The 125,380-nt window shown below is 48.9% G+C and overlaps 3 protein-coding genes and 3 long non-coding RNA genes across 9 annotated transcripts; 3 read left to right on the forward strand and 3 right to left on the reverse strand.

Moving 5' to 3' along the window:
* Positions 1-9,369: 9,369 nt before the first annotated feature.
* On the reverse strand, positions 9,370-11,954 carry LOC135977437 (SRRM2 protein homolog rsr-2-like). Its single transcript, XM_065578430.1, has 2 exons — positions 11,047-11,954; positions 9,370-10,000 (listed from the first exon to the last, which is right to left on the reverse strand). The coding sequence occupies exons 1-2, from the start codon at positions 11,591-11,593 to the stop codon at positions 9,441-9,443; spliced, it is 1,107 nt and encodes a 368-aa protein (XP_065434502.1). The 5' UTR covers positions 11,594-11,954; the 3' UTR covers positions 9,370-9,440.
* Positions 11,955-44,819: 32,865 nt separating this feature from the next.
* Positions 44,820-48,130, reverse strand: LOC135977412 (uncharacterized). Its single transcript, XR_010594895.1, has 2 exons — positions 47,872-48,130; positions 44,820-47,245 (listed from the first exon to the last, which is right to left on the reverse strand). It is a non-coding gene; the product is annotated as an uncharacterized LOC135977412 (long non-coding RNA).
* A 10,025-nt stretch (positions 48,131-58,155) lies between these two features.
* RPL36 (ribosomal protein L36) lies at positions 58,156-64,883 on the forward strand. Of its 3 annotated transcripts, none has more exons than XM_005312926.4 (4): positions 58,156-58,296; positions 58,581-58,675; positions 63,381-63,515; positions 64,752-64,883. In XM_005312926.4, the coding sequence occupies exons 2-4, from the start codon at positions 58,583-58,585 to the stop codon at positions 64,839-64,841; spliced, it is 318 nt and encodes a 105-aa protein (XP_005312983.1). In that variant the 5' UTR covers positions 58,156-58,296; positions 58,581-58,582; the 3' UTR covers positions 64,842-64,883. The 3 variants fall into 3 exon arrangements, with proteins under 3 accessions (XP_005312983.1, XP_005312985.1, XP_005312984.1); XM_005312928.4 differs by having other exon boundaries at positions 58,166-58,277; XM_005312927.5 differs by having other exon boundaries at positions 58,179-58,320.
* A 1,152-nt stretch (positions 64,884-66,035) lies between these two features.
* Positions 66,036-111,400, reverse strand: LONP1 (lon peptidase 1, mitochondrial). 2 transcript variants are annotated; one of them, XM_065578262.1, is made up of 19 exons: positions 110,914-111,060; positions 103,629-103,717; positions 102,185-102,656; positions 95,512-95,631; positions 94,195-94,429; positions 93,307-93,368; positions 92,342-92,471; positions 91,150-91,233; positions 88,216-88,436; positions 82,179-82,317; positions 79,653-79,831; positions 75,619-75,706; positions 74,500-74,622; positions 73,690-73,806; positions 73,221-73,361; positions 72,969-73,134; positions 72,011-72,219; positions 67,904-68,068; positions 66,036-66,430 (listed from the first exon to the last, which is right to left on the reverse strand). In XM_065578262.1, exons 4-19 carry the CDS (start codon positions 95,559-95,561, stop codon positions 66,266-66,268), a joined length of 2,274 nt encoding a protein of 757 aa, XP_065434334.1. In that variant the 5' UTR covers positions 95,562-95,631; positions 102,185-102,656; positions 103,629-103,717; positions 110,914-111,060; the 3' UTR covers positions 66,036-66,265. The 2 variants fall into 2 exon arrangements, with proteins under 2 accessions (XP_065434334.1, XP_023968982.3); XM_024113214.3 differs by lacking the exon at positions 102,185-102,656 and having other exon boundaries at positions 110,914-111,400.
* LOC122173344 (uncharacterized) lies at positions 83,287-85,447 on the forward strand. The gene is made up of 3 exons (XR_006173825.2): positions 83,287-83,354; positions 83,457-83,538; positions 85,313-85,447. It is a non-coding gene; the product is annotated as an uncharacterized LOC122173344 (long non-coding RNA).
* Positions 97,487-99,886, forward strand: LOC135977413 (uncharacterized). Its single transcript, XR_010594896.1, has 2 exons — positions 97,487-97,608; positions 98,090-99,886. It is a non-coding gene; the product is annotated as an uncharacterized LOC135977413 (long non-coding RNA).
* Positions 111,401-125,380: the final 13,980 nt, after the last annotated feature.

Below are 125,380 nucleotides of genomic sequence, written 5' to 3' on the forward strand. Positions count from 1 at the left end.
TAACTTGCTGACAAGAATACTGTGGGAGACCGTATCAAAAGCTTTGCTAAGGTCAAGGAATAACACATCCACTGCTTCCCCTCATCCACAGAGCCAGTTATCTCCTCATAGAAGGCAATTAGGTTAGTCAGGCACGACTCAGCAGCACAACACGTCCAGCGCTTTCCCCATACCCACAGAGTTATTTCATCATAGAAGGCAATCACGTTGGTCAGGCATGACTTGCCTGCCCAACCTGGCTATCGCTGCCCATCCTGGCTAATAGCCATTGATGAACCTATTCTCCATTAACTTATCTAGTTCTTTTTTGAACCCTGTTATAGTCTTGGCCTTCACAACATCCTCTGGCAAGGAGTTCCACAGGTTGAGTGTGTGTTGTGTGAATACTTCCTTTTGTTTGTTTGTTTGCTGTCTATTAATTTCATTTGATGACCCCTGGTTCTTGTGTTACGAGAAGGAGTAAATCACACTTCCTTATTTACTTTCTCCACAGCCATCATGATTTTATAGACCTCAATCATATCCCCCTTTAGTAGTCTATTTTCCAAGCTGAAAAGTCCCAGTCTTATTAATCTCTCCTCATATGGCAGCCGTCCATACCCCTCATCATTTTGTTGTCATTTACTGAACCTTTTCCAATTCTAATTTATCTTTTTTGAGATGGGGCGATCACATCTGCACACAGTAGTCAAGATGTGGGTGTACCATGGATTTATCTAGAGGCAATATGATATTTTCTGTCTTATTATTTATCCCTTTCTTAATGATTCCCAACATTCTGTTCACTTTTTTGACTGCCGCTGCACATTGAGTGGATATTTTCAGAGAGGCGGGTGCAACAGGGGAGGCCTCCTGATTCATAGTGAGAAAGTAGGGCAATCGGCTAGTTATATTAGGTGCCTGTACACAAACGCAAGAAGCCTGGGAAACAAGCAAGAAGAATTGGAAGTCCTGGCACAGTCAAGGAACGATGATGTGATTGGAATAACAGAGACTTGCTGGGGTAACTCACATGACTGGAGCACTGTCATGGATGGGTATAAACTGGTCAGGAAGGACAGGTACAGGAGGAAAGGTGGAGGAGTTGCACTGTATGTAAGAGAACGGTATGATTGCTCTGTGCATATCACTCTATCAGTGTTATAGAGGGCGAACAATTTATGAGTTTACCCTGTATAAGCGTTATACAGGGTAAAACAGATTTATTTGGGTTTAGACCCCATTGGGAGTTGGGCATCTGAGAGTTAAAGATAAGAACACTTCTGTAAGCTGCTTTCAGTCAAGGCTACAGCTGTTGGGAGACGTGGTTCAGACCTGGGTCTGGGTTTGCAACAGGCTAGCAAGTCTGGCTCAAACCGGGCAGGGCACCGAAGTCCTAAGCTGACAGGGCAGGAAAGCAGGGGCAGAAGTAGTCTTGGCACATCAGTTGGCAGCTCCCAAGGGGGTTTCTGTGATCCAACCCGTCACAGCTACTTTTCTATAATTATGCACACATTGGTGGATCACAGGTGGGGAGAAGTTTTACCAATATCAACATGGGCTGGTCACACAAGGTGCATGATGCTTGCATCACTAAGAACACAGGACTGCTCAGAAAGCTGCAAGCAGGAACATTCTTTCCTAAGCAGCGGATTATCGGGGGAGCAGCCCTCAGTGGTGAAAGAACAAGTTATGGACTATTTAGAAAAGCTGGACACGCACAAGTCCATGGGGCCGGATGCAATGCATGCGAGGGTGCTGAGGGAGTTGGCTGATGTGATCACAGAGCCATCGGCCACTATCTTTGAAAACTCGTGGTGATCGGGGTAGGTCCCAGACAATTGGAAAAAGGTAAATATAGTGCCCATCTTTAAAAAAGAGAAGAAGGAGAATCCGGGGAACTGCCTTACCTCTGTCCCCGGAAAAATCATGGAGCAGGTCCTCAACATCTTCATTAATGAATCCCATGCACTGCTACAGCTGGGGACCGACTGGCTAAGCAGCAGTTCGGCAGAAAAAGACCCGGGGATTACAGTGGACGAGAAGCAGGATATGAGTCAACAGTATACCCTTGTTGTCAAGAAGGCTAACGGCATAGTGGGCTGCATTAGTAGGAGCATTGCCGGCAGATCGAGGGAAGTGATTATTCCCCTCTATTCGGCACTGGTGAGGCCACATCTGGAGTACTGAGTCCAGTTTTGGTCCCCCCACTACAGAAGGGATGTGGACAAATTGGAGAGAGTCCAGCGGAGGGCAATGAAAATGATTAGGGGGCTGGGGCACATGACTTACGAGGAAAGGCCGAGGGAACTGGCGTTATTTAGTCTGGAGAAGAGAAGAGTGAGGGGGGATTTGAGAGCAGCCTTCAACTACCTGAAGGGGGGTTCCAAAGAGGTTGGAGCTCAGCTGTTCTCAGTGGTGGCAGATGACAGAACAAGGAGCAATGGTCTCAAGTTGGTGTTGGTCCTGCTTTGAGCAGGGGATTGGACTAGATGACCTCCTGAAGTCTCTTTCTAATCTTCTATGATTCTCTGATTGGGATAGGCTGACGAGAGCCCAAAAGGCTAATTCGCCCATTACTCAAGAAGTAGGAAAGGCAGAGGAAGGAAGTGCTCAGGGGGAAAATGAGAGACTGGTAAGCTTCTCAGAGTCAGAAGAGATCTTTCAGGGGCAAAGTACTGTCCGTCTCCCTCTTCTTGGCTGAGAGAGCTCAGGAATGCATGATATTGTAAATACAGAGCTGCACAGATTTGTATGAGGGCTGGGAGAAAACGGTGAATAAATCATGAGGTATTTGACCAGAAGAAGGTCTCCGAGAGATTTGTTGCTTGAGAAGAGACAGAAGTGTGACCCTGCCCTGTCACAGGGCTGTGTAAGATAATGTAGACAATATCAGATCTTAAGAGTCTAAATTAAGACCATAAGAATCTATACAATTATCACGGAATGCTTTAAATGGATTAAAAACTGGCTAACAGATGGGTCTCAAAATGTAATTGTAAATGGGGAATCATCATGGAGCTGAGTTTCCAGTGGGGTCTTGCAGAGATCATTCCTTGGCCCTTTGCTAGTTAACATTCTTATCAATGACCTGAAAGAAACCATAAAATCATCATTGATAAAGATGACACAACAATTGGGAGGTGGTAAATAATGAAGAGGACAGGTCACTGATACAGAGCGATCTTGATCACTTGGGAAACTGGACACAAGCAAACAACATATGTTTTAATACAGCTACATGTAAATGTATCCATCTAGGAACAAAGAACGTTGGCCATACTTACAGGGTGGGGGACTATCCTGGGAAGCAGTGACTTTGAAAAAGCTTTGGGGGTCATGTGTGGGCGGCAGGTGAAGCTTCCCCCGGGGGAGGCTAGCTCCCCATCCCACCTCTTCTGCCCCTGGCCACGCCCACACTTCACGCCCACTCCGCCCAAGGCCCCGCCCCTCCCTGCTCTGCCCCAGGCCCCACCTCCTCCCTCGCTCGGCCCCCCTTGCCGCCTCTCACCACCTGCATCCCTCCTCTCCTTCCCCCTTCTCCGCTCAGTCCCCCCACTGTCTCTTGACGCATGCGGTCTCTCCTCTCCTTCCCCCGTCCTCACTTGGCCCCCCTCACCAGCGGGAGGGGAGGGAGGAGGGACCAGCGAGTGGTGGCGGGGGGGGCCGAGCGGGGAGGAGAGGAGGAACCGGCGAGCAGCAGCGGGGACCTCCAAAGAGGGGAGTGGAGAGTGCTGGAAAGGAGCAGCCAGGTGAAGCACGCTGAGCTTTTATATGCGCCATGCAGGTTCCCGGGCGGCTGAGGAGGTGGTATCTGCGACTCAGCTTCCTGGGTTCATCAGTAATCTCCCTGGGGAGTCCAAGGGACCTAGGAAGCTGAGTAGCAGATAGCCCCTCTTCAGCCGCCCGGGAACCTGCATGGCACATAATACATAAGCAAAAACTTCCCGCGGAAGCCTGTTGCCAGCAGGGAGGGGAAGAGGCGGGACCACCACGGCCCACGTGTCTGGCAGCAGAGTCGGCGGCAGCTCCGCCGGGGAGGCTCAGCCTCTCCTGGCCTATTATACCTGCCGCCCATGGTGTGTGAAGGGGCACACCCACATTCTGGTGGAGAAGAGACTAATGAGCTCTTCTGGGCTCGTTCAGCACGAACGAGGTGCATCTGTAAGGCCTATGCTGCCTGGAAGAGGGGAGCGGAGCTCAAAAGGGAAAAACCTGCCACAGGAAGGGGCGGTGAACCAGGAAGAAGACAGTGACCGATACACCTCAGAGGTTACTGACTACAGAAACTGATCAGCCAAGAGGGAGACACTGGCAAACCTCATGATCCTGAAACTGCATGGACCAGCTGTAAAGAGGAGGGTAGATCCTTATTAAAGACAACAAACCAGCTGATAAGCCAAGCCCCAAAGGTCTGAATCCCAAAAGACTGCCTAAGAGACAGGCCACCTTTGCCTTTCTTTTCTTTCACTCTGATTCCCCTCTCTCATAAGGGAAAGTGAGAGAAAAGGACCTTTCTTTTGTTTGCTTGGTGAACCCCTCAGATGCTACAAACTGGCGGAGGACATTATAAACAGCCGGAAGTGGGTCTAGGAGGAACTCAGGGAAGCCCCAACCTCCAACATGGCGCCTGAGCTTCCACTGCAACGCTATGGCCACAAGAGCTAATGCAATCCTGGGATGCATAAAGGGGAGGATCTCGATTAGGAGTAGAAATGTTATGTTGGGCACTGGTGTGACCGCTGGTGGAATAACGTGTCCAGTTCTCGCGTCCACAGTTCAAGAAGGATGGTGATAAACTGGAGAGGGTTCAGAGAAGAGCCATGAGAAGGATTAAAAGATTAGAAAACGTGCCTTATAGTTAAGAATATGATTTGGTCACGGGAGTCAAAGATTCTGTGACTTTAACAGATCTCAGTGACTTCTTCAGCTTCGCCCCCCCCCCCATGGCTGGGCTTGGGCCCCGCTGTGACCATACCCCGATTTTGTATATTTTTAACATGACTGCTCCTTGAATTTTGCCTAATTGTACTATGCCAAAACCATATCTGTACGTACAGTGATAGCTTCAAAGAGTTCAATGTAATTAATAAAGAGAGGTTAAGGAGTTACTTGGTTGCCGTCTATATACTTATCTGTGGGGGAATAAATATTTGATAATGGGCTCTTCACTCTAGCAGAGAAAGGTCTAACACGATCCAAGGGCTGGAAGTTGAAGCTAGACAAATTAAGACTGGAAATAAGGTGTAAACTTTTAATGGTGAGAGAGAGAGTAATTAACCACTGGAACAATTTACCAAGCGTCGTAGTGGATTCTCCATCCCTGACAATTTTAAAATCAAGATTGGATTTTTTTTTCTAAAAGCTCTGCTCTAGGAATTATTTTGGGTCGGGTCTCTGGCCTGTGTCATACAGGAGGTCAGACTAGATGATCACCATGGTCTCTATGAATCTATACGTTGTGAGGAAGGTTGAAGGAAGCTGATGTGGGACAAGGGGAGGTTTTGTGGCGATATAGTAGAAGTTTTCTGTATTTTGAAGGGGATTGATAAAACTGTCAAGGAAAAATCTTCCATAACTCTGACAGCGTCAAACACATCATCTAAAATTGAGATGAGTCAGAGTAGGGGAGCTGGGGCTGAACTGCTTCAAGCAAAGGGGGATGAACATTAGGATTAAGTTACCAGTAAAAATGACGGAGGGAAGGGTTTAAATGAGTTCACAAGACACCATGCGTGAGGGGTTTAATGGCAGAGCAGGAAGGAGGAAATAAGCTAAACAAAACAAAAAGTGTTAGATGGGGGCTTTTCTGCATTCCTAAAAATCATATGGTAGTTGATTCTAAAACTCTCTTGGTACTGATCTTCCAACTATTTGCTGGTGTTGGGAACCACGAATGCTGGCAGAGACAAGAAGTACATCATAAGTGCACAGCTTGGTGCTGACAAGAGCTCACTGCTTTAACTGGTGACGGTGAAGGCAGATTTGAAACAATACATGCACACAGACACTGACTCACCCCAGCGAGAGGGGTGTGGCTGGGCTCTGGAGCTGGGCCAGCAGCTGTTAGTTTGCAGATTCAGACAGGCGCCAACATTCAAAAACTGCACTGTGCTTCAAATCCAAAGGATCAGCTGAAAACAATGTGGAAGGAAGTGGCTTCCAGCAGCCAATGGGCCGTCCTTGGTGTGGCTCTCTGCCCTGGGCTGACAGATGGTGTATGGCCAAGCCTCCACTTGAGTGAAGAGCCCAAAGCACTGTGGGATTTGTAGTCTGCCTTTTGCTCCACCTCTTTCCAACAAATCCAAGCCCAACCGAGCTGCTTATGATTTCATCCTGGGACAAGAGTCACAGCAGGGCCATATCATTTGAACTGACTTGGTTAGAATATTAATAGTCAGCACCGAACTGAAAAGAGTGCTTGTGGTCATATAGCAACATGCAAAAGGAATGTCACCATTACAGAAGGGTTCTGAGTTCAAAGGCAATTTTAACCCTTCTGCCAGGTGGTGTTGGCAGCAACAAGTGCCAGGTTCAACAACTAGGGGTTCTTCTTAACATTACAAAACAGCTCCCACCAATAAGTCTCGGAAAACTAACCACCACCCCTAGCTGCCTCTAAGAGGCAATGCTTCCTATTTGCAAGTGCTGAGTCTGTGTATAACAAAGGAAAACTTTTATTAAAAGGGAAAGGGAACCCAGCATTAATTTGGGAAAATACCACCACAACAATTCAAAAGTATGCATGTGAGAAGTAATCACCTGCCCCACAGTATCTTGGGCAGCGTCCCTTGTCTTAGTTTCCCACGTTACGGTGTGAAAGTCCGATGGACACATGTCCCTTTAATACGCCACTCTCCTTTCACTCTGCTCCACCGCACCCACAGCTGGTTGTCTGAAGTCAGCAAAGTACCAGAGGTGTATTTCTGTGGGTTCAACACCCACCCCTTTAGGGGGGGGGTCAAGCAATGACTCTGCTGCTGCTTGCCACCATCACTGCCTCCTTTGCTGCTGCTCTCTGCTGTCTCTGCCACCGCTTGCCGCTGCTCATCACTACCACTGTTATCTCTGGCAATGCTTGCCACTTGCTGCTGCCTCTGCCTCTAGCTGTACCTGTTGTGGTTGCTGGGAGACAGCGGGCCTAAGCCAGTCCAAAGCTAAAGGCCCTCTCCATCAACCAAGCGGGAGGGGCCATTAAACCCAGGCCACAAGTAAATTCTGAGGACATCAGCTGCCATCTAACCCTGGAGATGCCTAAGCTTCAGCCAGCTGACATGCAGAAAACTGCCTCAGTCCTGGCCCCGCCAAGCTGCTCCGCCCCAAGCTGTCACCTAAACTCTGGCAGGATTCGCAAACTAGCCGTCTCTCCGTCTCGCCTGTGAGCCCGGTCTGGTAGGTGTGCTCGGAGCACAAAAGCTGGCCAAGAGGGTGATCAGAACGGGAATTCTGGGAGCTGGCTAGGTCTGTCCATCTCAGGGCACCGAATAGCCCAGCCATTCAGGCACTCACCCGTGACGTGAGAGACTTGGGGTATGTCTACACTACGGGATTAATCCGAATTTATATAATTCGGATTTGAAAAACAGGTTGTATAAAGTCGAAATGAATGCGGCCACACTAAGCACATTAATTCGGTGGTGTGCGTCCAAGTACCGGGGCTAGCGTCGATTTCTGCACCGTTGCACTGTGGGTAGCTATCCCATAGCTATCCCATAGTTCCCGCAGTCTCCCGCGCCCATTGGGATTGTGGGTTAAGATCCCAGTGCCTGATGGGACAAAAAACATCGTCGCAGGTGGTTCTGGGTACAGCCTCACCTCCTCCCTCCCTCCCTCCCTGCATGAAAGCAACGGACGGCAGACAACCATTTTCGCGCCTTTTTTCCTGGGTGGGTGAACACACTGCAGACTCCATACCACGGCAAGCATGGAGCCCGCTGAGCTCAAGACAGCAGTCATGAATATTGTAAACACCTCGCGCGTTCTCGTGGAGTTTATGCTCAGCCAGGACCAGAAAAACGAGGCGAAGAGGCAGCGGCGGCGGCAGCGCAGCGACAAGCATGATGAGGACATTGACATGGACATGGACACGGACACGGATACAGAATTCTGTGAAACCACGGGCCCCGGTGCTTTGGAGATCATGTTGTTAATGGGGCAGATTCTAAACATGGAACGCTGATTCTGGGCAAGGGAAACAAGCACAGACTGGTGGGACCGCATAGTGTTGCAGGTCTGGGACGATTCCCAGTGGCTGCGGAACTTTCGCATGCGTAAGGGCACTTTCATGGAACTTTGTGACTTGCTGTCCCCTGCCCTGAAACGCCAGAATACCAAGATAAGAGCAGCCCTCACAGTTGAGAAGCGCGTGGCGATAGCCCTGTGGAAGCTTGCAATGCCAGACAGCTACCGGTCAGTCGGGAATCAATTTGGAGTGGGCAAATCTACTGTGGGGGCTGCTGTGATGCAAGTAGCCAAAGCAATCACTCAGGTGCTGCTACGAAAGTTAGTGACTCTGGGAAATGTGCAGGCTATAGTGGATGGTTTTGCTGCAATGGGATTCCCTAACTGTGGTGGGGCGATAGACGGAACCCATATCCCTATCTTGGCACCAGAGCACCAAGCCACCGAGTACATAAACCGCAAGGGGTACTTTTCAATGGTGCTGCAAGCACTTGTGGATCACAAGGGACGTTTCACCAACATCAACGCTGGCTGGGCGGGAAGGGTTCATGACGCTCGCGTCTTCAGGAACACTACTCTGTTTAAAGGGCTGCAGCAAGGGACTTACTTTCCGGACCAGAAAATAACTGTTGGGGATGTTGAAATGCCAATAGTTATTCTTGGGGACCCAGCCTACCCCTTAATGCCATGGCTCATGAAGCCGTACACAGGCAGCCTGGACAGGAGTCAGGAGCTGTTTAACTACAGGCTAAGCAAGTGCAGAATGGTGGTAGAATGTGCATTTGGCCGTTTAAAAGGTCGCTGGCGATCATTATTGACTCGCTCTGACCTCAGCCAAAGAAATCTCCCCATTGTTATTTCTGCTTGCTGTGTGCTCCACAATCTCTGTTAAAGTAAGGGGGAGACCTTTATGGTGGGGTGGGAGGCTGAGGCAAATCGCCTGGCTGCTGATTACGTGCAGCCAGACACCAGGGCGATTAGAAGAGCACACCAGGAAGCGCTGTGCATCAGAGAAGCTTTAAAAACCAGTTTCATGACTGGCCAGGCTACAGTGTGAAATATCTGTTTGTTTCTCCTTCATGAAAACCCGCCCCCTTTATTTACTGATTTTCTGTAAGGAACCCACCCTCCCCCTTCCCCCAGCTTTCTTTCAAACCAAATAAAGTCACTATCATTTAAAAATCATTTATTCTTTATTAATAGATTAGAAAAAGAGGGAGGGAACCCGGGTGGTATTTGGGAGGAGGATTGCTGGGAAGGAAAAAGCCACAAAGAAAAGGTTAAAAAAATGACAGCCTTTTGCTTGGGCTGTCTACTGGGGTGGAATGGGAAGGTGTACGGAGCCTCCCCCCCCCCCGCGTTCTTACACGTCTGGGTGAGGAGGATACGGAACATGGGGAGGGGGGAGGATGGAACAGGGGCTGAAGCGGCAGTCTGTTTTCCAGCAGCCGTTCCTGAAGCTCCACCAGACGCCGGAGCATGTCTGTTTGCTCACGCAGCAGCCCCAGCGTTGCATCCTGCCTCCTCTGGTCTTCCTGCCGCCACCTCTCATCTCGAGCGTCTCTCCTCTCCTCACGTTGGTCCCTCCTCTCCTCACGTTGGTCCCTCCTGTCCTCACGTTGGTCCCTCATGTCCTCACGTTGGTCCCTCCTCTCCTCACGTTCACTGGCTTCTTTCCTATACTTTGAAACTGTTTCCTTCCACTCATTCAGATGAGCTCTGTCACTGCGGCTGGATTCCATAATTTCAGAAAACATCTCGTCTCGCGTTCTCTTCTTACGACGCCTTATCTGTGATAACCTTCGGGATGGAGGAGGGAGGCTTGAGGAATTTGCAGCTGCTGTAGGGAGGGGAAAAAAGAGAGAATTGTTTAAAAAGCTACATTTTGCAGAACAATGCTTATACTCTTTCACGGTGACCAATACTATTCACATGTGATTTCTGTGCAAGGTCGCATTTTGCCTCTTAATGCTGAGTGCCTGTGGCTTTGCTGCTAGAGATCACAGGTCTGGGCAACAGAATTCGGCTTGCATGCGGCCATGGTAAGCCATTGTCTTACAGCTTCTGCGCCCTCCTTTCCCACATACCAAGCATAGCCTGTAGAGTGCTGCGGTTTTTCTGTTAACATTCAGCAGCACCAGAAAACAAACTAACCCCCCCCCCTCTCACCATGAATTCTCTGGGATGATCGCTGTACCCCTCCCCCCACCGCGTGGCTGGTATCAGGGAAGATCCCTGCAGGCACCAAACTAACCACCCCCCCCCGCCGCCGCCCCCCTCCCGCCATGAATTCTCTGGGATGATCACGGTACCCCTCCCCCCACCGCGTGGCTGTTAACAGGGAAGATCCCTGCTAGCCAAACGCGAAAAACTCAGGCCCAATTTCCCATTTGCGCTTGGCTAACTGCAGGGAAGGATTTATTTTCCGCCACAGGCAAACAGCCCAGTAGGAACGGCCACCTCTGTCCCCTTAATTAAGTTCCCGTATTTCAACCAGGTTACCAGGAGTGATATCACTCTCCTGAGGATTACACAACAAGATAAAGAACGGATGTTGCTTGAATGCCAGCAAACACCGGGACCATACGCTGCCAGGCTTTGTCAGGCAATGATACCAGATTACTTGCTGCAAGCATGGCGTGGTCAAGTGTCCTACCATGGAGGAGGGAATAAGGATGCACTGCCAAGAAACCTTCTGGCAAGGCTTTCGGAGTACCTCTAGGAGAGCTTCATGGAGATGTCCCTGGAGGATTTCCGCTCCATCCCCAGACACGTTAACAGACTTTTCCAGTAGCTGAACTGACCGCGAATGCAAAGTCAGGCAAAGTAATCATTAAAAACCGTTTGCTTTTAAAACAAGTTTTATATTTTAAAAGGTAAACTCACCTGAGGTCCCTTCCATGGGGTCAGAGTCTTGGGTATTGGCTTGGGAGGCTTGGGAGGGTACTTCAGTCAGGGTGAGAAAAAGATCCTGGCTGTTGGGGAGAACGGAGTGCTGTGTGCTCTCTGCAAGCTCATCCTCATCCTCCTCCTCCTCCTCTCCCCCATCGGCAGAAGCCTCAGGCGTCGCTGATGAGACTATCCCCGACCCAGAATCCACGATCACAGGTGGGGTAGTGGTGGCAGCCCCCCCTAGAATTGCATGCAGCTCGGCGTAGAAGCGGCATGTCCGCGGCTCTGACCCGGAGCGACCGTTTGCCTCCTTTGTTTTTTGATAGGCTTGTCTGAGCTCCTTGACTTTCACGCGGCACTGCTCAGAGTCCCTATTGTGGCCTCTCTCCATCATGCCCTTGGAGATTTTTTCAAAAGTTTTTGCATTTCGTCTTTTAGAACGAAGTTCTGCAAGCACTGAATCCTCTCCCCATACAGCGATCAGATCCAGTACCTCCCTCACGGTCCATGCTGGTGCTCTTTTTCGATTATCAGCCTGCATGGTTACCTGTGCTGATGAGCTATCTGTGGACACCTGTGCTGTCCACGCTGGGCAAACAGGAAATAAAATTCAAATGTTCGCGGGGCTTTTCCTGTCTACCTGGCCAGTGCATCCGAGTTTAGATTGCTGTCCAGAGCGGTCACAATGATGCACTGTGGGATAGCTCCCGGAGGCCAATACCATCGAATTGCGGCCACACTATCCCTAATTCAAAATGTTAAAATCGATTTTGGCGCTACTCCGCTCGTCGGGGTGGAGTACAGAAATCGATTTAAAGGGCCCTTTACATCGAAATAAATAGCGTCGTTGTGTGGACGGTTGCAGGGTTAATTCGAATTAAAGCTGATAAATCCGAATTAAAGTTGTAGTGTAGACCAGGCCTTGTTTTCAAATCCTTGCTCTGCTGGATTTAGAACCTGCATCTCCCACTTCCCAGGTGAGTATCCTAAACACCAGGCCATTGGTTCTCCTATGTGTGTCTAGCTGTAATACCATGTTCTGAGGTACTACCACTTAGCCCAGCTCTTAATGATTTTACCAGGTAGTGGGGAATCTCTACTGCGGCTGCAGCCTCTGCCTTGTCTTTTGCTGCAACACTATCCCTAGATCAAAAGAATGTCAAATAGCATCCACAACAGCAGGAAGGAATACGTATCCCCACTCCCTCTGAATTTTACTTGGATTTGGCAGCAATGGGGAAAGGAACAGCAATGGGTAGGAGAATGGACATTAAGAGGAAATATAGTGCTGATACTAATGACGCTAGCAGTCAGATAGGCAATACTGGCAGTAAAATGACTGTACCTAACTGGGCGAGGAATCTGGGCGAAGCCAAGCAAAAGCAACTAAGATGTCTGTACACCAATGCAAGGAGCCTGGGTAACAAAATGGAGCAACTAGAACCATTGGTGCAGGAAATGAAACCAGATATTAGAGGGATAACAGAAACATGGTGGAATAGTAGTCATGGCTGGAGTACAGATATTGAAGGGTATGTGCTATTTGGGCAAGACAAATAAAGGTAAAGATGGTGGAGAAGCTCTGTATATTAATGAGGAGATAGACTGTAAAGAAATTAGAAGTGATGGAATAGATAAAATAAAATCTGATTTTGGTCAAAATCACATTGAGGAAGAAAGCTAACAGACGCTCCAGTGGGCTAGTGCTTGGGGTGTGCTACAGACCCCCAGGATCCAATCTGGATATGGATAGAGACCTCTTTAATGTTTTTAATTAAATAAATACTATTGGGAATATTGTGCTTATCGGAGACTTTAATTTCCCAGGTATAGAATGGTGGACAAATGCTATTAATAATGAAAACTGACAGATTTCTTCACCACATAGTCACTGAATCAACAAGAGGTGATGCCGTTTTAGATTTGAGCAAGCATCTTAAACAGGTGATTAAGAGAAAGCAGAAAGCCTACAAGGAATGGAAGATGGGATGGATCAGCAAGGAAAGCTACCACTTGGAAGTCAGAAAGTGTAGGGAAAAAGTGAGAACTGCCAAAAGCCAAGCAGAGTTGGACCTTGCAAAGGAGATTAAAACCAACAGTAAAATGTTCTATACTCATATAAATAAAACGGAAACAAGGAAAGAAGTGGGACTGCTAGAGACTGAAGATGGGGTGAAGATTAAAGAAAATCTAGGCATGGCCCAACACCTAAATGAATACTTTGCCTCAATTTTTAATAAGGGCAATGATGAGCTGAGGGACGGTGGCAGGGTGGCTAATGGAAATGAGGATATGGAAGTAGAAATTAACACATCTAAGGTGGAATTCAAACTCAAACAATTTATTGGGAAGAAACCGGATAAACTCCATCCAAGAATATTAAAGGAACTGGTACATGAAATGGTAAGCCCAATAGCAAGGATTTTTAATGAATCTGTAAACTCAGGGGTTGTACACTGCAGAATTGCTAATATAGTTCCTATTTTTAAGAAAGGGGAAAAAAGTGATCCAGGAAACTACAGGCTGGTTAATTTGACCTCAGTAATATACAAGGTCTTGGAACATTTTTTGAAAGAGAAAGTATTTAAGGACATAGAAGTTAATAGTAACTGGGATAAAATACAATGTGGTTTTACAAAATGTAAATCATGCCAGATCAACCTGATCTCCTTTGAGAAGATAACTGATTTTTTTGACATAGGAAATGCAGTAGATCTAATCTATCTGGATTTCAATAAGGGATTTGATATGGTTCCACATAGGAAATTATAAATTAAACTGGAGAAGGTGGGGATTAATATGAGAATTGAAAGATGGATAAGGAACTGGTTAAAGGGGAGACTACACCACGTCATTCTGAAAGATGAACTGTCTGGCTGGAGGGATGTTATTAATGGAGTGCTTCGGGGATCGGCCTTGGAACCAATCTTAATTAACATTTTCATTAGTGACCTTGGCACAAAAAGTGGGAGTGTGCTAATAAAACTTGCAGATGACACAAAGTTGAAAGGTATTGCCAATACAGAGGAGGCTCGGAATATCATATAAGAAGATCTGAATGACCTTGAAAATTGGAGTAATAGAAATTGAATGAAATTGAATAATGCAAAGTGTAAGGTCACGCACTTAGGGACTAACAACAAGAATTTTTGCTATAAGCTGGGGATGTATCAGTTGGAAGCAACAGAGGAGGAGAAAAACCTGGGTGTATTGGTCGATCACAGGGTCCAGGCTGAGGGGAGATATGATCACTCTGTATAAATACATCAGAGGGATAAATATCAGGGAGGGAGAGGAGTTATTTAAGTTAAGCACCAGTGTTGACACAAGAACAAATGGATATAAACTGGCCATCAACATGTTTAGGCTTGAAATTAGACGACGGTTTCTAGCCATTGGAGGAGTGAAGTTCTGGAAGGGAAGCAGTGGGGGCAAAAACCGTAACTGACTTCAAGACTGAGCTTGATAAGTTTATGGAGGGGATGGGATGATGGGACTGCCTACAATGGCATGTGGCCCATCGGTGACTGCTAGTAGCAAAAGTCCCCAACCCCTGGAGATGGGTCACTAGATGGGGAGGGTTCTGAGTTACAACAGAGAATTCTTTCCCAGATGTCTGACTGATGGGTCTTGCCCACATGCTCAAAGTTGAACAGATCGCCAGATTTGCGGTTGGGAAGGAATTTTCCACAGGTCAGTTTGGCAGAGACCCTGGGGGCTTTTCGCCTTTGTCTGCAGCATGGGGCACGGGTCTCTTGCAGATTTAAACTAGTGTAAATGGTGGATTCTCTGTAACTTGAAGTCTTTATATCATGATTTTAGGACTTCAGTAACACAGCCAGAGGTTAGGGGTCTATTTCAGGAGTGGATGGGTGAGATTCTGGAGCCTGCAATGTGCAGGTCAGACTAGATGATCACAATGGTTCCTTCTTGCTTTAAAATCTACGAGTCTATAACTGAGTGTTTTGTTGAACATATGAGTTCTGTGGTGCTGTACATTTACATGTACTGGGTGTTTTAAGTACCACTATACATTCTGCAGTATGTATGGGGAACTAATAAAGATGGGTTTATTTTCAAACAATAGTATTTTATTGAGTGACAAAACAGTGCAAAAGAACTCAATGTGCAAATAACAAAGGACAATACAGTACTAATTTCTAACATAAATTAATGGAACAAAACTTTAAAATGAGAAAGGCAGCTAACATTTCTGTGCATTTTGACTACACAGATACCAACCATGGCTCTAACAGGTCAGTGTATGTGAAACTGTGACTGTCCCCCAGGGTGCAGGGACAGGGTAAGGATGCAACCCTGATGTCTTGGGGAATGTTGGGGGGTGTAGGAAGCTGCCCCCGTAAAGTCTCCGAGGACTGCAAAAGGTGGTGAGTCTGTGATTATTGGACCTCTAGGTCAACTAGAGTTTGCAGTGTTTGGGTTTGCTGCCTGAGAAGCCCCATTATGTCCTGGTGCATCTCCCTCTCCTTTTCCTGCTGGGCCTTTCTCCATTTTCTCCTGCTGTCTCTATCCTCTCCATGCCATCTGCCAGGCCCTTTGTTTGCAGGGAGGTTCAGTGCAGCCCTGGCTTGCAGGACCTTGCTGAATGTACGGAATTGAGGTTACATCTTTCTGTTTCTTTTCTGTGTAACTTGTCTGGATGGCTTTCCCTCACTATTTTATCCTTCAATCTGGGGCTTTTCTATAAAATACATTTTTTGTTTATTTTTACCCCAAGCAGGTCTCTGTTGTGCAAATGGAGTGTGCTGCGTTGTCGGCGATCCCTTGAGGTCGAGGATGATCTTTCACAGGTTTTATTTTTCATGGGTCCTTTGGTGACTGAGGAATCCGATCCTTGAGCCACAGGCTCGTTAGCAGATGTTGCGGGTGGTGTTGGAAGACAGGGCTGGGCCACAATTGCTGCGTGACAGTTGTCTTTCCTTTCATTTCTGACGTTTTTCTGCAACCAGGACAAGGTGATTTTCCTCAAAAGTGGACGTTCCCTCCCTGACAAGACTTGGCCAGTTATCCCTCCCCTGGGCTGCTGTCTCCCAATGTGGGGTGTCGATGCCACAACTCTTGATGTTTATCTTGAGGGTGTCTTTAAAGCGTTTCTTTTGGCTTCCCTGTTTCCTTTTTCCTTTGGTGAGTTGGGCGTACAGCAGTTGTTTTGGTAAGCATATATCAGACATGCACACCCAGTGCCTGCTCCACCTCAGCTGGTGCTGGATAATCAGGGCCTCAACACTGAAGATGTTAGCCTCTGTGAGGACACTGACATTAGTGCGATGATCCTCCCACTTTATGTTGAGGATCTTCCAGAGAAAGTGCTGGTGCTGGCATTCCAGGTTTTTCAGGTGTTTTCTGTACGTCACCCAAGTCTCACAGCCATAGAGGAGAGTTGGGATTAGCACCACTTTAAAACTAAATCTAGTGTATGTTCTGATGTTGTGATTGTTGAACACCTGGCGAGACAGTCTGCCAAAGGCAAGGCTGGCACAGCAAATTCCATGCTGAATCTCGACATCTATGTCTGCCGTCTGTGAGAGATGGCTGCCAAGGTAGGCAAAGTATTCTACGTTTTCCAGTTCTTCTTTGTTGATGTAGATCTTCCTTGCTGGGTCTGATGATTGACTGGAGAACTTTTGTTTTGCTCATGTTCAGAGTTAGCCCTAGGCTTTTGTAAGCTTCAGAGAAGCAATTAAGGGCTTTTGAAGATCCTCCTTTGAGTGTGCAACTACAGCACAATCATCTGCATACTGGAGTTTGGTTATTGTTGCCGATATTACTTTAGTTCTGGCACGGAGACAAGAAAGGTTGAAGAGGTTGCTGTCAATCCAATATTGGATGCCAATGCCCTGTGGTAGACCGTCTTGCGTTAACGTTTTCGTCCCTGCTAACTGAAATGGAGAAAAGGGTGGGTGCCAGTACACAGCCTTGTTTTATGCCATTTCACATGACAAAAGTGTGATTCCATATTCTTTATGAAAATATGCTTATGATATGAATATGATATAACTGAGATATACTTTATGCAAGAGGTCTCATGTGAGATATCATTGGAAAGGTTATGATTTACTGAATACTATTATCCTATTTGTATGCATGTATCATTTCTGTATCTGAAATTAGGACTATTGACTATGTATCTGTATTTCAACTATGCTACTGTGGGTGACGCCCCCTGCTAACACTTCAGGTACAACAATGGAAAAGCCTGACAGGGCTGATGGCCCATCAGCAAGAGACAATGGACTGTAAAAGAGCTCAGTCTTCCTGTGAACCTGTGGGTCAGCTTGTGAAGAATGGCTACAGGGGCCCTATAGAGTCAGGTGGTCTTGTCACCTGATACTAAAACATTACCTGGGACTTCTTATAACTTTCCCCTGTAAGGGAAGGGAGGTCAGACTAGGGAAACAAAGGACTCCCACCTTATGTAAATCCTATTTAAAGGTGGGGAGTGAGGTAATCCAGGTTGTGAGTTCTCCCCGGCTACCCCACCCAAGATGACTGCTGGAAACAACTAAGACTGAACTGGCGGAAGAACTGGACCCAGTCTGGAAGGGCGTCTGGCCTGTGAAGGAGATTATTAGAACCACATTTAGGGTGAGAACTTACATGGAACCAGTTTCTTTAGTGTATTAAGATTAGTTTGCGTGCTCTGTTTCAGTTTCTTTATAATCTGCCTTGTTCTGTCTGCTACCTCCTTAACTACTTAAAATATACCTGTTATAATTAATAAATTTAACCCAGTTTATGTGATTTCTAACTGGGGGGGGGGGGGGGGAAGGCGAGAAGTTGTGTACACCCTCCTCCACACTGAGGGAAGAGGTGAATTTCATATAATTTTGGGTTTGTACTCCAAGGAGGGGTGGACATCTGGGTGCTGTGGCAAGCCCCTTAAGCTGAGCCTTCCCTCTGTGCAGCTGGGTGTGGTCCTGCCCGTGTGCTTGGCTGGAAAAGGCTGGGGAGCCGAGCCCAGCAAGGCCAGGTAAAGGAGGCCCAGGCTGGCAGAACAGTCTGACTCAGTGGCATCCCAGCACACCAGGTGACATCCCAGGGGGTCCAACCCATCCCAAAAGGCCTCAGAGGTAGATCCACTGCACAGAATGAAGGCAGTCATCTGGTCATGGAGGAGTCTTATAATGGTGATAAATTTGCTTCGGCAGACAAACTTTGACATGATTTTCCACAGAGCCTCAAGGTTGACAGAGTCGAAGGCTTTGGTCAGATCGATAAAGGCCATATACAGCTCCTGGTGTTGTTCTTGACATTTCTGCCTGGCTGCGAAAATCATGTCGGTTGTGCCTCGTGATGGTCTGAAGCCGCATTGGGACTCTGGCAGTACTTGCTCTGCAAGAGGGAGCAGGCGATGCGGTAAGATTCTAGCAAGAATCTTCCCAGCAATGGAGAGGAGGGCAATGCCTCGATAGGCAGCCCTGTCTCCCTCTTTGAAAATGGTGACGATGTTAGCGTTACATAAGTCAGCAGGGATTGCTTCGGTGCATCAGATTTTGAGAAGCAAGTGAAGCTTGTTAGTCAGTTTTTCTCCCCCCACTTTGCCCTGGTCTACACTACGAGTTTAGGTCAAATTTCATAGAATCATAGAATCATAGAATATCAGAGTTGGAAGGGACCTCAAGAGGTCATCTAGTCCAACCCCCTGCTCAAAGCAGGACCAATTCCCAGCTAAATCATCCCAGCCAGGGCTTTGTCAAGCCGGGCCTTAAAAACCTCCAAGGAAGGAGATTCCACCACCTCCCTAGATAACGCATTCCAGTGTTTCACCACCCTCCTAGTGAAATAGTTTTTCCTGATATCCAACCTGGACCTCCCCCACTGCAACTTGAGACCATTGCTCCTTGTTCTGTCATCTGCCACCACTGAGAACAGCCGAGCTCCATCCTCTTTGGAACCCCCCTTCAGGTAGTTGAAGGCTGCTATCAAATCCCCCCTCATTCTTCTCTTCTGGAGACTAAACAATCCCAGTTCCCTCAGCCTCTCCTCATAAGTCATGTGCTCCAGACCCCTAATCATTTTTGTTGCCCTTCGCTGGACTCTTTCCAATTTCTCCACATCCTTCCTGTAGTGTGGGGCCCAAAACTGGACACAGTATTCCAGATGAGGCCTCACCAATGTCGAATAAAGGGGAACGATCACGTTCCTCGATCTGCTGGCAATGCCCCTACTTATACAGCCCAAAATGCCGTTAGCCTTCTTGGCAACAAGAGCACACTGTTGACTCATATCCAGCTTCTCGTCCACTGTGACCCCTAGGTCCTTTTCTGCAGAACTGCTACCTAGCCATTCGGTCCCTGGTCTGTAGCAGTGCATGGGATTCTTCCGTCCTAAGTGCAGGACTCTGCACTTGTCCTTGTTGAACCTCATCAGGTTTTTTTCGGCCCAATCCTCTAATTTGTCTAAGTCCCTCTGTATCCAATCCCTACCCTCTAGTGTATCTACCACGCCTCCTAGTTTAGTGTCATCTGCAAACTTGCTGAGAGTGCAGTCCACACCATCCTCCAGATCATTAATAAAGATATTAAACAAAACCGGCCCCAGGAACGACCCTTGGGGCACTCCGCTTGAAACCGGCTGCCAACTAGACATGGAGCCATTGATCACTACACGTTGAGCCCGACGATCTAGCCAGCTTTCTATCCACCTTACAGTCCATTCATCCAGCCCATACTTCTTTAACTTGGCGGCAAGAATACTGTGGGAGACCGTATCAAAAGCTTTGCTAAAGTCAAGGAATAACACATCCACTGCTTTCCCCTCATCCACAGAGCCAGTTATCTCATCATAGAAGGCAATTAGGTTAGTCAGGCACGACTTCCCCTTCGTGAATCCATGCTGACTGTTCCTGATCACTTTCCTCTCCTTTAAATGTTTCATAATTGATTCCTTGAGGACCTGCTCCATGATTTTTCCAGGGACTGAGGTGAGGCTGACTGGCCTGTAGTTCCCCGGATCCTCCTTCTTCCCTTTTTTAAAGATGGGCACTACATTAGCCTTTTTCCAGTCATCTGGGACCTCCCCCGATTGCCATGAGTTTTCAAAAATAATGGTTAATGGCTCTGCAATCTCACCCGCCAACTCCTTTAGCACCCTCGGATGCAGCGCATCCGGCCCCATGGACTTGTGCACGTCCAGTTTTTCTAAATAGTCCCGAACCACTTCTTTCTCCACAGAGGGTTGTTCACCTTCTCCCCATGCTGTACTGCCCAGTGCAGCAATCTGGGAGCTGACCTTGTGCGTGAAGACAGAGGCAAAAAAATAATTGAGTACATTAGCTTTTTCCACATCCTCGGTCACTAGGTTGCCTCCCTCATTCAGTAAGGGGCCCACACTTTCCTTGATTTTCTTCTTGTTGCTAACATACCTGAAGAAACTCTTCTTGTTACTCTTAACATCTCTTGCTAACTGCAATTCCAAGTGTGATTTGGCCTTCCTGATTTCACTCCTGCACGCCTGAGCAATATTTTTATACTCCTCCCTGGTCATTTGTCCAATCTTCCACTTCTTGTAAGCTTCTTTTTTGCGTTTAAGATCAGCAAGGATTTCACTGTTTAGCCAAGCTGGTCGCCTGCCATATTTACTATTCTTTCTACACATCGGGATGGTTTGTTCCTGCAACCTCAATAAGGATTCTTTAAAATACAGCCAGCTCTCCTGGACCCCTTTGCCCTTCATGTTATTCTCCCAGGGGATCCTGCCCATCTGTTCCCTGAGGGAGTCAAAGTCTGCTTTTCTGAAGTCCAGGGTCCGTATTCTGCTGCTCTCCTTTCTTCCTTGTGACAGGATCCTGAACTCGACCATCTCATGGCCACTGCCTCCCAGGTTCCCATCCCCTTTTGCTTCCCCTACTAATTCTTCCCTGTTTGTGAGTAGCAGGTCTAGAAGAGCTTTGCCCCTAGTTGGTTCCTCCAGCACTTGCACCAGGAAATTGTCCCCTACACTATCCAAAAATTTCCTGGATTGCCTGTGCACCGCTGTATTGCTCTCCCAGCAGATATCAGGGTGATTAAAGTCTCCCATGAGAACCAGGGCCTGCGATCTAGCAACTTCTGCTAGTTGCCAGAAGAAAGCCTCGTCCACCTCATCCCCCTGGTCTGGTGGTCTATAGCAGACTCCAACCACGACATCACCCTTGTTGCTCACACTTCTCAACTTTATCCAGAGACTCTCAGGTTTTTCTGCAGTTTCATACCGGAGCTCTGAGCAGTCATACTCCTCTCTTACATACAACGCAACTCCCCCACCTTTTCTGCCCTGCCTGTCCTTCCTGAACAGTTTATATCCATCCATGACAGTACTCCAGTCATGTGAGTTATCCCACCAAGTCTCTGTTATTCCAATCACATCATAGTTCCCTGACTGTGCCAGGACTTCCAGTTCTCCCTGCTTGTTTCCCAGGCTTCTTGCATTTGTGTATAGGCACTTAAGATAACTCATCGATCGTCCCTCTTTCTCAGCATGAGACAGGAGTCCTCCCCCCTTGTGCTCTCCTGCTTGTGCTTCCTCCCAGGATCCCATTTCCCCACTTACCTCAGGGCTTTGGTCTCCTTCCCCCGGTGAACCTAGTTTAAAGCCCTCCTCACTAGGTTAGCCAGCCTGCTGGCGAAGATGCTCTTCCCTCTCTTCGTTAGGTGGAGCCCGTCTCTGCCTAGCACTCCTTCTTGTTTCGCTGAGAGCAGTGATGTCAATGTTGTACCTTGAGAGTTCTCGAGCAACAATTGCTGTTCTGTGTTTGGGTCTTTCACTTTTTGATCCGTCTAGCAGGGTATGAACATTCCAAGATGCAAGAAACAAATTTTTATTTTTCGACCTCATTGGGAGTGATCCCTCTGGACGCAATTCTTCAGTCAGGTATGGTGGGACAGTCTATGTTTGGGGCACCTTTTCTAGCCCCTTCCCCGTATGGGGTGAGCACAGGGGTTCCTATAAAGGCCTGCTCAGTCATGACCGCTGCTGCCAAAAATGCCCCCTATCCCAGTCCAGGGGCACGTGACGACTGTCTTGCAGTCACCATCTGCATGTGGGTCTGTGACTAGGGACTCCTGGTGATCACTTCACCTATCCCCATCACTACTCACCCATCGCCGCAGGACTTTTATGGGTAGGGGTGGGGGAAAAGTTCTTCCTGTGAAAGAAGCCTGCGTATGAGTAGTTTAATGTGGGGGAGCTGATGTGCACCAGCAGCCACACAAATCTTGGCAGAAGAGGCACCTGTGTCCAGTGGCAAGAAGGTCCAAGATGACCAGGGTTTCTCCTCCCTTGCAGCCTTCGTCCACCTTCGCAGCCGAAGCTGATTCTGCTTCATTTGCCTGTTCTGCCATTGAGGTGTTACACTGAGTTGTGTTGCGCTGGGCTGCACTTTGGTACCTTGCCTTTGACCTTACTGCCATGGGAGACCCTACCAGGAGTACAGGACTCCAGACACCATCGCTCTTAGGGTTTTAAATATATGCAAACTTCTCCACCACGTCAAGGTGGCAGCCTAAGGAGAAGGTGTGTACTGCAGTGAGCTGAGAACTGGGGACAGGTTTCACGCCTTCTGGGTGATGAACCAGTGGGGACTGGGCCAGGCATCTGGCTATTCAGAGCTCTGGGAGGACAGATTTAGGAAGACTTGGGTCTGGAAGGGCTGTTGGGGTCACTCTGCCAGGAGTAACTAGGCTAGTGAGAGCCAGGGTGAGACCTTGTGCTTGTGAGGGAGCTACTGGTATCAGGGCTCTGAGCCAGAGCCACATAGCTCCAAGTCACCCGGAAGTTACAGGGCAGGCAGTAACAGAACCAGGACCACCCAGAGGGGGGGGGGGCAAGTGGGGCAATTTGCCCCAGGCCTCAGGCCCCGCAGGGGCCCCCATGAGAATATAGTATTCTATAGTATTGCAACTTTTTTTTATGGAAGGGGCCCCTGAAATTGCTTTGCCCCAAGCCCCCTGAATCCTCTGGGTGGCCCTGAACAGAACCACTTTCCAGTCTGGGTGTCTCCCAAGCATCACACCTTCCCTCAATTCCCCCCTGTGCCCAGAAGGACAGACATGTTCTACCACAGCGCACTGCAAAACACATCCTAGAGTGGGTCATCGCACTGCAGCACAAAGGACCCTAGGAGTCCCTCCAGAAATCCTCGTGATGCACATGGGGGATGCAGCGCCAGTGAAGATGCAGGTCTGGAGCCTTAAGGATAGTGGGGTGTTGTTCTGTTAGCATTGCGCTGCCTAACTCCTAGGTGCCCTGCTGCCCAGTGCAGTTCTCAGCCCCGCAGTGCAGCAGGAGAGAGAGGTGCCTAAGGAAGAGCTGTTCAGGAGCCAGGATGCTGAGCAGGGAGCTGCCTAGGCTAGCCCGAGGGAGATGCTAAGGAGAGGTGGGGGGTGCAGGTGCCTAAGCCAGGCACCTCCTTTCACGCGTGTCCCTCAGCAGCAAACCCTTTTCTGGAGTTAGGCACCAAACCAAGGCAGCTAGTTAGGAAGTCCCAGCAGACAAAACCATCTCTCGCTGGCAGCGTTGTAACCATGGCGGTCTCTGGGTATTAGAGAGACAGGAATATCTTTTATTGGACCAGCTTCTGTTGGTGACAGAGACAAGCTTTCGAATTCCACAGAGCTCTTCTGCAGGTTACCTGGTGATACTCGCTACCTCTCTCATATCAACCTATGTTCCCCTGTGCCCTCAGGTATATTTTGTGTAGGTGCTTTGCTGACCCCGCACACCCTCTCCACCCATCAGTGGCCTCCCTCCAGCCCTGCTGAGAAGGGCTGGCAGGCCACAGGTGTTTGGGATGATCTGAGCAGACCTATAGGATTAGCTCTGCTGCCAAGATCAGTGTCACCCTGCCAACTGTGAGAATCCTGCCTGGGGCTTAAGCTAGGGCCCCTAGCAGCTTGTGAGTCATGGCTGGGGGGCATCAGGGCTTAGGCAGCTCTGCAAAGCTGAGCGACAGGAACGTAGGCACCCAGGGGGCAGGTGGCAGCTGAGTGGCAGCTTTGAAAATGTCAGCAGCACCTAATGGGTGGTTGTAAGCACCAAAACTTCTACAGAGGACCTCAAGTAGCTTGAAGGATCTGGGCTGCAGTAAGTCAGGTTGGTAGGGCGCTGCCTCACGCCCAGGCTAGGCTAAGCTGGGTGCTGATCACCAACAGTAACTCTGCAGAGAGGACAGGCCTTTATGCAAAGTGGCATGGGATCTTTAATGGCCACAAATGGCTCAGACTTCATGTGTATGGCTCACCCAAAAGAGAGCAGCACAGCCTTCCCCAGCCCCGCTCCCCCTCATGCTGGAGCAGTGGCTGTATATGAGTGATGTCTCCTACTGAATCGCCACCACTACTTCCTAGAAGCTATTGCTTTTCCTTGGAAAGCTGGTGCAGTGGCTAGAGCACTGCTCTGGGCATCAGTAATCCAGCCAAAGATTTGCTAACTACCTGTGGCCAAGTCACTCAGCGGTTTCAAAGGCAGCCAGGATTCGAGTGCTCTGATGAGATGCTGTGTTGTAAAATTAGAAGCATCTTTAGAAAATTTGAACCTTAATCCCTGTGTGCTTCCATTTTCTGCACCTGTAAAATGGGCCTAATTACACTTACCCTTTTCAGAGTGCTTTGAGCTCTGCGTGTGAAAAATTCTGTGTAAAGTAAATCTCTGCTTGACCCTGCTTAGCATGTGAGATCTGAGTAGGAGAAAGTGGTGTAATAAAACAGTAATAGTGTCTATCAGCATGTAAGAATTCCCTTTTTGTTGTTTATTGCGGTGTCTGCTCATGCACTGAGGAGCTTGCAAGGAGGTTAAGGGCAGCTTTGAAATCATTCACATGGGTGTAGGGTAGATAAAAGGCCAATATTCAGGAAAAAACCCAAATATGATGTTTGTATAAACATATATACACATGCAGACAACTTTTCTGCCTTCAAACAGCTCATGTTACATTAGGGTTACCATTCGTCCGGATTTACCCGGACATGTCCTCCTTTTTGTGCTAAAAATAGCGTCCGGGGGGAATTTGTAAAGCACTCACAATGTCCGGGATTTCCCCCCTCCCCCGGCACAGCAGAGCGAGCGAGCGGCTGGGAGGGCTGCAGGAAAGTCCCGGGCTGGACTCCGGAGCAGCTGGAGAGGAGCTCCGCCCTGCATTCTGAGCAAGTGTCTCAGCACAAAGTGCAGCCCTCCCCTTTTGCAACTGGGAGCGGTTTCTGCCATGCAGCGTAGCAAAACGGGAGCGAGAGCACTTTGTGCTGATACAAGGGCAGCTCTCCCCTGCAGCCCGGTCCGGACCAGGGACCGGGTTTTGTTGTGCAGGGCCAGGGACCGGGTTTTGTTGTGCTGGGGAGCTCAGCCACGTGTCCGGCTCGCACAGAGCCCAACACCCTGTTCTGAGCAGCAGGGTAAGGGGGGGCAGGAGAAGGGGCAGGGAGGTTCTGGAGGGGGCAGTCAAGAAACGGGGGGGGCTTTTGGGGGGGAGTGGAGAAAGTTTTGGGCAGTCAGGGTACAGGTAGGGGGTAGGGTCCTGGTGGGCAGTTGGGGGGGGGGTCTTAGGAGGGGGCAGTTAGGGGACAAGGAACAGGGAGTCTTAGGTAGGAGGTGGGGTTCTGGAGGGCAGTTAGGAGCAGGGGTCCCAGGAGGGGGCAGTCAGGGGACAAGGAGCGGGAGGGGTGGGGGGCTGGGAGTTCTGGGGGGGAACTGTCAGGGGGCAGGAGTGCGGAGAGGGATCGGAGCAGTCAGGGGACAGGGAGCAGAGGGGTTTAGATGGGTTAGGAGTTCTGGGGGGGGCTGTCAGGGGGTGGGGAGTGGTTGGATGGGGCGTGGGAGTCCCAGGGGTCTGTCTGGGGGTGGGGGTGTGGATAAAGGTTGGGGCAGTCAGGGGACAAGAGGCAGGGAGGCTTAGATAGTCCTGGGGGGCAGTTAGGGGCAGGGGTCCCAGGAGGGGGTAGTCAGGGGACAAGGAACGGGGGGAGGGTTGGGAGGTCAGGGGGGGCGGGAAGTGGGAGGGGCTAGGGCGGGGCTCCTCCCGTCCTCTTTTTTGCTCGCTGAAATATGGTAACCCTATGTTACATCCTGCAGTCACACTTCATACCGGTGGCATTACATAGGAGTGACTGAGTCCCTTTTCTGTGGTTGATTGAAAACAGGAATACAGGATGACATATATAGCATGCTGAGCACCTACAAATGAACTTCTGAGGCTCTTACATCAATAACTGCAGGGCTGTATCAGACCACTGGTCTGCAGTCTGGGCTCCCACTGCTTTAGTTTTATCATTATTTATTAGTTCTATTTTGGTAGCACCCAGGAAGCCCAGTCAAGGATTGGGGCCCCACTTTGCCAGGCACTGAACAAACTAGTAATGAATAAAGCCCCAACTTGGGTCAGAGAGCTTACCACCTACATGATGCAGAATGTAATCGTAAATATTCAGCAGAGCTGCTAGGCTGAGAGCTTCATTCCATACCAGATCAAATCACTGGACCACCTACAGCCAGATCTTTGCTGTGCTTATTCAAGCAACTCTCATCCAAGTCAGGGGAAGTTTTCTTCAGCTAAGGATAGCAGAACTGAGTTTCCCTGGTCTGGTATTCTGCCTTGGCAATAGCCAGTACACGATGCTTCAGGTGAAGGTGAAATCCACATAATGCACCTGAATGGGTACATGAGGGATTGGGATGGGGAGCAGAAAAGTCCTCTCCAACCCGCCAAGTGATAAGCTGATGCGCTGAATTGCTTATAGTGTAGTTCTCTGTGTAGCAGTTCCTAGGTGATCGGAATAATCTTCAAATCTGTAATTTATAACATGAGGATCTGCACTAACTTCCTGAGACTCCCATGTTGCCTTCACAGTGAGTTTGTCTAGCTGCTTCTTTTTTTAAGCTGCCAAATGGAACATATCTGGCCTAGGTTTGCTTGCAAGTGATGCTGCTCTCTGTAGCATAATCATGAATACTGAGCTCAGCTGCTAGGCTTACAAATCCTGCTGAAATCTCTGGGTCACTTGTCCCACAAGCTTTCTGGACTTTGAGCAGGGGAGTACAGTCAGGTTCAGACACTGGTGTACATTTTTGTGAATGCTCATTGTGAGGACAATACTGCCCATGCAGTTAGGTTATTGGTACATATCAGACTGGCTGAAGCCTGTCCTCCCTGTTGGAGGTGCAGTCTGTACCCATCAATGAGCCTGCTTTTTTGTACTTGCAAATGAGTAGTCCTGGCCCAACTCCACAAAAGGACATAGGAGTCGCAAGACCTAACTTTTAGGCACCTAGCAAATCACCAGCACAGGACTGTGATCCACAAAGCCTGAGCTGGCACCCAGGTTTCCGGTACAGTGACTAGGTGACTTAGAATGCAATCCACAGAAGTCAGCATGCCAGGTGAGGAGCCACCTAAGGTAGCCAAAGGGAGATGCCAGCAAGCAGTAGGGGTGTGCTAAGCCCTACCCCCTCATGGAGATAGACACCTACATCTGCTTAGCAATCCCCAAATGCAAACCTCTGCCCAGGAGTCCAGCAGCTTAGGTCCCTACATCGTTTCTTGTGAGAATGAGTTAGGTGCCTGCCTCCCTCCACATAAAACGGTCACAGGAGGAGCCACCACACAGCTTTTTAGCCCAGTGGTTAGAAGGCTCACCTGGGCTGTGGGAGACCCAAGTTCAATTCCTGCCTCTTGCTGAGTGCGGGAAAGGCTTTCAACAGAGGCCTCCCACAGCTCAGCAGGCTGCTCTAGGCACTGCGCAATGGGCTATTCTGATGGGGGACCCTCTGTCTTTCATGCTGAAGCTGTTCTACTCTGAACTGGAGCAAGGGACTGGACCCTGGGTCTCCCACCTCCCAGGTGAGTGCCCTAGCAACTGGACTACAGACTCTCTTGCTCCCCACCCCCCAGTGACTGTTCCACTGTGGATAAATAGTCTACCTAAGTTTACCTTTACTACTTAGGTGCGGAGTGAGGTTTGATGCCTACAGTGTTCGGCAGGAGTTTTGTGGATCACCGTGGAGCTTAAAACTGGGACTTAGCCATCTTGAAGTCCTGGGTTTAGGCACCTAAGTACCTTTGTGGATCAGGGCCCCTATGTCTAACTGATTTGTGCTGGACGTTGCAAGGTGCTCTTGGGCCAAAATAAGGATGTGTGTACTGTCTGTTGCTCCACCACAGTTCGGGAATCCCATAGGTGCAAATCCATCTGTGGTCCTGCATGTTGCCAAGAGTCACAGTCCTGAGTAGCAGGAGACAATTAATGGCCCTGCACACTTGCATGACACCCACCCCCAGAGTGGATTTTCCCACTCCAAAATTACTTCCCACTGACCGGTAGCAATCTGGCATTGCAAGTTTCCACATTGTGATCGTCACTCACTTCTCCACTGTCACTGCAGCTCTCATTTTGGTGTCTCTGCACTGAAGGGCTGGGTGAGCTCCGCACACGGTTCCAGGAATGTGGCCGTACGCATCTGAAAGTTCTGCAGCTGCTGCTCGTCATCCCAAACCTGCATTACCCTGCAATCCCACCATTCAATGCTTGTTTCTCAGGCCCAGATGCAGCACTCCACCCTCTGCAGCTACTCTGTGAATGCTACTACCAACCTTGAATTGGTTCGTGTCCCACAGCAAACTCACCACCAGAGAAGAGAGGATTCCAGCTGTGGCCAGCTAGGAAAATGGTGCCCAAAATTTTCGGGTGCCCTATGCAGCCGCCTATGCTGCGTATGCCTAAGGACAGCCCTGGTATTATGGGAAGGAGAAATTGCATTATGGGAAGTTGATCCCTTTCTCCCGGTCACCCCTGCACAACTCATTTCTGCCCCACCCTGCATTGCCAAAACCACACAAAAGGCAGTATGCTGACTGATGGCGGTTTGCTCACTGGGATACACACCTCTGAGCGATGTAATTAAGCTGCCCTAAGGCCCCGTGTAGACAGCGCTAGGTCAGTGGAAGAATTCTTCCCTTGACCTAGCTGTCGACTCTCGGGGAGGTGGATTCCCTACGCCGATGGGAGAGCCCCTCCAATCAGCTGGGTAGTGTCTACACTGAACCACTGCATTGGTGCTGCGTCTGCGCTGCAACTGTACCGCTGTGTAGACAAGTGTAGACAAGCCCTTAGTTATTGACTCTGGTCTCCAACCAGGCTGCTACATGAGTTAAACACCTCATCCCTTCTCTTTACCTCTAGTACACAGCAATGCAAAGCCCAGAAAGAAAATGAGATGCACGCAGAAATCATAAAAATATTACCAAAATTCCCACATTCATCATAATTGCATCAAAGAAAATCCCAGATGCCATCATTTTTCACTTCCATTTTTTACATCCCCAAAGCCCTGAAATTTGATTGGCCACTCTGGTCAGAAAGGGGCAACACTAGAGTCAGGGGCAGGATCCAGTGTCTAAGGAGAGCAATGGTGAGCTGGCATTCCTCATGAGCCGAGATGTACAGTGATGGCGAGGCTTGCAAAAATCAAAGATGGACAAAATACTTTAAAACAAGAATTGAAAGGAAATAAAGAATCATCTGGAGGATTTTCAGAAAGGGCCGAAGGCAGAGGTCAAATCTCCTTTGGAACAACTAACTACGAAGTTCAGACTCATTGGGAGGCCCAGCTGCAAAGCTCCCAAGCTGGAACGGTAAGACAGAACAAAGAGATGACCAGCAACTTAACTGCCATAGAGCAGAAGTTTTCCCTTGAAACAGTGAAGACCAGGCAAGCGTTAGCCAACTTGGAACTAACTTACCGACATCAGCTATAGCAAGGGTTTAAGGAGCTGAAAATTCATCTCCAGAAGGAAATCCAAGGGTCACAGATCACAATGGAAGGCAGCCACCTGCATGAGGAACTGAGCCAGCCAAAGCACTTGGATAGACTGGACATTTACAACAGTTTTCTACCCTGCTTGTATCCCAGTGCAGAGGGGAGAGGGTGGGCTGTTCCAGCTCCAGTAATGCAAAAACTCCCTGGGAGGCTTCTTTGGCTCAGGTTAACATGATAGCTCAAATGAATGGCTGGGAAGATGGACAGAAAGGAGGGTTTGGGTAGCCCAGCTCTAGCAGTGCTGCAGAACTGACTCCCAGGAAAGAGACTGAATTATCTAGTCCTGATACAAGCCCTTGACATGCAATTTGCAGCTAGTCATCAATCTGAGCTGACTAGGCACAGCTGAGAGCTAGACAGAGAGGGAAAGACGTGTGCTGCCATATCCAGAGACCACTGAGGCCATCCAGGATACACTAGCAAAAGTGTTTCCAAACAGAAGTCTAGTTAGCAACCAGTCAGTTCTAGGGTTCTACTGCTGTTCCTGGGGTCTCTGGATTATGATACTGCAATCTTCTTCATTACCTTCATAATGGAGAAATAAGCCTGGAGCAGAGAACTAGAAATCCAGAGGATTTAGGATATGACCATGGATTTCTTACAGATTTTTCAGTTTTGTACAGAATCTAAACTTTAGTTTAAAAAAAAGGTGAGTTAGTCCTTCCTGTTGCAAAGCAGAATGTAAATCTGGTATCACAATGTGTTTGCAAAAAAGACTGAAACAGTCATACTAAGGGGTGCATGATTGTCTTTTGTTCATCTCAGTAGGCTGTTTACTTTAAAGCCCAGTTCCAATCACTAGAGGATATATTACAGGGAACATTTCCCCCTGGTTTAGGGATGGACTAGGTGACCTTTGGTAAAGGCTTATTCCATGTTTACTTTCCACAATTCTATAATTTATAGGGCCGTCAGTAAAAACCATTTTATCCCTGCTGTGTAGTGAAGGCCATTGAAATGTTGTGTGTAATAGTGTGATAACATGTCATAATGTACATTTAATCCATTCAGGTCAGTTTAATAAGATAACACTTTTGAGCAAGCCTTCTTGTATCTTATAACAACTTCTTACACCAAGTTGAAATAAATAGAATAAAAATATTTTAAATAATGGAATGGGTTACCTAGGGAGGTGGTGGAATATCCTTCCTTAGAGGTTTTTAAGGTCAGGCTTGACAAAACCTGGGCTGGGATGATTTAGTTGGGGATTGGTCCTGCTTTGAGCAGGGGGTTGGACTAGATGACCTCCTGAGGTCCCTTCCAACCCTGAGATTTTATGATTCTATGATTCTATGATGCAGGTTCAGAGAGGAAATCCCTGCAAATTTTTCTTCTCTGTCTTGTTTTCTTTATCATAGACTTATATTAGGGTTGAAAGAGACCTCAGGAGGTGATCTAGTCCAATCCCCTGCTCAAAACACCAACTAAATCATCCGAGCCAGGGCTTTGTCAAGCTGGGCCTTAAAAACCTCAAAGGATGGAGATTCCACCACCTCCCTAGGGAACCCATTCCAGTGCTTCACCACCCTCCTAGTGAAATAGTGTTTCCTAATATCCAACGCAGACCTCCCACACTGCAACTTGAGACCATTGCTTCTTGTTCTGTCATCTACCACCACTGAGAACTGCCTAGCTCCATCCTCTTTGGAGCCCCCCTTCAGGCAGTTGAAGGCTGCTATCAAATCCCCCTCACTCTTCTCTTCTGCAGACTAAATAAGCCCAGTTCCCTCAGCCTCTCCTCGTAAGTCATTTTCATTGCCCTCCACTGGATTCTTTCCAATTTATCCAAATCCTTTCTGTAGTGGGGGATCCCTTCCCTCGATCTGCTGGCAATGCAGCCCAATATGCTATTAGCCTTCTTGACAACAAGGGCACACTGCTGACTCATATCCAGCTTCTTGTCCACTGTAATCCCCGGGTCCTTTTCTGCAGAACTGCTGCTTAGCCAGTCAGTCCCCAGCCTGTAGCAGTGCCTGGGATTTTTCCTTCCTAAGTGCAGGACTCTGCACTTGTCCTCGTTGAACCTCATCAGATTTATTTTGGCCCAATCCTCCAATTTGTCTAGGTCACTCTGGACCGTATCCCTACCCTCCAGCCTATCTACCTCTCCCCCCAACTTAGTGTCATCCATGAACTTGCTGACGGTGCAATCCATCCCATCATCCAGATCAATAATAAAGATGTTGAACAAAACCGGTCCCAAGACCGACCCCTGGGGCACTCCACTTGATACCGGCCAACTAGACATTGAGCCACTGATCACTACCATTGAGCCCGACAATCTAGCCAGCTTTCTATCCACCATATAGTCCATTAATCCAATCCATACTTTTTTAACTTGCTGGCAAGAATACTGTGGGAGACCATAGCAAAAGCTTTGCTAAAGTCAAGATATATCACATCCACTGCTTTCCCCTCATCCACAGAGGCAGTTATCTCATCATAGAAGACAATCAGATTGGTCAGGCATGACTTGCCGTGCGTGAATCCATGTTGACTGTTCCTGATCACCTTCTTCTCCTCCAAGTGCTTCAAAATGGATTTCTTGAGGACCTGCTCCATGATTTTGCCTGGAACTAAAGTGACGCTGACGGGTCTGTAGTTCCCCAGGTTCTCCTTCTTTCCTTTTTTAAAGATGGGCACTACATTAGCCTTTTTCCAGTTGTCTGGGACCTCCCCTGATCGCTACGAGTTTTCAAAGATAATGGCCAATGGCTCTGCAATCACATCCACCAACTCCCTCAGCACTCTTGGATGCATTAGATCTGGACCCATGGACTTGTGCATGTCCAGCTTTTCTAAATAGTCTTTAACCGGTTCTTTCACCACTGAGGGCTGCTCACCTCCTCCCCATACTGGTTGCCCAGTGCAGCAGTCTGGGAGCTGACCTTGTCTGTGCAGACCAAGGCAAAACAATCATTGAGTACTTCAGCTTTTTCCACATCATCTGTCACTAGGTTGCCTCCCCCATTCAGTAAGGGTCCCACACTTGCACTGACCTTCTTCTTGTTGCTAACATACCTGTAGAATCCCGTCTTGTTACCCTTCACATCCCATGCTAGCTGCAACTCTATGAGAAAGGTGAGCTGTTCCTCTGTTTGACACACGAGCTGAGTTGCTTTTTAATCGTGTATATTATTAAAGTCTATAATCCAGATTCAGGGTGAGGATGCCGTGAAAGTCCGTGTAGATGCAGCATAATCCAGACTATAATTCTAGCTGTCATCTTTAACTTCTGTGTCTATAAAACTTGCTATTACATTTAAACAAAAAGGAAATGCTCTGTTGAAAACTATCCTTCTTTCCTTGAGGGAAACAAAGAAAAACTATGCACGTACTTCATCAATTTTTTATGGTCTCCCATCCCTCAGGAGACTGCATGGATCATTTTGTGATCACTGAGCCTTTGGCATGGGAAAATAAAAAGCTACCAAAGAATCTAGGGTATAAGCTGAAATTCATGTAACAAACCCTTCCTATCATTATTATTAGTTTGCTTATCACAGTGTCTTTAGATTACAACATTTGCTCTGCAGCTGTAGATGCTGCATAAGTGCCGTGCATTACTACTTGGTCATGTAGCAGTGAATGAGTTTAGTTCAATGAGGCTGTTTTCACACACACTGAATTTTCAGAGTAGCAGCCGTGTTAGTCTGTATCCGCAAAAAGAAGAACAGGAGTACTTGTGGCACCTTAGAGACTAACAAATTTATTAGAGCATAAGCTTTCGTGGACTACAGCCCACTTCTTCGGATGAATTTTCAGTAACACTCTCCCTTTGGCCTGATTCAGCCTTAAAGAACAAACAACCGTGATCTCAGCCCATTCACTGAAGTGAATGGTGAACCCTGCAACTCCCCCCACCCCACCCCCATTTGAGATGTGAACACTGCTGCCAACTGGGACTCATAAAGACTAGCCCAGCTTCATGGTGTCATGGGATGGAAGGATGGTGTCATCAGGCGACAGAGAGCTCAGTGGTTTAAGCATTGGTCCCCTAAACCCAGGGTTATGAGTTCAACCCTAGAGGGGGCCACTTAGGAAGCTGGGGCAAAAATCAGTACTTGGTCCTGCTAGGTCCATTCCAGTTCTATGAGATAGGTATATATCCATATATTATTGACACCTAGTAACTTTTAATATTTACAGAGGAGACAGCACAGCTACTTCTGTAATGTTTTCAATCAGCATGCATTACGTAATGTGCATGGCAAATCAGAACCCAGAATATTGTATATATTTCTGGCAGAAGAGCTTAGGAAAAGGTGAGATGTGCCATTAAAATGTTTAAAAAGTAGAAAATGTTGCAGTGTTATTATTCCAGGTGTATGGCCTGCACTGCACCAAATACCTTGTCCATTTTATTTGCTGTTTCCTTTATTGCCACTTGTACAACAGTTCTTAGACACAAAAGTTTAACTGCCTGATATAATTAAAATTCTGCCATAGTCTGAACTCTACATCACTACTACTCCCCCATGAGCAGAACCCTGCACGGTACAACATTTGTATCCGCATCTGATCTGTGATCCACAAACATGGTCCACGGAGATCTGCAGATTTTCAGGGCTCTGTTCAGAGGACCAGCCCAGTAGGGCTGCAGATACAGTTAAGAACTGGTTGGGCCCATGGCATGTAGTGAGGGATACACATAGTTGGATTCTTCATGCTGATGCTACTTCCCTGCTGCCTTGATACCCTCTGTTGATTGCGTCATTTCACTCCTAGAGATCCAGCTGGGAAAAAGTGAGTTTAAGTTCCCAAAATATGAGATGGCCACTAATTATTATATCTTGGTTTGAAAACCCAAGACCCAGTCTTCCTCCATCAATGTAAGAGAGTCACTGGAAAAATCTACTATCTCCAGACCGTGGGGTTTTCCTTGCAATGAACACAAGCACTGTGTTTTATAAAGTAAAAATAGATGGTGTCTGCATCCTAAAAATCCACCGGATTCACTGGCCATTGTCTTGACATTCACACCAGAGGCCAGAAATGGAATGGGCCATGGGATGTGAACTCCCCTCAGTCCTAGAAGTGGTCTCTCCGGGGCTGGGATGAGGCACATTTGCAGAGGTGAGATGGGTGGGCGTGACTTGCACTGCCCCTTCTTGTCGAAACCTGCTCTGTGGCTAAATAGAGAGCATCACTGGGGCTGTTAATCCTGCATCTCTCACCAGTATGAAATTCACCAAAACAAATTAAAAAGAAAAGGTGGGTATGGAAAACATGCCAAGCCTCCTGCAAAAAGGAAGCCTGTTTCTGCCAATGACCTGGCGAGCTTGCTTGAGAACAGATGTCTTGAAAAAAATATTACCCAGCCTTCTGGAAGGCTTCTGCCAAGATTGGAGAGCCTGTTGAAACCTTCCCCCGCTGATGTCAGTGGGAAAGTGCCATTTACTTCAATGGGATCAGAGTTATGCCTATTATTTGGCAGGGAACTGGCTGCTCCGTAAGCGGCCTCAGGGAGTTTGACTTGTTTACCTAGCTTTGTGACAGGACTCTGAGGTTCGGCCTTCACTTGGAAGTGGGTTTGCTCTTACAGCATTTACAGCAAGGTAGTGAACTAAGGACAAGCCCAGCTAGTCTTTCCCTTGATGTAGCTAGTCGAGGTAATCCCTGGGTTACGTCTAAGGTTGATCTCGAGTAGCTACATCAAGGTAAAAAGTAGCTGGACCTTGTCTCTACCAGGATCTTACATGTCAATAGCTCTTTTGAGTTACTGTGATGCAAAACCACAGAGAAGACATAGTCTAAGGCCCATTATAACAGCTTATTCCACTATAGCTCTTCCGCACGCGCATTTCCTCATGTAGACAAGCCCTAAGTGTAGGATCAGTAACAGACAATCGTTTGTTTATTCATGCCTCTTCCTTTACGTGGAAGGCTCCATTGTCTGGCACAGTCTTTGGAAGAGGCTCATTACATGGCCTTACCCCAGCTTGTTCCCATATGCAGCATAAGCATCTTTGGGGAGGGTTTTTGTCATCTGTTGTCATCGGTGAAAGTGCTGGAGTTCCCCTCCTCTCCCACATAGGAGACATTGCTTAGTTCTGCATCGCTTGGCAGGCTAGTTTGGGGAGATGGTGCCAAGGCAGCCTGCGTTGAATGCTCTAGCCCAGCACAACGCAGTGCATGTGGCCCATCCCTGGGTGACCTAGGACAGGTTAAACTCTCACTGGGCCAGAAGGAGGAGCCTGTTTGGCCTGGTGGGAGCTGCTGGTAGCTGTGGCTTGTTCAGCAGCTGTGAGGAAGAACTGAGAGCTGGGCACCCTGAAGGGGACACCAATACATAGAAGGAAGCAGGAAGCAAGGAATGGAGGGGAGCTGCTCTCCATTTTCTCCTGACCCAGGTGGATCCTGAAAGAGATGCGGCCTTGGGATGGAACTCCTGGGGGCTAAAAAGGACCAATGGATTAAAGAAATGCTGTATGTACCTTTAAGCAGAAATAAGGAATGCTGAAATACCGGTGTCAGGAAAAGGAACATTAAGGCATAAACAACGAGTCCGTTTAAGCTAATGGTGGAACATCAGCCGGACATCTGTAAAAGTTAGTAAGAAAATTGAATATGTATGTCTAGCCTCGGGTAAACTTGTCAGTTCTGCTTTCTTTGTCCTCTTGTTAAGTTCACGCTCTTTTTATCTGTATAAAATAAGGTAGTGTGGGTCTTGGATGGTGCTCCCATTATCTGGGTGTTATTAGCAGAGCGCTGTGCTAATAAAACAGAGTGGTCTGACAAACTGTGAGTCCTGAGTCTAACTTTGACACATTATCTGTGTCATTGAAGGGAAGGGCTAACTGGCTTTGAGTCATGTTTTCTCTTAACCCTGGTGATAATAGGTTACCCATGAGGCTGACAAACTAAAAGGGCTGGAGGAGAGCCAGGCAAAACACAAGCATTCCTGCAGCCGCTGGCGAGTGAGCACACAACAGGCCACCAGGCCCTGTTGAAACAGATGGTGACTGTATTGCTGCCCTGGATCCTGCTCATCAGCTAACCGAGCTGTGACTAGATGAAAGTCTGGAGGCCTTTCTGGTAACCTTTGGAAGTGCAGCTTCAGCTTCACAGTGGCCCAAAGCCATGGACTGCCTTGATCCTGAATGGTGAAGCACAAACAGTGTCTCAGACACTGAACCCTGCGGGTGCTGTGGACTACAGCCAGCTGGACATGGCCATCACTGAGGGGTGACCAGTGGCTCTTCCAGTGGGACGTGCCCCGGGGGTGGCCCCAGACTCTTGCACAATGATTGCCCAGGCTCTGCTGAGGGTGGGTGAGATCAGCTACAGATCCATCAGAACAATGGAACAGATCCATCCAACTGGCCATGGGATCAGGTTCTGTGGGCATCACACCACATGGGGGGATCAATGTAGTGCAGCTCCTAGAAAATGACATGGTGGCTGAAGTCATCCCCAAGATTGATGGCACTGGGACCACGCTTCCCCAAGGGGAAAACTCCATCCTTGTGGAAGCTGCAGGGAGACTGGGGTGCCAGCAGTCAAGCAAGTCAGTAGGTGGGTGTGTTGTACCCAGAGGTACCCCCAGCAGACACTTCATCCAGGGCTAGAAACACAGACTGGATGATGCTCCCCTCGAGAGACTTCTGGTTTTGCTTCTCTTGTAGGTGATGAGGGATATTAGCTGCAAGTGCCCTGTGTGAAGTGTGGCTTTACTCAGTCCCATGCCTCACAGAGCAGCAGGGCTCTGAAGTACCTGGCTCCTTCTTTGTCCAAGGGGCAGAAGCTGAAGCACTGGTGGATGTGGGGTGTAGCCAAACCCTGGTGTTCCAGTAAGCCACACCCAGCCTCAGACTTGTGGCTGTAATGCATCCCTGGCGGTGTAAGGACTTACCCCATGACTTGAGTGAAACTGTCTGAACAGACAGTTGGCCAGATTTTAAAGGTATTTAGGTACCTAAAGATGTTGATTGGTGCCTAAATACCTCTAAACACCCGGCCCTGTTGCTTAGCAATTGGGGTTGCAGAGATGCTTCCATGCCCAGTAGCTTTGGGATGAATGGCTTAATACCCCAAAGTTGCTTAGAGAGGCCCCCCCATATTTAATCATTGGAACAGTTTACCAAGGGTCCTGGGGGATTCTCCATCACTGACAATTCTCAAATCAAAGCTGGATGTTTTTCTAAAAGCTCTGCTCTAGAATCTGTGGGGCAGGTCTCTGGCCTGCATGATACAGGAGACCAGACTAGATTATCACAATGGGCCCTTCCAGCCTTAGAATCCATGGTACTATCAAGGGTTTCCCTGGTGCCAGGGGAGGCGAGTTGTATGGGCCTGTGGTGCTTGTTTTCCAGGAATATTCAGGGCCCGGAGGCCCAGCTCCACCAATGTTCGGGGCTGGATCTCTCCCCCAGCCCTGCCTGCCATCCCCACATGCCTCCCCCGGAGCGTCTCCTGACCCCACCTGCTGCCCCACCTGCTGAGGGGCAGCAGCACATGTGATGGAAGCCCCACCCACAGGGGAGGCAAGGGGGCTTCCTAGACCTGAGAGGGGCCCTAGGAGCACGTGCAGTGACAGTGGTGCGAGGTGAGTGTGCTGCCGGGGGGAGGGAGCGGAGAGGGCTGGGGGGACTGTGGAGTCCTCCTCTCTGGCCCCAGCCCTGGGGCAGCCTGCCTGCACCCCAAACTCATCCCCAGCCCTGCCCCACCCCAGAGCCTGCACCCCCAGCTGGATCCCTCACTCCCCTGCACCCCAACCCTCTGCCCCAGCCCTGAGCCCCCTCCCACACCCCAAACCCGTCATCCCCAGCCACAGCCCACAGCCCACAGCCCTCACCCCTGTACCCCCTCCCATCCCCAAACTCCCTCCCAGAGCCTGCACCCCTCACCCCCTCATGCACCCCCACTCCTTGCCCCAGCCCAGAGCCTACACCGAAACTCCATCCCTGAGCCTGCACCCCCTCCCCCTTCCATATCCCTACCCCCAGCCCAGAGCCTGCCCCCAAACTCCCTCCCAGAGCCTGCACCCCTCACCCTCTCCTGCACCCCCACCCCCTGCCCCAGCCCGGAGCCTGCACCCAGCACCCAAACTCCATCCCAGAGTCTGCACCCCAGACCCCCTCTCCCACCCAAACTTCCTCCCAGAGCCTGCACCCCTCCTGCACCCTAATCCCCAGCCCAGGGCCTGCACCCCAGACCTCCTCCCCCGACCCAAACTCCCTCCCAGAGCCTTAGGCAGGTGGGGGGCGGAGTTTGGGGGGGCGGAGTTTGCAGGGGGGCAGGTTCTGGGCACCACCAACATTTCTACAAACCTGCCACCCCTGGGGGGAGGGTTTGCCCCCGAGCGAGTGCCCCATCTTACAATCAATTCTGAGCTATTGCCCCATACCAGCAGCCTGCCAGGCAGGGGCAGAGCAAGTATAATTGCTGGTATCAAGATCTTACCATCAAGAGATGTGAGGCTGACCAAAGTCCATGTGTGTACTGCTCATTTCAGGGGAAAAGAGAACCCAAATCGGGTTAATGGCCCTGTTTTTCTGGCCAAGACTACAGGAAGTGGCTGACTGCTGTGTGGTTTGTCACACCATGGACAACTTGTACCTCCCCATATTGGGGGCACAATCTAAAGGGGAGGACACATGACAGCCCCACGTCTCCACTGCCCAGCGACCCCCCCACCCTGCGCGCAGCCTAGGGCCCCCACGCTTTCCCCACCCCACATTACCCGGGGTGGGCGGCTTTGTCCCTCTGCACCTCCCCCCAGCACATTTGGCCACTCTCCCTGGCAGCCAGGCCTGGGCGGGGAGCAGGACGAAGCTGCTGCTCACTGCTGAAGCCGGCCACTGGTCTGTGCAGCGCAGAGGCTGCCTGAGAGAGCCTGGCTGGGGAGGTGGTGGTGGCAGAAGCGTAGCTAGCAGGGTGCAGGGGAAGCAGCCGCTTCCCCTCAGCAAATTTCCCCAAAGTGGCGTCTTTCCAAAGGCAGCCGGAGGAGCGAGGGGGAGGCGCAGGCTGGCCTCCTGTAGCGTGGCCGGCAGCCGTGGGGGGCCAGAGGAGCGGGGGGAGGCGCAACATGCTGCCGTGGCCGGAGGAGTGGGGGGGAGGGGGGCGCACCATGCGGCCGGCAGCACGGCCGAAGGAGCAGGGAGGCGGTGCAGGCTGCTCACCCGCAGGCCGCAGCACGGCCGGCAGCTATGGGTGGGTGGTGGGCTCGCGGCCAGAGGAGCGGGGGGAGGCGCAGGCTGGCGGCCGGCAGCAACGGGGGACGGTGGGCACGGCCAGAGGAGCGGGAGGGGGGCGCAGCATGGTGGCCAGCAGCTGCGGCCAGAGGAGTGAAGTGGGGGGGCTGCAGGGGTGGCACAGCAGGGCCGAAGGAGTCGGGGGGGGGGAGGGGCGGAGTGGCCGCAGGAGAAGCCAGCCAAGGGGGGTGTGGCCAGAGGAGAAGCCAAGGGGGGGCACCTTTTGTATGTTTGCTCCCCCTCCTCTTAGAAGCTGGCTACGCCACTGGGTGGTGGCCCACTCCCTGCCCAGGCTCGGCTGCCGAGGATGGGGCCAAGCATGCCAGGAGGTGGGGGGCGCTCCAGCTGTCTCGGCCCCTGTCTCCAGGAGCCTGGCCCAGGCCACTGGTGGGCTGCTGCCACCTTCCCAGCCTGGTCCTCTCAGGCAGCTGCTGCGCTGCACAGAGCAGTGACGCAGCGGCCGGCGTGAGCAGCTGCTGGTCCTGCCCCTTCTGCTTCCCGCCCAGCCCAGCTGCCAGGGACAGGAGCCAAGCATGCCAGGGGGCAGGTGCAGTGGGAGGACAGAACCCCTCTCCCTCCTCCCAGCAGGACAATCCACATGCCTCCCCTATGCATTGCCTCTGGGCCACACCTTCCCTGCATGCTCCCATCTGGCATGGCACAATGTGTGACAGTAGCTAGATCTATTCCCCTCCTGGTGTTCAGCCAATCCACCCAGCCTCCAACACTTTCCCTGCGGAGGTGTCAGGCCTCCAGCTCACTCACAGAAGTTCAGTGCCTCCCAGGGTATCCACGTTCCAAAATAAACATAAAGAAACAAACTCCTCCACCCATTCTGGCCTCAGTCCTCAGCACATTCTGCTCCCCTCCCAGGCCTGGCAGAGCACCAGGAAAGCAAACCCTTCCACCTCACCCGGGCTCACTCAGTCACTGGCAGCCAGTCATCTCAGTTTTCATAGATGAAGCCAAAGCCAAGAGGGACACTGTGATCACATCATCTGACCGCCTGAATAACGCAGGCCAGAGAATGTTGCTCAGGTAATTGCTTTTGAACTAGAACAGATTTTTTTTTTTTAAATCCAGTCTTGATTTTAAAATTGCCAGTGATGGCAAACCCGCCACAGCCCTGGGTGAGCTGCTCACAGGGTTATTGGCCCTCGCTGTTAAAAATTTACACCTCATTTCCAGTCTGAATTGGTCTATCTTCAACTTCCAGCTGCTGGATTTTGTCTGCTAGATTGTAGAGCCATTATCAGAAGTTTGTTCCCCCTGCCCTGCATCTTGGCGGGGATTAGACTAGATGGCCCTTGCAGTTCTATGATTCTATATACTGTAACCCTTCTGCAAGGTGGAGCCAGCAGTGAACAGGCTCGGGTTCAGTATCTAGGGTTCCTTTCTAACAAAACAACACAAAACCGGCTCGAGCCCCCACCCAGTAACCTGGGAAAATTACACACCACTCCTGGGTGCCTCTGAGAGGCAATACTGCCCCACTTGCAGGCACAGAGTCTGAATGTAGAAAATAAACTTTTAATGAAAGGAGGGAAGTCACCCGACATTAGTTAGGGAAAATGCTGCAAGCGGGATTCATAATCATAACACTGGGAGCAGGATGCCCACCCCAGAGTGCGTGGGGCAGAGCCTTCTGCCTCATGTTTCTGAGTCCTACAACCAAAAGTTCCTTTTCGGTGCTCCCTCTGCTCCCTCACCAGACCCGAATCACAGTGATTGTCCTTGGTCAATGAAGACCCAGGGTTCAGAGTTCACCTCCCACCTGGGGAAGAAGGCACCTTTCTTTGAGGATGAGAACTGATCGGTCAGACATAGAGTGATTGCTTTGTGAAAAGCGTTCACTCCCAGGGGAGGGGGGTGTTTTTGTCTTTTATAATTTTCCTGTGTGAATTCATTCGAGTGCATGGTGATTGTCTGGTTTCACCCACACAGTTGTTGTTGGGGCATTTTGTGCACTGGATGAGATACATCACACATTGTGATAGGCATGTGTAGGACCCAGAGATCTGGAAAGGTGTGTTGTGGAGGGGGTGCTGATCATTGTAGCAGTGGAGATATGTCTGCAGGTTTTGCATCTGTTGTTCTGGTAGGGTCTGGTGCTGCTTTGAGTTGTGTATCCAGGTGTAGCAGGGCGAGCACCCCGCTCCAGAGAGAATAGGTGACCAGATGTCCCGATTTTATAGGGACAGTCCCGATTTTTGGGTCTTTTTCTTATATAGGCTCCCATTACCCCCCACCTCTGACCCGATTTTTCACACTTGCTGTCTGGTCACTCTAAGAGAGAGGGGGTTAAAACCAGTTCTGGGAAAGGGCAGCCCGAGGAGCCAATCAGGAAGGCAGGTAGCAGCCAGTCCGGGCCTTGGAGGGCTGGTATAAAAAGGGCTGTGAGCTAGGAGGCAGGCAGTCTCACTCCAGCCTTGGGGGGAAGGACTGGGCTGCTTGGGAGCACAGGGTACCTTTGATAGAGCAGTGCTGGGGAAGGGGAAGGCTGAGCTGGGGAGCTTAGGCCTGGCGACCTCATAGGCTGAGGCCTGACAGGAAGGCCTAAGGAGGTACTAGGGCTGCAGGGAAAAGCAGCAGGTCCAACCCCCTAGCCAATGATGAGGGGCCACTCCAGACTGCAGTTTGGCCCTGAGGGATGGGGCTAGATCAGGGGTTGGCAATCTTTCAGAAGTGGTGTGCCGAGTCTTCATTTATTCACTTTAATTTAAGGTTTCGCATGCTGGTAATACATTTTAATGTTTTTTAGAAGGTCTCTCTCTATAAGTCTATATATTACATAATTAAACTAGTGTTGTATTGTAAAATAAACAAGGTTTTCAAAATGTTTAAGAAGCTTCATTTAAAATTAAATTAAAATGTTGATCTTACCCCACCAGCCCACTCAGTCCGCTGCTGGTCTGGGGTTCTGTTCACCGAGGCCGGCAGCGGGCTGAGCGGGGCCGGCAGCCGGGACCCCGGCTGGCAAGGGTCTGGCAGCCAGAACCCCAGACCAGCAGCAGGCTGTGCAGGGCTGATGGCTGGGACCCCAGACCAGCAGTGGGCTGAGCGGCTCAGCCCACTGCCGCTCAGGAATTCCATCTGCTGGCTCCTGCCAGCCAGGATCCCGGCTGCCGGACCCGCTCGGCCCGCTGCCAGTCTAGGATCCCGGCCCTGCCCACATACAGTGGGTACCTACCTTCTCCCTGGTTCTGTCCCATTCTCTTCCTCTCTCTGCACTGAGCTGAGGGTGGGAGTGCACTGAGCACAGGGCTGGGAGTGAAGGGTCTGGCCAGGAGCTAGAATGAGGAAGGGGGCTCAGGGTTTGGGCAGGAGGTTTGGGTGTGGGGCACTTACCTGGGCAGCTCCCATTTGGTGTGAGGGGTGCAGGTGGGAATGTGGGGTGTGTGTGTGTGCAGGAGCTCCCATTTGGTGCTCTGGGTGGGGATGCGGGGGGTGCAAGAGTCAGGGCAGAGGGCTGGGAGCATGTGAGGGGGGTGCAGGTGTCAGGGCCGGGGGGGACTGGGTATGTGTGGGGGTGCCAGAGTCAGGGCTGGGGTCATGGGGGTGTGTGAAGGAGTCAAGCAGAGGGCTGGGTGTGTATGAGGGAGGTACAGGGCTCAGGGCAGGTGTCTGGGTGTGTGTGTGGGAGGTCAGGGCAGAGAGCTGGGTGTATGTGTGGGGGGGTCAGGGCTCAGGGCAGAGGGCTGGGGTGTGTGTGGGGGGGGGGTCAGGGCAGGGGGCTGGGGTGTGTGTGCCCCTATTCCACCCACCCCCCCTTCCCCAAAGCCCTGCCCCCCCTTCTTCTCTGCAGACCCCGGGACTTCCATGCCCCCTTCAAACCCCCCCCAACCCCTCCACTCCCTGACTTCCCCCTCCAGAGACCCCTCGCCCCTAACCACCCCACCCGGAATCCCACCCCCTATCCAACCCCTGCTGCTCCCTGTCCCCTGACTGCCCCCACCCCTTATCCAACCCGGTCCCGGACCCCTTACCATGAGGCTCCTAGCAGCATGTTCTGCTCCGTGCAGAGCCAGACACGCTGCCCCGCGGGAGTGTGCAACCCTCAGAGCGCTGCGCGCGCGGCAACATGGCTCCAGGGGAGAGGGGAGCATGTCTGCCTTCCCATGGAGCCAAACACTGCCCTGTGGGAGCACGCAGCCCCGGCCTCCAGAGCGCTGCGTGCGCGGTGGCATGGCTCCAGGGGAGGGGGGAAGGCAGGGGAGGGGCTGGCGGCTTGCTGCGCTTGGCCTGGCGCTCCAGCTTGGGAGCGCGGACCCTGCAGCTTGCCGCACTGGAAGAGTGGGGCCATTTGCCCAGCCCTGCATTAGGGTGTGCCTGGGCACACCCCGTGCGCATGCCTATGCTTCTGCCCCCAGCCCCCGTGGGGGGCAGAGAAGAGCGGGCCGGGCCGGCCAGGATTTTTAATGGCACGCTGCTCCGGCGGACAAGGGGAGAGAAGGAGGGCAGAGAGAGGCTGCTGCTAGAGGGTCCCTGGGTCAGGACCCAGAGTAGCGGGCGGGCCTGGGGCCCCCTCCCCCTTGCACTGCGCCTGGCCGTGGCGGAGTGTGGCCGATACAGACTACAATTTTCCCTGAGGTGAGGCGCTAGACTTTGGGTTGTGGTTGGCCACTGAGGCAGGTGCAGACGAAGGATTGCTGTGACCCCCGGTGGGGGAGAGAACCGAGTGGGGCATAGCTGGAGGGCTGTGTCCAGAAGAGTGTTACTGAAATATCGGGTCCACCTAGCTGAGAGCCAATAACAGCCAGACAGGGATAAGGAAGAGTTGCTTTATTCTGCAGAAGAAAGGAGAGCTTTGCACCTTAGTACAAAAACTCTGTCTTACACACATTTTACAGATCCTTTATACACATTCAGACAAAGGTCCTTGCAGTGTTAACACTTGATTGGTGGTTGTCAGACCCGTGCTTTTGCTATCTGGTCAGTGAAAACCGGCTTGGGACCAACTTCAACTACCTTAAAGCCTTGAAGGGAAGACAGTTGAAAAGTTCAGGCTACTGTGTACTTGAAGTGTCTGCTTCCCCCTAATGGCCACTGGTTGACATAAAGGCTGCTCTGTTAAGGGGGGGTCACTAGTAACTTTCACAGTCTCCCCTTCGGGCCTGACAAATTCAAAAATTGTCAGGCCCGTTATGCAATTTGCGATCAAGCTGGAGGGACAGATACTGGGTTTTCTTATGGACAGCAGAGCTTTTGATCATAGCATTACACAGGCATTTGGCACATTGTATCATTGTCCAAATAACACATAGAAAGAAAAGAATCCATTTAACAATTGTTTGAAAGAGCCCTGTAAACTATGACCCAAGGTCTGGAAGGAGGTCCTCAAAACTAAAGGTGTGATCAAGAGATAAAGCACAGAAAACAACAGCAGCATTCTTAATGGCTTGTAAATCCTGCTCAATTAAGCCAGAATGATTAACATAGAAACAACATTTTTCCCTGATGCGAGCACAAGTCCCCCCCTAATTGGTTCATATGCTTGGAAGGAGCATTGAGAATGTTTGTACTTCCACCCAGAAAGTCTCCAAGTATGTCTCCATGGCCACAGATCAGATGGTACTCCTGATGTGTCTGTAAGGGCAGTGGGCCAAGCCTGATGCTCTAGATCATTCCGAATGGCCACTAGCTGGTCATTCAGGAAATCCTGAATTTCTGAACATGCTAGATCCCACTGCAATGCCTTCCCAGCCTCAGTGATATTCAATACCATCTCTGTCAGCAACTTCTGGGTCATAGAACTAAGGGCGGAGATAACATGTAACTCACCAATTCCAGCCTGTACCTGGGTTAGCTGTGCCCCAATTTCTCATCATGTTTTGGTTCTTAAAAATATTCCAAACTGCTGCTGCACTATTGGCCCCATCCCATAGGGATCCAGTCAAGTCACTTTTCTTTCTAGAGGAAATAACCCAAGTCCTTTGTTGTGCTAATGTAATGGCTGCCCCCTGTGAGCAATTTGGGTATGTAGAGGTGATCTGGAAACTGAATAAGGGTAATGAAAATTTAACAGTCCCTAGTGTAGTGTTAATCACAGTTCATTGATATCCTAATACATTTCTTTTTGGTGTAGTACTATACCACATTCCCAAGCATGGGTCCCACAAGTTTCTTCCTGCCAGTGTATAATTCTTTGTTTCTTCACCAGGGTCAGTTCTTAATGTCTCTTGTAGTCAGGAATCCCTGGACTTTTGGTGGTTCCAATGAAGCAAGTGTTCCTTCTTCTCTTTTCCTGAAACAGTGTGGTTTAGCATCATACAGGGGAGAGGTTACTAGCACATCACCCTGTAATGGTTTTGCTTCTTCTAGAAAAATCCAAAGGCACAGTAGGTCTGTCAGTGGACAAGGGAGAGGTTTCTAGCACTTCACTTTGTTTTTTTTTTTTTCTTGCTGTCTAGAAGGCACAGCAGAGCTAGAAGGAGAAATAGGCTTATCAGTCGGAGAGTCCTCCCGAGGTGGAGGGGTCTTTTTACAGTGAGAAGCATGGGTCCAGGCAGGTAGTCCTTGGCACTTCACAGCGGTGTTGGTGGTTAACAGGACTTGGAAAAGGCCTTTCCAGTGGGGAGCCAAAGCGGTCTTTCGTTGATAGACTTTACATAGGCTCAGTCTCCTTGTTTCAATGAATGGCAGGGCTGCTAGGATCTTTGGGTAGCACTTCTTTTATCTTTGAGGAGTCCACTCGGTACAACCTCTGGTGTCCAATAGCTTTCCTCCCTCCCCAGCCCTCTGGCTAGAAATCTGAGGTAGCCAGAAGGATCCCATGGGCAATATGGGGAGTGGGTTAACCTTCCATGTCCTTGCTTCCAAAGACTGTTGGTATGCAAATTTTCACAACAATTTTGGCCATAGAACACAAAAATAATTCCTATTGTGCCAGTAAATGCATGGTACGTTGAATGCTATTCAGCTGGCATCCGTTTTCTCTGATGATCTGAAAGACAAAAGAACAGAGGTCTACCCCTTCTGGGCAGTCAGTCATTGCTTAAAATATTTCCTTTATATACACATACTCTTGTTGATTTTAGGCAAAACAGAGGAATTACCCCATATTTCCTTGTATTTATTTCATAGGCAGCCCAGGTTTCAGTGGCTTCTACCTTATTAGTTAGAAAATTGCATGAATACAGATGCTTTCTGGCTTGCTTCCAGATCCAAAGTTATCCACAGCTTAAAGATTCTTACTTAAAAAAAAAGGGACACAATTAACTTTCCCAGACTTTTGATTGCCTTTTACTTCTAACTCCTGCTTTCAAACACCCAGTGATCTGAAAGAGACAACACAACCTATATTGGTAGGTTTGCATTTCTTTTACCTCTGCTACAATATACACTGCACATGTTCTGGGGAAAATGCACATCCTCTCCACAATTCAATTTCCACAACACTAGCCACATCAATTTCTACACAAGGTGTAACTATTTCTTTTTAAACACCGGGTAAAGACCATGTACTTAACATATAATCTAAAGGGCTATCCTCAGAGGGTTTTACCAGAGACCAGAGACCCACCCACCTGCCTGCTGACACTCTAACAGAGAATTACACAGAGAACAGAGGGAATTATGGCCTCATAGGATCCTATTACAGGAATTTCTACTAATACTGACCGCTACAGAGGATGGGACAGAAGGATCCCAATTCGACCTCAGAGCTTCATCGCACGCGATGGCTTCCACTCTGAGGAATTACGAATGAGAGGCTCAGTTCCGTCCACACACCTAACGCCCAAATGTATAAGACAGAAATTCATTAACCGGTTAACCAGACCAGAACCAGATAGTGTCTCCTTATCCTTTTAGGACTCACCTTATCGGAGCACGAACCCCAGGGGCTGCGGTGAAGCAGAGAAAAGGGGCGAAACACCCCGTTGGCGCCGTTCCCAATTCGCTGCAGCCGTCCGGAGTCCAATGTCCGAGCTAGGAGAGTCCCGGTGGAGTCGCCAGAAACTGTTACCGAAATATCAGGTCCACCTAGCTGAGAGCCAATAACAGCCAGACAGGGATAAGGAAGAGTTGCTTTATTCTGCAGAAGAAAGGAGAGCTTTGCACCTTAGTTCAAAAACTCTGTCTTACACACATTTTACAGATCCTTTATACACATTCAGACAAAGGTTCTTGCAGTGTTAACACTTGATTGGTGGTTGTCAGACCCGTGCTTTTGCTATCTGGTCAGTGAAAACCGGCTTGGGACCAGCTCCAACTACCTTAAGGCCTTGAAGGGAAGACAGTTGAAAAGTTCAGGCTACTGTGTACTCGTTAGTCTCTAAGGTGCCACAAGTACTCCTGTTCTTCTTTTTGTGTACTTGAAGTGTCTGCTTCCCCCTAATGGCCACTGGTTGACATAAAGGCTGCTCTGTTAAGGGGGGGTCACTAGTAACTTTCACAAGAGGATGCTGCAAGCCAGGGAGCAATGCGGGTCCCGGACAGCACAGCAGAGCAGGCAATGGGCGGAACACCACCAGCTAAGGGTGCTCCAGAGCTAGGACAGAGCTAATTCCCGGAGCAACCAGCAGGAGGCACCGCAGAGATGAGTCTGCACCCCATCACACCAGGTCTGTGGGGAGCTTGCTCCTGATTGTTAGGATACACTAATTGGAAGAGGTGTGGTATGCCCGTACGAGAGAAGGTGCAGGGCACTGTACTACACAAGGGGCAATGGGACAAATGGAATATCAACGCCTTCCACCTTGATGCCTGGCCCTACCAGGAAATGTGTCGCCATATGTCCTATGCTTTTCCAGGGATACTTGGGCAGGAGGATCCCAAAAGAAAATAAAGGGGTGAAGTGTTAGGATATAGATATTCAGGCTTGTCTGTAAAGGCCTATACTTTAAGAATGTAGGTGTATTATCACTTAGCTAGTTATAGAGGTATAAAAGAAAGAATCAAAATCACTGTCTGTCTGTGTGAGGGCCTTCTCTCACTGTGACAGTCTGAGGCCTGGTTCTTAGGCCTGGTCCCCACTAAGCCCCCACTTCGGACTAAGGTACGTTAATAACGTAGCTGAATTCGAAGTACCTTAGTCCGAACTTACCGCGGGTCCAGATGCGGCAGGCAGGCTCCCCTGTCGATGCCGCGTACTCCTCTCGGCGAGCTGGAGTACCGGCGTCGACGGCGAGCACTTCCGGGATCGATCCCAGAACATCGATTGCCTGCCGCCGGACCCTCCGGTAAGTGAAGACGTACCCTTAGGCTCAGGCCTTTGGCTAAGCAGCAGAGGGCAGCCATAAGCTGGGAAGTGTATGGTCACTGTGACGGGTTGGATCACAGAAACCCCCTTGGGAACTGCTACCTGATGTGCCAAGACTACCCCTGCTCCTGTTTTCCCTGCCAGCTCAGGACTCCAGCACCCTGTCTTGCTGAGCCAGACACTCTCGTCTGCTCCAACACAGACCCAGGGTCTGAATCACTTGTCCCAAAGCGGCAAGTTTACCTGAAAACAGCTCACAGAAGTGTGCTTGTCTTTGGCACTCAGCTGCCCAACTCCCAATGGGGTCTAAACCCAAATAAATCTGTTTTACCCTGTATAAAGCGTATGCAGGGCAAACTCATAAATTGTTCGCCCTCTATAACACTGATAGAGAGATGTGCACAGTTGTTTGCTCCCCCAGGTATTAATACATACTCTGAGTTAATTAATAAGGAAAAAAGTGATTTTATTAAATACAGAAAGTAGGATTTAAGTGGTTCCAAGTAGTAACAGACAGAACAAAGTAAGTCACCAAGCAAAATAAAATAAAATGCGCAAATCTATGTCCAATCAAACTAAATACAGATAAGTTCCTCATCAGTTCCAGAATGCTCCCTTTTACAGGCTAATCTCCTTTTAGCCTGGGTCCAGCAATCACTCACACCCCCTGTAGTTACTGTTGTTTGTTCCAGTTCCCTTCAAGTATCCTGGGGGGTGGAGAGGCTCCTTCCTTAGCCAGCTGAAGACAAAATGGAGGGGTCTCCCACGGATTTAAATAGACTCTCTCTTGTGGGTGGAGACCCCCCTCCTCCCTCCTATGCAAAGTCCAGCTCCAAGATGGAGTTCCGGAGTCACCTGGGCAAGTCACATGTCCCTGCATGACTCAGTCTTTACAGGCCGAAGCCATTGTCCACATGGTATCTTGCATGTCTCCAGGAAGACTTCTTATGTGGATTGGAGCATTCCAAGATGCATTGTTCCCCAAGTGCTTCCTGATCAGGTACTTGGGTACGTCTTCACTTACCGGAGGGTCCGGCGGCAGGCAATCGATGTTCTGGGATCGATTTATCGCGTCTTGTTAAGATGCGATAAATCGATCCCGGATCGATCCCGGAAGTGCTCGCCATCGACGCCGGTACTCCAGCTCGCCAAGAGGAGTACGCGGCATCGACGGGGGAGCCTTCCTGCCGCGTCTGGACCTGCGGTAAGTTCGGACTAAGGTACTTCGAATTCAGCTACGTTATTAATGTAGCTGAATTTGCATACCTTAGTCCGAAGTGGGGGCTTAGTGGGGACCAGGCCATCAACCTGGCGAATTCCTTCCTAAAGAAGCTGACTAAATGCCTCACAAAGCTTACTTAGAAACCAAGCCAGCAAACAGCCCATATTCTTAACCTCGAGTAGAAAATTATATATGTGTACAAATAGGATGAATAGATATAGTAGACCAGAACCTTTATGGAGATATATTACATGGCATAGGCCGCACAAAACATATTCCAGTTATGTCATACATACATTTATAAGCACCCCCCCATAAAGTCTTATGGGGTACATTGTCACAGTCACATTCCTCACATTCCAAACTAGTCACATTGAAATAAGGTGCTATTGGGCTGTTAGGAATACAATCCTGTCCTGATATTCCTATCAGCTCCAGAGAAAGGGAAGAGCCTAGAAGATGTAAAAGGAAACTTCGTTTGATTGGATCCTGTCTGGCAAGAACTCACTTTTCAATAGCTGTGATGTGAAATCCTCATTTCTGTATTGTTCTATCACTGTACTCTCCACTTCCCTATTGTTTGTCTGTATAATCTCTGTCTGGTTCTGTGATTGTTTCTGTCTGCTGTATAATTAATTTTGTTGGGTGTAAACCAATTAAGGAGGTGGAATATAATTGGTTAAATAACCATTTTACAGTATGTTAGAATTGGTTAGAAAAATTTCAGTAAAATGATTGGTTAAGGTATAGCTAAGCAGAACTCAAGTTTTACTATATAGTCTGCAATCAATCAGGAAGTGGGGGGGGGGAATGGGAACAGGGAGTGGGGGAATTGGGATCATGTTTTGCTGGGGGAGGGGATGGGAACAGGGAATGGGAACAGAAACAGGGACACAGGCAAGGCTCTATCGTGTCAGAGCTGGGAAGGGGGACACTGAGGAAGGAAACTGGAATCATGCTTGCTGGAAGTGTATCCCAATAAACATCGAATTGTTTGCACCTTTGGACTTTGGATATTGTTGCTCTCTGTTCATGCAAGAAGGACCAGGGAAGTGAGAGGGTGAAGAAATAAGCCCCCTAACACTGATGATGAGCTTGGAGATGGGGGTGCTGGAAGGCCAGATGTGGGGGTTCAGGACAGATTTCTTTTAGGATGGGGTCCCCATTGAGTATGGGTTGTAGTTGTTTGATGATACCCTGTATGGGTTCCAGTGGTGGGGGAGGTTATTTCTGTATTTCTGGTTCAACCTGCTTTAGCCAAATCAGTTATTAGGCTCAGTACAGGGGTAAGGGGGTGAAATTTAATAGCATCTGATATACAGGAGGTCAGACTAGATGATCAAATGATTTCTCTTCTGGCCTTATGAAACAAAGCTACCCTCATCTCTACCACTTGCCCCACTGCAGTTTACAGGTCTCAGGAAGCAGTGGGGCAAGCCACTTGTATCGAGATGGAATACTCCATTCTGCGCCTGTCTGTGTCCTTCATAGCGAAGATGAGATGGGGCAAATAATCTCCTCCAGTTTATCAAAATTATTTGCAGCCTGTTGCCAGAGGCAGATTAAGATTTATTGGGACCCTTGGCACAAAGAACATTTGGGGCCCCCACACCATCCCTCACCGGGGGACCCTACCCCCTGCTCCTCCCCTGCTTCCCCCTGAGGCCCCACACCCCAGCCAGACCAGAAGCCAGAGCCAGGCCGTGGCAAGAGCTGTCCTTGGAGCCCAGTGGCTTCTGCCAAGGCTCAGGGGGAGCACCCAGGCTTGGGAATTCAGCCCTGCAGCTTCTGCCAGGAAGGGGGTTCAGTTCTCCTGATGCTCTGCCTCCAGCCCAGCTCTGCCTCCTCCATCCCTGGGCTGCTTCTCTCTCCTTAGCTCTGCCCACTCTGGCTCAGGCACCTCCAGCTCTCATGGATGATGTGGCCCCTGGGCTCCTGATTCCTTCATTGGCCTGCCTGCCCTGTCAATCCAGCTGACTTGGAGTGTTGCGCTCTCCCAATTAGAATCATAGAATCATAGAATATCAGGGTTGGAAGGGACCTCAAGAGGTCATCTAGTCCAACCCCCTGCTCAAAGCAGGACCAATTCCCAACTAAATCATCCCAGCCAGGGCTTTGTCAAGCCGGGCCTTAAAAACCTCCAAGGAAGGAGACTCCACCACCTCCCTAGGTAACGCATTCCAGTGTTTCACCACCCTCCTAGTGAAATAGTTTTTCCTAATATCCAACCTGGACCTCCCCCACTGCAACTTGAGACCATTGCTCCTTGTTCTGTCATCTGCCACCACTGAGAACAGCCGAGCTCCATCCTCTTTGGAACCCCCCTTCAGGTAGTTGAAGGCTGCTATCAAATCCCCTCTCATTCTTCTCTTCTGGAGACTAAACAATCCCAGTTCCCTTAGCCTCTCCTCATAAGTCATGTGCTCCAGACCCCTAATCATTTTTGTTGCCCTCCGTTGGACCCTTTCCAGTTTTTCCACATCCTTCTTGTAGTGTGGGGCCCAAAACTGGACACAGTATTCCAGATGAGGCCTCACCAATGTCGAATAGAGGGGAACGATCATGTTCCTCGATCTGCTGGCAATGCCCCTACTTATACAGCCCAAAATGCCGTTAGCCTTCTTGGCAACAAGAGCACACTGTTGACTCATATCCAGCTTCTCGTCCACTGTGACCCCTAGGTCCTTTTCTGCAGAACTGCTACCTAGCCATTCGGTCCCTAGTCTGTAGCAGTGCATGGGATTCTTCCGTCCTAAGTGCAGGACTCTGCACTTGTCCCTGTTGAACCTCATCAGGTTTTTTTTGGCCCAATCCTTTTTAGCCCTGGGGACTGTCAGTCTCAGGATCCTGACTCTTCTTTGGCCCTTCCCCTTTCTGCTAGTAATGGGCAAGGGCTGGCCAACCCCTCCCGCCGCACTCTGGGCCTGAGCTGCACAGAGGAACCTCCCGGCCCAAGTGAATGACTTGCTTTCCCGGGCTCCAGAGCCTGAGCGCCTGCCCTAGCCCCGCATCAAACTCGCTAGCCAGCAGCTAGCACCAACCCCACCAGGGAGTATGCCAGGGCTGCAGGCTGTCACAGGCTGCAGTACTCAGGCTGCTGCCCATGACTTCTGGTGGTGAAGCAGGGCCTGCCAAGGGCTTAGATCCCTGGGGAGTCTTGGCTTGCCAAAGCAGAGCGCTGCAGCTCTGGGAGTGGACAGGTGGAGCTCCCTCCAGCTGGGGGAGCAGTACTCAATCCTGCCTCCTTCCCCCCTCTTCCCCTTCAGCCTTCCTCCTGCAGCAGGCTCTGGTGCCTCTCCTAGGTGGACCCCCAGCAGAATCCTACCCCACCTGCTCCACCACAGAGCTCTGACTAAATTGCATTAACCTAGGTGTTGCTTCTTGTATCCATGAAGCACCCACAGTGCAGGCCATACTGGAAGACTCGGACCTGCCCTGAAGAGCTTATGTGCACACACTGATCCCAGTGCTAGTGTAGTAATGGCTCTGACTGTCCGCTGTTTGGAGCGGGGACTGGCTTTTATTACATACATGTACAGCACCTTGTACAATGGGACCTCGACTGGGGGTGCTAGGTCTTACCGCAGTTCACATCATAAATACATTTTCAACCCCAGGTGCTATGCCAATACAAATCCCAGTCTGATAGGCACACGCCTAACCCGAGGGACTGGGGTCTTAGCTGAACCCATGTTCCTCTTCTTTCTCCATTCTTTTTCTGCTCTTTGTTACCTGCACCCATCATGCTGCATCTAGACTGAGGCCCCGAGAGGGCAATCAGAGCCATGTGGGAAGATCCTGGGCCCAGCTCCACCTAACGCCCAAATTTAGGCTTTGCTGTGACCCAAACTCCTGCTCAGCTGCTCCCCCACCCCTGTAAGCACTTAAACATTCAGGGTCGAGCACCCCCCGGGAACTCATGAATTTGGTGCCTCTGCTCTCCTCACTTTGATGCAAGGGAAGACTGGGATAACGTGCCGCCCCGCTAGCTGGGAGGGATCCCTGCTGTTTGGTGTCTGTTTCAGTTGGGCCCCCCAGACATAGAAGGATCTTTGAGAGGCTAAATCTCTCCTAGAGAGCACCAACCTGCAGGGCTCTTTTGTGATTTCTTGTTTTTTGTAGCCTGTCTTCCACTGTCACCTAAAGGAGTGATGCCCTCTGTCATGTTCCTGTACCAGATATGGACTGGCTGCAGAGCTTTCTCATACACACTGGCTGCATTCATCATCAGCAAGGCTATGATTATGTCACGGAGGTCATGGTGTCCCTAGCCTCTGTTTGTCAGAGGATGGAGATGGATGGCAGGAGAGAGATCACTTGATCATTACCTGTTAGGTTCACTCCCTCTGGGGCACTTGGCATTGGCCACTGTCGGTAGACAAAAAGAACAGGAGTACTTGCGGCACCTTAGAGACTAACAAATTTATTTGAGCATAAGCTTTTGTGGGCTACAGCCCACTTCTTGGATGTGTAGAATGGAACATATATTGAGGAGATATATATACACACATACAGAGAGCATGAACAGGTGGGAGTTGTCTTACCAACTCTGAGAGGCCAATTAAGTAAGAGGAAAAAAAACTTTTGAAGTGATAATCAAGATAGACAATTTGAGAAGTGTGAGAGTACTTACATGGGAAGATAGATTCAATGTTTGTCGGTAGACAGGATACTGGGCTGGATAGACCTTTGGTCTGACCCAGTGTGGCCATTCTTATGTTCTTGTTCTTAATCCGTGACTTCCAGAGACCTCTGTGACATTTTCTACCACGGGGCTGGAGCTCCCAGCCGGCTCCCCCACATCGCCCAGCCCCGCCCTGGTGGAGGAATCTGCAGCTCCCAGCCGCAGCAGGTGGCAGGGGAATCCCCTGCACTGCCCAGCTGCAGCAGGCAGCGGGTCCCTGCAGCTTTGAGCCACCACATTGGGTGAGGGGACCCTGCAGCAGCCCAGCTGCCGCAGGTGGCAGAGAGCTTCCCAGAGCTGCTCAGCCACCGCACGGGGGAGTTGGGGGCCAGAGCTCCCACTCACTGCAGCAGCGGGGGACCCTGTGGGTGCTGAACCCACCTCCCCATTTTGTCAGGGATATTTTTAGTGAAAGTCAGGGACAGGTCAGTGGGACTTCTGTGAATTTTTGTTTATTACCCGTAACCTGTCCATGTTTTTTACTAAAACTATCCATGACAAAATCTTACCCTTAATCATCAGATCCTTTAATGCTCTGCCAGGTATAGCTGAGGTTAGCTTAACTAAGGTACGTATCAAGTATCAGGGGGTAGCCATTAGTCTGTATCCACAAAAACAACAAGGCGTCCGGTGGCGCCTTAAAGACTAACAGATTTATTTGGGCATAAGCTTTCGTGGGTAAAAAAACCCTCACTTCTTCAGGTATGTATGTTACACACAGGGCCACCTACTGGCTGAACAGTACAATACAGTTTAGCACTGCATTACATCACCTATAAATTCTACATTCCTACCACTTACAATATTTACACTATCACTAACTTTGAAGTTCAATATGTATCAGTCTGTTGACTGTCTCTGAATCATACTGGTTTCTAATTACATGACCTGAACATGTAACAACTTGTTCATCTGGCTGTCCATTAATTGCAACGATTGGCTGTAGCTGGTTTGGAATCCCTGAGTCATCTTCTTGTTCTGCACCTACCATCTGTAGAGTTTGCTCTCTTGATTATTCTTTCTGAGGAACACACTGTAAATGTTGATGGTTTCTGTTGAACTCTCCACTGTCAGCCTCAGTTACGTATGATTTGGGTGCTGAATTCTTTGTCTTTACACCAGCTGGAGTTGTCCATCCTTTTTCTCCATCCAATTTGACATGAACATGGTTTCCAAGTTCTAGACCTGGCAGTTGTCTGAGTCATGTCTGTTGTAAAAATGTGGATAATGGTGGCTCCTAGTGTCCCTACGCCTCTGACTGTCAGATGCTGGGACTGCACAACAGGTAAGGATCACTAGATAATTGCCCTGTTCTGTTCATTCCCCCAGAAGCATCTGGTACTGGTGCCCGTTGGAAGACAGGATATTGAGCTAGATGGACCACTGGTCAGACCTAATATGGCCATTCTTATGTAATATGATAAAATCATATTTTGTTGAGAATGACTTAAATTCTGCTGCAGTGAATTGTGGTCTGTTGTCCATCACTAGTTATTCAGGCATACAGAAGTGAGCAAAAATGCATTCCAGTTTACTCATAACATGTTATGTCTTTCAAGTATATTATTTCTATGTACCTGGAAAAATAGCCCACAATGACCAGGTAATGATGTCTTCTGAATCTGGATAAATCTGCAGCTAGTCTCTTCCAAGGTCTCTCTGGTAGGGGTGTTGGTAAACTGTATGGTTCAGCATTGTTCATCTTGAACACTGCATGCAGTTCTGGTTGCCCCATCTCAAAAAAGATATATTAGAATTGGAAATGGTGAAGAGAAAGGCAAAGAAAATTATTAGGGATATAGAACAGCTTCCTTATGAGGAGAGATTAAAAAGACTGGGTGTTGAGTTTAGAAAAGTGATGACTAAGGAGGGATATGAGAGAGGAGGGGGTGCTGTAGTTTTATGCAGAAGAATGCACTCACCGCAGGGGCAGCGGAAGCTTCCTAAAAGTGTGGGGGGGGCCACTGGTGCCTGAACCATGGCCTCACCCTCCTGCGCTGCCCCTTCCCCTTAGGCCCTGCCCCCACACCACCCCTTCCTTCGAGGCCTTGCCCCTGCATCACCCTTAGAGAGACACGGATTTTCTTGAGGTTCAGTTCAGCTTCCTCCTTGCTAGAAGGCAGTTGTCTGTAGTTTTCCTGTTCCTGATTAAAACAAAATAAACAAAACAGCTGCCGCTGTCTATGAGTGATTATACGTGTTCCTCACCACACAAATACAACTGCTGTGGAGAATAAATAAATAAATAAATAAATAAATAAATTAATGGAGATATATCTCCTAGAACTGGAAGGGACCTTGAAAGGTCATTGAGTCCAGCCCCCTGCCTTCACTAGCAGGACCAATGTGAATAGGGAAGTGTTATTTACCCATTCACACAACACAGAAACAAGGGTCACCAGATGATATGACTAGGCAGCAGGTTGAAAACAAAAGGCAGCCCAGTCTGTCTTTGTGCAGTGCAGGGGCACGCTGCGGAATCCTTGCCGGGGTGTTCTGAACTCGGTACGTTCCTGGAGCATTGGTCCATCGATGGCTCTTAGCCAAGGGGTCAAGGCCCCACGTTCTGGGGGTCCCTAGCCTGTGACTGCCCGAAGCTGGCAGTGGAGAAGAGGGAGGGGAGCCTGTGGGCAGCCAGGGCACAGGGCTGGCCGGGCCATGGGTCAGACCCAGTGTGGCTGCGGGGGGTGGGGGGAGCGTGCCCAGGGCTCGCCCCCCTATGCTCTGGGAGTGGGGCCGAGGCCACCCTACGGGCCCCGGGGCCCCAGGAGCGGCTCAGTTGGGGCGACAGACAGCAAATGTGAACACTCGGAACAGGGGGTGGGGGTAACAGGAGCCTATATAAGAAAAAGACCCAAACATCGGGACATCTGGTCACCCAAGGCTCAGCCCCCCCCGGCCCGGTTCTCTCCTAGCCCCGCCCTGGGAGGCCCGTGATTGCAGGGGTCCGACTCTATGGTCACAGCGCGAGGTAGAGAGAGCCCATTAGCACCCCCCCCCCTCGCGCTCTCTCCCTCTCCTCAGCATAGGAGGACCGGAAGGAGAGGTTGATATCTGAGAGCTCCGCGCAGCCTCGCTCCTTCTCCTTCCGGTGTGGCGCCGTTCGCGTTGGGGCAGGTGAAGTCGGTGCTGGCAGGTCGGGAGAATCCGCGTCCATCCGGTGCGGGGGGGCGCTGGGGGGCCCCTCGGTGGGGGGGTTGAGGTGTGGGGAGCCGGGGGCGGCCCGGGAGATGGCTCGGGGAGCTGGATGGGGGAAGCTGGGCCGGGGAGCCGGAGATTGGCGCGGGGGCTATGCCGGGCGCGGCCGGGGGCTGACTCGGGGCGGCTGGGGGAGCTGGATGGGGGCGGCTGGGGGAAGCTGGGCCGGGGGTCCGGAGCTTGGCGCGGCCGGGGGCTGACTCGCTGCCGCTCTCCCCGCAGACATGGCGATCCGCTACCCCATGGCCGTCGGTCTCAATAAGGGCCACAAGGTGACGAAGAACGTGTCGAAGCCCCGGCAGTGCCGCCGCAGAGGGGTGAGTGAGGGGCGGCCTGGGCGGCCCGTGGCCTGACCTAGCACTGCCGCGGCCGCGGCCCGTCTGAGCCGCCTGGGGATGCTGTGCCCACGGCTAGCCGCGTGCCTGACTGCTAGAGCTGAGCAGTACCGAACCCTTGGGCGGTAGCTGCCTTGTGCCCACCTCGGGACCAGGCTTCCAGGGGCGCGATGGCTGGCTGAGACCATGGCCGGTGCATGGGAAGTACAGGCTGGCCTTAGACTTTCTGCAGACGGATGTTTGGTGGGGGGCTATACCAGTGCCAAGAAGCCAGACAGTGGCTTGCAGCTGTTGAGACATTCAGAAAGTTACCATTTGCCCTGAGCAGTCGCTGCACAGACCCATGCAGGTTTAACACATGGAGGCCTTAATACATGCAAGGCCTGACTCAGTTGGCAATGCAGAGCTGTACTGGCTAAGTCCTGGTCAGTGCTGCTGATCGTTGTCCTTGTAGCAGAGCCCCCATCGGTGCTTCACGGGAGGGTTTCTGTGAATTTGGAAACGTATGGTGTGGAATGAGCATTTAAACAAGTCAATGCACATTCTTTACCATTACATCGTGAGTTATTTGTCTGGTGTCGAAGGCGTGCTAAGCACATGACAAAACAAATGGAGACAAGATATCTGCCCTGACGAGTGAAACTCTTTCCCATAAAACAGTAGATGGGAGGAGAGCGTAGTGAGATAGGATGTAATATAGAATCGTAGGACTGGAAAGGACCTCAAGAGTTCATCTAGTCCAGTCTCCTGCACTTATCGCAGGACTAAGTATTATCTAGATTATCCCTGAGAGGTGTTTGTCTAACCTGCTATTAGAAATCTCCAATGATGGAGATTCCATAGCCTCCATAGGCAATTTATTCCAGTGTTCAACCACCCTGGCAGGAAGTTTTTCCTAATGTCCAACCTAAACCACCCTTGCTGCAATTTAAACCATTGCATATATTTATCTGTGTTGATGTACATGTGTAGATAGTAACTTTTTCCTTATTTGAGGAAGTGTGACATGTCAGAGGCATAGACTTGACTTGGCAGTGGTGAGAGAAGTAGCAGTAGAGTAGTGATAGGTGGTCGTATGTTCCAGAGTGTGAATGCACTGAAAGTTGTGAATATGATCAAGCTTCTCTTGGTGGTGGTGCTGCTGAGTGGGGACACCAGGTGATCACTGATTGCAGATTTTGAGTAGCAGTCTGTCATAGGCATGAATTGCAGCATTTACTTTCACACCAGGATAAGGAACCCAAACAAATATAGCATTTGATTGGTTAATTTCAGTTCTTGACATTTTGAAATTCTTGTGTTTGCCAGTGTTCTAACACATGTCCCTCAAGGAAAGCTGCTTCAGGTGGCTTTTCGTCCGCTTAGTTGATCTGGCTGCTGTGGAATAGTGTTCTCGGTGGTGGTGTTGGATCTGTGCTGTAAAGTGTTACCTTGTTATCTGACCCTGCACAGAATTGTGCATGTAGGGGAGAATATTTGCCTATTGGTGTTCAGATGTTTAATTGCTAATTGGCCGAACAGTGAGGCCCAAGGCTCAACTCACTGGCATTTCCTTGCCTGCGAGTCAGGAATGAGGTGCTTTGTCAGGATTGGAGGTCTGGAATAGAGCTTCAAACCACGACTAAACAGCCTGAGCTGCAGTGAGGCTGAAGAGTCTCTCTGTGCCTGCCACTGGGGAAATCATTATCTTTGCCCAGTGAAAAATGTAGTTGTGGTGCTGCAAGCAGAGAGGCCTTCAGTATCAAATCTGCACTATCAAAGGGAGAGTGACCAAGGCAGGCAGCTGGGTTAGGGTTAGTGGAGGGAATGAATGACAGCTGGCTGAGTTCAGGGCTAAACTGCATTGCTGCCCCTCCCACTGCCTGCCACTTGGCCTGCAAAAGCAATGAAGAGTGACCCTCTGTTACCATCTGCCCCCAACATTAGCCAAGTAGCAGAGGGGTAGCTGTGTTAGTCTGGATCTGTAAAAAAGCAACAGAGGGTCCTGTGGCACCTTTAAGACCAACAGATGTATTGGAGCATAAGTTTTTGTGCGTGAATGCCCACTTTGTCGGATGCATGTAATGGAAATTTCCAGAGGCAGGTATAAATATGGTGGCAAGAATCAGTCTAGAGATAACTAGGTTAGTTCAATCAGGGAGGGTGAGATGCTCTGCTAGCAGTTGAGGTGTGAACACCAAGGGAGGAGAAACTGCTTTTGTAGTTGGCCAGCCATTCACAGTCTTTGTTTAATCCTGAGCTGATGGTGTCAGATTTGCAAATGAACTGAAGCTCAGCAGTTTCTCTTTGGAGTCTGCTCCTGAATTTTTTTTTGCTGTAAGATGGCTACCTTTACATCTGCTATTGTGTGGCCAGGGAGGTTGAAGTGTTCTTCTACAGGTTTTTGTATATTGCCATTCCTGATATCTGACTTGTGTCCATTTATCCTTTTACGTAGTGACTGTCCAGTTTGGCCAATGTACATAGCAAAGGGGCATTGCTGGCACATGATGGCATATATAACATTGGTGGACGTGCAGGTGAATGAACCGGTGATGATGTAGCTGATCTGGTTAGGACCTGTGATGGTGTCGCTGGTGTAGATATGTGGGCAGAGTTGGCATCGAGGTTTGTTGCATGGATTGGTTCCTGAGTTAGAGTTGTTATGGTGCGGTGCGTGGTTGCTGGTGAGAATATGCTTAAGGTTGGCAGGTTGTCTGTGGGTGAGGACTGGCCTGCCTCCCAAGGTCTGTGAAAGTGAGGGATCATTGTCCAGGATGGGTTGTAGATCAGCATTAGCCAGTTATCTGGCATGCGGAACTGTGACCCTGTAATGTTTTCTGTGTGAATATGATCAATTTTCTATATCCAAGGGCAACAAAAATGATTAGGGGTATAGAACAGCTTCCATATGAGGAAAGATTAATAAGACTAGGACTTTTCAGCTTGGAAAAGAGATGACTAGGGGGAATATAAAAAGCAACAGAGTCCTGTGGCACCTTTAAGACTAACAGATGTATTGGAGCATAAGCTTTCGTGGGTGAATGCCCACTTCATTGGATGCATGTAATGGAAATGGGGGGAATATGATAGAGGTCTATAAAATCATGACTGGTGTGGAGAAAGTAAATAAGGAAGTGTTATTCCAAAAAGAACTAGATAAATTCATGGAGGATGGGTCCATCAATGGCTATTAGCCAGGATGGGCAGGGATGGTGTCCCCCTAGCCTCTGTTTGCCAGAAGCTGGGAATGGGTGATGGGATGGATCACTTGGTGATTACCTGTTCTGTTCATTCCCTCTGAAGCACCTGGCATTGGCCACTGTCAGAAGACAGGATATTGGGCTAGATGTACTATTGGTCTGACTCAATGTGGCCCCTTTTATGTTCTCGTCCTGCCTTGGCAGCCACCTCTGTCCTACTTTTCTTAGCCATGGGAAGGGGGCATACGCAGTTTTATTCTTGTCGCACCTACAATGCATGAGGCACTGTCCATGGAGGAGGACAGCCTAGTTACACAGGCCTACGGCACCTTTGCTTACTTGGGGCTGGTCTACATGGGGGGGGGGGGGGCGATATAAGATACACAACCTCAGCTATGGAATAGCGTAGCTGAAGTCGACGTATCTTATTTCGACTTACCTTGGGTCCTCACGGTGCAGGATCGACAGCTGCGGCTCCCCTGTCGACTCTGCTACCGCCGCTCGCCCTGGTGGAGTTCTGGAGTCGACGGGAGCGCGTTCGGGGATCGATATATCACGTCTCACGATATATCGATCCCCGATAGATTACCTGCCAATTCAGTGGGTAGTCTGGATGTACCCTTACATGGCATTCTTCTCAAACCTTGCGTCTTACACTTGATTTGTTCCTGCAACTGGCTCTGTTCTAGTTTGCCAGATGTATCTGAAATGTCCTCTTGTTGCAGTTGTAACAAATGGGAAATGAACAATTTCCCAAGGAGACCCTGTTTTCCTTTAGAACGGGGGTTGGCAACCTTTCAGAAGTGCTGTGCCGAGTCTTCATTTGTTCACTCTAATTTAAGGTTTCGTGTGCCAGTCATACATTTTAACCTTTTTAGGTCTGTTTCTGTAAGTCTGTAATATATAATTAAACTATTGTTGTATGTAAAGTAAATAAGGTTTTTAAAATGTTTAAGAAGCTTAATTTAAAATTAAATTAAAATGGAGAGCCCCCTGGACCCGGGCCGTGTGAGTGCCACTGAAAATCAGTTTGCGTGCTGCAGGTTGCCTACCCCTGCTTTAGAAGCTGGAGTATCCTAGTTTGAATGTGCAGTATCTGTGGAGGGAGGACTAGCCAGCTGGCTCTACACGTGCAGATGACTGAAATTCAAGTGGCAGTTTGTTGGGTTGGTATAGTTCAGGAATTTGCCATGTCAGGCAAGAATGCGTAGTGTAGAGCCCAGGGGCTTACAAGTGACATGGAAATTAGAGGTAAAACCTGTGCAGTCTCCTGGGCTCTGCCTAGAGCTCCTGGTAAACAGTTAAGTCCTTCTTTCCAAACTGAGGGCAAGTCTTGCTGGGTGTGTGAAGGATGCTTCAGATGTGTCACTAATACCAGAATCACTGAACAAATTCCAGTTGCATGCAACATATGGTCCAACCACTAACTTATCAAGGCTTTAGGCAAATAACACTTTCCCTAGCCTCTTACATGCTGCTCACACTGAACCATGGTTTCTCTGCAGCGCCTGACCAAACACACTAAGTTTGTGCGAGACATGATCAGAGAGGTCTGTGGCTTTGCCCCCTATGAGAAACGTGCTATGGAATTGCTGAAAGTTTCCAAAGACAAACGTGCTCTGAAGTTCATAAAGAAAAGGGTAAGTGAATTTAACATCTTTGGGTATGTCTACACTTAGAGGTTTTGTTCTGTAAGTTTCACTGGTGATAGGGAACTGGTGAAAGTAAAGCGCTGCTTTGTGTACTCCCTCAGTTCCTCAGGCATTAGTGTGTTTACACTACCAGCACTTCCATCGCCATGAGAACAGCAGTGTAGGGCAGCTCCCGTGATAGGTTGTGGGAGGGTGGGGTGAGCAGAAGGCAGTCTGGGTCCCTGCTCAGTGCTGCTCTGCTTCATGTCTCAGGAGCCCCATTACTTCCTTGTTTCTTTTGTGGCATTTTTTAAACCCTCCTGCTGTCTGGCTGCTTTCCCTGCCACATCTACAAGCAAAGGGAAAGGGAGCTTCAAACTTACAGGGGGAGGGGCGGACGTCCGTTTACCTGGCGTCAGAGCAGCAGAGATGCTGGCCAGAGTGGTCACTTTTGAAAATGGGATAGTCTATGGAGGCCAAAAGGTGTTTACACTGGTAGAATGTCTCTTCGCTTTCAAAACAGCGCAAAAAGAACAGCGGTAAGAGCACCTGAAGGTGGTTTTCTTTTTGTGGTGAAACTTCTGAGTTTTATTGCAAAAAGTCATTAACAAGTGTAGATGCTCCCATGGTTTTAGTGAAAAAAGGACTTTTTGCACTTTAAATGGTAAGTGTAGACATAGCCTTACTTCAGAGGGAGTCCAGTTTTGCTAGCTCCTCTCTTCCCTTCCTGCCCCCCCTCCCCCGGCAGTCATAGGATCCCACCCTACAGCAGACTTGGTTCTGCCCTTATTCAGTGCTTTGAGCAATCAGGAGCCTGGTGGAGGCATGGTATAGGAGAGCAGTAACTGCCATGCCTGTCCTAAGTTTAGCTCAGTGGTGGAGAGAACTTAGAGGCTCTCCCTTGAAGGGGAGGTCCTGAAGGGTGATCCAGAACTTGCTTTGCAAAGCTGATGGGAGTGAGACTGAGCTGGATTCATCCAGCTAATCCAGTGACTTGGACCAGCAGGAAGTAAAACTCAAAATTGCTCTGAGCATGCAACAGCTACTGGGATTTGGGTGGGGAGAGGAGCTGGCTGGGGTGGTTCCATCAAATTGAAGGAGCCCCTCTTCTTCAAGCTGTGAACATGCATTTCCTTTGTCTCCCAAAACAGCCTGGCCCATGTTAGGCAGAATAAGAGACACAGCGTTTCATGCTGGTGCTGTAGTGGGGTAATTGCTCACTGTGCTGCTTTCTTTCATACACAGGTTGGTACTCACATTCGGGCCAAGCGAAAACGTGAAGAGCTCAGCAATGTTCTGGCAGCCATGAGGAAGGCTGCTGCCAAGAAGGATTAAGCTGCAAAAACTCCTGTAACTCATTAAAGTGTGTTCAGAGAATCGAGCAGTATGGTGGCGTTACTAGTAACTTGACAACTGGAGACCACTTGCCATGGGGGAATGAACAGTGCTGAAATACCGTCAAGAGTAACAAAGGGTTAAACTTGGCCTGTCTCTCGCTTTGGATAAACGGTTAATTTTACATTTGAGACACAAGGTGGGTGAGGTAACGTCTTTTATTAAACTAATGTTTTGGATCTAGACCTGAAGAAGAGCTCTGAAAGCTTCTCTAACCAAGAGAAGTTGGTCCAATAAAATATTACCTCACACACCTTGTCTCTCTGCTGGGACCAACATAGCTAGAACAACACTGTAAAATGTTACGTTTGTCCGGTTGGAGAACCAGTATGTCATTATCCTAGACAGGTGAGTGGCATACCAGCGTGAGGAAGAAGTAGTGAGGCTGTATGTTCAATGCTTCAACTGTGTTGCTTAAGGCATACCCGTGCAAGGGTCTGTAGGATTTAATGCTCCTTAACTAAAGGGGCAGGCTTGTCAAACGGACCTTAGGGGGAGGGCTGAATTACTCCCAACCCCCATGTTCCCCTTGAAATAGTAAGATTTGCACTAGCAAGAGTCAACTGAGTCTCATCCATCTGCTGTGGAACTCTCTTGAAGTAGTAGATGCATGTGAGCCACTTAACCAACTCCAGGCTTGGAAAACAGCACTAGAGACAGGAGCTCCTGCTGAGTCCCAGCTGCCTTTGAGGGCAAGCTGGGCCCTATATTCACCAGCCCTTTAATTAAAGAATGACAGCTGGAAGTCTCAGGTTTTGGGGAGGGCTCCTCCTGTAGAAGGGAGCTAGGGTTGACTGCTCTCCAAGAATCACTTCAGCTCTAGGACACATGTGGTTAGAGTAAAGGACTCACCTGCACCAAGCTTAAAAAAAAAGCTGCAGCTACCATCTAGGATGAAGTGAAAAGCCAGGATCTAGCCCTGTTCCTTTTTACAGAGCTTTCTCTAAGCTGCCATAACCCCTTGACTATGTACATGCCTATTTCAGTGGGGAATAAACTGCTACCACTGTTCCAAGCTTCATAGGGAAACTTGGGATTCAGACTGATGTATATGTGATTAAAAACCATCTTCAGGAGATGAGGCAGGACAGGCTAGCTCCATGGCTAGTGCAATGAAAGTCCCAAACTCACACCTTATTAGAAATATTTTAATCAGGTCATAATTCAAAATCACTTTGTAAACATAAGTGGGAAATGTCTCACACTAACCAAGGCAGTAGTAAATTAAGCCATAAACAATTTCAATGGCTGCGCAGCAGCAATATTTATGCTCCAGGTGTTGACTGCCCCAGGCCATCTTGCTTTTGGGGTAGTGTAGAGCAGACAGGGAGAGACCCCTTCTCAGTACAAAGGGTTCATGTCAGTCATCCTCCAGAGGTATCAAGTTCTGGAAACACTATGTCAAATATTTTGTTGTAGTGCTCAACAAAATGCACTTCTAGTCCCTCTGTAATGAAGTCAGCAAGGTCATAGTAATCCTTCTTGTTCTCCGCTGGGAGAATGATACAGGTGACACCGGCTCGCTTGGCCTAGGAAGGAAAAACACAGTTGGAGGAAGTGTATTTAGCAAAGGAAAATCTGTGTAACATGTCTTGGCTAGAAGTAGGTCCCCTTCATTTTGCATAGTCCTCGATTTTACAGATTAAGGCCTCGATCTTAATCTTTGTCACTACTCAAAAATTTTCTTCCACATTAAGAGATGCCAGGGACAATTGAAATGGAAAGTATCTAAGGCTGCTGTGTTTGGTCTTAGTCAGGAAACGCTTTAGCGGACCTGAATTAAAAACGATTTTTTTTTCCTTGGGTAGTTTAGAGAAGGTCTACCTAGTCTGCAGGATTTTAAAACCTTGCTCTAAACAAGGTCAGGCTGTGCAATTTAGAGACCATGCATTGGTTGGCAAGGGCTAAGCAGGCTACACTTTGCCCGCTAGCAGTAGAAATTACCAATGCCTCCTTCGGAGAGGCAAACCTACCCCTATCCTTAAAAACCCACAATAGGCCCCTCAGTCTTCCAGAAGCCATTAAAGTTAGATAATCTATTACCAGCCTCCCTCTACCCTCCTATTCCTGAGTTACCAAACACCACCACCATGCAAGATTTTCCAACATGCTAGATCAAGGGTGGGCAAACTACAGCCTATCAGATTGGCACCCCGTGGCATCACGGGCCCGTGTCCCTTGGGGGTGGGGGCAGAGGGCTCTGTGCACTGCCCTTGCCTGCAGGCACCGCCCCCTGCAGCTCCCATTGGCTGGGAATGGAACTGCAGCCAATGTGAGCTTCGGGGGAGATACCTGCAGGCGAGGGAAGCATGCAGAGCCCTCTGCCCCCCTCCCCCAGGACCAGGGCAGGCAGGGAGCCTGTCTTAGCCCCACTGCATGCCATTACCACCCTGGAGCCGTTCCACGTAAGCAGCACTGGGCCAGAGCCTGCACCTCAGCCCCCTGGCCATAGCCCCGTCACACTCCACACCTCCTTGCCCTGAGTCCCTTCCTGCACACCGCACCCCCTCCTGCACCCCAATCCTTCCTTCATGGCCCTGCATGCAATTTCCCCACCCACATGTGGCCCTTGGGCCAAAAAGTTTGCCCACCCCTGTGCTAGATACAGCACAGGAACAGCATTGGTGCCAATAAAAGCGGACCTTGTGGCCACAGGCAAGATCTCCATGCTCACACTGCTGGGCCTGTTTGCAGTGTTGTTGGAGCCATGGTGGTCCCAGCCTATTAGAGAGACAAGGTGGGTGAAGGAATATAGTTTACTGGACCAACTTCTTTTGGGGAAAGACAGCCCTGAAGAGCTCAGTGTAGCTCGAAAGCTTATCTCTTTCCCTAACAGAAGTTGGTCCCATAAAAGGTTTTCCCTCCCCCCACCTTGTCTCCACTGTTAACACCCAGGAGTAAGTGGTCCAGCACTACAGTGCCGCCAATCACAGCAAGCACTCTAGGGCCATCCCCATTGTTATGCACCAGCAGATGATCATACACAAGGGGAAAGTGCTTACTGCAATAGTCTTCTCCTTGATTCCACCAACAGGAAGAATCTTTCCAGTTAACGACACCTCTCCAGTCATAGCCATGTTTTGCCTCACTGGACGATTCATGGCCAATGACAGTAAGGCCGTTACTATGGTACATCCTGCGCTTGGTCCGTCCTTTGGAGTTGCTCCCTGGAGAGAGAAAAAGCCACATTGTGACAATCATTCAAACCAAATCAGAGCTTGTGTGAAATACTGATTACCTGCATTATGCTACACAGATCTGCAGCAGAGCCCACTCCCACTCCTTTGTTGTCACCAGCTTAGTATGTCCAGGGGAACAGAAGCCCACTTCCAGACTTCAGCAGGTCTCCAGCTTTGCTGGCTGATGTTGCAACATTTGGTTTACTGCACGGATGTTTGGCTGAAATATCACTGGTGAATCTTGGATGTAGCCCTGCTCAAACATCACAATTGTCGATACAGCGCTAACATTAGCTTGAGTTCTCAGCGCCTGTGTTTTTTTTTTACCAGTGGTCAATGGACTGCGGGGGGGGGGGGGGGGGAGGGGAGAGGGAGGTGGCGTCTGCAGACTACATCTAAGATTTCCAAAGGGATCCTCCACCTCCATTTGAAATTTAGAGGTCCGCAAATGAAAAAAGGTTGAAAACCTCTGTGCTAAGCCATAGGACACTAGGATTAAAGATACCACAGATTCTGGATGCGCTTACAGGTGAAGAGTAATCTAGAAACTCAAAGGGATGTAAGCACCTCCTGAAGCACTTCCTTGTATCCTGCATGACACCTGTTTTCCACTCACCCCACTCTGGAGGTGGGGATAGGCCAGGCCAGGGGCTTTACAGCCTGTGTGACTACTTACCAGAGAGGGAATGACCATGTGGCCGCCCTGCAAATGTATAATACGGAAATATCATTAAGGAAGGCTATTGACGTTGCCTGTGCTCTCGTCGAACGGGCCCATATCTGCTGAGGAGACGTTGCCGATGCTATCTCATACACAGTCCTGATACAAGATGATATCCCTCTAGAGAGATGGTTTGTGCAGAGAACACGTGTCCCTTCATGTGGTCTGCATAGGATATGCACAGGTGAGGTGAAGCACGAAACAGTTCAGTCCTGTTCAGATAAAAGGCTAAACACCATCTAACATATGGAGGCGCTGCTCTGCTGTGGAGGAATGTGGCTTAGGGAAGAACACAGGCAAATGTACAGCCTCATTCAGATGACACTGGGAGACCACTTTGGGTGTAGCCAACGCATTACCCTACCCCTGGAGAACTGCGTGTAAGGAGGCCACACCATCAGGGCCTGGCAGAGGTGGGCTATCAAGAATGCAGTTTTTTGAGATGAGGGGCAGTGGACAGGAGGCTCAAATGGAGGTCCCATCAGAGCTGTTAAAACCGTGTCCAGGCCCTACAAGGGGACAGCTCTCAGACCAGAGGATGCAGGTGGAGAAATCCTTTCAGAAATTTCATCACCATAGTGTTGGAGAACACTGATTTCCCTTGGATAGGGGGATGAAACGCTGATATTGCTGCCAAGTTCCAAGCCTGATTTCTGAAGGTGCAGCAGATACTCTAAGATGTCCTGGATGGACGTCCCTGTTGGACAGATACCGCATCACACAAAAAACCTCTTCCACTTCACTAAATAGGCCATCCTAGTGAAAGGCTTCCTGTTGTTAAGTAGGACCTGTTGGATAGCCTGAACAATGCTCTTCCTCCTCGTTCAGCCATGCCAGGTGGTGAATGGAGCTGATCACCAGATGTAGCTGTGGTCCGTGTGAGGTCATCGGGATGGAGAGGAAGCGGCATGGGAGGCTGAACTGACAGAATAAGGTGCTCTGAGAACCAGTACTGTCTCAGTCACGCCGGGGCAATCGGGATGAGTCTGGCTTGATCCGCCTTGAGCTTGGCGATGATCTGGGGAATGACTGGAATAGGAATATAGCAGTCGACTGTCAGCTACAGTGGAAGGTGTTGGAGAGGGAGCCTGCGCTGAGTCCCGGTCCAAGAGCAGAACAGGCAACACTTCCAGTTTTCCCTTGCCGCAAACAGGTCTATTGTGGGAATGCCCCAAATTGTGAAAATAATCTGAAGGACACAAACCTTCAGGGGCCATTTGTGGTTCAGGGAGAAGATCCTTCTGAGATGGTTCTGCACCCCTGGTAAGTGGACAGCTACTGAGGTGATGTCCTCTTCGATGCAGAACTGCCACAGGTTGATTGCCTCTAGGCAGAGTGACCTGGAGTGGGCGCCCCTTGTTCACATAGTACATCGTGGTGGTATTGTCAGTGAGTATGTGAACCACTGAATGCCTGATACGGTCCTGGAAGGCACGACATATGTTGGGGATGGCCTGGAGCTCTAACACATTGATATGGAGTGAGGCTTCCTTTTCCAGCCACAGGCCCTGCACCCTCAACAAGTCCAAATGTGCCGCCAAACCCAGAAAGGAAGTGTTGGTAACCTCCAACTTGATTGGCACACTTGATTGGGACTCCTTGGCAACAGTGGGTGGGTGGGGACTCCCACCAATGCAAGGACTCCAGAACTGGTGGAGGAAGGTGAATCAACCTGTGCAGAGAATGCAGGGCAGAGTGGTAAACTGTTCAGAGCCACATCTGAAGAGGGAGAAGGCGCAAACTGGACCACCTGGGTGCAAGCGGACATGTGACCCAACAGGCTCAGACACACGTGGACTGTCGTGGAAGGCTGAGATTGCAGACTGAGGTACACCTGTGGAATTGCCTACAAGTGGTCAGTTGGCAGGTGGGGGGTTGGGTTGTTTCAAGGCTAGAAGAAGGGGTTCAGGAAAGATTTCTTTCACGATGCAGTCCCCATCAAGTATGGGTTGTAACTGATGATATTCTGTATGGGTTCCAGTGGGGGTGGCAAGTGGTGTGCAGTCAGTGGGTTTTTTTTCCTGTATTGAAGCAAGTTTTCTCAGATATTTGAGTGTCCTTGTGTGACACTCTCCTCAGAACAACCAGAACTATGAGTCACCGTGTTATCTCTCTGACTTAGCAAGAGCTTTGCTGGAGCCTCGACTGTGAGACAGCCCCCGGCCACACCAGTCTGTCTGCCTCACCAGCCAACTCCACACGACTGCCAGCACAAAACTTGCCTTGCATTCAGTGAACCGCAGTCCCCGAGTTCCCCAGGCCCATCTCTCTGCAGTGTTTAGTCCCTCTCACTGGACACTCACTGCCTCCAAAGGCACACCTTGTCCCTGGGTTAAATCTGACAGTTTGCAAGCAGAGCTCAGGGTCTGAGGATAGCACAAGTATCTTCTCTCTCAAGCACAGTCCATTACCATTACCATAGTATCTGTGCGCCTCATGCTATCTTCACAGCCTGCCTTGGAGGTAGGAAGTGCTATTATCCTCACAGTGCAGACTGGGAGCGAGACACAGGGTAACACTAAGGGTACATCTACACAGCCTGTGGTCTGGGTCAACAGACACTGCCCAGCAGGGCTTGTGCAAACACACTAAAACCAGCTCAGTAGAAGGCGCTCTGAGGTTCTGGGTCAGGCTGGAGCTGGGGCTCTGCAGCTGATCCCCTTCTCTGCACACAGCCAGTTCTAGGCCAGCTAGCATGAGTCCCGCAAGCCTGAGTGTCACCCAGGCGGGGAGGCTCACTGCTGCAGGCAGCGTACACATTCCTGGTGTGAGTTAGAGGCCTATGAGGATGGAAGTTTTACCAATGTGACCATCCCCGGCTCACTTTCCCAGGGACTCTGGTGGAGCAGGGAATTGAACCCAGGTCTTCTAGTTTTCAGGCTACCGCTTAGTCAAAGGGCAAGTCATTTCACCTCTGTGCCTGGCTTTCCCCATCTGCCCAGCGGGGGCACTACTGCCCCCAAAAGTGATCCCAGCTAAAGAGCAGTGTGAATAGCATCACCTCGCCATGTGCTTGCCGAGGAAAGGAGCTGGCAGCAAAGCTCATGTGAATATCTTCAGGAATTGACAGGGAAAATGCCATCTTTTAATTTACTCAGGTACTGCTGCTGAAAGCAGGTTTTCTACACAGTGCATGCAACTGGGCTAAGAGGCTCTACCTCTACATGCCAGCTCTACCTGTCCAGGTCCTTATACAGCCCCCTCTTTACCTCTGGCACGTGCAAGTGGATGTGGGAGGTCACCAGAAAGTCAATGGTGGGTTCCTTCTGCATCAGGAAAGCTCGCGCAAATGTATACGCTATTTTGGCGCTCTCTTTCATCACATCTCCCAGTTGGCCTGTTATTTCAAGGGACCCGTCCTTGTTTTCCTTGTCTTTGGGTCGCCGCAGGGACGTTTCAATAAATAGAGTGGAACCTCCTATGAAAAATGAACATAGGAATCTTTAGAAAAGTTCAACAAGAACCAGACTAGAAGCAGCTTGCGCCCACCACTCCATATTAATTTTGGTGAATATTTTCCCCTGCACATAACCCAGAGCGCTTGGTTATCAGGAGCCCCCTCTGACAGAACACTAGTGTACAGCAGCAGTCTTTAGAGGAGGCAAGAGGGCCAGCACATGCTACTTGCACTCAAACTAGGAAGCAAGGTCTCTGGTGAAACACAGTCCGTATGCCATGGTGCACCATGCTTGTGTACCTAGGTAGCACATTGTGCTGCTGGAAGATAATGGGCTCATGCATGCACGCTTACAAGTCTTTACATTCAGCATTAGTCCCGCCCACAATATGAAGTCTTGGAGAAGAAGCACACTGGCTTGAAGCCAAGAGGGGTCTGATATGAGGGAAGAAATGAGTATCAGCTTTCAGCAGAGAACAAGTCAGGAGCTCAAATAGCCACAGGAGGGAGTTTCAGTAATGCTGATAAGGCTCCCCCATTGGACCAAGGAGGGACATATTACTTCCTCTCCTGCACAGCTGCTTTTAGAAAAAAGGCATGGAAACTTCCGAGGAGCAGTAATTCAGCTCCCCAGCTGCTGCTCCCCATTCAGCACCAGTAACTCTGCCTAACTGGTGAAAAGGAAGTGAGTTTCTCCTGGAAGCATGACCACCCATGACAAATGCCCACCTTGCTAATCCCCCATTGACTCTGCTGCAGCTGCATCTTACCCATAGCTGTCCAGGCCAGGCCCATCACCACGCCAGGAGGAGTGATGTCATACATCCGATCCACAGTGAAGATGGGCTTGCCAACAAAGTCCTGCAAGTTTTCAGCAGTTACCTCAACTGCCTCTGCTTCTCCACTGACAATCTTATAGGCAGATTTCCTTAATACCTGTGCAAGAGAGTGATTAGTTACTGCAGAAAGCTGCCAAGGCAGAAAGCACACAGAGGACGACTTGACATTCACAGCATCCTCACCTTCTCCACCTGCTTCTGCAGGTTCCTCACTCCACTCTCCCTGCAGTACTGCTTGATGAGAACAGTCAGCACATCTGATGAAATCTTGGTCTTGGTTTCATCCAAACCACTCAGGACACGTGCTTGAGGGACCAAGTACCTCTGAAAGAAATCAACCACCATGTGTTCCTGTTAGTCCCCACAACTGAATGCTTGGTCATCCCATTTCACCCAACTTCATTCTGCTCAATGAATGCTTTCTAGACACGCCTAGGACTTGTCTCCATTGGAAATCCAGTATTATCCAGTTGGGAGTGCAGGTCTGTTTGGACCTGTTCTACATGGCAGTGTTCCCTTGAACACCGTACCCAAGTTGACGACTTGTGCAGAGCAGACACTCAGGTTTACTCTGCTAAAATACCCTTTTCTGTCATTTGATGCAGTCTGTGCGCAGCAGCACCTAATGGTTCATTAGTGAGATAGCATTCACCTCTGCAATTGCAAGTTTCTCTTGTGCGACATATCCTGACACATTGATCATTTCCATTCTGTCCCGCAGTGGCTCTGGGATGGTGTCTGTCACATTGGCAGTACAAATAAAGAGCACCTGGATATGACAAGATAAGCCTGGTTAGGTGTTTCTCCCGGGCATACTGCTTCACTTTACTCTATCCTCGAGTTCTGTCCCCCTACAGTTGGGAAGTCAGATTCCAGAGCAAGCTGTTCTCTGCCCCCAAGTCAATTAATCACACAGCACGCAGTGGGAAGTCAGAATGCTCTGATGGGAGCATGGGGAAGCGGCATTTGCCACTGTAACTAGAGAACAGGGACCCCAGCAGCAGCATGTGGAAGAAACCCAGATGAACATCCACACTGAAAGTCTCCTTTGCAGCAGTTCGGAAAGCAATTATGTAGGCAGGGCACTGGCATCCTGTCGCTGAGAGCAAGCCCCGCTTTGGCCACTTAGAAGTGGAAGAGGAGGCCCCCTGCTCACTAGCTGGCAGATGATGCTATGACAGCAGTGTACAGCTGGCTCCCAGTCCAAGGCTCGGGCACCCATAGGACTGGAAGGTACCTAATTAGATGGAACATTTTCAGTACAGTGTGTATAGGTTTGGACCCACAATCAACTCCAGTTAAAAAGACTTATGTGGACCCCAGTGTCTCAATTACATCTCCCTTGGCACAGAGAGTGGGTTCTATCCTACTACCTTGTTCACTGAATCCTCAGCAGTTTTAATGGCTGGGGCGTCTCAATATATTTGTCAGCTTCCATCTTAAACACCCAATTGAACGATACCTTTGATAAATCTACAGGAACATCAAGGTAATGATCCAAGAAGTTAGAGTTCTGTTCTGGGTCCAGCAGCTCTAGAAGGGCTGAGGATGGGTCACCTTGATAGCCTCGCCCAATTTTATCCACCTACAAGTGACAGAAGAACTTAAGAAAATGTAGTAGCATGAAAAGCCTCTTATCATGATTCATTTTTTGTTTGCAAAGTTTTGAGTGCATTTGTTCTTGACGAGCAGCTGTTTCACACCCTTGCTCCACCAGACTGTGCTTCTTCACAAAGACCACCTTACTCAGGTGCACCCAGGCGGCAGCACCCTGTCCCCATGGCCTCTAGGAACTAGCATGCTTGGCAAGAAATGGGGTGGTTGTTAGTACTCACAGGAAAAGAGTTGTACAGAAGTGAGCCACGGGGGCTTCTAAAGTGTCAGGGGGACCAAAAATGTGTGGCAGCAGCACATCAAGAGTGGCCACTTACGGTAGTCCCAATTCTTTCTTTGAAAGTGGTGTCTGCTTTGATGGACTAATGCAACATCACACTGCATTAGTCATCAACTCCATTTGAAACTGTGTTAGGGTCTGTGATGGGTTTATCTTGACTTTATTACACTGCAACTTTATACACGGTTTGCCTTCTTGAAATATTTTTTCATGCTAGTGGAAAGTGTTGGGTTGACAACCCAGAGTCCTATAACTGCCTGTGAATCAGCATCAGCACAAATGGTGACAAGGTAAGCTTCTTACCCCTCATGCCACTGCTTTAAATCCAACCTAGAGGAATTTCCTCCTCACCCCTTAGGGCCAGAAGAAAAATTGGGGTTTTGTGCCCATTCACCCCCTTCACCACCTATGCGGAGTCTGCCACTGAGAGCGTGTGTATGTGGCTGCTGGCTGATTACACGGTGTTCAAGGGCAGTAGCAAGCCGGACTTTGATCTGAAAGGCCTTCGTGCAGCAATCTTAATTGACACGTGTATGATAGGAGACTAAACATTTGGGTTAACTGCCTCAGTGACTTAGGAGCGCAAACCCCATTGAAAGTCAGTAGGACTGTGGAAATTTGGAAAGGTTACCCTTGGAGTTTCCCTGTAGCCTGGGGAAGAGCCAGGAGAAAGATCAGATACATCACCTCATCGATCAGGATCAGAGGGTTTTCTGTCTTGGTCTTTTTTAGGCACTGGATTATTTTCCCTGGCATTGCTCCAACATACGTCCTCCTGTTTTATGAGAGACCATATGCAGGGAAGAGAGACAGGGTCGTGCACATATCAGACAACATATCATGCAATTGAGGGAATAACATGCTTAAGAGGCAGCACTTCATTTTTTTACCTGTGTCAAGAATATTCTCAATGACTGCTCTATAGCATCCCCATCAAAAACCCATCTCGCCTAGTTCCAACAGTGGTCAGGGCTAGATACATGTTTGGACAAATTGCCTGGACTGCAGTTTTATTTCTTAAGTTTGTTGTGAATTTTGGGACAACTGGTTTTTATTCCATTGTATTTTGTGGAGAATCTCAATGCATTTTTTATACCGGGGCAGAGAGGGCAGAGCAGGGGATTTCTTCATACCCTCAGTTGGGGGATCAACCTCCACCCCACACAGTAAGGTGGCCCTTTATGAGAGTTTGGGCTCAGTCTCATATGGCTCTAGTTTGCCTCGCAGAGAGCATGTGACCAAGAGCCAGACTTGCTGGGAATTAGACAGGGCAGCCTGTGCTCACTCTGAGCACTACTGTTTTGGGATGCTCTCCAGGGACCATGATCTGGGGAAGGCAGGACCAGTGGAGGCTTCCTGGCTGCATGTGTTTACAAACAGTGAAGAAGACACCATAGGAAATGGCCCTGGGAAGCAGTGGACCAGAACAGTTTTGAGTTTGAGGATGGTGGCCCATGGTTGAGGTTAAGATTCTGTCACAGTTATTTTTAATAAGAGTCAGGGACAGGTTGCAGGCAGTAAACAAAAAGTCATGGAAGTCCATGACCTGTTTCTGACTCTTACGAAAATTACCGGGGGGGGGGGGGGGACAGGACACACTAATGGTCAGTGTGCTGCCAGGGGCTGACTGCCAGTAGCTGCTCCAGCCCTGCTGCCACTTCTGTGGCAGGGGTTTACCGCCACTGTTCTAAGCCCAGGGGGGCCTGACCCAACCCCAACCACTCCTTCACCCTGGGGCCGCTGCTTTGGTGGCCCTGGGGCTGACAGCTACTCCAGCCCTGCCACTGCCAAAGAAGTCACAGAGGTCCCAGAAAGTCCCAGAATCCATGACTTCCATGACAGAATCGTACCCTTACCCATGGTTGAGGGTCCAAAGCCAGGGGGCCCACCTACAGCACCACTGAGAAAAGTGGGGCAGAAACCCTTGCAACAAAGGGAAGAACTACTATTTAGAGCTAAGCAGTGGACTCAGGTCCAGGTGCAGCTAGAGTGCTCGGGAGGGGGCAGGAGATAATTTTGTTTAGTTTGGACTTTTGTTTTAATCCCCAAAGGACTGGATGTCTCAATCTGACTACAGGGCTAAATCACATTAGAATAACTGGCACCCACAAAGAAGCAGAGGCCTCAAATGAGGGGTAACTGAGGCATCAATGCTGGATGGGAGAAACCACTCATGCACAGCAGGATTAAGAACCTTTGAAATATGTTTACTTCTTTCTCCCTATGGATCTTGTGGCAGGGAGTTTCACAAGCAAATTTTACTCTGCAGGAGTTGCCCTTTGTTTTGCTATTTTAAAAATGTTGTCTTCATTTCACTGAGTGCCCCCAGTTCCGTATTACAGGAGAAGGGGAACATGTGCCAGGCTGGCGCGCTCACTTATTGGGGGATTTGGAATCCTCTTGTTCTTGTCCTTGTCCTTCCCAAGCTGACTCGTCTGCATCTTAAAATCATTCCTTAGACAGGAGCCCTGAGCACACTAACACCAACATTCCAACACATCCGAATGGCATCGCTCACCTCACCATAATTCAGTGGTGTCAGCATTTACATTGGGGAGCTTTCGAGCTCCACTGCAAACAAGCATTTGGAGCTGAGGTCTTTGAGGTTTCATTTTAGATGTATTTCAAAATAGGTTAGAATGTTGAAAAATTGAAGTTCCTGGATTTGGATACACTTGTGAAATGGTGATGGCTTTGTGTGGTATGTTCAAATATCACTTACTAATAAATAGTACAGAAGACACGTGCGTACGTTTTTAATACTATATGGCTAGTGTCTAAGCAGTGTTAGCCAATACACACATATTACGCATAGGTATTATGTGCATGGTATTAATACAATATATATATTAACTGAATGTTCCCACAATTCTGTTCACCCATGTCAAGTATCCCACAACACTTTGCAAAGCTGAAGTCAGCTTTGGCATTAGAAGATAGGAAGCCAAGATACATGAATGCTGCATCCTAGCACTGGTTGGACTGTATCTCTATACCCAACTGGTTTGGAGTGTAGTGTCCAAAACCAAGATAAGAAAAGTACAGAACAAAATAACGAGTTAAGGAATTATTATGAACTGGTGAGTTGGATTTTAGTGGCTGGTATAAACACTACTAACTGAAATGCGTATCTATGAAGCAGGGTGGGTGAGGAAATATCTTATTGGTCCAACCTCTGTTGGTGAGAGATACAAGGTTTCAGAAGTTGGTCCAATAAAAGATATTACCTCACCCATATATCCTTGAAGTGCACCTTCTGTGGAAGGTGAACACACTGCAAGAATTTGCTTCCCAAAAGAGGGTCTGTATGTCTCCATTTTGTATTGTTCTGCTTTGTCTTTATGCAATACATTCGGCTATGTTTCGTTACTTGGTCTTGAACATTTTTAAGAATGAACTGCAAATGTAGTCAAACAATCGGCTACATCCTTTAGTCAACAGCACCTTACATAGAGTAATTGGAAAGGTATTTGGGGCAAAGTTATAGAACAGCCAGAGAGGAGCAGAGAGCATGATGTACTTAAAAATATATATATAGATGTATATTTTTTTAAATTGATATTTGTTTATTTTAAAATCCTGCCCAGGTCATCACTTTAATCGCTTTCCAAAGACAAATCATCTGCTATATCCATATGATCCTTCTCTTGACTATGGGCAGGGGTGGCAAGTTGTATGGGCCCGTGGTGCCTGGGCTCCAGCAATATTCAGGGCCCCGGGTCCCAGCTCCACCAGTGTTCGGGGCCAGGTCTCTCCCCCGGCCCCACTTACCACCCCCCGAGCGTCCCTGCCTGTGCCCTGGGCAGCGGGCGGCTGCCCCCTGCAGCTCCCTGCTCTGCCGGCTCCCAGCATCAACTGCAGCCACAGGGTCCTAGCACCCCCCAACCATTAGTGCCCGGTCAGGCTGACCCAGACCCTGCTCTTCTGCCTCGGACGGATGGACCCTTCCCTTTTCCGGCGGGACCCTCCACCAACACAGCCGCCCCCCCCCCCCCCCCCCCCCCGCAGTCACCGCTCCTGCCCGTCACCGCTCCTGCCCCACGCTGGGCAAGGGGCATCCCCATCCCCCACCCCCAGCGAGTCTACAGTGAGGGACAGCAGCAGGGGAGGAGGCGCACACATGATGGCAGCCCTCCCAGCACCCACCACAAGGGAGGTGAAGGGGCTTCCTGGACCTGAGAGGGGTCCTAGGAGCATGTACAGTGACAGTGGGGCGAGGTGAGTGTGCTGCTGGGGGACAGAGGGGGGCCTCTTCCTTGGAGCTCACTGCTGCTGGTGCGGGAGGGCTGGAGGGAGTCCTCCTCTCTGGCCCCAGCCGGGGTCAGCCTGCCTGCACCCCAAACTCCTCATCCCTGGCCCTGCCCTATCCCAGAGCCTGCACCCCCAGCCCCCACACCCCAACCCTCTGCCCCTGAGCCCCCTCCTCCATTGTGAACCCTCATCACTGGCCACAGCCCTGCAGCCTAACTCTCTGCCTGAGCCCCTCCTACACCCCACCCCAGAGCCCTCACCATTTTACATTATTTTTAAAAATATATATTGGCTTACAAGGCAGGTGTGGGGAGGCAGGACTTGGACCCATTCTTGGCACCACCAAAGATTATACAAACCTGCTGCCCCTGACTATGGGAATTTAAATTACATGCACATTTCATCATCAACTAGGTCACTGTAAAGGTTGATAAAAACTCGTTGGTGAGAAATTCTTGAGTTAAACTGACCTGTGCCCTTTGATTTCTGCCACATCAGTCATTCCTCCGACACTGAAGCGGAAATACTCTCGGTTTAAGGCTCTAGCGATAGAGCGGGCAATGCTGGTCTTGCCAACCCCTGGAGGGCCATAAAAACAAAGAATCTTCCCTTGGGTTGATCCTCGCAGTTGGCTGACTGCTATGAATTCCTGACCAACAGAAAATGCATTACAGTCAAATACAGTCACAGCCCCACATTCAACCAGGAGAAAAAGAACATCACAGTTACCCTGAGGAAGTTTTTCAGTAATGCAGGGCTGGAGGACTTTACCTGACACCATTTATACCCAAGGAGATAGGTAAGAAATAGCTCCTCAGATTAACCTCGAAGGAGAGGGCTGGTAAAGATCCTACGGCACATCCTCTCCTGGCCGGGGCACACCAGGCTCCCATGGGGCAACAAGCTGACATCTATATATGGAGCCCCGCAATTCCACTGTCTGCTGGGACGGAGCCGCTTCTCCCCTGTGACTTAGGAAGTGGGATTCTATGCCTCTCTCCTACCCTCGCTGGTTCTTACCTGCCTCTCCCAGTCAGTGTGCACTCCGCCCCTACTGTTCAGTGTTCCTGAACTACTTCCCCATTGTTAGAGAGAGAGAGAGAGAGAGAGAGAGAGAAATGTCTTGCCTCTGCTGCAAAATGAAACTGGACCAATACTTGCATGTTTCAGTCTGCAGGACATAGCTCTTGTCAGTTTCACCCAGTTGCAGAAGCATGGTTCTCTGGTTCTAGCAAGTTGCTGTAATAGATGGCGGCTGCACAGAGTGTGGGCCTGTGTGTCCACAACAGGCTGAAGCAGCATGCCTCTAAGTGGTTTGAGGTTGTCTGAGCACAGGGTACCCCAGATAGTTAAGGTATATATCATTCTTGCCCTACAATCTGAACTCTGCCCTCTGAATGACACCTTAACTGCCCTGGCAGACGTGGTAACACTCTATTCTTTCCGATGAGGAGGAGCGCCGTGAGGATGTAGTACAAGAAACTGTCAGACTGTGTCCTCACAAAGGCAAAAGTCTCTAAGCCTGCCTGAAATGAGAACACCAGCTGGCTGCTCCGAGCTTATGCTCAGCCACTTCAACCTGCTCTGCACAGCCCACCCCACAGTTACCCTTTGTCCCAGAGGGAGTCCTTAAGACAAGCGTTCACCTGTGCCCTTCAGTGCTCTGTCATGCATGTTACCAGTGTGCTACCATGGCAAGAATAGCGACTGCGCTCCTCTGCTTGCACAATCCACATAACTCAGTGCAGAAACAATGTGTCTGCTGTCTCTGGGTGTGGATGCACCTATCCTCATATCACAGTGTGAGCTGTGGCTACCCGATGCAAGTGGCCCCTGCACCAATCAACACAGCCACCCTAATACTGTGCAGTTTAGTTGGAGTGCATGCAGATGAATGACAATGCAATTCTGTGGGACACAGTACAACACAAAAAAATGGCACATTTACATAGTTCTCTCTCATGTCTGCTTATTATAGGGCAGCCTTGCTGAAACATACTTACAATATATCCACAGCAGCTTTTTCCAGCTGCAGGAGGTAGCTACGGTGGAAGGGCAGCCTGGTGTGTACCTTAAGCTCTGTGTTTCCTGGATTTTAGAGGGTTAAATATAGATGCACTCTACATTCTGGAAGGGCATGAGGCACGGCTGGTAAACCTGAACTCTGCATTAATGACGTTTCTGGGCAGTGAATAAAGGTTAATCAGGAAACTATTTCCCTACAGCGTTTTCTCATTTGCTCAGTGCCACCCAGTGGCAAAATGGTACACAGCAGTTTAAAATCAGAAGAACAATCTTTTAGGTCAGTGGTTCTCAAACTTTTCCAGTTGCCGCCACCGCTGCTCCCCACCCCCCTTACCAGTAACGGAATCTGTTCGCGCCCCCCTTCCATTACTGCACAGCCAAGCTTCCTCAGCAGCAGAGCCTGGGCTGAAGAAGGAGCTGGGGATGTGGGAGGAGCTGGTCTGGGGGTGGAGAGGGGATGAGGGCAGAGCTGGAGTGAAGCTGCGACTGGGGTCGGAGTTGGTTTGGGGACGGAGACGGAGTGAGGGTGGAGCTGGGCCTCGAGATGGAGCAGGACAAGGGCCTGAATGGGGTTGGAAGCGGAGCTGGTCTGGGGGCAGAGCAGGGCTGGAAGTGTGGCACTCCCTCCCCACTCCCTATGAGGACTGGCCCCAACCTGGCCACATGCCCCCCCAAACATTCCTCTGCGCCCCCCCTAGGGGGATGCGCCCCACACATTGAGAACCACTGTTTTAGATGTCAATGACAATTCTATAGAGGGGGAACAAAAATCTTGGGCTCTAGTTTGAGATCACTGAACAGTAATAAGCAAACTACCCTTATACAGTCAGAGGCACTAAAATATACCACTACCCACCCTACCCCACCAAGGCTCATGCATCTCCCCCATTAGACACATGAGGAAACAAACTGTACAGAGAGCCATGAGCCAGGCTGCACAATGCCACCTAGAATGGCATACACTGCCTTACCAGAATTCGCTTCTTGACGTCATCCATTCCATAGTGATCCTCCTCCAGAACTGCCTGAGCTCTGCTCAGCTCCAGGTTCTCCTCGCTGCATTTACCCCATGGGATGGATGTCAGCCAATCCAAGTAGTTCCGGGTAACACTGGCAGCAGCACACAATCAAAACAGTCAATATTGCAAAAACCCAACACACCAATGAAAGAGAGTTTCATTAAGATGAGTGGGATTTAACCTGTACTCATGGGGGTGCAGGGGAAAATGGATTGAATGTCCTATCAGCTTTGTCACAGGGAGAATGAGTAACTACCCCTAGGCTACTGTTGCAACATTGTTTTGAAAAATATGAACATCTCCATTTGCAGAAGGTCTTTGATATCTGGCAGGGCACAAGCCCTTGGATTAGGACCTGTCTTTTCTTTGTCACTTGAAATTCTGTTCAGGTTTGGCTGAAACAAACTGTTAAAAAAAAAAAAACCCACACACCTCTCTTCTGTTTGCATCGTGCACAGAGATTTTGGCAGCCTCCCAAAATAACAACTGCACATGAACATTCTGAGGTTGGGCTAATGCTGCCACTGGAGCAGCAACAGAGGGCACTGTACTAGCAATACCTGGGAGGAGCTGCCAAGGCAGATTTCGAGGGAATGGGGAAAAGTTTCCAGGCTGGGCTTCCCCGACCAAGCACCCTTAGCTACTGGGGAGTCACAGCACCTCCCCCATTGCCGTCCCCCCCCCCCCCGGCTCCTGTCTCCAATGGCCCACCCCACGCCCTCTGGGATAATAGCCTTCTCCTGCTGCCAGTTAATGCAGTTAGTCCTGTAGCTCAAGTGGTAGCTGTCTGTACTGACGATTTACAGTTCAAACCTGGCTGACAATGCATGATGGGGGGTGAAAGTTGTACGTAAAAGTTTGGGTCCCCCCTTCCCCCCCAAAGAATACACACAGAGAAAATTATAAAATATATTTAAAAATACATTATTCACATGGCAATGGCAAATTCTCGAAAGTTAGGAAACCAGATTTACTCTGGCCCCTGCAACATTAAATCTGAGCCCTTGTGGTATGCCCCATACAGTTTAACTGCATGGTCACATACTATTTTTTTTCCACAGGACCCCTGCCTCATTCAGTAAGTGGGACAGAATCACAAGAGGCAGAATTAAAATTGCACAAGCAAACGTGAGTCTGCCATTTACTAATTTTAAGGTGCTTGATTCTGCAGAACATTCATTGAACAGTTGTAACAGTTTATATATTAATGCTCCATATGTTTTCTTATAGGTGGGACGGGCAGCACCACCTATTAAAAAAATAAGGACTGGGAATGGCTGAGCCATTACAAACATTGATTCTATCTCCCCTTGTAAGTATTCTCACACTTGTTATCTAACTGTCTGTACTGGGCTAGCTTGATTATCACTTCAAAAGTTTTTTTTCTCTTAATTAATTGGCCTCTCAGAGTTGGTAAGACAACTCCCACCTGTTTATGCTCTCTGTATGTGTGTATATATATCTCCTCAATATTTATTCCACTCTATATGCATCCGAAGAAGTGGGCTGCAGTCCACGAAAGCTTATGCTCTAATAAATTTGTTAGTCTCTAAGGTGCCACTAGTACTCCTGTTCTTCTTTTTGCGGATACAGACTAACACGGCTGCTACTCTGAAACCACCTATTAAGTTTGCCTGACCCTTCCCCCTTGCTTATAACGTTGCAAACCTTAACCTTTCGGACTGAAGTTTTACATGTCGGGTATCTGCCTCAGGCTGAATTTTTCAGCCAACCGGTTCAGCCATTTCTGAGAACACACATTGTTTTATCCATGTGAAGAATTTTAGGCCTGGTCCACACTGACCCCCCACTTCGAACTAAGATACGCAACTTCAGCTACGTGAATAACGTAACTGAAGTCGAAGTCCCTTAGTTCGAACTTACTGTGGGTCCAGATGCGGCAGGCAGGCTCCCTCGTCAACTCCGCGTACTCCTCTCGCGGAGCAGGAGTACCGGCGTCGACGGCGAGCAGTTCCGGGATCGACTTATCGCGTCTAGACAAGACGCGATAAATCGAACCCAGAAGATCGATTGCTTACCGCCGGACCCGGAGGTAAGTATAGACGTACCCTTAGTAACCTCTTCTTTTAAAAGCTCTAGTAACCACATGCTTTGAAGCAGGGACTTGAGGGGAAAAAAACATCACAGTTCACACGCTCAGTAGAGACTTTAGATTTTAGCAGCTAAATTCCGCAAGGATTTTTTCTGCAATGAGCATGCTCCAGGACAAGTCTGAACTGAACTTTCCCTGCAATTGCAGCGGTGGGCTGTGCCAGGTCCAGGCATCAGAGCAGAGAGCAGGGAGCCTGTCTCTCCTATCCTCTGAATGACCTTCCTGTTGGGCCTAAGCAGCATGGAGAAGCTGCCTGGTTTGAAAGCAGAGGAGTCAAGAGCTGGACCTGCACAGGAGAGGGAAAAGGAAAACTGGGACTGGGAGGGGAGGGGACTACATAGGGAGGGGAGACAAGATAGGGCAGACAAGGTTGGATAAGGAGTCACAATTGGTGAGGGAGGACTGGGACTTGCTGGGCAAGGAGATTAGGACTGAACCAGTGAGGTGGGGGAAAGGAAATGTGGTAGGGTGGTAAGGGAGACAGATCTAATGAGGAACTGGAGTACAAGGGTAGAACTGTAACTAGCTGGGCAAAGAGACTGGGAGAAAGACCTGGAAGGTCCAAGGGAGAAGAGATGGGACACTGAGTTTGGAGGAGGCACCTGAGAACGAGATTGGGAGCTAATGGGAAATAGGTGACTGGAGGCCAGGGTGAGGGACAGAGATCAGCTGAGAAACTGGTGGGGGATTGGGACTGGCTAGGCAAGGAGACAGAGTGGGAGTGAGAAGACTAGGTCTTGCTGGGCAAGGAAACTGGAACTACGATGAGAAGACAGGAGTGGGGAAGAGATAGGACTGGACAGAAAGGTTCACACCTTTGAGGGGAACTGGCAGCAGCAAAGTCTATGCCCACTAGGGCGCACACAGTACTCCAGAGCCTGGAATGGAATGCATGGTTTCTGAGTCTTGTCATTCCTCTGCTGTCAGCAAACATCTGTGAAACTAATAGTCAAAGTGTCTCTTTCCCCTCTAGAGCTGGTCCACACAGAGGATACCAGCCTACTACTACTATCAGTTGCTCCATCAGCACAAGTGGAAGAGGTCTGTGTGGCAGATCTGACGGTTCCAACCCTGCTGATGACCCATGTGGGTATCAATATAATGCCACAAGATGGAATTTGTTTTTTCAGTTTACCTTTTTTAAAAACTAGGAAACTGCACACAAACAGAACTATGTGAAAAGAACATTATTAAGGTTGTAAAGTCAAGCAAAGTGCGCACAGTCCAGATACCAAGATACTGGGGCTGGAAATCTAAGATGGGTTTCCAGCATGGCAAGGCAGAGAATTCTTTCTGTGCCAGCAAAAATATTTAGTATATTTTAGATGCAAAGAGATGTTGTGGCATTCACTGTGTGACAACTACACAAAATGCTGCTTTGCATTGATGGAGCCCTGGTCACAGTGAAATCCCAAAAGCTTGGGCACAGGTTGATCTATGCCAGTGTTTTCCAAATGATGGCTGCTGACTCTCCTAAGTGGCCCCTGTTGAAAGTTACCCCCACACTGAAATCTGAAATGGCACCCCAGGGAGCAGAGGAAGGGTGTATGTATGTGTGCGCGCACATGAACACACACTGTATATATACAATGGTGGGTCTCCAAAAAGACCAAATATAGTTGATGGGTCCCCTTTAGTAAAAGGTGTGGAAGCACCGCTCTATGCTCCTGAAAGCCCACATCAATGAGTAACTGATTATGTTGCAAGAGTGATTCAGCCCTTTGCAATTCCCATCCTGCCCACGCATTTTCAATCAATTAACAAGAGTTATGTTGCGGAGCCACTGTCATGTGACAGATTAGCCTCTTGTTTCTCATGAAATCTAGAGCCCTCTTTTGAGAGCCAAAGTTGAGCTGCTTAGGGAGTGAGCATGTGAGCACTGTGTGAGCCTTGAACTGAGGAGTGGGGGGATGGGACTACATAACCCTTGCTCACCCCATTAGGTTGTAAGAAATGATTTCTAGAACTCCCAAAGAAAACAGTTGAAAGTAAATTGACACAGTGAAAACAGAAATCAACGGAACAATTATTTACAGGAATTACAGTAAGTCCATAAGGGAGAGCTAAGTTACCCTTTCATTTCTGGATACTGATTCTACACAATGCGAAGAGAACAATACTATGAAGCAAGGAGAGCAATCCCCACACTGTAGGTCAGTGTTTCCCAAGCGAGGTGTCCTAACCAACCAAAGGGTTGTGGGAAGGGTCTACCACTACCACCACGAGCCCATCTCAGACCCACACCACTCATACGAACATAAGAACAGCCATATTGGGTCAGACCAAAGATCCATCTTCCGACAGTGGCCAATGCCAGGTACCCCAGAGGGAATGAACAGATCAGGTAATCATCAAGTGATCCATCCCGTCGCCCATTCCCAGCTTCTGGCAAACAGGCTAGGGGGACACCATCCCTGTCCATCCTGACTAATAGTAATTGATGGACCTATCCTCCATGAACTTATCTAGTTCTTTTTTGAACCCTGTTTTAGCCTTGGCCTTCACAACATCCTCTGGCAAACAGTTCCACAGGTTGACTGCGTTGTGTGAAAAAATACTTCCTTTTGTTTGTTTTAAATCTGCTGCCTATTAATTTCATTTGGTGACCCCTAGTTCTTGAGTTATGAGAAGGTATAAACAACACTTCCTTATTTACTTTCTCTACACCAGACATGATTTTACAGACCTCTTCATATCCCCCCTTAGTCGTCTCTTTTCCAAGCTGAAAAGTCCCAGTCTTATTAATCTCTCCTCATATGGCAGCTGTTCCATACCCCTAATCATTTTTGTTGCCCTTTTCTGAACCTTTTCCAATTCCAATATATCTTTTTTGAGATGATGTGACTACATCTGCACGCAGTATTCCAGATGTGGGTGTACCATGGATTTATATAGAGGCAATATGATATTTTCTGTCATATTATCTATCCCTTCTTAATGATTCCCAACATTCTGTTAACTTTGACTGCCGTTGCACATTTGAGTGGATGTTTTCAGAGAACTATCCACAAAGACTCCAAGATCTTTTCTTTGAGTGGTAACAGCTAATTTATACCCCATCTTTTATATGTATAGTTGGGATTACATTTTCCAATGTGCACTACTTTGCATTTATCAACATTGAATTTCATCTGCCATTTTGTTGCCCAGTCACCCACTTTTGTGAGATCCTTTTAAGGCTCTATGTATTTTGCTGCCCCAAGCACGGCAATCAGGCGGCTTTCGGCAGCATGCCTGCGGGAGGTCCGCTGGTAACGCGGATTTGGTGGCATGCCTGCGGGAGGTCCCCCGGCTTTGGTGTACCTGCCGCCGAATTGCCGCCAAAGCCGCGGGACCGGCGGACCTCCCGCAAGCATGCCACCGAAGGCTCCCTGACTGCCGCCCCCACAGCGACTGGGGGAAGCTCACTGAAACATGGAGCAGAGTGCGATTGAGGGGAGGGGCAGCTGCCAGGTATGGTTGGGGGTGCAAGATGCTGCCAGGTGACTTGGGGTGAGTATAAGGCTGGGGGCACTATTGGATGGTATAGGAAGTAATCACAACAAACGCTTCCAAAATGCATTTTTTGAAGGTTAAAATCTAAAAAGCTGTCTAAGAGCTTCCCTGGGCCGAAATGGCTGCTGGACCCCCACGGAAAGGTGTCCCCTCCCCACCACCGAAATGGCATCCCTAGGAGCAGAGGAGAAGGAAGGGGGGGAGGGGTGCGCACACACACACTCTATGTATTGGTGAGTCACAATAAGAGACAAAAGGTAGCTGGAGGATCCCTTTGTAAGAACGTTGGGAACCACTGCTCTAGGTGCCCTGAGGCACTGCACACATTTCATATACAGCTCTAATTAATCCTCATTGCACAGAGCATTAGTGTGCACTCACTTGAATTCTGAGGAGTGATTGTCCAGCAAACCAAGTTTGTTCAGCTCTTCATCAATCACTTCCATGACATGTTTTGGCACTACCAGATCCTTGAGCCGCTCTCGGAATTTCTCCTCTATGGCATCTTTGTCCTCCTTCTCTAGGCCTAGCTCTTTCTTGATAATCTTCAGCTGCTCTTGGAGAAGATACTTGCGATGAGTCTGCTTGATCTTCTCCTCAACCTAGACACAATGTGTACGGTAACTTTAACCTGTTGCAACTAACCCCCCCGCTCCCCGACCCAACACCATACGCCTCCAACCACTTTCCAAAGAGATCTGAATGAACTGGGAATTCCCCAGCAAGAGAAGATACAAATACCCCTTGGAAACCACTTGCAGTGTAGCTCTACTCTAAGGCTCGAAGAAGTGACCAAGAGTAGCATTGTGGAGTCTCACATTTATTGCATTTCAATTATTTCTTTGTCACATGCGCTCAAGTTTACAAGTAAAGATGGCTCCAGCAACTTAACAAGGCATCATCTATTTCTCAGCTCTTGGAACTAGAACCGAGGCCCTTTCAAAGCTCCAATATCTAGAACACACCCCTCTTACCCTTCTTGCATGTTTTGTAAAAGTCAGTCACATACAACTCACTTTATCAGGAAATGGCACAAGTATTGGCTTTGCTGCTCAGGTATTAAAGATTATTTTTTTTACAATAACTGGAGTCACATTGCTTTAATTTCATCTTATTTTTAAAAAGGAACATTAGGAATCATTAGGATTCCTCCCTTGAGTGTATATTATTTTAAAAAACAATTGTATTGTTTTCAGTGTGTGTACACAATTCTTCATTGAAATTAAAGCCATAGAATATTTACATGTGCAATATGAAGTTTTTGTAAATTAAAGTGACGTATACCTGTCAAAAGTATACATAAAGTACTACACTTCCTTCAATTTCTGTCCACTTTCTCATAGAATCATAGAAGATCAGGGTTGGAAGGGACCTCAAGAGGTCATCTAGTCCAACCCACTGCTCAAAGCAGGACCAATTCCCAACTAAATCATCCCAGCCAGGGCTTTGTCAAGCCGGGCCTTAAAAACCTCCAAGGAAGGAGATTCCACCACCTCCCTAGGTAACGTATTCCAGTGCTTCACCACCCTCCTAGTGAAATAGTGTTTCCTACTATCCAACCTGCACCTCCCCCACTACAACTTGAGACCATTGCTCCTTGTTCTGTCATCTGGTACCACTGAGAACAGCCGAGCTCCATCCTCTTTGAAGCCCCCCTTCAGGTAGTTGAAGGCTGCTATCAAATCCCCCCTCATTCTTCTCTTCCGGAGACTAAACAATCCCAGTTCCCTCAGCCTCTCCTCATAAGTCATGTGCTCCAGACCCCTAATCATTTTTGTTGCCCTCCGCTGGACTCTTTCCAATTTTTCCACATCCTTCTTGTAGTGTGGGGCCCAAAACTGGACACAGTACTCCAGATGAGGCCTCACCAATGTCGAATAAAGGGGAACGATCACGTTCCTCAATCTGCTGGCAATGCCCCTACTTATACAGCCCAAAATGCAGTTAGCCTTCTTGGCAACAAGAGCACACTGTTGACTCATATCCAGCTTCTCGTCCACTGTGACCTCTAGGTCCTTTTCTGCAGAACTGCTACCTAGTCATTCGGTCCCTAGTCTGCAGCAGTGCATAGGATTCTTCCGTCCTAAGTGCAGGACTCTGCACTTGTCCTTGTTGAACCTCATCAGGTTTTTTTTGGTCCAATCCTCTAATTTGTCTAGGTCCCTATGTATCTGATCCCTACCCTCCAGCATATCTACCACACCTCCCAGTTTAGTGTCATCTGCAAACTTGCTGAGAGTGCAGTCCACACCATCCTCCAGATCATTAATAAAGATATTAAACAAAACTGGCCCCAGGACCGACCCTTGGGGCACTCCACTTGAAACCGGCTGCCAACTAGACATGGAGCCATTGATCACTACCCGTTGAGCCCGACGATCTAGCCAGCTTTCTATCCACCTTATAGTCCATTCATCCAGCCCATACTTCTTTAACTTGGCGGCAAGAATACTGTGGGAGACCATATCAAAAGCTTTGCTGAAGTCAAGGAATAACACATCCACTGCTTTCCCCTCATCCACAGAGCCAGTTATCTCATCATAGAAGGCAATTAGGTTAGTCAGGCACGACTTCCCCTTGGTGAATCCATGCTGACTGTTCCTGATCACTTTCCTCTCCTCTAAATGTTTCATAATTGATTCCTTGAGGACCTGCTCCATGATTTTTCCAGGGACTGAGGGGAGGCTGACTGGCCTGTAGTTCCCCGGATCCTCCTCCTTCCCTTTTTTAAAGATGGGCACTACATTAGCCTTTTCCCAGTCATCCGGGACCTCCCCCGATCGCCATGAGTTTTCAAAGATGATGGCCAATGGCTCCGCAATCACATCCGCCAACTCCTTTAGCACCCTTGGATGCAGCGCATCCGGCCCCATGGATTTGTGCTCATCCAGTTTTTCTAAAATAGTCCCAAACCACTTCTTTCTCCACGGAGGGCTGGTCACCTCCTCCCCATACTGTGCTGCCCAGTCCAGCAGTCTGGGAGCTGACCTTGTTTGTGAAGACAGAGGCAAAAAAGCATTGAGTACATTAGCTTTTTCCACATCCTCTGTCACTAGGTTGCCTCCCTCATTCAGTAAGGGGCCCACACTTTCCTTGACTTTCTTCTTGTTGCTAACATATCTATAATGCCTGCCCAAGTAATTAAGCAAATTAGTGAGGTTTCTACTTCACAAGACTAAATACAGATGACATTGTTCAGCTGAGAGACATGAGATGCCACCACATAACTACTTAGTGTTCATCTATATTGCAGCGATGAGTGCAGTATAAGAACTTGTAAGACAGGGTATGTGCCCTGTTCCTTTAGAGCCTCACCTCCCGTCCAAGACGCTGCTGGAGTTTACTCAGCTCATACTCTTTCTTCAGGAGAGAAAGGGCCTTATAAAGCCGTTTGGGAATCTGAAAAAAAACACAACCCAGCAACAAAGTATGTCTTCAGAGTCATCACAGGCCTGTTAGCACTTGGCGAGAAAGGCTATTGCCTAACGACAAAGGCACAAAAGGATGCTGATGAGCTGCCACAATGTTCTTCCATGAACCTACAATTCTCCAGCATCCACAGTTCTGGTGAGACTGGTGCAAAATAACTTCTCCACTCACAGGCTGAAGATAAGCATGTACAGAAGCACATCCAATGACTTCAATGCATAAGGGATAACGTGGCATGATCAGTCTGGACAGCCAATATCTAGCAATATGGAACTGATGGGAAAACTCAGCTGTTTGCCATCAAACAAGCCACCTCTCACTGATTCTACTGTAATTCAAATGCAGGAAAGAAGATAAAGATTTGTTTTACCTCTCAAAGGATAACTCAGGCTGATAACAAGGGATGTATTTTCAAAGAAGAGACAGAGCTAATGCCCTCCTGCAGTGCTCCACCCCTCCCGCACGGATACAATGTGATAAAAGGGACTAACTCCTATGCTTTAAACACTTGGCAAGGGAGCTCCATTTTTGAGAGACCACTGGATTATTCCAGTCTATGATCCATTTTAAACAGATTTTGTTTCTTTTACCTAATACAATAAGTGTCATGAAATGCCCCCTTATCATTACCATTCCAATTTAGCTCGCAATGGAAACCATCTGTGTGCGTGTAACACACACACAGAAAGAACAGGAGTACTTGTGGCACCTTAGAGACTAACAAATTTATTAGAGCATAAGCTTTCGTGGACTACAGCCCACTTCTATATATGTTCCATTCTATATGCATCCGAAGAAGTGGGCTGTAGTCCACGAAAGCTTATGCTCTAATAAATTTGTTAGTCTCCAAGGTGCCACAAGTACTCCTGTTCTTTTTGCGGATACAGACTAACACGGCTGCTACTCTGAAACACACACAGATTTAATTGTCCACTGAAATCAACCCATAACCAAATGCAGAGCTAATGTGTCCTCAGTGTAGAGGACACTAGAGAAGTCATGACAAGTAATGATGTATCTGCTTTGAAAGAGGCAGCTATATGAGGTGATTCATCAGTTAAAGGTTTCTTCATCTTACATTGGTTTCTTCCAGGATATCCTGCAGCTCGTGCGACTCTGCCCCCGTTAACGCTGCACCCATGTCACTCAGATAGATTGGATTATCTACCACTCGTTGCCCTGCCTGCATCATCTGAAGCACAGACTCTCTGAAAAGTCAATTAGAAACAAGAATCAAAATGTCTAATAAAAAGTAAATGGTTTCTTTGATTTAATATTCTAAGAATACAGTTCTCTCCCATTTTCCCACATGGCCTAGGGAGCAGCTGAAACTTTTGGATAATGCTAATAATGTTCGACTAAACAGGCATGCTATTTTAATGCTTCAGATGCAACATAGGGCTATGTGGGGACACTATGGATTCAGATAACTAGGGTTTTCAGATAATTGGAATTATACCATATTAGAAATTCCTCAATACAGCCAACAAGATAGGTGAGACGAAACAGCAGTTCAGAGTGAAATAATGTCATTTTTCAGGCCAGTTCAACCAGCGCTCATGGGGTGACTAAAGTGAGGAATTATTGGCGGCTAACCGCAGCCTTAATGCAGGCAGGATCTATGGAAGTGTCCCCCACCCCCAGCTCTGCAGCACCTCTGCATCTCAGGAATCCTAAGCCTAGCTTGGCAGTTGTGGCAAGCTTTTGTTGGAACATGTCTTAGGCTAAGACTCATGTCAGGTGACGAAGCTACATTTGAACCCAGGTCACCAGTTAAGGTTAGTGTTTTTAGCCCATGCACTCATGAGCCTACCCTCCCAACCATTTAAGTTTCATATCATCCCCTTTATTATCTTCTTCTTCATTAAATCTACTTCCATCCTGAAGCTAAATCCTCGGTGGAAAACTCTCCAGTTACTGCTGTCCTTTGGTTAGGCTACAGCATGCAGACATTTACTGAGTCTAGAAAGAATGGCTTCAAAGTACTGAACATGCCTGAGAACCGCTGAAAGCCAGAGATCGAACAGGACAGGGTAAACGTACCTGTAGAGAGGGTTCAAGGCAATGATGTCCCGGATTGTTTTGACAATTTCTGCAGTAAGCGCCTAACAAAACAAAACAACAGAGCCCACAAGTCCTGAGTGAAAATGCAAGCACAACATGGCTCCCTCCTCCCATGTCAGGGCCCAGAAATACCAATAAGATGGGCAGGAGTCCCTGCCGCATGTGTCCATTTAACTCTGGTTATTGTTAAGGAAGATTGCCCTCCTCCATTTCCCATCGTTCTGGGAGGGAGGTTGGGCAGGCCTGGAGACTGGGCTTTTGCATGGAGTAAACTAGCTTGGCAGTTGTGGCAAGCTTTTGTTGTAACATGTCTTAGGCTAAGACCCATGTCAGGTGACCAAGCTACATCTGAACCCAGGTCACCAGTTAAGGTTAGTGTTTTTAGCCCATAAGGTTAGTTAGTTGTGAGCCTACCCTCCTAGACATTTAAGTTTCATATCATGCCCTTTATCATCATCTTGTTCATTAAATCTGCTTCCATTAAGTTTACACCCTCACGTTGGCCCTTCAGACATCACCCTTGAAAGAAGTTATAATTATTCTTTAGCCAAGCTAGTTAAAATAAATGCCCAACAGGATACAAGCTATTACATGGGATGCATGCACAGGAGAATCCATCCTTACAGTGATGTTAATTAGGGGCCAGGCATTCTGAGCAATAGAGCTGTTGCACTGAGAAGGGTCATTGTAATGGGATTAACATGCAGACACATATTAGGACTATGAGAAGCAGGCACCTTCCATGGGGTGAGATTAAATGAATGGACAGTATAATAGACCTGCACATGCAGGACATCCCCAATAGCTCAGGCACAGATCTGGACACACTCACTTGCAGCACTAGGCTTGTGTGATTTCTTCACTTACTTTAACTTCTTCTGTGATCTGAAAATCTTCATGGACAACATTGTCCACTTCTACCATGAGCACTTCTTCTGGCGAGGCAGCCATAGGTTCTAGCACCAGCTCCACAGTTTGGTCCTTTGGTCCTTCCTCTTCTTCAGCCTCTCTCTTGGAGCGCTTCAGCTTCCTTCTTGCTTTCTGTTTGTTCTCAGACTCAGATTCCTCAGGCTCAACCTCTAGTTGCTTGTTTATACGAATTCTGAAGACCAAGAGAAGACAACTGTAGCCAGCACTGCAAGTCTAACATTGGTGTATGTGACTATCGTACTAGAATGGGGAGGGGCAGGGTTACTTGTAGTCTCTGGATTAAATATTATGCTTAGGTGTCACCCTTTCTAAAGGCTCCATCAGGAACACTGAGGGTTGATTTAGCATAACTAAGAATCAGGCAGCTGTGAACCCCCATGGGATTTGCAAACCAAATACTAAAAAGAATAAACTGAAGCATGAGAGAGATAAACTGGCTGCTGAATTAGCTCCTTTGTATTTCTGCCCTACATCAAAGTGGAATTAGATTTTAACATTTTGTTTTGAAGAATCAACCCCTAAAGAAAACACATGCTTTATCTGTAAGCAAAACAACTGGATTTGAATCTGTGACCCTTAGCTCCCTCATCACATCCTGGTCTAAGTATAAGGATGGACACACTTAGACTGAACTCTTTTCATTTGAGGGACCATCTCTGCTATGTGTCTTTGCAGAGTTCAGCACAATGGAGCGTGTGCCACCACAATGCAAATCAGTAAATAAGTCATTTTAGATCTGAAAGGCCCAAAGGCTTTTCCAATCCGGTTGTCTATCTTACTAAGCTCCTCTGAGCAGGAGCTTGTCTAGCATTTATCTCAAGTGCCACACATACTTCTAGGACTAAAACAAGAACACCTGTTATACCAGTGGGATTATCCCCCTGGATTAGGCAGTCCATTACCCTTGCCAGAGGATATCACCCAGACTGTGCTTCCTCAGACACTAACCCGATCTGTTAGATCAGAAACTTCCAATCCCAGGAGTGGGAGCTCTTCTGGAGACGTGTACCCCCATTCTATCAGGAATAGAGTGGGGCAAAGAGCAGCACAGATTGTGAATACAAGATTTCAGTTTTGAGCGAACACTTAGCTGACAATAGCAAGCTCCCCAAAGAAAGACCTCAGATGGCACCCCATGACCCTCTCTCCTCATTACAAGCACAGTAACATATGTGCAGTGGTGAGAGCTGAAGGATGTGCCTGCCCACCAAGAATGGCAGACACATGCGTGGGCTCTGTAGCAGATGCAGTTACCTTCGGTGCCCCATGACAATCATGCGCAGCTTGTCTCCAAGGTCCTGCATTTCATGGATCTGGACAAAAGTTCCTGTCTGGTAGATTTCATCCAGGTTTTCCACCACATCAGATTCACTGCTGATAAAATTTAAAGGTAAACATTACATAAACATGAGACAGACAAGATAGGTGAGGTAATATTTTTTTGGACCAACTTCTGTTGGTGGAAGGTACAAGCTCTCGAGCTACAAAGAGCTCTTCAGGTGTGGGGAAGGTAGCAGTGTGTCCGAGTTAAATACATGTTGGAACAGACAAGCTGAAGGGGTAATATGTTGGAAGAACTCACGTTAGATTGTTATGCATAAAGGGTTTGAGTGGGCAATTAAGGGTAACATGTTACAGTGTGGCATGTTACAAATAGCTGTAATGAGCCATAAACCCCTGTTAAATCCATAGCTTTTGGTTCTAGCAGAATTATGAATTTAGGTTCCCAGGCTCATCTTTTGAAGATGTTGCGCAGGTTTCCCTTGAGGACAAGTATTGAAAGATCAGATATGCGGTGATCGCTTTGTGAACAGCATTTGCCCAAAGGTGATACAGTGTTTTTGGCAACTCCCTCCCTGAACCCCAGCCCTCATGTATTCTGTTGTGGGTTTTTTGTTTTTTGCGGGGGTGGGGTGGGGGTGTCCTAAAGCATCAGAGATGGCCACATCTGGAGATGGGACACTGGGTGGGGTGGGCCAGGGCCTTGAGGTGGCACTGAGCATTCTCTCTCAGAGATGCTGGCTGGCTGGTTCGTGCTCACATGCTCAGGTCTAACTGCCCCAGATCAGATAGGCAGTTTTTCCACTTTCCTCTGAGGCATGGAGCACAGACCACACTTGCTGGGATTATCTAGGTACATCTCACTTAAGCCCTGCCATTGCAGAGGCCTTGGGCACTGGGACACCTCGGTCCTGCCTATTCTTGGCTAGTGGCATATAACAGCTTAGTCTTCTATGGGATGTAACATTTGCATCTAATTTTGGATACAAGTTTAGTGTTCAGGTGCTGGTGGCCTGTGAAATACAGGAGGTCAGACTAGAGGATCCAGTAGTCCTTCCAGGCCTTAACCGCTACTGCTACCTTTACACTGGCGCACACACTTGTGTATTTACCCATTCATATGCTCATGCATGTATCTCCCTATGCTATGCTGGACACAGGTAAAAGCTGTGACACTGCACCCCATATTCTTCATAGTGATATTATGATTGTAGCAGAATTATTTTATGCAAGATAAGTTATGTGAGGTGTCATTATACAAGTTCTTTGCGAATACGATTATCCTATTTGTATGCATGTATCATTTTTGTATCTGAAGTTATAAATACTGACTACGTATCTGTACTGCAAATATAGTTACACCTGGGTAACACCCACTAGTCAAGATGCTTTCAGTCTAGATAATGGGTGGAGAAGGGCCTATTCACAACAATGGGCCATTAGAAAGAACAATAGGGCCTTAGGAGATGCTTATCTCCCACCTGGTGAGCCTTCCTGAGAATGCTACAGACTCTACAAGGACATATGACCAGGCCACATGACTGGACTCTATTTTGGGGTACTATTTTTCCTACACACTGGTCTGGGAACTGGTTTTGGAACAAAGGGTTCCTGCCATATGTTAAAGCTATATAAGGCAGGGAGTGACATCATCTAGGCTTCTTCACTCCCTACATGAGAAGACTTCTGGAAACACCTGAGGAACAAAAACTGAACTGGGGGATTTCGAGCCTGTGTACGAAACACCTGGGGAGTCCAAGCTGCAAAGCAAGTGTAGCTTGTGCCTTAAGAATCTACACGTCTGCCTGTACCATCAGTTAGGGTGAGAATTTGCTAATTCATATCCAGTCTATTTAGTATATTAAGCTTAGTTTGCATTTTTTTGTGTATTTGCTAGGTAATCCGCTTTGATCTGCTTGCTATCACTTATAATCTATCTTTTGTAGTTAATAAACTTGTTTTTGTTTTAATCTAAACCAGCGAGCTTTGACTGGAGTGCTTGAGGAAAATCTCTGCTTGGTTACCACAAGTGTGCATTGTTCTCTTCACATTGAGGGAGAGGCGGACCAGGTATTAAACCCATATACTGGCCAGATTTAACCGGAGCAGGACAGTACTGCTCTGGGGTCCCAGGCTGGGAAGCTGGTGGTTAGAGAACCTGCATGAAACTGCAGCTGGGTGTCCCTTCCTGGGTGAATGCTGATGAAAGTGCAAGCTGGAGGGATTTGCAGCTTGTCACAGGCTGGTGGGCCAGGGCACTCAGTGGCACCCCAGTTCCAAGTGACACTCCGGGGGGAACCTATCACACAAGCATACTTGCATCCACTCTGCCACCTTTTTGCTACATACCTTTAGCATTAGAATTTCAGGGGTGGTAACCCAGGGTTATGTGCATCACAAGAAGACCCTCCCTGCAGTGTGTCATTGGTCCTGTCCACTACTTTCACACATTTGTTGATGTCAATGCCCACTCACCCTTTTCTCCTGGCCAACTTAGAAGACATGGAGCAAGTGACTGACAATGCATTTCTGCTCCTGCTCCTTTTTTCAGGACAAACATGTGCATTGCAGCATGCACCTGGCAAGAATCTTAGGTGAATGTACTTGGACCTCTCTCACACGCCAAAGACGGGTGACCGGGAAGGTGACTGATGCACTGTCACCCTGTGACACAAAGAAGCAAGAAACTGCCAGTGTCGTGACTGTATGACCATGGGTGGACTGCTGCCTCTGGACCAGAACCACCAGCAAAGTGTGGTAGGATCACATTGTCTTGAAAACTTGGGATCATGACCAGTGGCTGCAGAACTTCAGAATGAAGAAGCAGATGTTCATTGAGTCCTGTGAGAGCTGGCCCCAATCCTACAGTGGCAGAACTCTCTGATCCAGAGAACCATACTGATGCAGAAGCAAGTGCCAGCTTCCAGAGAGCAACAGTCAATGCTGGACAGCTACCAGTCAATCACAAACCACTTCAGAGTGGGGAAAATCCACCGTCAGGCTTGTGGTAGTGCAGGTTTGGGCAGCTATCAACCCTCTCAAACCCATGGCCAGAAATTATAGCTGGGGTCCAGAGAACAGGGTTTCTGAACCATGTGGAGGCCATTAACTGCACTCAAATCCACAAACTTTGTCCACTGAAAGGAGCAAGTGAGAATGTCAGTTGAAAAGATTACTATTCAGGCATTCTTCAAGGCTTAAGTAGATCACCAAGGCAGGTTCGTGAACACTAATGTCAGACATAAAGGAGAGGTTCATGATGCCAAGGTGTTGAGGAGACTGGGATTGCACTTGAAGGGACTTTATTCCCCAGAAATGACATGGGTCTATATAGTGTCTCCATGCCCAGAATTATTTGCGGGACCCTGCATACCGCTCCTACACTGGCTAATGAAACCCTACCCTAACCAATCCAGCTGAATTCAACTTCAAACTAAGCAGCTGCAGGATGATAGTGCACCTTTGGGTGGCTGAAGACTTGTTAGCTATATCTACACAACCAATTGGATGCCAATGCCATCTGCATTATGTGGCCAGCTGTGTGCTTCATAACATTTCCGAGAATAAAGGAGAGTACTTTAGGACAGAGTGTACAGGACAGAACTGGTGTGCAAAGCCTTTACAGACAGCATGATCCAGTGAATGTTCATGCTGGTGCTGGATCACAGCAGGAAGGGAAATCCAGGATGCAATTCATGCCTATATCTTGGAACAGCAGGCAGGCAGGCGAGTCACCTCAGCCAGGTCCCAAACTAAGCACCACACCCCATACACGTGCAGTAAAAAAACAGGGAACATTCCCATTCACTTGTTTCAATTAGCAGTTTAGTTCCCCTCCTGCTGATGGTCATTAGCCTGTCATTTAGATAATGACTTGTTATGGGTAGTTGAAGCAGGGCACCTCCACAGTTATAACATCTTCTGCTTTATGACTGTTCTGCCCAGTTAAATTGCATTCATAGTTTTTTCATTTTGTGTTAATGGTCACAACTGTTAGCCAGACCACACTTGGGGGGCGGGGGGGTGGATGACTCAATGCTTGTAGGACCCGGAGAATAGCTGAAGAAGGCGTTGGGAGGGGCTTTTACAACTGGCATCTGTGAGGTGTGCAGGGATAAGGGCACTTACAGGCTGTTAACTAATCAGTAACCCCATGGTTCAGAGTGGTCAGTTTTGGTGGGTGAGAGTTGAGGGGCCATTTTAGCACTGTTCTGTAAGCAGTGGCAGTTACTCCACTTTGCTTTTCCTGTTCTGTTTTGTCAAACCCATAGGAAACTTTATCCACTCTTTCCTCCTCCTTCCCCAGTTAATAAAGTTACGTTATTTCTGTGCACATTGCACTTTCCAACAGTCTCTGGCTTATTACATTATATTCTCATACCTGGACGGAGAGGAGGGGGTAAGTTTGGAGAGGACCTGGCAGTGTTTTGCCCTGGGGAGTTACGCAACGCTTTCATCACAGCCCGAATGAAGGGTCCACACATATGTAAAGGAAAATAACATTTATTGAAACTAGTACATGTAGCATAACTCTGAACAGTTTTTCAAAAGAAACTATGAAAGACAGCAGAATGGATCAGACTCCCAAGAACATTAAACTTCAAAGCATATGACGTGGTGTCCTTGGCTTTGATCTCCCCCCTCCCGCAGACAAGCAGGACAAATGGGGACAATTCCTGCACAGGGTTTGAGAGCCGACATATGCTGGCCTTCAGGCACAGTCTTGGGCTTACTGTTTGCTTCCTGCATGGTCACAGTACTCCCCCGGGAGGGGTTTTGGTGCAGCATGCTGTCCCTGAAGTCTTTCAGCCTCCCCCTTGTCATGGGAGGAGCTGTTTGGATCCTCTGCCTGAGCAACACCCTGGCCTGCAGGAGAAGTAGCAGCTGGGGGATGAGGAGGAAGTTGCTAATTCCTGGACCCTGGCAGTGGCTATTGCGGCAGGTGGAACCCAAATCCTTTCCACGCCACTTGTGCCAGGAACTGCAACAGGACATGCTCCTGGTCCCTTCGGGAAAGCTCCTGCTCCTTGTATTCCTGACTCTGGAAAAAAAGGGTTCCTCCTGCTCAACACCCTGTTCCTCCTTTTCCCTCAGTTAAACTGCTCCTGGTTTCTTCTGTTGATGCCAATGAGCAGTGTCCTTCATCTGCCCCTACTGTCCCTGGGCTGCTGCTGCTCCTACTCCCGGCCCCCAGGAGGAATAGGTTCACACTCCTCAGCAGAAGGACCTGCCAAGTCAATCAAAAGACCAGCATTCTATCATTTTCTTTCCTTTCGAAGTGTGTAAGAAATCCCCTCAGCATAATACAACTTTGCTGTTGAAGGTCACAATATAGATACCGTTCAGCAATTCAGGAATGATTGTTTCATTACCCTTCTTTCTCAGACAACTTTTACAGCCCCTGAGAAAGGAGCACCTGCTGAAAGCAGTAGGTGGCATGAAATAGTATTTTTTTAAAATTTACTGTCTTTAAATGGGTGATTAGGATTGTGGGTGCATTTATTTCAGGGGCAATGTTAACCATTACAATGTCTTCTTTCAAGACTGGCCATCATTTGGATAAAACACGTTTGAGAGTAACCTGACTGAGAAAGGAGGTGCCTTTCCAGTCCCATGGTGGGGACCTAGTAATCTATGCCAGAGAGACGTTTGTGCTGCTTCTCATCTCTCTACATGTTGCTGAATGGAAGGGATGGTGAGCTAGAAAGGTGGGCCAAGCACATTTGCGCTGCCACTGAACCTTAAGAACCAGCTGGAGTTTCTGCTGCACCAGAAATGTGCAGATGTATGCCTTCCAGTCCCATAAGCAATCTGAATGGAAACAGACTACATTCTAAGATAGCTGATGGAGCCTGTGTGGAGGGGGAGAAGAAAACCACTGCAAATGCCTAGCCACCACCAAGTGAGCCCCTGGGCCCCTTTGTTCAGCGAAGAGCAGAGACAGGAATGGGGGAAAAGGGGGGGGAGAAAAATCACACAGCAACTGTACTTTGTTCCATGAACTTTCCAGCCAAGACCACAAGCCACTCTCCTTCCCACTGCAAAGGGACATAGTATTGTGTCTGTGCAGCCACCAGAGTGGAACCCCCATCTGCCCCCCTTCCTCCGGCTTGCGAAGCCTGGCTCCAAGCAGGGAGACCCCAGGCACTAGGACAGATAACTGTTGTCCCATTCCTCAGAGAAGCAATGGTTCCCCTTCCTTCTCCTTCCTATACGTAACTCACCATCCCTGATACTAAACACCCCGCTCCACCCCCGGTATGGCTCCTGTTTGGTGAGGGGCAGGGGGGGATGTTACTGTAACAGAAGTTTGAGATCTTGAAAGACAAAACAGTTGCAACTGTGAAGAATCATTAATCTCGTACAAATGCCTTGTCCTCCACCTTGACCTTTCTACCCCCACCCTTGCTGTCAGCCAGTTGGCTGATGAACTCTCAGACCCAGGGACAATACGATAGTTTGCTGATAATCTGTTCAATAACTTCTGCCATAAACTTTATGGTGATTCGTGGTAATTCAATAGAATGTTGAATGTCTTGGTCAGGGACCATTTGAGATGGGGAGGGGAGGGAGTAGCCTTCCAGTCCTGCATAGCCCTGGAGAAAGAGGGAGGGGATATTGGCAGGGTGGGTGGGATTTAGCTTACCAGCCTTGGGTTCTGGTTCCTGGTGAGTCTTGGGGTCCTCCTCTGGCTCATCCAGAGGGGCTTGCTGAGCTGGTTCCTCAGGCAGAGGTGCAGGATAAATTGCTCCTCTTCCTCTGGGTCTACTGAGGCTGCCACCTCCACAATCTCCATTGCCTCCTTGCCCTGGGTTTAGATGCGGACACCCATGCACCTGTGTCCAGTTGACAGTGTAGACGTGGCTGTCAGACAATGAGGCCCATGGGGTTGAGAGTCACCTCAGGCTCTGTACTGGGGACCCTGGAAAGCCCTAGGTCCAACTCCTTGAAGACGGGGCATGTTGGAGAACTTCTTCCTGAGTGACCGCTGGAGTCTTTTGCCTTTCAGTTCCACAGCCTGATGTATTTTACCCGTTCCTGGCACTGAGCCAGTCTGGTGAATGCCCACCTGCACCAGCCTCTCTGAATTTTCCTGGTAAAGATGGATGTTCTTGGTGCTGTGGGAGAAGTTGTGGACAGTGAATTCTGACCACACAGTGATGAGTGGGTGTGCTCAGCGGACCACGTGGCAACTCTTGGAGCAGATTCCATGTTCGCTTATAGTGGTGAAAAGAGTTCCATGGGGGGGGGGGGGGAGAGAGGGGACGGCTGGATGGAGGGCGCGGGGGCAAAAAAAACCAAACAAACAAAAAAACCCACTATTCTGTAGTGGTCAGCACAGCTCACTACTGGTGATAGAGGTGGGTGACCAGGACCTTTATAGATATGGGTAAGGGTCAAGCAGGAAAGGGTCAGTGCATTGTGGGAATGGGAATGGAGGTCTAGGATCCGGTACACACCCCTTACCCATACAAATTGACATGGGTACTGGGCTGTGCCACAGCTCATGGCGTGTTCATACTCATCATTGTAGTATTCTTGCCCCATGCACACCTCAAAATCGGTGTTTTTTTGGTTTAGATGAGGATGGCAGAGGGTTCTGGCACAACCATGCATATAAACCTCTGTCCAGTCACCACTGTGGACACAGCCTATGACATTCAGAATCTGCCTCAGAGATATTCAGTCTGGAAAATGTGGTGAAGGAGCAACACAGTGGGTCAACACTGACTCCTTCTCCCTATTGTCGGATACTAATTGTTTTGTTCATGCCATTGTGTATGTAGTCTCCACTCAAAGTTCTAATGAATACTTGGAACCTCTTACTTACTGTTGATCAACGGTTTTAAGGCCTTTTCTACAGAAGGAAAAAGCCAAGACCCATAATTCTCTACCAGCAGTAGCAATGGTGGAAGATGTAGCAGTGGTAAACAAAGGTAACAGACAAGGTTCAGCCCTATTTACCACTATGCTACATCTTCCACCATAGTGACCACTGAGAGAATTAAGGGACTCAGCTTTCCTAGTGCACTCCCAGCATAATCATCAACCTCATTAGTATATTTATAATAGAAAGAGATATCACTTACTTGTCATCTTTCTTCAAAAAGACACCAGCATAAGGCTGGGCAAGGCGAACTTTTCTCCTCAGCAGCTCCACTAGCTTCTTATTTTTCACCTAGGATAGCAATGAGTTAAGTAAAAATTCAGAGCAGGCTTCCCAGAAGCTTTCAGCTCCAGTCACACAGGAAGGATTGGCTTGTGGTTACAGACCAGGACTGAGTTAGGAAATCTAATCTGGGCTACCTTCCCAACTCTGGTACAGACCTCCTGGGACCTTCAGCAAGCCACTCCAGTCCTTTCTGACCCACCAAAGTCACACACATAGCTGTGAAACATGGCTGTTGGGTAACACTGATAAACTAGTTTTTCTTGCCTGTACTAACACCCTACACAAGCAAGAAAAGCATGTTAGAGAACCTTGGGAGGCTTCTAAACTAAAACATGGTTACAACATGGGTTCTGGTTTCCTGTAAAACAGGAAAGCAAGAGTAGGAGTAAGTGGTCAATTTCCCCCATGGCTAAAGATGAGCAGTGAGTACTACATAGCTCCATACTAGGTCCAGGCTTGTTTAACATCTGTTGAAAAGCTGGAAAAGGGGATGAGCAGCAAGGTGGCAAAATTTGCAGATGACACAAAATTGTTGAAGTTAGAACATTGGAAAGACTTAACTAAGCTGGGTGACTGGGCAACACAATGGCAGATGAAATTCAGTAATGGCAAGTGCAAAGTAACACACTGAGCTTTCTTGGGGCCCAGTCCAAGGCTGTGGAACGAACTCCCTCAGAAACTACTGGCCATCACAAACCTCTCCCAGTGCACTTCTTTGACCTGCCTTCTCTAACAAATATATAGTAGCATGTACACATACAAATTTTAAAAATCAACATACTCCCTGCACACACTTGTCCCTCTGGGAAGAGGATGAGAACAAACATGTGACATGTTAGTTACATTGCTTAACACATTACTGAATGGTGCTCAAATACTACTACACTGATAAGCACAACACAAGAACCTATAGAGAACAGAAAATACATCTTTGAGGCAAATTTGTTCAGTTGGCTATTTGGAACATATCTGCCCTTCCTAGACAGACATTGGGCACAGTGAGTACTGATGAGTATGGAGAACTACAGCAAGGGAGGGAATTTCTCAGTGTGTGTGTGTGTTAATTCAGATTTAAGCTAGATACAAACACTAAGGAAGTAGGAGAGAACATTAAAAGGAATATGAGTATTTAAGATAAGTAAACATTAAAGTTTCCCAAGGCAGGTTATTATGATACCTGAACAAAGAATCTTTTAAAAAAAAGATTTCACTTCGCAGCTTGTGTCTTACATCATCTTGAAAAAGGCAAAGAGACTTCCTCTTCTTCCAATCCTCTTCCCCCTAGATGTGCAAGGCCTACTGCTCCAAGCAAATCCTCCTATTCCATTCCTTAATGGCTCCATGACCAAACCAACACTAGCCATGAGAGCACTCCAAAAATTAAAACAGTGCATGCAAAAGTGTGTAACTTCTGTTTGCATTCTCTATACAGACAGTTTTAACATTCGCTGCAGAACAAGTGCTACTGAAAAACCAGTCACAACAAATCTCTCCCTATAGTGCCCCTGAATTTGAAGTGTTGTGTAAATGCTACAATGAGCAATAAACTCTTGGTTGATTTAATGCAGTCCCTGTTTTTGCCTTGATGCTGATATTTCTGTTAATCAACTCTTAGTATACTGTCCTGCTATTGATGCCAGTGTAGGAAGTCTGTGGGACTATAGGGTTACAAAACCAACAAGAAAAATAAAAACCAGTCTTCAGAGAGCTTGAGTTTCAGAAAGATCAAGGCCAAAATCCCATCTTTGCCTGTAAATGACATTGAGCTGTTGAAGTGAAATATAGTCATGGAAAGGGAATCAGCTTCAATCACCCTCCATGCTATTTCACTCCAAATTTGTTCAGAATGGCAAACGTAGAGTTTACAGCAGGTGTAGTCAATAGGCAGGCCAAATCCAGACCATCAGTCACTTTTCAATGGACTGAAGCAGAGCAGAAGCAGGCAGAAAGAATGTTGCACAGGCAACCTAAATATTGACATTTTTTAACTTTTAAGTACTTTAATTTGCAATGTAAATAGCTTTCTTCTAACAGTTATGATTAGGGCTCCATGTCTGTCACAGAGATTGCGGAATTCACGGATTCCATGACTCTCACTGACTTCTGTGGCAGGAGCAGCCGCAGCTTGGCGGCCCCCGACAGCGGTCCCATGGGTGGCCAGATCAGCGGCGGGTGGCTGGAACAGGTGCTGCTCGGCAGCCCCTGATGCTGCTGGCCCTGCTCCCCCCCCCAGAGCAGCAACAGCGCTCCCCTGCCAGGGGCGGTGGCTTCTCCCACAACTGAGCAGCGGTGCTCCCCTCGGGTCCCGCTCCAGGAACGGCAGCTCCTCCCCCTCCAGCTAAGATTTAGTCAGGGGTATTTATAGTACAAGTCATGGACAGGTCACAGACCGTGAATTTTTATTTATTGCCCGTGACCTGTCCATGACTTATTAAAAATACCCATGTCTAAATTGTACCCTTAATTATGACACTTGTGTTTAAAAAAAAAAAAAAGACTCCCTCCCCCCTTCCCCCCCAGCCTCATTAAGTGAAAAGATGGAACATGCCTTGGGAATTAAATCAACTCTGTGTAATGACTGACGCTGTTTGTAGGATCTCAGTCTCATTTGCTCTAGAAGTTGAGAGGTTTATACTAGGGCTGTTCATTAATTGGCATTAACTCATGTAATTAACTAAAAAAATAATCACGATAATTGCACTGTTAAATAATAGAATACCAATTGAAATTTATTAAATATTTCTGGATTTTTTCTACATTTTCAAATATATTGTACTCTGTGTTGTAACAGAGATCAAAAAATATTAAGTGAGCACTGTACACTTTATTACAAATATTTGCACTGTAAACAAAAGAAAGTATTTCAATTCACCTCATACAAGTACTGTAGTGCAAGATCTATCCTGAAAGTGCAATTTACAAATTAGATTTTTTTTTGTTACATAATAGCACTCCACGTAAAACTTTACAGCCTAGGAGTCCACTCAGTCCTACTTCTTATTCAGCCAATTGCCAAGACAAACAAGTTTGTTTACATTTACGGAAGATACTGCTGACTGGTTCTTATTTACAATGTCACCTGAAAGTGAGAACAGGCATTTGCATGGCACTGTTGTAGCCGGCATCGCAAGATATTTACGTGCCAGATATGCTAAACCTTCATATGGCCCTTCGTGCTTCATCCACCATTCTAGAGGACACAATTCCATGCTGATGATGCTCGTTAAAAAAAATAATGCATTAATTAAATTTGTGACTGAACTCCTTGGGGGAGAACTGTTCTGTTTTATCCACATTCTGTCATATATTTCATATTATAGCAGTCTCGGATAATGACCCAGCACATGTTCATTTTAAGAACACTTTCACAGCAGACTGACAAAATGCAAAGAAGGTACCAATGTGAGATTTCTAAGGATAGATACAGCACTCGACCCAAGGGTTAAGAATCTGAAGTGCCGTCCAAAATCTGAGAGGGATGAGGTGTGGTGCATGCTTTCAGAGGTCTTAAAAGAGCAACACCCCAATGCAGAAACTACAGAACCCAAACCACTAAGAGAGAAAAATCAACCTTCTGCTGGTGGCATCTGACTCAGATGATGAAAGTGAACATGCGTCAGTCTGCTCTGCTTTGGATCATTATCGAGCAGAACCTGTCATCAGCATGGATATATGTCCTCTGGAATAGTCGTTGAAGCATGAAGGGACATATGAATCTGTAGCACATCTGGTACGTAAATATCTTGTAATGTTGGCTACAACAGTGCCATGCAAATGTCTGTTTACAATGTCACCTGAAAGTGAGAACAAGACCTGGGCAGCATTATCTCCTGCAAATTGTAACCAAACTTGTTTGTCTGAGGGATTGGCTGAAGTAGGACTGAGTGAACTTATAGGCTCTAAAATTTTAGATTTTATTTTTTGAATGCAGTTTTTTTTGTACACAATTCTACATTTGTAAGTTCAACTTTCATGATAAAGAGATTGCACTACAGTACTTGTATTAGGTGACTTGAAATATACCATTTCTTTTGTTTTTTACAGTGCAAATATTTGTAATAAAAATAAATATGGAGTACTGTACACTTTGTATTCTGTGTTGTAACTGAAATCGATATATTTGATAATGTAGGAAACATCCAACAATATTTAAATAGTATTCTATTATTTTTAGTTGCGTGATCAATCGTGCAATTAGGTTTTTTTTTAATCGCTTCACAGCCCTAGTTTATACAGAACAAAGCAAGGGACTGCATGAAGAGAAAGGATGGTCCAGCAGTTAAGCAGGTGAATGTCACACAAGAGAACTCAATTTTATCTCTGCCACTGCCACAGAGTTCCTATGTGATGTGTATAAGTCACTTAAGCCAAACTTTTCACTGGTCACTAACTGTGTTCTTCATTTTCTGGGTGCCCAACCTGTGATACCAGAGGCCTGATTTGCAGAAGCACTGAGCACTCACAATTGCAAAAGAAGTAGTTTAGACCTGTGGCTACTCAGTGCCTCTGGCAGTAGGGCAGTGTGATCAGGAGGAATAAGCACCCAGTTGGGAATCAGTAGGCCCCTATTCCAGATCTGTCACTGACACTGTGTGGCCTGAGGCATCTGCTGCAGGTTTCCCAGCTGTAAAATGGGAATAGAATACTAATGTATCTCCAGTGCTAAGTAAGAGTATTTGTAAGGCACCCAGCTACTACGGTGATGAGCACCTTAGAAGAGACAACGAGGAAATGAATAATTACATTTTCAGAGTAAGGTTCGACTTGTGGTAGTAAATAGTTTGAAGCTACACACTGAATGTTGAGATGAGGACAGAAAGAATACTTAACAGATGCCTCATCCCCAAAGCATGATCCATCCAGTACACTGAATGAATGCAGTGGGAGAATATGGAATCTAGTATAGCATCATGTAATTAAAGGCTACCATTAATGCATGTATAGAGGCTTATTAGATTTTGATTTTTTTTTTAAATAATTTTGAGGAATGTTAGACAAATAGAAAAAAGTCTTAAAAAATTATGTCAATATTCACCGCTACACAAAATTATGGGTTAAGTGTTTAAAATGTTTATATATACACACATTTTCACAGCTGTGGGAAATTACGGAGGAATCAGAATCAGGGAGTCAGAAAATTATTTGATAGTAGACATTGAGCTTTTTAACCATTAAAACACAAACTGTCATGATGTGTTAAAATATACAAAGTAAATATCCTTAAGTCAAACTAGTAAGTTCTCAAGCAGCAATTTTATTGCTTTTTCTATCTGTAAATTTCTATCATCTTCCATGGAATTAGTTTCTCATAGATTTGAGTGTGTGTATGGTGAAATAGACATTTACCAACACTTAATAAAAATCTAATCCTTCCAAGCTTATCTATATATGGGGGGCAGAATGAATGTTGCACAAGAAACCCGAATTTTGGCATTTCCTAATATTTGAGTGTTGGACTTTGAAACCCAAACATATATTATTTATGAACATAATTATGATAAATAACCATACAGGAATTAAAAGTTACATTGCTCTGACTTTTGATATTTTCACTCTAAGATCAGCGTCAATAAAACTGTCAATACAGCACTACTAGGTGTTAAGAATAAATATTTACATGTTCCAAATGCTTAATATCCACAAAAATAAAGTCCATCCATCCTCCTGACTCAAACAGCATATTCAGTTTCAGATTTAGATGTGTTGTTAAATAGTGCAAATTGTGTGATAAGGGTTCCAAACCATACAGCTGCACAAAAAAGTAGGACATATTCCAAAGTGAACATGGCCAGGCATATAACTAGAAAGGTCACTATCAAGGTCAGCATGCCCCAAAATGTGACACACTCTCTCTCGGAGGTTTCTTTGGTGTTTTGACTGAAAGATGCAACCATAAAAAGTAAGTAATAAACTATGGAAATGAGACTAATCACTACCACTTTAAGGACATCAGGAATACATCATGTTCACATACATTTATCTGAACATGTGCACCCAAGGCTGAATCAAGGACACAATCACTATGGTAATAAAAACACTGACATTCAAGGGCAACCTAAAATTTACTTGGTAAATCTAGCTGCAGTGCAATCTCCAACTGTCACAAGTTGGTTTTACATAGTGGTAAACAAGATGAACAGCTGGAACTGGGAAGAGATAAAATAAACTCTAACTATGCAAGTCCTCTGCATCTGGGTCCAAGAGGCTAAGCAAAGCTCTCTCTGGACTCCTGTTTTTGTGCCCTGCCTAGTCACATGGCCCTTGCATACCCCTCTCCTTCCTATCTACCAAGACAAAGGTGATGTCAGTAGAACAATTGGCCTCCAGTAGTAATAATACTTTAACCTTCTTTTGACTATAGCTCTGCCACAGACTTGCTAACAGAACCCAAGAATCCTGGCTCCCTGTCCCTACTAACATGTCCAATCTTGGGCTTGTCTACAGACAAAAGTTGTTCTGCTTTAACTATATATGGGATAGCAAATAAGCTATGCCAGCCCCTATGATGACCACAAACATACTAGGGGTTGTACCAGTATAAGAATCACCCCTCTAACTGACAGTTACTCTACTACAAAATCTGTGCATAGATCAGGGCGCAGCATCGACTACAATAGGTGGGCTCCCAGAAAGGCAAGCTCATCTTCTGCATGACTGGGACGCAGCAAGGGTTGGGTTTTAATATTACTTTGCCAGTCAACATCCCACTATTCTAGGCTGGTAGAGAGCTCCTCTCCCGCAGTATGGGGCCAGAAGCTTTAGCTCAGGTTGCAGGGGCATAGGCTTCAGGGCCAGACAGTCTCTGTCTCCCCAGAGCTGGCAGGATGCAAAGGAAGTGGGAGGGTCTGTGCCCCCGCAGCACGACCCCTTTACCTCGATGCATTAGGCAAAGAGAGGAGCTAGGGCCGCCCAGCAGGAAGGGGGTGTCCGTGTCTCCGCCGGGAAAGAGGAGCAGTGCCCAGGCCTGGGAAAGGAGAAAGGGTCGCGACTACTGTGATGAAATGGAGAACGGGGCTGCAGATGGTGAGCTCCCGGGCAGGGCACGGCACACGGGGTGGCGTCCCAGCCCCAAGGCACGGCGTGGGTGCCCTGCGGGAGAAGCGGGTAGGAAGAAGGGATGTGGGGAGCCGGGCTGGCCGAGCGTGGCGGCGGTCGGCCCGAGGGGGAAAGGCCAGGCTGCCCGCGGAGTCTGGTCCCGTTACCTCCAGGATCTTGATGAAGCGCGGGAAGACGGGGTTGCGCGTCACGGCGATGAGCGGCACGTTGGGGAAGCGCTCAGGGATGAGCAGCGGGGTCAGCGCCGTCATGGCCGGGGGGGCCCCCGCGGGATCGGCTCCGCCGCCCCCCCCATCCTCGGCTCCGCCGCTCTCGAGCCCGTCCCCACCGCCGAGGCTGCCCGGGCCACGCAGGTGTCGCCGGGGGCCGCCGCTGAGGCCGGCGAGGGGAGATGGGGCCGGAGCCCGCTGAGCCCACAGCGCCCACGGGGAGGCGGAGGAGCAAGCCGCGTACACCCGCCGACGAGCAGGAGCGAGCGGGGCGAGGCCCCCGGGCAGCCCCGGCCGCCAGCAGCGCCACAGCCGCAGGTAGCGGGCCGCGGCCATTCCGCTGGCGTGCGCTCCCCGCGATAGCTCAGCCCCGCCTTGCGGCCGGTCGCACACATATGACGAATGCACGCATCTCCCCCTGGGCTTCGCCGCGCGTGCGCAGAAATACCAACTCCAGGGACGGCCCCAATGCGCAGCAAGCGCAGAGAAGTAGGCGGCGTGCGCGTGTGGTGCGATGGGCCCGTCCCCATCACGTGATCCGTCCCTGTTGTCTGTGGCGAAGAGACGCCTGGGCGTCAGTTCCCGGCGTGCTCCAGGCCTCCCCCGCAACATCTTTGGGCCACGCCTAAGTCTGGCCCCACCCCCGATAAGGCCACAAGCCCCGCCCACCCCATAGAATCCTAGAATCTCAGGGTTGGAAGGGGCCTCAGGAGGTCTCTAGTCCCACCCCCTGCTCAACGCAGGACCAAGCCCAGCTAAACCTAGGGTGACCAGACGTCCTGATTTATAGGGACAGTCCTGCTATTTGGGGCTTTTTCTTATATAGGCTCCTATTACCCCCCACCCTTATCCTGATTTTTCACACTTGCTATCTTCCAGCTAAATCATCCCAGCCAGGGCTTTGTCAAGCCGGGCCTTAAAAACCTCCAAGGAAGGAGACTCCACCACCTCCCTAGTTAACGCATTCCAGTGCTTCACCACCCTCCTAGGGAAATAGTGTTTCCTAATATCCAACCTGGACCTCCCCCACTGCAACTTGAGACCATTGCTCCTTGTTCTGTCATCTGCCACCACTGAGAACAGTCTAAATCCATCCTCTACGGCATAGGCACCGACTCTGGGGGTGCTCCGGGCCTGGAGCACCCATGGGGAAAAATTACTGGGTGCTCTGCACCCACCTGCATCCAAGCTCCCCACCTCACCCCGCTCCGCCTTCTCCCCTGAGCATGCCATGTCCCCGGTCTTCCGCCTATCTCCCAGTGCTTGCCGCCGCCAAACAGCTGTAGCTCTTAGGGTTAGGGAGGGAGGGGGGAGGAGCGGGAACGTGGCGCGCTCAGGGGAGGAGGCAGGGCTGGGGAGGGGATTTGGGGAAGGAGTTGGAATAGGGGCGAGTTGGGGTGGGGACTTTGGGGAAGGGGTTGGATTGGGGGTGGAGTCGGGGCAGGGCCAGGGGCAGGGGGGCGTCGAGCACCCTCCGGCACCAGTAGAAGTCAGGGCCTATGCTCTATGGAACTATGAAGCTCTATGAAGGCTGCTATCAAATGCCCCCTCACTCTTCTCTTCTGCAGACTAAATAATCCAGTTCCCTCAGCCTCTCCTCGTAAATTATGTGCGCCAGCCCCCTAATCATTTTTGTTGCCCTCCGCTGGACTCTCTCCAATTTGTCCACATCCCTTGTCCAAAACTGAACACAACACTCCAAATGTGACCTCACCACTGCCAAATAGCACCCTGAGGTAGGGTTACCATATTTCCACAAACAAAAAAGAGGACACTGGGGGGGGGGGGGGGGGGGAAAGCCCCGCCCTAGCCCCGCCCCATCCACTCCCTCCCACTTCCCACCCCCTGACTGCTCCCCTCAGAACTCCAACCCCCCCTGCTTCTTGTCCCCTGACTGTCCCCTGCTGAGAACCCCCTACCCTAACTGCCCCCCCCCAGGACCCTACCTGTTCCCTGACTGCCCTGACCCTTATCCACTCGCATGGGTGGCAGGGTTGTAGAAATTTTGGTGGTGCCCAGAACCCCCCACCCCACCTGCCTAAGGCTCTGGGAGGGGGTTTGGGTGGGGGGAGGAGGTCTGGGGTGCAGGTCCTGGGCTGGGGATTAGGGTGCAGGAGGGGTGCAGGTTCTGGGATAGAGTTTGGGTGCTGGGTGCAGGCTCCGGGCTGGGGCAGGGGGTGGGTGTGCAGGAGGGGGTGAGGGGTGCAGGCTCTGGGATGGAGTTTGGGGGTGAGAGGCGGTGCAAAGGGAGGGGGTGCAGGCTTTAGGAGGAAGTTTGAGGGCAGGAGGGGGTGTGTGGGAAGAGGGAGGGGGATTGGGAGGGAGTTTGGGGATAGGAGGGGATGCAGGGGTGAGGGCTGTGGGTCTGGGGATGAGGGGTTCATGATGCAGGAGGGGGCTCAGGGATGGAGCAGAGGATTAGGGTGTGTGGGGATGAAGGCTGGGGGGTTTGGGGTGTTGGAGAGGCTCAGGGCTAGGGTGGAAGGGCAGGGTAAGGGCAGCCTGTCTTCCCATTAGTGGATGGGGGCACTAGGACCCAGGGGCAGCAGACAGCAGTTGTCTGCATGTACTGCCGAGCCAGCAGGCAGACAGGAATGGGGGACCCACCGAGGGGGGGATGCACGGAGGGGGGGTGGCAGGTGGAGGCTGGGGACCCATCCAACACTCCCCCGCTCCCTAACTGCGCACCCCCACTCCCCTTACCATTCTGGCTCCACGTGGGTCTGTTTGTGTGTTACAGAGGACTACAGAGAGAGGGAGGGGGGAGCAGGGGAGGGCTCTGGCTGCTGGAGGCCAATGGGAGTGGGTCAATCGGCCTAGCCGCCCAATCAGCAGCCACACTCTGCATGGAAGGGAGGGAGGGAGGCGAGGGAGAAAAAAACCCGGACATTTTAACCTTGTTACCAATTCCTCCCGGACGGCTATTTAGAGACGCAAAAGCCGGACATGTCCGGGGAAATATGGACGGATGGTAACCCTAATGGTAACCCTACCCTGAGGTCCTGCTCTACCCAGGCTCACCTTCAGGGCCCCCCGAGGAAACCAGTTCTGACCTGCCCAGCAACCCCATAGGGCCCTCAGGCCCTGCTTTGCCACACCCCCCCCATAGTGCCCTCAGGCACCTCCCAGCCCCACTCCCATAGTACCCTGAGGCCCTGCCCTGCTGAAACCCCCCATAGTACCCTCAGGCCCCTCCCAGACTTACCCCTATGGTGCTCTCAGGCCCTGCCTGACCCAGTTTTGCAATACTAACACTTACTCAAAAAGAACATGGAAATCAACGTAAGTGATCACAGGAGGAATGCTACGCTGCACTACCAATGTTGTTTGGCAGTGAAACAGAAGGCACTGGTTGCACGTGTGTTCACTGTACCTGCATCCTCTCTCTCATTCAGCAGCTTCCCATCTCTGCATTTGGTGCAGCCCAGTCTTCCTCTCTAAGGTGTGTGTGTGGGGGGGGGGGGGGGGGGTTGAACTGGGATGGGACAGATGATGGGGGTTGGAGATGGCATGGGGATGAGCCACAATCCTGACATACACCTAAAGATAGATCACAGTCCCAACCTGCAGCCTCTTGCTTTTGAAGATGCACCACAGACTGGACTTCCAAGTCTCCTAGTATTAGCCCCCCCCCAGTCACTGCTCAGAAACTTCGTTCATACAGGGTTGAGTTTGCATGGCAGTGCCTCATGCCCTTCCAGAGTGTCACATGCACATATTTAAACCTCTACAAATAGGAAATAAAGAGGTATGGTAAAACAAACTGGAAATCGGGAACTCCAGATCCAAGGTACACACTTTCTTTGTACCACAACCTGAACTGTGGCCCTGGAGCTATCAATTGCCTCTAAATATGGTTCAGTGAGAGCTGCTGCAAAATGAGCAAACATGAAGAATGACTAACATCACCGCTGTGCACTCCAGCTGCCGGTACTGTGATAGGGTAGCTCTGTTGACTGGTGTGTGGCTTACTTATGGCAGGTTGTCCCACCTCACACTGTGATATGAGAAGAGGAGAAAAAGGATTAGGAGGCCCTCATTTCTGCACTGACCTATGTGAGTTGGGCAAGCAGAGAAGCAGAATGGCCTTTTCTTGCCAGGGGATTTGTAGCAGGCTGGCAGCAGACATGACAGTGCAAGGGATGTCCCAATGGGAATCCTTAGAGCAGTGATCTCCAACCTTTTTACGCTCAAGATCACTTTTTGAATTTAAGGGCAACCCAGGATCTATCCTGCCTCTTCCCCAAGGCCCCGCCCCTTCCCCCAAACCCTGCCCCACTCTCTCCATCCGCACACTCCGTCACTTGCTCTCCTCCACCCTCACTCACTTTCACCGGGCTGGGGTAGAGGGTTGGGGTTCGGGAGGGGGTGCAGGCTCTGGGAGGGGGCTCCAGGCTGTGGCAGAGTGTTGGGGTGCAGGAGAGGGTACAGGATGCTGGCTCTGGGAGGGGGGTCAGGGCTGGGGCAGGGGGTTGGGGTGCAAGAAGGGATATTGGGTGCTGGCTCTGGGAGGAGGCTGGGGCAGGGGCTTGGGGTGCAGGAGGGGGTATGGGGTGCTGGCTCTGGGAGGGGTGTCAGGGCTGGGGTTGAGGTGCAGAAGGGGACTGGGGTGCAGGAGGGGATATGGGGTGCTGGCTCTGGGAGGGGGCTCAGGGCTGGGGTGCAGGAGGGGGTTTGGGGTGCTGGTTCCAGAGGGGTATCAGGGCTGGGGTTGAGGTGCAGGAGGGGATATCGGGTGCTGGCTCAGGGAAGGGGCTCAGTGCTGGGGTTTGGGTTGCGGCCTCTCACCGGACAGCACTTACCTCTAAGGTAGGCTCCCTGCCTACCCTGACCCCACGCCACTCCTGGAAGGGGACAACTGGCCCCTGGGGGTGGGGTGGATGTCATGTGGCTCCGCGTGCTTCCCCTCTCTACAAGCACTGCCCCTGCAGCTCCCATTGGCCACAGCTCCCCGTTCCTGGCCAATGGGAGCTGCGGGGGCGGTGCTTCCAGGCAGGAGCAGCATGCAGAGGGAAACCCCTGCCCCCCGCCCACGGGGCTGCGCTGGCTGCTTTTGGGAGCGGCATGTGGGTGGGGCAGGCAGGGAGCTTGTCTTAGCAGCAGCCCCACTGCGCCACCAGAGATCGTGATCAACCAGTTGGTGACCATTGCCTTAGAGCAACAGACAAGGGGTGGTAACATCTGGTCGGTAGGAGGTGGTGTATGCAGAGTAGTTGAAGTTGCTGAGTATAGGCGGGAGCAGCCAGCTGGTGTTCAGGAAGCCTGCCCTAAATGAAACTTTTGCCTTTGTGAGGACACAGTCTCTTCCTGTCCCCATGTTCTGTGTCTGCAGTATGCCATCTCATCAGAAGGAAAGAGTGGCACAAAGTCTATCAGGGGCAGGGGCGGTGAGTTGTATGGGCCCATGGTGCCTGCGCTCCAGCAATATTCTGGGCCTGGGGGTCTGGTTCCACCAATATTCGGGGCCAGGTCATTCCCCCGGCCCCACCTGCCACCCCCGCATGCCTCCCCCGAGCGTCCCTGCCTGTGCCCTGCTGCGCTGTGCTCTGCCAGCTCCCAGCATCAACTGCCGCTGCAGGGTCCTAGCCCAACCACTAGTGCCAGGGCAGGCTGACCCAGGCTGACCCTGACTCTGCCCTTCTGCCTCGGACAGATGGATCCTTCCCTTTTGCGGCGGTATCCTCTGTGACGGTGTACCCCATAAGGCTTCATAGGTATATGCTTATGAATGTATATATGATATAACTGGAAAATGTTTTATGCTACATATGCCATGTAACATATCTCTGTAAAGGTTATGATTTACTGAATCTATTAATCCTATTTGTATGCATGTATCATTTTTGTATTCGAAGTTATGAATGTTGGCTGGGCACTGTCTTGATTTTTAAGTAGCCTTAATAAAGGATTTGGTCAGCTTCTTGAGAAAGGAATGTGCAAATTAAGTGCCCCATCAAGAAGCACTTAAGGGACAATGGATCTTGGGAGGCTCCAATCCACATAAGAAGTCTACATGAGGACTGTGGCAGGGCAGGGGTAAACTCCTGGAATGTCCTGCTAAAATGCTGGCTACGCCCTGCTTTCTGGTAGGGAAGCCAGGTGCATGGGCCCAGGCAGCCAGCAGAGAGCCCAGCTGCAAGCCCTAACAAGGGCCAGCTCACAGCAATGACGAGCTAAGTAGAGACAACTGGGCTGAGGAAGGGGAGGGATATAAAAGCCCTGGAGAAAGCTCAGTCAGGAGGCTAGCCTGGAAGGGGATAGGAGGCTGATATCTCTGTTTCCTCACCAAAGGCAAGGTGCCTCACAGGTCAGGAGATCCTTGGAAGGCTCTGACTGGGGAGCTGTTGCACTGTAAATAAAGACACAAGAGTGAAGCACTGAAGAAGGTGGGAGGACTCTCTATTTAACCAGCCAACCTAGGGCACTGGCTTGAGAGGGTGGAGACCTGGTGCAGACCTTGTGAAAAAGACATTCAAGGGAGCAGGTAAGCAATGGCTGCTGCCTGTAAAAACTGAGTCATGTATGGACATGGGACTTGCCCATGTGACTCCAAAATTCCATCTTGGAGCTGCGTATCAGAGAGTAGCCATGTTAGTCTGTATCCACAAAAACAACAAGGAGTCTGGTGGCACCTTAAAGACTAATAGATTTATTTGGGCATAAGTTTTTGTGGGTAAAAAACATCACTTCTTCAGATGCATCTGAAGAAGTGAGGATTTTTTTACCCATGAAAGCTTATGCCTAAATAAATCTATTAGTCTTTAAGGTGCATCTTGGAGCTGGACTTTACATAGGGGAAAGGGGGGGGGGTCTCCACCCAGAAGAGAGAGTCTACTTAAATCCCTGGGAGACCCCTCCGTTTTGTCTTCAGGTGGCTCAAGGATACCTGAAAGAAACTGGAACAAAGGACATTAACTACAGAAGGTGTGAGTGATTGCTGGACCTAGACTAGAAGGAGACTAGTCTGTAAAAGGAAGCTTACTGGAACTGGTGAGGTTTTATCTGTGTTCAGTTTTCTTAGACAGATGGGCATGTTCTATTTTATTTTACTTGGTAATTCACTTTGTTCTGTCTGCTACTACTTTTCTGTATTTAATAAAATCACTTTTTACTTACTTATTAACCCAGAGTATGTATTCATATGGGTGGGGCAGGGAGACAGCTGTGCCTATCCCTCTATCAGTGTTATAGCAGGGGAACAACTTGGGTTTAAGCCTTAGACAGGGTAAAATAGATTTGTTTGGGGTTTAGACCCTATTGGGAGTTGGGCATCTGAGTGTTAAAGACAGGAACACTTCTGTAAGTGGCTGTCAGTTAAATCTGTAGCTTTGGGGCACATGGTTCAGGGCCTGGGTCTGTGTTGGAGCAGACTGGAGTGTCTGGCTCAACAAGACAGGGTGCTGGATTCCTAGGCTGTCAGGGAAAGCAGGAGCAGAAGTAGTCTTGGCACATCAGTTGTCTGTTCCCAAGGGGGTTTCTGTGATCCAACCTGTCACACCCTCCACCAACACAGGGTCCCCCCCCACCTGCAGTCACCGTTCCTGCCCCACTCTGGGCAAGGGGCAGCCCCACCCCCAGTGAGGCTACAGTGAGGGGCAGCAGCAGGGGAGGAGGTGCACACATGATGGCAGCCCCCCCCTGCACCCACCACAAGGGAGGCAAAGGGGCTTCCTGGACCTGAGAGGGGTCCTAAGAGCACATGCAGTGACAGTGGTGTGAGGTGAGTGTGCTGCTGGGGAAGAGGGGGGCTGAACAGAGGGGAATAATCACTTCCCTCGATCTGCTGGAAATGCTCCTACTAATACAATATGCCGTTGGCCTTCTTGGCAACAAGGGCACACTGCTGACTCATATCCAGCTTCTCGTCCACTGTAATCCCCAGGTCCTTTTCTGCAGAACTGCTGCTTGGCCATTTGGTTGCTATCCTGTAGCGGTGCATGGGATTCTTCCTTCCTAAGTGCAGGGCTCTGCACTTGTCCTTGTTGAACCTCATCAGATTTCTTTTGGCCCAATCCTCCAATTTGTCTAGGTCACTCTGGACCCTATCCCTACCCTTCAGTGTATCTACCTCTCCCGCCAGCTTAGTGTCATCTGCAAACTTGCTGAGGGTGCAATCCATCCCATCATCCAGATCATTAATGAAGATGTTGAATAAAACCAGCCCCAGGACTGACTGCCTGGGGCACTCCACTTGATACTGGCTGCCAACTAGACATTGACCCGTTGATCACTATCTGAGCCCGACAATCTAGCCAGCTTTCTATCCATCTTGTAGTCCATTCATCCAATCCATACTTTTTTAACGTGCTGGCAAGAATACTGTAGGAGACCATATCAAAATATTTGCTAAAGTCAAGGTATATCACGTCCACTGCTTTCCCCATATCCACACAGCCAGTTATGTTGTACTTAAAGTACTGCACAGGATCTTTTCAGGGGGAATAAGACAAAATGCCACATTTATTAGTAATACGTGTATTCATTAACACTGTATCATATGCATATAATATATTACACTTACACTCACACACACACAAACACACTCCGTCTTGTTGTTACCAATTAGTTGCTCCCCTTAACTTCACTGGCCAGGTGAGTTAGATGGGGGAGGGGGTGGAGCCGGGCTTCTGCCTATCCGGATCGATGCTCCCATGTTGACAAGACAAGACCCAGGGTCCTCTGCAAGACACCTCACTTTTATAGCAGCTTTTCTCTTATGCAAATCTATACCAGATTCAAACTCTGTGTCTGTGTCCATTGGTCCTTTGTGCTGCTTTCTTTTGAGTGTTGTCCCAATGCTGCAAAGACGGTGTTTTCAAAAGAAGGTGCTTGCTTCTAACCCCCGAGGCCGTCGGTATGTCTGCTTGTCTTTAATGAGCCCACTTGACACGTTTTATTGTCCTTGGGTCTGGCTCCCAGCCCCTCTCCAACAGTTGAGGCTGTCTGGAGGTGCTGCCTTCCATGCCTTGCTCATCCACACCTCATTCATTCAACAGGGCAATTGATTAAGAGTGGGGGGTGAGAGCTCTTGTTCTACTGCTAGCAAAAATAAATTTTTCTTCTATCTTATTCTATCCTTAGGGGCTATAATATTATACCAAGGGCAATGCAAAGTTTCTAAATGAGGCTTTGATACAAAGTCCCACGGAAACAGAGGTCACACGTGGGTAGACCCACCACAAGGTTATATGAAGAGGCACAATGTAAAGTCATATGAAAATTATCAAAGATTTATCTACAGTTATCTCATTGTAGAAGGCAATCAGGTTGGTCAGGCATGACTTGCCATTGGTGAATCCATGTTGACTGTTCCTGATCACCTTCCTCTCCTACAAGTGCTTCAAAATGGATTCTTTGAGGACCTGCTTCATGATTTTTCCAGGGACTGAGGTGAGGCTGAGCAGTCTGTAGTTCCCCGGATTCTCCTTCCTCCCTTTTTTAAAGATGGGCACTACATTAGCCTTTTTCCAATCGTCCAGGACCTCCCCCGATCGCCACAAGTTTTCAAAGATAACGGCCAATGGCTCTGTGATCACATCAGCCAACTCCCTCAGCACCCTTGGATGCATTAGATCTGGACCCATGGACTTGGCAAGTCCACCTTTTCTAAATAGACCTTAACCTGTTCTTTCACCACTGAGGGATGCTCACCTCCTCCCCATACTGTGTTGCCCAGTGCAGCAGTCTGGGAGCTGACCTTGACTGTGAAGACGTGGCAAAAAAAGCATTGAGTACTTCAGCTTTTTCCACATCATCTGTCACTAGGTTGCCTCCCCCATTCAGTAAGGGTCCCACACTTTCCCTGACCACCACCTTATTGCTAACATACTTGTAGAAACCCTTCTTGTTACCCTTCACATCCCTTGCTGCTGCAACTCCAGTTGTGCCTTGGCCTTCCTGATTACACCCCTGCAGGCTCTAGCAATATTTTTATACTCCTCCCTAGTCATCTGTCCAAATTTCCACTTTTTGTAAGCTTCCTTTTTGAGTTTAAGCTCACTGAAGATTTCAGTGTTAAGCCAAGCTGCCATATTTGCTATTCTTTCTGCACATCAGGATGGTTTGTTCCTGCGCCTTCAATAAGGCTTCTTTAAAATACAGCCAGCTCTCCTGGACTCCTTTCCCCCTCATATTAGCCTCCCAGGGGATCCTGCCCATGAGTTCCCTAAGAGAGTCTAAGTCTGCTTTTCTGAAGTCCAGGGTCTGTATTTTGCTACTCTCCTTTCTTCCTTTTGTCAGGATCTTGAACTCAACCATCTCATGGTCACTGCTGCCCAGGTTGCCACACAATTCTACTTTCCCCTACCAATTCTTCCCTGTTTGTAAGCAGTAGGTCAAGAGGAGCACAACCTTTAGTTGGTTCCTCCAGCACTTGTACCTGGAAGTTGTCCCCAACAATCTCCAAAAACTTCCTGGATTGCCTGTGCATTGCTGTATTGCTCTCGCAGCAGATGTCAGGGTGATTGAAGTCCCCCATTAGAACCAGGGCCTGTGATCTAGAAACTTCAGTTAGTTGTCTGAAGAAAGGCTCATCTACCTCAGCCTTCTGGTCTGGTGGTCTATAGCACACGGCCACCACGACATCACCCTTGTTGCTCTCGCTTCTAAACTTAACCCAAAGACTCTCAACAGGCTTTTCTCCAGTTTCATACTGGAGCTCTGAGCAATCATACTGTTCTCTTACATACAGTGCAATTCCTCCACCGTTCCTCCCTTGCCTGTTCTTCCTGAACAGTTATACCCATCCATGACAGTGCTCCAGTCATGTGAACTGCCCCACCAAGTTTCTGTTATTCCAATCACATAGTTCCTTGCCTGTACCAGAGCTTCCAATTCTTCCTGCTTGTTTCCCAGGCTTCTTGCGTTCGTGTACAGGAACCTAAGATAACTAGCCGATTGCCCTACTTTCTCAGTATGAATTAGGAGGCTTCCTGTCTTGTACCTTCCTCCCTATGCACATGCTGTGAGAGCAATTTGAATGTTAAAGTAAGCTATTTATTGGGAGGCTGTATCTAAGGAGCTCCTTGACCAAACAACCTTAAACTTCTACCACTATTTCCTCCCTTGCCTCTGATGAGGCATACAATCAGAGTATACATGTGGATGCCAGAACACTGAAATAACAGCTCTTAATGGAAAAAGCTCACTACCCAGGGCAAAACTTCCCAAAGGAGGAGTAGTGCGCACAGCAGCAGGCATTCTCAGCAATCTGCCAAGGGCAAGAATTGAACTCCAGCATCCTTGAGTATTGCTCAAGGTCAAGGGGTTGATTGAGCCTTTTGCCCTGAGTGCTCCAATAATGCTGAGAGCAATCAACCTCTATGCACATTTCCATTGCACGTATGCAAATCACTCCCTGCTGCATGTTGCCCAGATGCTAGTTTGTAGTGCTAACTTTAAGTGTTTTATTGCTCCCCTGGAAGGGCAGCAGGTGCTAGGCATGAGCTCAGACCAAATCCCATTGAGTGAGAGCAGTTTGCGGAGGCTCAGTACCAGAGTTGGAGACTGCAGGTATATGCAAGAAAACATTCTAAGAACTGGAAAATTTAAGGGTTGTATTTTAGGGGCACTTTATCTTTAAAATTATTCAAATGACCTCATCTTGGACCAGTAACTTTCCCCCATACCCTGCTGAGGCACGGTTGTCAATTGGTGTAAGCATGTGGATTTTACTGCACTGGAAAAGTCAGCTGTTAAACAGCAAGTTAGTCTCAGCCTTGGCTCTAGTAGTGCTACCGCCCATTGATAATCAACACAAGGGATTGATATTACGTACGGTATGTCTACACTACAAAATTAGGTGGATTTTATGGAAGTTGATTTTTAGAAATCGAGTTTATACAGTTGATTGTGTATGTTCACACTAAGCGCATTAAGTCGGTGGAGTGCGTCCTCACTACTGTGGCTAGCATTGACTCACGGAGCAGTGCACTGTGGGAAGCTATCCCACAGTTCCCGCAGTCTCCGCTGGAATTATGGGTTAAGCTCCCAATGCCTGATGGGGCAAAAACATTGTTGTGGGTGGTTTTGGGTACATGTTGTCACTCTCCCCTCCCTCCCTCCCTCCGTGAAAGCAGCTGCAGACAATCATTTCGTGCCTTTTTGCCCGGGTTACCTGTGCAGATGTCATGGAGCCTGCTCAGCTCACCGCTGCTGTTGTGAGCATTGTAAACACCTTGCGCATTATCCTGCAGTATGTGCAGAACCTGGCTAAGAGACGGCAGCACGAGGACGATTGTGAGGAGGACATGGACACAGACGCTCCTGAAAGCATGGGCTGTGGCAACTGGGACATCATGGCGGCAGTGGGGCTGGTTGATATAGTGGAACGCCAACTCTGGGCCCAGCAAACAAGCACAGACTGGTGGGACCACATAGTGTTGCAGGTCTGGGATGATTCCCAGTGGCTGCAAAACTTTCGCATGTGTAAGGCCGCTTGCCTGGAACTCTGTGAGTTGCTTTCCCCCGCCTAGAAGCGCAGGAATACCAAGATGAGAGCTGCCCTGACTGTTGAGAAGCGAGTGGCGATAGCCCTGTGGAAGTTTGCAACACCTGACTGCTACCGGTCAGTGGGAAATCAATTTGGAGTGGGCAAATCTACTGTGGGGACTGCTGTGATTCAAGTAGCCAATGCAATCACTGACGTTCTGCTATCAAGGGTAGTGACTCTGGGAAATGTGCAGGTCATAGTGGATGGCTTTGCTGCAATCGGGTTCCCTAACTGTGGTGGGGCGATAGATGGAACGCATATCCCTATCTTGATACCGGACCACCTCTCCAACCAGTACATAAACCGTTAGGGGTACTTGTCAATGGTGCTGCAAGCACTGGTGGATCACAAGGGACGTTTCACCAACATCAACGTGGGATGGCCGGGAAAGGTGCATGATGCTTGCATCATTAGGAACTCCAGGCTGTTTGAGCAGCTGCAAGAAGGGACTTACTTCCCAGACCAGAAAATAACCATTGGGGATGTTGAAATGCCAATAGTTATCCTTGGAGACCCAGCCTACCCCTTGCTTCCATGGCTCATGAAGCCATACACAGGCAGCCTGGACAGTAGTAAGGAGCAGTTCAACTATAGGCTGAGCAAGTGCAGAATGGTGGTAGAATGTGCCTTTGGACATTTAAAAGCTTGCTGGTGCTGTTTGCTGACTAGGTTAGACCTCAACGCAACCAGTATTCCCATTGTTATTACTGCTTGCTGTGTACTCCATAATATCTGTGAGAGTAAGGGGGAGACGTTTATGGCGGGGTGGGAGGTTGAGGCAAATCGCCTGGTTGCCAATTTTGAGCAGTGGTAGCGACACAATTCATTGCATTCCCATCCCTATGCAGAGTTTGCCAAAATATGTTACGGTCCCTACAGATGCCTCTCAATGGTGCCCACAGCTTAGAATGGGCTGGGTCACGTAGGTTAGCGACATGGAACCTCTTCTTGCTGCTGTCTTGTTCTGCGGAATCACAGCATTTGCTATATCTATATAGAAAGGCTCTAGCTGTCACAGCTGCAAAGAAGACCTTCAGCACGTGAACTGAATGTGGCATCTGCCTGAGTCTGCAAGGGAGCCTGAACCAAGAGATATGAGGAACTGCCCCTGGCATTAGGTCAGATGCCCAATGATGATACTTTAGGCTTGGATTTTTCAAACAAACCTAAGGGAGTTAGATACTGAAGTGTCAATGGAAATTACGTGCCCAACTCCTCTAGCCCCTTTGAAAATCCATCCCCTCCATACCAGCATTGTTAATTATTTTATTGCTGCTCAAAGCATTTCAGGAGAAGGCTGATCACAGATCAGTGCAATGGTTTGTAGTAAATTGTATTTGTAGCTGCACAATGTCTGTTCAGATTGTCCTGCCAGGAATGCAGGGAAAGGAGCCCCACAGCCCTGTTTATCCATTGGCAACCTACTGCAGCTGTAAGCTTCCTGAGCTGGCTGTGTGATCTCTGCCAGCGGGCAGCAAGGGTCACTAGTGCGGGTTGGCGGGAGGGCTGATTTGGTGTCCTGGCTGGTGCAGAGAGAAGGGCAGGTTTGATTAAGGAGAGGTGAAGTACTTCTGGATTCCCAGTGCCTGTTGCTGTCCCCACAAGGATAGCATGAAGGGTGTGTGGCTGTGCTGTGTGGGAAGTGTCACCTGAACTCTGCATTTCCTGCTTTGCTAATGTTTGTGTTTATTCTTTTCTTGTAATGCCAATATTCTTTTGGGGCCTGAACTACAAATTTCCGGGTGCTCCAACACTTAACCTTGGGGAATTAAACTCTCCCATTGTGGAAGGGCATGAGGAGCACAGCGCAATTATCATTCTTTATGAGGCCTCCCAAGAGATGATTGTGGCCAATAAGGAGGAGTTCCAGTGCCAATGACTGGAGAGGCCAGTAAGTGACAGTCAGCATGACAA

Source organism: Chrysemys picta, chromosome 25 (genome assembly GCF_011386835.1).
Source record: "Chrysemys picta bellii isolate R12L10 chromosome 25, ASM1138683v2, whole genome shotgun sequence".
NCBI classification, from domain to species: Eukaryota; Metazoa; Chordata; order Testudines; family Emydidae; genus Chrysemys; species Chrysemys picta.

What these genes read in the sequence shown, in the direction of transcription:
- LONP1 (XM_024113214.3), bottom strand. Translation starts at nt 111,312, where the DNA reads ATGGCCGCGGCCCGCTACCTGCGGCTGTGGCGCTGCTGGCGGCCGGGG. An exon ending in AATCACTCCTCAGAATTCAA is followed by an intron (nt 82,318 to 88,215) that starts GTGAGTGCACAC and finishes TGCTGCTGCCAG; the next exon opens with TGTTACCCGGAACTACTTGG. An exon ending in TGCAGAAGCAGGTGGAGAAG is followed by an intron (nt 73,135 to 73,220) that starts GTGAGGATGCTG and finishes TCTCTTGCACAG; the next exon opens with GTATTAAGGAAATCTGCCTA.
- RPL36 (XM_005312926.4), top strand. Translation starts at nt 58,583, where the DNA reads ATGGCGATCCGCTACCCCATGGCCGTCGGTCTCAATAAGGGCCACAAG. An exon ending in GGCAGTGCCGCCGCAGAGGG is followed by an intron (nt 58,676 to 63,380) that starts GTGAGTGAGGGG and finishes GTTTCTCTGCAG; the next exon opens with CGCCTGACCAAACACACTAA. An exon ending in TGAAGTTCATAAAGAAAAGG is followed by an intron (nt 63,516 to 64,751) that starts GTAAGTGAATTT and finishes TTTCATACACAG; the next exon opens with GTTGGTACTCACATTCGGGC.
- LOC135977437 (XM_065578430.1), bottom strand. Translation starts at nt 11,593, where the DNA reads ATGCAGGCTGATAATCGAAAAAGAGCACCAGCATGGACCGTGAGGGAG. An exon ending in CCCCATGGAAGGGACCTCAG is followed by an intron (nt 10,001 to 11,046) that starts GTGAGTTTACCT and finishes CCCTCCCTACAG; the next exon opens with CAGCTGCAAATTCCTCAAGC.